Source organism: Atractosteus spatula, chromosome 13 (genome assembly GCF_055471065.1).
Source record: "Atractosteus spatula isolate fAtrSpa1 chromosome 13, fAtrSpa1.hap1, whole genome shotgun sequence".
NCBI lineage: Eukaryota > Metazoa > Chordata > Actinopteri > Semionotiformes > Lepisosteidae > Atractosteus > Atractosteus spatula.
In genome coordinates, this window is record NC_142718.1 from 26,929,272 (window position 1) to 27,073,450 (window position 144,179).

General features: G+C 40.2%; 3 protein-coding genes across 9 annotated transcripts; 1 reads left to right on the forward strand and 2 right to left on the reverse strand.

The window, feature by feature from the left end:
- Positions 1–374: 374 nt before the first annotated feature.
- Positions 375–40,399, forward strand: ppp1r9ala (protein phosphatase 1 regulatory subunit 9A-like A). 6 transcript variants are annotated; one of them, XM_088930207.1, is made up of 20 exons: positions 375–511; positions 1,095–2,881; positions 20,252–20,384; positions 20,474–20,594; positions 21,966–22,070; positions 22,593–22,719; positions 23,726–23,881; positions 25,731–25,784; positions 26,192–26,421; positions 27,192–27,288; positions 28,554–28,764; positions 29,923–30,080; positions 30,246–30,576; positions 31,049–31,115; positions 31,551–31,622; positions 32,545–32,755; positions 34,647–34,691; positions 36,383–36,499; positions 38,520–38,708; positions 39,191–40,399. In XM_088930207.1, exons 2-20 carry the CDS (start codon positions 1,316–1,318, stop codon positions 39,347–39,349), a joined length of 4,149 nt encoding a protein of 1,382 aa, XP_088786333.1. In that variant the 5' UTR covers positions 375–511; positions 1,095–1,315; the 3' UTR covers positions 39,350–40,399. The 6 variants fall into 6 exon arrangements, with proteins under 6 accessions (XP_088786333.1, XP_088786334.1, XP_088786335.1 ...); XM_088930208.1 differs by having other exon boundaries at positions 29,926–30,080; XM_088930209.1 differs by lacking the exon at positions 34,647–34,691.
- Positions 40,400–41,384: 985 nt separating this feature from the next.
- Positions 41,385–51,682, reverse strand: pdk1 (pyruvate dehydrogenase kinase, isozyme 1). Its single transcript, XM_088930214.1, has 11 exons — positions 51,132–51,682; positions 50,130–50,271; positions 49,219–49,290; positions 48,941–49,125; positions 47,698–47,793; positions 46,957–47,034; positions 46,119–46,195; positions 45,353–45,451; positions 45,150–45,260; positions 42,945–43,058; positions 41,385–42,515 (listed from the first exon to the last, which is right to left on the reverse strand). Exons 1-11 carry the CDS (start codon positions 51,238–51,240, stop codon positions 42,375–42,377), a joined length of 1,224 nt encoding a protein of 407 aa, XP_088786340.1. The 5' UTR covers positions 51,241–51,682; the 3' UTR covers positions 41,385–42,374.
- A 3,398-nt stretch (positions 51,683–55,080) lies between these two features.
- Positions 55,081–88,751, reverse strand: LOC148821985 (integrin alpha-6-like). 2 transcript variants are annotated; one of them, XM_088930490.1, is made up of 26 exons: positions 88,416–88,751; positions 71,754–71,881; positions 70,814–70,893; positions 70,217–70,478; positions 69,560–69,691; positions 68,395–68,608; positions 67,809–68,002; positions 67,577–67,671; positions 66,907–67,034; positions 66,716–66,814; positions 65,891–65,952; positions 65,634–65,803; positions 65,349–65,483; positions 64,649–64,764; positions 63,761–63,938; positions 63,579–63,662; positions 63,138–63,217; positions 62,704–62,781; positions 62,135–62,237; positions 61,216–61,386; positions 60,015–60,119; positions 59,753–59,863; positions 58,757–58,855; positions 58,247–58,372; positions 57,837–57,969; positions 55,081–56,934 (listed from the first exon to the last, which is right to left on the reverse strand). In XM_088930490.1, the coding sequence occupies exons 1-25, from the start codon at positions 88,595–88,597 to the stop codon at positions 57,862–57,864; spliced, it is 3,240 nt and encodes a 1,079-aa protein (XP_088786616.1). In that variant the 5' UTR covers positions 88,598–88,751; the 3' UTR covers positions 55,081–56,934; positions 57,837–57,861. The 2 variants fall into 2 exon arrangements, with proteins under 2 accessions (XP_088786616.1, XP_088786615.1); XM_088930489.1 differs by lacking the exon at positions 57,837–57,969.
- Between the last annotated feature and the right edge of the window lie 55,428 nt (positions 88,752–144,179).

Genomic DNA, 144,179 nt, shown 5'->3' on the forward strand with positions numbered 1-144,179 from the left:
AATAACACTTCACGTTACTGGTCTGTGAATAAAAACCCCCCAGAAAAAAGTGAATTCTGGGAACATTGTTGGCAAACTTGCATCTTTTTCTGTGCACAATATGCCCATTTTCCACCAGCTTTGTTCATATCACTCATTGCTGTGCGGTAGGTGGAAATCTCGTGATGTCATAAACTCGCCCCGCTTTTCTACGGATTCGGTTTCCCACGCCGTTCCCAGCCTGTCCCGTACGCCTGTGCCGCCGCGCAGTTGGGAAAAGGGGTGGAGGCTGTGGAGTTCTGGAATGCGTGCTTTTGCGCGTTCCCGATATGCCCTCTTCCTCGGTGTGGCGCGCAGGAGAGCAGCGTGTACGCGCGGCGGGGCGACAGGTCTGCGCTCAGAGAAGGGAGAACAAGAAACGCAGGAGAGGGAATGATGGCGGTGGAGGAGTGACAAGAGTTTGAAAGTGGAAATTGAAAGAAAGAGCACTTACCCGGCGCCCCAAGAGCCCCCCCAGATACGAAAAGTCGAGGTAAAGCACTTTAAGTATTTCGTCAATGCATCTAGTTCTTAAGGCGGTTTGGCGATCTCTTAAACTTATTTGATTGCAATGTTGAAACGATCGCCGGGTGCAGTTCATTGAGAGTCTTATTTGCAACCGAAAAAAGTGTTTTCCCAACTGTTCGGAATCCAGATCGGCTTCTGGTGTATAACCGTGAGAGAATCTGTCACTCTTGTAATTCTTCACGATCAATTGTGTAGCTGGGAGTTTGTTGCAGTAGCCAGTCTCTTGGTAAAGTAGGTGTGGATTTCTTCTTAAGAGGGTTTCAAGAACTGCTTCTTGGTTCAAACATGGGATCTTGTCTGCTTTCGATTGTAAAGACGACAGTTTATCAAAAGACAAGCGATTCCGATAAAATTCGCTCGGATCGGCGTTTTGACTCGATCTCCCATTAGAAATGAGAATCTGTTTTGGCTAACTTTTTTTTTTGTTCAAGTCCGAACAGAAAACTTTTAAAGGCGGGTTTTCAGTATCGGATGTGCCAAGACGTACTGCATACAGCCATCTCTTCATCTTAATTAAGGTCTTAATCGTTAACTATATTTTCTCGTAGATGACCAGGATCTGTGATTTCTGAAGAGCAGCGGAGTTGCCACATTGTTGAGCTCGTTGGGATTGATGGCAAGTGAAGAATAGAAAGGGCGGCTTATGAAGCGGCATCACTACCGATTAAAAAAAAACCCAAAACAACCACATTGGAATATCCCTCTCCATCTACCTTCCCGTACTCTGAGAAATATTTGAACACTTCCTTGTCTCATCTCCTTCTTCAAAATGATAAAGACGGAGAGCAAAGGTGACCGGACGCTGAGGAGCGCGTCTCCTCACAGAAACGCTTACAAGTCGGACTTCCATGCCATCAAATGCTCCTTTGACGGGGCCAGAGCCGACAGCGCTCCCAAGTCGTACGCGAATGGCTCCAGCGAGCCCCGGGAGGAGACGAGGGGGAGACCCTTTGGTAACCGAGTGAACAAAATCAAGAACATTTTCCTTCAGATGGACGGTCAGCAGCCGGAAGTCGCGGAGGGCAAGGCGGCGACCAAAAGCGAGGTGCCTCAGGTCACTCCCCCAAAACTGGCCTTTGCCGCCGGCGTGCATAAACCTAATTTCGGCGGTGCCAGCCCAGAGTCCCCGACCTCAGACAAGACCCACAAGGGTGAAGACGCGGAGATAGACAAAGTAGCGCTGGCCGAAAAGTTCTCGGTGACCAGAAAACTGTTTGAGAGGGGCATCCAGGAGCAAACCTCTGGGGAAAAACATTCTCCCACCAAAATAAGGGGGCGGATGTCGCTGGGCAGCGCGTCTGACGAAGGGAGAGGCACGAGGCGGTCGTCGGGGTCTTCGGAGAGTACGGCGAGCAGCGTGAAGGCCGACCACAGCCCTACCTCGGTGACGAAAGGGTGGCCGGAGGAGAAGAGCGACAGCGAAGACGCCAAGCACGTGTCCAGGCTGTCCCTGAACGCCGGCCCCATTTCCCGCAGGCTGGAGAACTTCATGGTGGATAGCGATAGCGAGGAGTCCGGCAACAGAGCTGTGGTGAAAGAAGCAGGAAGTCAGGGTAAACGGCACAGTTCTTCGAACTCGGACCTCTCCCAGCCCACCTCCCCCATAGGTGACGGGTGGGGTAAGCCAGCTGAAGACACCGCTAAGGCACCCAGCCTGCCGGCAAGGGATCAGGCGCAAACTCAGTCATTGGTCAGTGCCAATTATGGGGCGCCGAGGGAGAGGGCATCGGATGTTGACAAGAGCGACGAGCGAGGGGCCCAGGGCGCCACCAGGAGCAGGCCCCCAGGCCGAGGCCCCCCACCGGAGCAGGCGGGAGCAGGCGTGGTCAGGGCGGAGCTGGTGGTGGTGCAGAACGAGTCGTCGGAGAGCGACGAGAACGCCGAGGGCCCCGACGACAACGAGGTGTTCGAGGAACCCCCCGAGGAGGAGGGCCGCCAGGAGCCGCCCGCCGGGCCCTCTCCCCGGCAGGAGCGAGGAAAGGCGGAGGTGGGGGCCGGCGGGTGGGAAGAGGCGAGGGGGGCCGAACGCGGCGGCGGAGAGGGACCGAGAGGGCAGACGGAGGAGGACAGGGAGGCGAGCCGGACGGAGGATTACCCCGAGGAAGAGGAGAGCGAAATGGAGGAGCAGGAGGAGGGCGGCGGGGCGCGGGTGTCCCCGGTCATCTACGGCATCGAAAACGCGGCCTTTGTGGATGACAGGGACACGGACCAGGAGCACCAGGAAAGTGAGGGCGGAGAGCACCAGGCGGCGGCATACGAGGAGATTCCCGGTCTGTCGGACGAGGAGGACGCAGGGCCGAAGAGAAAGATTAAGTTCTCGACTTCACCGATCCGGGTATTTATGTCTTACCCTTTTCACCCTCCCTTAACAGAAATCCAAACACTGCCTTCGCCGAGCACTGAGGCAGGACGTGTCGAGAGTTATTAAAAAAAACAGGCAAACATGACAATTAGGAGCTTTTAATGTACCCCCAGGTTTGCACACAGAACAGATTTTTAAATCCGATCTAAAGGGGAGCTTGATTTAATGAGTGTGTCTTGAAATCGGTACAGCTATGAGAAGAAGCGTAGACGTCCACAAGACCTTGTCTAAGATGCTGATGGTCTTTTAAGCACAGGACTTTATTTTCTACATGCAAAATCACTTTGAATGCTTTGTATTTGAAGCACAAACCTTGCCTCTTCAGTGAGATGCCGTTTCTAGGTAAAAAAAAATCGCTTTTGCATTTTGAGGTTTAAGTGCAAGATTGAAGGGCAGCATCTCCTGGGCTCATGTGGACTTGTTGTTGGTGTATGGAGAGGCTGGTCTGCCCTGAAATTGTTCTTCTAACTTTGACAGAAGGAGCCGGAGTGCCGTAAGTCCAGCACAGCCTTTTTGTTTTACCAGATTATTCAGGCAGAGTCAGTGGAAAAAGTAATGAGGAATATTTGTGGAAACATTTGTTTATGTTATGTAAGACATCTGCAAAAAATAAAACAGGAAAAGTGGGCTGCAGATGAGGTCACAGCAATGAAAGGAGGTTGTGTGTGCGTACTGTACCTGTAGTCTGGTATCTGAGGAATACAGCTCTCGCCGCACACAAGAGAGCCCTGACCTTGGAAATAGAGGGACATCTTGGGTTTATCTACTTTATTTGTTAGTTTCTAGAGAAATGGCCCTGTACAGCCTGTTCATCTTTTTTTACAGTTTTATCAAAGCGCTGCAAGAAAACCTCCTTTGGGGACCAGAAGGATCTGTTACTCATTAGATCTTCGTTTTGCAGCGTAATTCCTAGTGGGACTTCATCTCAACCTGTTAATGTTAACTACTCGTTCTTTACCGTGTGAGATGCCGATGCCCGTGTTTGAACATTCCAGTGTAATGACCATCATTCTTCTGCGTCGTTGGTGAGGTAGCTAGCTCGGCCACTGCCTGGCACTGGGGAAGTGTGTAGTTATCAGTTCCTCTGTGTCATTGCTCCTAAGTGGCACGCCTGCTGCCCTGGGCCCAGCTGGCAATTCTGCACACCAGCCATGAGGAGTGTTTAAAAAAAGCTCGCAGCTCATTTCTGTAGACGTATCCTTGCTGTTCCATAAATGAAGAGATCATTAAACGGTCCCATTATTGGTAAGAAGGCGTTAACCCCCCAGGGATTGTATTTACAATTCCACCGTGGGTTCGCACAATCTGTCCTCGCTGGGCTTGCTCTCTTATTTCAACCGGAGAAGCAATTTCACCCGATTTGCTGTGTTATGTGACTGCAGGCACATCACCCAGGTGGTGCACTTTGGGTTGGAAAGGGCAGTGTGATTCCAGTCAAATTCGTGAGGGGCCGTTGCATCCACTGGAGCCCTGTGGACTGCTCTGGGAGACATGGCCGATGGAAATCCTGTAGATGAAATAATGTAACATGTGGTGCCCTTGCTTGGCTCGTAAAGTCAGGCTGTTTGATTGATGCCGGGTTGAGGGTTTTCGGTACCTTGGATGACATTTGTGCACACGCTGCGAAGTCCTGTCAGTGGCAGAAATCGTATGAACATCGGCTGTACCGGCATAGCTGAAACGCACATGATAAACATGTGCAGTGTAAATTCAGTTCATCATGGGGTGCGATCTGTGTGGAGTTTGTACAGCATGATCTCCCCGTGTTCACATGTACTTCCTCCGGGTGCTCTAGTTGGATCCCACAATCCAAAGACACCCTAGTAGGTTCATTGGCCTCGAGGAAAGTTGGTCTTGGTGTGTGTGCGTGCATGTCTGTGTCCGTGTGCCCTGTGATGGACTGGCGTCCCATCCAGGGTGTATCCTGCCATGTGCCCGTTGCTTGCTGGAATAGGCTCCCGCTCCCCCGCGACCCTGAATTACACGAAGCCGTTAGAAAATGGATGGGCGCTGCCAGGCATAACAGACTGAGCCAAAAAAGCTTGATTGCTCCGCTCACAGTTTTTACGGTTTGTGCTTGAACCGTGTGAGTCATTTGCACGAGTCAGGCTGGTGGGAACCCCATGATGACCAGCAGAGCTGTGATCATGTCACTGTTTAGACATAAGCGGATCTGCGGCAGACGAGCACTCAACCTTCGCCTTTTCTAGCTCTTAGACCCAAACAAGACTGTGCTTGAACGCAGGACTCTAACCTACGAAAAAATCACAAGGGATTGTGAAGCAATACTGGAGTCATTTGAAAAACCCTGGTTTCTTTCTAGAAGCGAGGGATGAGGCTGGAAGAGGTCCATGGAAATATTTTGGTTTTGTCCTGGCATGCGAGTTTGAGAAAATTGTCCTTCGTGTCTGTTTAGACCAGTCGTCCTTTTGTAAACCCACTGGCAGTGTCTATTTATCTTATTGGGTAGAGATGAAGAAATCTGATCCGTAGGTTTAAGATGGGTGAATCATAACCTGTTCAAGACGTTGCAGCATAGTTCAATGATTGCAATTTTGATTTAGCTAAACACCATTTGTTTGTTTTAAACCGGTTAACTACAGTTGTTTTTGCTGAGACGGAGAAGCCTGTGTATTGTATGAGTTTCATATCCTATGAAAGCTTTGTATACATTTTTAGTCTCTTTTTATTTCCTGTGTTGTTTTTTGCCTATTCATTTTAAACATTTTTAAGATACTACCTATCGCAGGTAGTCTGCAGAGTAAACTCCAAACAAATTTAATTCTTTAATATGAGGATTCCAGCAAACCAATTTGTCTCTGATACTGAGTAGATTTATATTGATGCAGTGTGTTTATAATGTCTTGACTCTACAGTGCCCCAAAACATAATGTATTAGATTTTACATGTGTATGCAGGTGATCATTGTTTTATTGTGTTGCGGTTTATTTTGTGTAAGTCTTGGAACCACAAAAAAACAATTTTGAAAAACATTGATGCATTACTTCTGGCCTGTATTAGTAGTCTGAGAAAATAAGAGGTAACTGTGGTTTGGGGAAATTTGTGACAGTAGTGATTCTTTCTTGTGGAACAGCACAGGTCTTCTCATGTCCATTAATACTCATGTTCTTGTGGTTTTATTTGTTCTGAATTTGCGGAGGTTTGTCGGGCCTGCTCTTTCGATGGCTTGTGTCCTTGTTTGGCGATTCAGTGCCTACTTGGCGACGTGTTCTTTTATTAGCATTGGAACAATGGATAGCCAGCAGTGCTTGAAGTATAGTATACTTGGCCTTCCTGAATGATGTCGAGGTCACTCACTGTAAATAGTCCACTCTCTACCAGAGCAGTTCCGGTGAGCTCTTTTGTGCTCCTGAGCAATCTGACACAACTTCGTCTTTGGGAAACGCAGAAGCAACCTTTTAACTTTTCAAATACAGAAAAATGTGTAAAATGGGCAAAGAATCGCCGTACATGAGTAACTGTGATGGTAACTGGGTGTTTTGTTGATCAACGCTGCAGATGAATGCAGAAGCGCACTGTGACAAGACTTCCAAAAGCTCTGTGAAAGCAAAGAAGGTTCCTGAGAAGGGACAGGCTTGAACAGCACTTGCTGTCTCTGGCTGTATGACGGGCGCTTGATGTCCAGGTTGGTAGCGGTTTTGAAATAACTGTGCAATACCTCCCCTTCATCCAGTCTGAAAGCTGGCATTCAGGATGTCCTCTTCAAGTAGCTGTCTAGTCTAGGGAGTGGGTTCTGTAACTGATTTCAAATTGTGAGTTTTGGCTGTTGATGACACGTTTAGTAATCCCTCACTATATGAGCAACCACTATACGAGTTTTCGTTGGTGCAAGATGTAGTCATTTTCCTACTTTCCATTTAATGAGCAGATTTGCAAGCTCTTGCAAGTTGGACTCTCGTAAAGCTTTGCCACGATTGTTCCTTTCCCACATCTTCTAGAGGAATTTTCTTTTTCTTTTTTATTACATTTTAACTGCTTTTTAATAAAGGCTTGTGTGCATTAAGTACACGTAGTGCAGAACAGTAAGTAGCGTTTATGATTTGCTTATGACTGTAACGCATCTATTGTACAGTGCCATAAACGGGCAGCAGTGTTATTGATTTCCTACCTGTTGTTTATGCATCAGCTAATGTCTTGTTACTTAAATAATTAACCAGGAATGTTATTCATTTCATACTTGGCTGCCAGCTATGGTGAGGTATGATGTTTGGAGGGAACATGTTTGAGTTCTGGAACCCATCGGAGTTTATGACACAGCAAGTAATGGGAATTTAATTTCCATTATATAAGTTTTCACTTTACGAGCAGTTTTCAGGGAAATAAGTACCCTTGTATAATGAGGGATAGCTGTATTGTGCTTCTGATGTGGAAGATGTGAGCTTCCTTGTCACGCCGAAGTCGACGTCTGCAGCTGTTAGAAATTCTGATGTACGGCAGGGGTGTGAGAGCAGTAAATCAGGTAACATGGTAAAAACAGTGCCCTGCCCGAAGGTGTCTGGTAATTGGTTCAGTTCATGTGCGTGTTTTGTTTTTTTGTCTGTTTTACAGATGTCGGTAAAAGGCACCGCTACTTTGGCAAGCAGGTCGCCAAGTTTTGAAGCGTGTGCCTGTCGCACTAGGGGTCAGTCATTGGCTAAAAATCTTTTTTTTTTTGCCCGCGTTACACTTTTAAAGGGACTGTGGAGACTGGAATCCTGTGCAGTCAGAGCTCACGGCACCTAAATTAGCCCCACAGCTGTCAGAGCCGACAAGTCCAGCTATACCCAGGCTGCAGGAGTTAAGGGTCTATACAGCTCTCCTGTCTATGTGATAATACAGCACATCTCACAGGGGTCCTGTCTTAGTTTATTGCTGTCTGGCGAATAGAGGCTCATTTATTCCTTTAAGCCACTCTTTAATATTTCCTCCGTTGAATTTGTTTTATTTTTCTGTTCTTACTTTCAGGAATGAAACACTGTACGTATTTTATTTGAAATAATGCAGAATACGTGGGAAAAGACTAATGTACTGTTTATGGGTAGCAAGTACTGTCATAGTGCTGTTCTCTTTCTCAAGAGTGCTTTCATGGCTGGTATGAAATCTCCAAATACTGTGTGTTGTAATACACCACACCTGTGGGCTGTAAAAGCAAAACAAAAAATGCCATTATTTGTATTGTACCAGCATGCTATAGGCTGCTAGTGTACAGTCAAACCTTAACTTTGAAAAAATGGTCTTCAGATTTCATTTAAAAAAAAAGGTATCTGTGTAACTTAATTTGTTCATGGTCATCAGTTTTTTTTTGTCCATCAAGACAGCTGAGTTGAGGTAACGTTGAGCATGAAGTTTTTTTGCAAATTCCATGGAGGGAGAGAGACACGGAGCTGTCTGTTTGGATTTTAACACACGGGGCGAGGAGTCCTCACAGCGTATTCCTGGTCTTGAGAAATCTTCTGCCCAGCGTCTTTCAGAATTCCGTTTTTCCCCTGGCGTACAGCAGCTAATTCAAGCTAGAAACCCAGGCTCTTGTACTGTAGGGGACACCACAGAGGAATGATTCTTTGCCTTGGCCGAGTGAGGCCTACGAGAAACAGGACCCACCTCGTCCACTCCCTGTGGAAAACTCCCAGCTGGGGCTTCGGCAGGAAGTGTGGCCGTCTTTTTTTTTTGTTTGTTTAGCTCCAGGTCACGTGCAGCACTCATCTAGGATTACGTCTCTGTGAAACTGGAGCTTTTCGCTCACTAACGTGCTGTAGGAAAGGTTCTCTCTTAGTGAGCGTCTTAAGGGGTGTTTGGTAAAGAAAGGTAAAGGTGTCGTCCTGTGGAGACTGGCTGCCAAAGCTCAGGAGCATTTACACAAGGTGGTGATTAAACACAGCAGTACGTCCTGAACTTCATTTGAGCGATCCCAAACAGTATAATTTCCTGCTGCTTGCCGAACCCTTGCCTTTTGTCTTGACTCTGGGCCTGTTTTAGAAATGTAAATGCACTTGTTTACCTGTTACCCTCTAAATTCCAGTGTACTGCATAATCACATTGTGTTTTTTTTACCTAGTCCTAGTTCCTGTTTAAAAAACACACAACCCTGATTGAACCTAAGAAAGGTGGCTAGTGAGAAGAGTCCATCTGGCATCAGTCCCTTTTTGTTATTGTTTATTTTCTCTTCAGCAACAACAACACACGAACGCAAAACCTACTCAAGCAAATAACCCCTACGTAAAAAAAAAAGAACTGAAAAACAAACCAAAACCCATATACAATAACCAATATAAAAGAGGCAGTGAAAAAAAAAAACATTACATTAATCAATTCTTCCATGTAAACAATTATCAAAAATGTACTTATTACTCCCCATCCTTACTCGACCATTTCCCACTTCTGTCTGGCAGCTAGTAGTTAATTGATCTCAGGATCTCAACCAGCCTTTCTCTTCTTGAAATAAGGCCAGGGGAATGCCTTGGACAGCCTGGCTAGGGAGCTCGTTCCACGCTCCCGCCACCCTCTGGGTAAAGAGGTGCGTCCTGTTCTCGTCTCCCAGTGCGCGTTGGTGTAGGGTTGCGGCAGGCGCTGCTGCAGGAGGCGCCGCGGTGACATTCCGCCGAGTTCCCCCGGCAATGCGGCAGTCCGTTTTAGTGGGTCACTGGGAAGCTCTGCAGTGCCACAGTTTTCTTCTGCGTCGGCTGGCAGCACGACGCGCTCTCCTGCGTCCTGGCTCGAGCTGAGTGAGGAGCAGTCTTGCCAGCTCTTGTCTGTGTCGTGGGCTTTGGTGCAGGATAAGCCCTTTCAGTTCTTTTGTTGTTTTATGGGAAGACATTGTCAGGAGGGGCACGGTCCTTTATTTTCTTTCTTCCTGGGTGAAATCGCTTCACAGCCATGCGAAGTGTAGCCAACTGACTCATTGTCAAGCCTGTGGTTTATTATTTTTTTTATTTTACTTTATTTTTTCTTGTCATATTCTCATGGAAACTGGGACAGAATTCAATTGTCGTGATACTCGTGATCAGCTCCACAGCAGTACTACTGTACCTGCCTGACCTTTGTTTTGAATAAAACCATTCGGGGAGGATCGTGGTGGTGCTTTTAGAAAGCGAGATAGCATCTTATAGTTCTACAAACATTCAAACCACTAGAATTTAAAGAATGTTTGCCAATGTGGAACGTCAGACATGTTGAAGACCCAGCTTTTAAAGCCACAGTATTTTGCTCTGTATTGAAAAAGAAAGCCTAGATTGATTTCTGAGTCTTTCAAGACTGTGCTCTTTGTTCAGGGTCAGAATAGCCCGGGAGCTCCAGTTCGAATCCTGCCCAAGCCCTTCTGGCCGTGCCAGAATCTGAAACGATGTCGTAAATTGTGAGTACCGAACCTCATCGGGACAGCCGGGCAGAAGAGGGGTAGATGTGCACCTCATTCCGAAAAGCCTTGGGAATTCTTTGCCGTTACTGTTTTACAAGCATTTAGCTGCCTCCTTTGTCCGAGGAAGTGATGAGTACTGCAAGGGAACAAGTGAAGGTCAATTTCATGCTAAATGCAGAATGAGGGGAGAAAAAAAAAGGAAAAAAAGGAGGTTTAACAGCAGAAACGTTGTCTCTCCTTAATTTCTACTTCTCGGTGCAGAATTAACCTTCTTCTGTTCCTGTGCAATCAATGTAAGGTCCCTGCTCGAACCTCTTCAGATAATCACAGGGGGCTAAGCCGTACGAGTCCGCAGGCGGCTGTACTGTCGCGCAGGGAAATAGAGTGATCTGATGAAGACGGTGATCATATCCATGTTGAGATACGCAGCGCAGCACGGTCCATAATAAACATCACAGGAGTGTCAGATAATCTGATAATCGGGGAACACTCTGAAGGGGACAGCAGTCTATCACAGGGCAGACAGACACACACACACTGGGGGTTCTCCCCAGAAGCTAATTAACCCACTAGTATGCATCTGAAACATGGGAAACCGGGGAGAATGTACAAACTCCAGGGAGATGGCACCCCAGGTCCGGAACCGAACCCAGGGCTCCAGCCCTGTGCGAGAGCAATGCTAACCACTGTGCTAACATGCCCCCGTTATTGTTATTAATTGTTCCATCAGGTCAAACAAGGCTACAGGACAAGTGTGAGTCATACGCTTGCAGTTTATTAACATCCTGCCAAACAAAACAGGGTATGGCATTGAGGAGGTGTGTCCAGCAGGAAAAACCCCAAAATAATGGCAGATGCAGCTTCTACCAGCAATGTAACGGGCTTGCGAATGGTATTCGATCAGGCTCTGCTTGACTTGTAGTGTAACATTAATGTGGCTGTTGGTTTGCATTCCGGAACGGAAAATCGAATTTATGTGCACTTTTATTCAGCTGTGCACAACATCGTGAGAAACCTGCCCAGAAGATCAAGATTTTAAAACGGGAATGAATACTGACCGACGCCCAGTTGGTAGGATAACAACACACCTTGCTTTCAGTTTTTTTGTTTTGGTGTGTGTACTTGGATGTGTTTATTCAGTGTTAGAAGAAAGTTGCTCAGATCGTAGCAGGTCCGTATCCTGTGTAGGACAGTTCCCAGCCATTGTTTATTGTGTGACAGGGCAGTCGATCTCTGTTGATAATCCAGTGCAAAGATTTCTTTTTTTGTTTGCCGGGATTCGTTAATCATTATGAGCCCCAGAGAAGGAAGCACCTGCTGTACCCGTCACTGTCTTTTAAGGTGAAATACAGGCAGTTTTAAAAGGAGGCCTGCTGTTTTTAGGGATGAATGTGCACATTGTTTGTTTTACCTCATTCATAGGCTGAGTGCCAGCAAAGTGTTTGCTCAGGAAGGTGTGGTAAACAGTTCAAAAGTGCATCACAAGGGTACGTCTATAACCGGCATGTGTCCAGGTTTTATTCCAAGCTCCAGCCAGTAGATAAAGTTTTTCAAATAAGCAAGCGCTTTTATCTAAAGTGAAGATAACTGGAAGGCTAAAATCTGGCCTCGGTTTGATATTCAAAGTGCACACAAAACGGATCTTTATATCATTCTTTATGCAGTCCAGTTTTCTCCCTTTTTCTGACACAAAACACGCCTTTGTGGGCTCAGTGCCACTCCTTGCCTGTTAGATCAGATAGCTGCAGAGCCTTTGTGTTCTGTGCTGTCCAGAGCAGTTTAGTTATGGATTGCATGTGTGGGGGGTGGGAGAGAGAGAAGTCATCTGTCCATTCTCTCTTCTTTTTTTTTCCTTTGTTGCGCATCTCTTAGCCAGGCTTTTAGGGCAGTGCTTTTGATTTGTTTGGCTGGCTTTTTGCTTGCTCGATGGCGACATCGTAAGGAACATCCGACAGTGAGCAAAAACAAAGAAAAAAGCCAATTCTCTGCGTCTTAATTGCTCCTTGACACAAATAGGAACCGATACACTCATAAGTGATTATTTGCTGGATTCACAACAGCTTCAGGATCAAGGCTGTTATGGGATTTGTCCTGCAGTGGTAACAGAGTGATGAAGCCAGTTCAGAGATGGGGATTATTAGGAGGCCATGATTGGTAAAGGCCAGGGGGAAATTTGTCCAGGACGCCGGCCTGTGCTCTCTTTAAGAAACGCCCTGGGATTTTTTAATGACCACAGAGAGTTAGGAACTCGGTTTTACTTCGCCTTTTTATAGTATAGTGTCCCCATCACTGTACTGAGGTATTAGGAACCACACAGATCGAAGGATGTGTGCCCCCTACTGACCCCTCTTTCACCTTAACAAAACGTACAACTTACAGCTTAGTTTTTCCTAAGGTTACCGCTGTAAATGGTGCTAAGGTGAAAGATGCCACATCTAGAATCAACTCTAGACCTTTTGTTAGCTCTCTTGTGCATGAACTAACTGCGCAACGACACACAGCTGGCCAAGAAACAACTGTGCAGCCAATTACTTTTGGTTCCCTGAAATGGGGGGACTATGTATAAAAAGGCTGTGATTCCTAAATGGTTCAGCCAATATAGACATAAATAACCTCAAATTAAAGCTGACATTCGGCACTTTAACCTCATAGTTGTTGTTTCATTTCAAATCCAATGTACTGAGCCACAACAACAAAAATTGTGTCACTGTCCAAATATTTATGGACTGCACTGTATATAAAAGCAAAGAGTTTTTATTGTTGTATTATTCTCTATGAAGGACAAAAACCTTTGTACCACTGAGTACTTTTTCATATCTTGTTTGTGTACATCGGCTGTTTTTTACAGGAGGATAGACTTACTAATTTCCCTTGTGGCAAAGCTGGTAAATGTTCTGTCATCAGTGTGTAGAAACGTTCTGTGTGCCTGTGACGAGCAGAAAGCCCAAGATAGTGAGGCGCCACGCAGGCTCGCTTTAGATCGGAAAGCGATTCTTTGCGAATTTTTTTTTACCTCATGTTTTGCTGTTGTGCGCCTGCTGTCTCCTTTTTTCAGCCGAACGCTTTGAAGTCTCCCCTCTTACAGAGCGGCGTAAGACGAGCAGTAAGAGAAAAGGTGCTGGGTTCGCTCTGAAGACTCCCACAACTCCCCCTTTACAACAACGAGCGTGGCTCTGCAGCGGCTTGTATCGTGAATGTGGCAACAGGAAGGCTGTGTCGTTTTCAGATTGAAAACGTTCGTTATTTTTATTCTCCAGGTTGTAATTTTTAGGGATTTGCCTACAACCCAGTGTGCACTGTTCTGGCTGCTGGGAGAGAGAAGCATTCTGGCTGGGTTGTTACTAACTAACAGCAAAGGCTGATTTTGCAGAACCTGCTGGACCTGTAACTCCATACGCCGGATTTCATCCTGTCCTCAGTACACATTGGAGCAGGCCTGCTCATAGCACAATTGCTATTTTTTATCATCTCCACACTGTTAGTGCTTGGTGTGTATTCTGTGCTTGGCTGGTGTCACCTTTTTCCTCATTCCTCTGGTCTCATACCTGCATATCTGAATGTAGGTGTTTATTTTTGGAAAGCGCATTGCAAGGCCCCAAGAAATAGAACAACTCCTGTCGTCACCCTGAGAGACACGCTGAACAAATGCTGCTCTTCTGTTATAAAAGCTGGAAACGTCTGTTCTGCGAGTAAGAACAGTTACACACGAAAGGAGGCCACCTGGCCCATCTGGCCTGTTTTGGTAGCTAATAGCTTCTTGAGCTAAGGATCTTATCCAGCCTTTTCTCGAAAGACACGGCTTCAACTACATGGCTGGATAGCTTGTTCCACACTCCCACAACCCTTTGTGTAAAGAAGTGTCTCTAGTTCTCAGTTTTAAATGCTCTTCTGCATAGCTTCCACTTGTGCCCACAAGTCTTTTATCCACACAGGGGGACTACTCTCCATAGATTTTATTTTTTAATGGCAAAAAACAAAAATAATCTTATTTCCTAGCTTGCCACATTCTGACATGCTGTACATTTCTAATGTCTTCTGTTTACCGCCAAAGGTGACTCAGCTGTATCAGCTTCTTTCCTTCAAACTGTATGCTATGTACCAGGCCAGTGCTGAGTTCCCAGAGCGTGCTTTGATTTACAGTCCTTGAAAGGATTGTATAATATTGTGATTTCTGCACTCAGTGTGGGTCTCTGTTGTAAGTGCTTGGACCACTTGACCTGGGTGTGTTTCTAAATCATCTCCAGCAATAACAGGAGCTGCAGGGACCTCTTTCTTAAAGGGAGAGAACGTGGTGACTGTTCTGTGTCAGTGCTACGCTGAAATTGCCACCTCCTCCCCACGTCCTACCAGTAGGCTTGGAAAACTGCTTTCATCTTTTGACAAATGTAAAAAGCTGACCCTGCAACATTGCTACAGAACTGCACACGCAACAAGAAAGTTACAGCACATCAGGAAAATAACAACAGCAGAGCCTGCTTTCAAAGTAGTGTGTAATTCTTATTCAGTTAAATGAAGAGGTCTGTGTATTGCTTTAGAACTTGCTTATTATGGTAGGTGTGTCTTGGAACTGAATAAATTGCATTACTGAACTGAGCACCCAAGGGATTTTTGCACAGAGAACTGACTGTTTTAAGTTACAATTTAGTAACTAGAGAAGGTTCTTTGATGGGAACAATTTGATGGCCCGGCCTTCTGTGTTAATAAAGAGATGAACCTGAATTTTGAGGCTCTTTTGTGAACAGAAGGGTTTAAGCTATTGAGTTTCGATGAAGAAAAGAACATTGTTCAAAACTGCTGAAGTTTTCCATAGCAACCAGAAGTCTGATAAAAACTGTTTGGAGAAGCCAAGCATAACCAATGTGAAACTTCGCTGAGGAAAAGTCTCTGACTCCAGCTGTGGTTTGGGATTTAGCGCTTTTCAAATTTTGGTTTTATCTGAGGGGAAGAAATGTCTCTTCTAAATTGGACTAGGAAAGTCATTTGAATGTGTTTGTTTGCACTGAACCTCCATTTGTATTTGATGTTTAACAGATAGTACTTGTCAAGCTCAGCTGTTGTTTACTTTGAAATTAGGGCCTCCTGTCTTGAACAGGTCCAATCCCCCACACTCCTTCTCCTTGTTGGGAGAAATACTTTGATTTTGCAGTGCATAGTTTAGGTCTCGACAGATTTGATATTGTCTTAAAACAACGTTAGTGCGTAGTAGTTTGTTTTGTGATATAAGATGTTCAAAAAACGTAAAATGTGGTAGGAGAAGTAACCCTCAAGAGTGTATGGTTGGGGGAGGTGTCTTTGTAAATAATGCACATTATTTATAAAGACTGCACATGTTAAAAAATTACTGCACATGTTCCAGTGAATTTACTGGGTCTACAGTTTGCAGGCACCATTCTAGGAGTCTGTGACCAGCGTTCCAGCTTTAATAATAATAATAATGTTGCTTTATTAGCCCTATACAATTTCTTGTGTTAGGAATTTGTCTTTTCACATACCCCAGCTTGCTCTACATGAGACACACAGACAGGGAGAGAAGCTTGGGGTCAGAGCACAGGGGCAGCCATTGTACAGCGCTCCTGGAGCAGCTGGGGTTAAGGGCCTTGCTCAGGGGCCCAGCGGAGTACGATTCCTCTGCCAGCTGCGGGATTTGAACCGGCAACCTTCCAGTCACAGGCACAGATCCTTAGCCACAGAGCCACCCCTTTAATGTGAATCTGAAATCTGAAGTGGATATCTCGATACATGTGTCGTACTTGTCGTGTACAGTATATTGTTTGATACATGCCGTCCTTAAACTGACATCAAGATGGCATTTCGCTTGCAGCTGCTACTCGATGGCGTCTTTCAAGAAACGGCTGCCTGAGATCCTTGGTTCATTTAGCTGCCAAACATGGGCTGAGTGACTGTCTCTCGCTTGCCTATCTATCCCTTTTCTAATCGCTTCATCCCGTTCTGAGTCGTGGGGGAGCTGGAGCCCATCCTGGCAAGCAACAGGCGCAGGGCGGGGTACATCCTGGATGGGACGCCAGTCCACCGCGGGGCACACACACTCACCTCGGGGGCAGTCTTCCCAGAACCCAGTTAACCTACCAGTATGTCTTTGGACTGTGAGAGGAGACTAGAGCACCTGGGGAAACCCCAAAACAAAACAGGAGAACATACAAACTCCACATAGATAGCACCCCACATCCAGAATCGAACCCAGGGCCCCAGCACTGCGAGGCAGCAGTGTCTACCACTGCACCAGCATGGTAACATTTCTAATGTGTTTTTGATCCTCGGACGCAGGATCTTTTAGTATCTTTTGTAAAGCCCACTTCCATGCGGATAGTCCCGATTAATTTGCGTCAGTAAGTCCTGCCAGTGGGGCTTCAGCCTGATTTAGGGTATTAAACCAGTATCGTACATGTGAAAAGCAGTTGTCGCAAATCCTTCCATGTACGGTTATCGCTCAGATGTTGCCCAGGAAGTAGCACTGCCCCTGAGCAGGCAGGCCGGGAAAGAGGGCTGGACACTCAGCCAAAATTCAGCTTTGCCTCAAAATATTCATTTTAATTGAGGATTTATTGGGGCTGGTGAAAAGGTCAAAAGGCTGAACCTGTTTTAAAAGGGTGGCAGGAGATGTTCGCTCAGGGGACTGAAGAGTTGATGCCTAAAGCCGTTTCCAGCTTTAAAACCGAGCCTGTCGGCAGCAGCGCAGAAGCCTCTGTGCGGCGCTCTGTGGAAATGTGCCTGATTCATCAAGCCTTGACTTGCACGAGGAGCCGGGCCTCACTGTTCTGGAAATATTTACAGGATTACGTCATGCCCTTCTTCAAACTCCCAGCCCATTCCTACGGTCGTGCTACGAAACACATGAGCCCTGAGCCGAAAGGATGGATTTAATTTCCCCAAAACGTCCAAAAGCCATTTTCGACATCTGGGCAGCACTTGAATCAAATAGTTCCGATTTCCATGAATCTCTTGGAAAGCCACGAGTTTCGCCTGTAAGGAACCAGGAGACCTCAAGCTATGTTAGAAGTGCTACATTAGTATGCGGGCTGGGATCATCCAGAGAACAAACTAACCTATTTATGTTTTTATTTTTGAAGTGTCTTCTAGCCAAGGTGCTTTAACAGGTTGCTCACACAGTGCTTTGGCATGCAGTTTGACTGCAGTGCTAATTATTCATTTATGATCAGTGCAAGTTTGGGGTTAGTTGCTGTGCGTTTGCAACCTTCGGCTTTACACACCTGAAAAAGTCAGCGCAGTGAAGTGAAGAAGCTGCGACCAAGGATATTTAATGGGAGATTTCAGCAGTTCCTGCTGGTTTTAGTGGGGTCTATTCAAATAAGCAGTCAGGTATAAAAATCCAATGAACCTGTGTCATTATTGTTTAAAATTTAAATGGAACTGTAAAGTTAATTCCTTCAGTCTACTGCTCATAATTCTAAAGAATTACTCTTGTGCTGTTCTACAGGTAGCAAACCAACACTATGAACTCTATAAATAGCTTTGTATTAAGTAAAAATAGTGTCTAGTGTACGAGATCCCTGTCAGGTAACCGCTAGCAACTAAATAATCTCTTCTCATCAAATGGCATTCTTTCATTTGTAAGCCTATATAATTGCTGAACTAATCCCCATCAGTTGGGTTTGGCCACCAGGGGGCACCACAAGCAACATGGGAATATGCGGTGGCACCCAGTAACAACCGCTGCTTCATCTAGGTGTGTGTGCTCTGCGTGGTTAAGTGCACACAGGGAATTTCGTTCTGTATGACAAAGTGATGGACAGCACGGTGGCACAGTGGTTAGACCTGCTGCCTCACAACTCGGGGGTCCGGTAGTCAATTCCTGCAATGCTATCTGTGTGGAGTTTGCATGTTCTCCCCCGGTTTGTGTGGGTTTCCTCCGGGTGCTCCAGTTTCCTCCTCCAATAGGTTAATTTGCTCCTGGGAAAATTCTGGGAGCCTGTTGTGGGTCTGTGTTTGTATCGGTGTGTGCCCTTGCGATGAACCGGAGTCCCGTCCAGGTTGGGCCCTGCCTTGTGCTTGTTGCCTGCCAGGACGGGCTCCAGCTCACCCCACAACACTGAATTGGACAAAGCAGTGAGAAACTGGATGGATGGAAGTCAAAGTGACAGCATTGTAATCAATGGAATCCAGAGATTAGCCTACAGGGTTTCCTTGTGGACCTCCAGCGACGGGAAGGAGGCACTAGAGTGTGAATTTCTGATCTCGGGTTCCACCTATCCTGGCTTGGGTTCCCACCAGCTCAGTTATCTATGGCGGCACTGCAAAGAGGGGTCTGCTTTCGGTGCAATCTCTCAGTTTTCATAATCCGCTTGAGAAGCTCGGCAGGCTTGACTCCATGCTTCATCTTTTAAAAAAAACGATTCTGTACACGCATTTAAGCTTCATTGGATCCCTTGGCAAGTGTTAGTCTAAAGGCATAACCGTGTGAATTCCATATAGCTCCCGCTATGATCATGTTGGTTTTTGTCGTCGGTAAACTGGAACCTCTCCCGCGAGCTTTCGAAATACAGAAGGTCTTGCTCTAGCTGAAAAGCTGGCACATTCGGAAGGTGTTCAGCATGCCTGTACGACTCCTGACTTACTAAGAAGGAAGGGCAGAACGCACTTGGAAAATAAAAAAAAAACTCTTAAAGAGCCACACCAGCTGGCGCCTGGCTTCACTGGAGCAGTGTGACGGCGTCTCCCAGCTCTGTAGGTGCTGCTGCTTTAAAAAGAGCAAGAAAACCTGCCGACACACCGGCCCTCCAGGCCCAGCCCTGGACTCTGCTGTTATAGAAAAAAAACAACCTTTAAACCCACATTAATTCCTGGGGAGTTTTTGTTATGTTTAGGATGAGGATTATTGGCAAACAGATGTCCATGCTTAGAAACAGATTAGTCAAGCATTTCAACTTTCTGGAGTATGACACATTTCCTAAGCTCCTGAAACATTCCAAGTAATCCCAACTAAAGCAGAGCAAGCGTAGGTTGACTGGAAGGCTGACTCTTTGCTTCGCTCCTTTTTGCTTGGGAAGCCAGGAGGAAAACTTTGCTGCATCGATCTTTGTAACACAAAATCTCCCCTTAGCTGTAGCCGGCTTTCATTGGAGGGTGTTTTAATGGAGGCCTGCCATAGTCAGTTCAGGATAAGCAGTGCATTGGTTTTCTGGAGCTGGCTCACATTCAGCAGGAGAAGAGCAAATTGAACTGGGAGAGGCTTTACTTTGGTGTAGGTCTTGCAGCAGCAGTTGCGATAACTCAAAACATTTCAAAGCAGGCGAAGGCTGAGTTTTCCACAATGACACAATGACAGTGTGTCTCTTAAAGAGGGTGACCATAATTTCCTGGGGTGAAAACAGGTCACCTGGCTGTTTCCCCTTTACGGAAGTGGGAGATGAAAAGTCCTTTTGAAAAAAACAATAGGACATCTGGGACAGGCCTTATATATGGGACTGTCCTGGCAAAATCGGGGTATCTGATCTCTCTAAATGAGAAAGGCAGTCTAGCGAGCAGCACATTCATTGCTCAGGGTTACATGTTCCAGTGGGTCAGGGACTGGAAAGTGCAGGTTAGATTCCTGGGTTTAGTCTGTGTTATTTGGCTGTAGTGAATATCAGCAGATGAAGTTTAAAACTGTGCAAATCAACATGGGGTTGAGGGTAACCTCAAGATTTCCAGACCTCAGAACTTTGATGATTTTGTACAGAACAGATCTTGTGTAATTGTTTTTGTGAAATCATCATGTACTCCTGTCTTTGCTCTGAATTATGTGATAAGACTCATTTAAGTGGTCTAGTGGTGATTAGTTTTTAGTTTCTGGTAGTGGTGCGTAGGCTTTGTAAAGCTCATCACAGTGTAAACAGATGCAAAGGGGATTGGTCTGGTGTTTTTCTAGAACTTTCCTCGCTGGGGGGCCGGATGCGTTTACCTGTGGGACGCTTGCTGCTGGCACAGTCCGCCGTAGGACGCCGAACGCTGACTCTGCGATTGTGCCGCAGGTTTTCAGTACCTACTCCAATGAGGAGTACGACCGGCGCAACGATGAGGTGGACCCTGTGGCGGCGTCGGCGGAGTACGAGCTGGAGAAGCGGGTGGAGAAGATGGACGTCTTCCCCGTGCAGATCGAAAAGGGTAACGTTCCCCTTCTGCGCGTCCCTTCTGAAACCTCGCGTCCAGCGCAAGGATGCGCAAGCTCACGTGACTCTTTTCTCCAAACACAGGAGATAACGGACTGGGAATCAGCATCATTGGAATGGGAGTAGGGGCTGACCAGGGCTTGGAGAAGCTTGGTATATTTGTGAAGACCATTAGTGAGAATGGGGCAGCAGAAAGAGATGGACGGTAAGAAATATTTGGTGCTGTACATTTTTCACACTTACAGTACATAGAGGGAGCACAAGTTCCACAAGCAGAAAACATATTCCTTGTTCCTTCAAGGTCAAATATCTTATAGCCTCTGTTTCAAGTCAAGTGTAATGCTCCTGAAACTCCTGCCAGTACTTTTCTTACGGTTTTGCGTTGTCTTGGCAACCTTCTGGGCTTCCTGCTCTCGCTGCCCAGCAACGCAAGGCCGAAGTGAAGTGTCAGAGTGTTAACACCGACGTCCCTCAGTGGCAACATGGTTGACTGACAGAGATGCTCCATGTTTGTGAACCCCTCAAAACTGAAACCTGACCAGCAATATTTTTGAAAAAGCGGCAGACAGTATCAACATCCAAGGGAGCTGACTGAGCCAAGTTTTCTGTTGGGTTTTCCATTTGACACCTAAAAGCTCCATTTTAAAAACTTTCTTCGGTGCAGTGTGCATTTGAGCGGTTCGCTCTCAAAATCTTAGCCAAAACACTGAATATACTTCAAGGAATTTATATTGTTGGGGATAGATTGTCCTCTGTGCTTTTTTTCCCGTATGATTTCCCTAAGTCTTATCTGATGTCAGAATCTGGACTAATGGACTAGTAATTACATTTCTAAACCACTGACAGTGTATGAGCCTCAGTTACAGAACAGTTACACAGAAAAGTCCTCTGGTGCTGACCTCTGGGGGAAATTAGGCCTTCCAGCCACGGAGACTTTCTGCGCTGAGGTGCTTGCTTTTTAAGTGCCAAGATATTGCCGAAAGTGGCCATAACTACAGTGTGTGGCTTTGCTCAGTTGAAGGTTAAAGCACGGTAAAAAGAAACTTTCCCATTTTTTCCCTCCTGTACTTATGACAGTAGACATGAGATTAATCTTTAATTTTTGGAGACTCCCACTGTGTTCTGGTGGACAGTGTGCCTTATCTTCTTTAAAAGATAATGTTGCTTGCAAATTTACAGACTGTTCTGTGTCCCATTCTTTTAATCTTCCTCCACCGCCATGAGCATTCCTTTAATAATTCCTCTAAATAAGCACCACTGGCTGTCTTCCTTTTTTCCTCGGATTATAATTAACTCAGCACTGATAGGATCAGAAATACCCATTTCTCTAAAGGCACTGGCTTGGTTTTTTTTCCACTGAAAATGTTCTGGTTAGGTGTATTAAGTCGTCAGTGCCCTTACCAGGAGGGGCTGAGATATATTTCAGGTGTTTTTTTTTCCCCCACTCATGTTTAGTGTTTACTGGTTCCTCTCTCCTCTGCTCATCATATTCAGGTCCTCTTCCCACTCTCGAGTGGGGATGATTTGTATTTGCATGACAACCCTGTTTGTTCTTTCAATGTTTGCATTCATCTAGGATCCAGGTCAACGATCAGATAGTGGAGGTGGATGGAATTAGTCTGGTTGGCGTCACACAGCTTTTCGCTGCTACAGTACTGAAAAACACTAAAGGCACCGTCAAGTAAGTCCGCTTTTTTGAACATTGGCACCTCTTCTCGGTGCTTGTTTTTAAGGAAAAGGGGCGTAACAGAAATACTGACAGATTAGAGAGGGCAGGGCGATAATTCACTCTCTTCGTAACTCTTCGGATTCGGCCAGAAACTAATTTAGGATCAGTGGTAGCAAGGCTTGAGGCTTTTGTCTTTGTAAGCACAGAAGCGAGTTTGCAAATGAGGGGAGGTCACCTGGCACATCGAGATTAAAAGAGAGAAGAGGTCATGCCAAGTCCTGGGAGATGTGTTAATGATTTACCTCAGGTAAATGAGACAGCTCACAGTCAGGAGAAGTCAGGCCAGCCAGTGCTATTTGGTTTTCTGACCTCACTTCCTGTCAGGCATGAAGCAAACTTTGTTTAAAGTGCTGAGGTAAATATTGAAAGACTGAGCGTGCTGGGAACAGTACATGTGGGGAACGGCAGAGACTGGAAAAAAACATTTTTGCCTTTACTACTTCCTGTGATGAGCGGCGCTGTCGTTTTGTGCAGTTTCCTGATTGGGCGAGAGAAGCCTGGAACCCAGAGCGAAGTGGCGCGGCTCATCAGCGAGACTCTCGAGCAAGAAAAGAAACAGCAGCAGCGACTGGAAGACCAGTATGACCTGTCCACAGAGGAGGTGAGTCACCAGCAGGCAGGACTCAACCAGCATTCGTCTGGCCTGCAGCCGTGAAGTCACTTCCATTTAGTCTAGACCTCCTGGGACGTTGCTGTAATTTAACTGCTTGGAATAAAAATCAAAGAATCCAGGAAAACAAACCGTTATGCGCATGACGTCTTGGTCACGACAGTACAGCAGAAGCTGATGTCTGGCCCTTTGCTTGATGACCGAGTGTGTGAATATGTTTGTATCAGCAAGCTTCAGGCAAACCACTGCTTCTATTTTAAAAATGCATTTGGAAGTACGGTGCTGTGCATGTATTTTCATCGCCATTCACAAACGACTGTACATTAGTGTCTTTGTTATACAAAAAAAGCTGCACCATCTATAGTATCCTTCATTTTGAGTGCCACCTTGAGGAGTTTGTACACTATACACGGCGTGGGATGCAGAGTGTGACTGTACATTCTGTACAGGGGACATGCAAAAAACTGCTAAGCTCAGGTGAATCTGACCTTAATTTCTTTAATATTGCAGTTATTTTTTAACTGGGTCACATTACTTTGTCAATTTGGAAACTTGAAGCTTTCTCAAAATGAAAAAAATAATCCAATGCAAGATTTGCAACTTTAAACTGGGTCATGTGTTTGTCGATTTGGAAACTCAAACCTCTATCTAATGGAAAAAAAAGTGATCCTGAAAAAAGTAAGTGTGCATCTTTAAAGAGGCACTGCTAAGTTCAATGCACAAGGCATGCTTGTTTGGCATCCCCGATAAATCTGTACTCATTTCTCATCGGGTCAGGCTTGTTTGAATAAACATTTGCATTGACCTGTGCTGTTTCTGTGTGCATTTAATGTAAGAATGGCTTTTGTACGCTCATTAATGAACTCCTGGGATGATGTTAATGGCATGTTTAAACATGACAAATGCTACATGTAATCCAGCAACGGAATGTGCTCTGTGTCATTGTTTTTGTGGCCTGGCTTGTGCTCATTTGCTGTCACTTGAAATGACTGTTTAGGAAGAGCATTACGACGAGGAGGAGGGAGAGGAGGAGGAGGTACTGGGATCGAGCTTTGCAGGGAAGTCAGTCGAAGTCTTTGAACTTCCTGAGAGGGAGGAGATGTTTTTGCCTTCTAACATGGACTCCACGCAGCTGAGTTTGAAATACAAAGAGGTATTTTAAATATCACCTGGCAGACCCTTTCCCCAGTGAGGGATTTCAGTGTACAGGGGGCTCAAGAATTATTGGCACCCTTGGTAAAGATTAACAAAAAAAGATCGTGTAAAATAAACAGCACAGAGAATGAGCTATATAGTGAATGACTCCCAAAATGGAAAAACTACAGGCTTTTATTCTGAAACAGTTATTTCAAAACAAATGTTTTCAAATGGCTAATAGTATTTTTTTTCTCAAAAACATAGGTGTCAAAATTATTGTCTCCTCTGTTTCTAGTACTTGTTGCAACCTCTGGCATGGATAACAGCACAAAGCCTTTTCCTGTAATGTTTTAATAAGGTTGGAGAACACATTGGGAGGGATCTTGGACCATTCGTCTATGCAGAAATGTTCCTAATCCTTGATGGCCTTTATTGACTGCCTTCTTCAGTTCAGACCACAGGTTTTCAATGGGGTTAAAGTCCAGAGACTGAGTTGGCCATTGCAAAATGTCAATGTTTTAATCAATTTTCCTGTTGATTTTGAGGTGTATTTAGGGTCATTGTCCTGCTGGAAGGATCACCTGCAACTCGGTCACATCTTTCTGGCAGAGACAACCAGGTTTTTGGCCAGAATACCCTGATACGTAGTAGAGTTCATGATGCCCACTGATCTTAACAAGGGCCCCGGGCAGTAAAATAGTCCCACAACATCAATGATCACCCATATTTCACAGTGGGTGTGAAGTTCTTTTCTTTGTACACATCCCTCTTCTAACCCCAAGCTTCCTGATGGTGTGAGTGGCCAAAGAGTTCCATTTTGGGCTCATCTGACCATAGCGCCTGGTTCCAATCAAAGTCCCAGTGGCGTCTGTCAAACTCCACCCACTTCGATTTGTGTCTTGTTGTTAGTAAGGGCTTTCTTCTGGCAACCCTTCCATATGGCCTGTTGGCATGGACGTACCTTTTAATTGTTGATTTGGAGACTTGGAGACCCCTGCAGTTCTCCAGTTGTGACCTTCGGATTCTTTTTTGCCTCCCTGCCCATGTTCCTCACCGAGCGTGGGCACAAGATGCACTTGTGTCCTTTTCCTAGCAGGTTACCTTCTGTTTTAGTGGTTTTGAGCTTCTCGAAAAGTGGAATGTTGAACATTTTATGTACTTTCTGTATCCATTCTGTGGAGATTTGTGAAGATCAACAACCATTTGCCTCTTTTGATCTGTCAATTCCATGCCTTTCCCTATGGAGATGGATGACAAACGTTTTCCCATGTGTTGCCTCTGTTTTTATGCTCTTGTGAAACGGGAATTTTATTTGATTTCTTTCAAAAATTACAGTATCCAATAATTTTGACACCTATGTTTTTGAGAAAAAAATAGTATGACTCATTATACAACATTGAAATGTTAAATAATTGTATTGGAATACAAGCCTGTAGTATAGATCATTATCTGTGCTGTTTATTTTATACACCTTTTTTGTTCTGCTTTATTAAGAATGCCAATAATGTTTGAGTCCACTGCATGTGCTACTTGTCTTAATCAGACTTACTGGGAGTGAGCCTCACATAATTGGTAATGCAATGTAATGTGCCCATGATGGGCATTGTTTGTAGTGCTTTATTGCTGAAAGGTCCTTAGATTAAGAACAGATATCCAGGTTTGTTCATTTTCCTTTCAGAGGCTATGCAAATAACTGGCATAAACATCACAAATGAAAGGCTCCCATTGAGATGCTTTCTCATTTCCTGGACGTGTATCTCATAACTTACATGATCAGCGGCACATTACTTTGAAATACTTTTTTTTAAAAAGCACTGTTTATTTTTGTTCTCATTCCCTTATCTGCTGAACGCCTGTGTGAGCAGTTGCAGTTAAAGCATGGAGTTACATCAGCTGAGCTCAAGCAGACAAAGGAGAAGGTACGTCAGACTTTCAGATCATCACTGAAATTGTCAGATGTTTATATTCAGCTTTTGTGAAAGAGCTGTGTGTGTTTTGCTTGTGGCTATAGGTAGCGTTGTGGAGTCATTGTCAGGGCTCTGGATTTCGAACTGGAAGGTTGTGGGTTCAGGTCCCAGATGAGACACTGCTTTTGTACAGTTGAGCAAGGCTCTTAGCTCACAATGCCCAGCTGTATAAATGAGCACACATGCAAGTCACTGTAGAGAAAGGTGACACTCTAAATAACTGTGTTTTATTAGATTTGTCATAATATGACACATTGTAACCTGTACATTGAAGAAAAACTGCCTGATTGCTCTTGAAGCAGAGCATCTTCTGTGAGTTCTGTGTTATTTTTTACATTTTTGCACATGTACTGTTCAAGCTAAGAACAGCCGAGGAGGACAGAGCCGTGTGGGAAGCAAGGCAAGCTCAGCTGCAGCAAAGCATTGAAGAAAATAAGGAGAAAATCAAGAAGATCGAGACCTATTGGCTGGAAGCACAGACCCTCTGCAAAACTGTCAATGAGCACCTGAAGGAAACCCAGAGCCAGTACGATGCTCTGGAAAAGAAATACAACAAGGCCAAGAAACTGCTCAAGGACTATCAGCAGAAGTGAGTGACTAGTGTTGTGTCTAGACGTGCTTAAAGTTTTAATGTGGCTAAAGCTTAAATTAATCTTCCTCTCCGATGATGCCTAAATTCCAATGTTTAACATCTCCCACACTTGTGCGAGCTTGTGGGTTTTCAGTAGCAACTGTGAACATATTCACTTTATTTTTTTTTATCTACAAACAGCCTCATTTCTAAAAATGATGTCTGTAGCCTGTATTGGACTGTTGAAGTAGATGTTTAGAAAAAGCAGATCGAAGATGGCAGAAAGGTTGCCGGTTCGTATCCCGCAGCCGGCAGAGGAATTGGTCGGTTGGGCCCCTGAGCAAGGCCCTTAACCCCAGCTGCTCCAGGGGTGCTGTATAAATGGCTGACCCTGTGCTCTGACCCCAGGCTTCTCTCCCTGTCTGTGTGTCTCATGGAGAGCAAGTTGGGGTATGAGAAAAGACAAAGTCCTAATGCAAGACATTTTATTTGGCCAATAAAGTGATCTTCTTACAACTTGTGCTAGAATATTAAAACTGCAGCTGCAATGGAGCAGGTCTTTGTTCTTTAGCAGTCATTTCAGTTGACCTCATGCTCTGCGCTTATTTGAATAGGTTGAAAACCACTGACAGAACTGTTTGTCTTTGCGATATGTTTCTCTTTTTGCAGCATTTTAGGTGGTATTTTTTAGAAAAGTTTGCTGTGCTGGTTGAAAGTGGTGAACTGTTCTTTGTTGTTTGGGCTTATTTGCTCAATTCCCTTTGTGTCTTGTCTGTCTCGGACCCCAGGGAGATAGACTTTGTTAAAAAGGAAGAGGAGCTGAAGAGAGCTCTGGAAGACAAAGAGCAGGAGTACCAGACACAGCTGCAGAGACTGCAGGAGAGGGTAAACTGACATCAGTGCTAATATGCTTGTTAGTCTCCTCGTTGAATGTTGAAGTAGCACGTGGAAATATTGCTCATATCCAGCATTGCAATATAATAATAAACCACATTGTGGAAGGGATTGTTGGGATCTGTTCATTTAACCTTCACCAGACGTTACGTTAAGGCAGAATAAAACTGAGTTGCTTTAGCAGCTCCAGCAACTTACAGTACATATCAAAGGACAGGACCAACACCCATAAATGAGCAATAAAGCAGGACAGCCCCTCAAAGAGCTGCAGGCAACAAGTCAAGCAAAACAACCTCTGTTACAGGACAAGAAATAATTACATATAAAAGAACAGGACAAGCACTCGGATTGTAAAACAAGCAATAAGACAAATATATAACCTACATAAGAGTTGGGAACCCCTTGCAGTTTGTCTGTTCTGCGGGGCAGACCCAGGAACCTTGGGCACACTGGCAGCGCTAGCCGATAAATTGAGGTGCAGGACGTTAAAAGTCCGCCGACTAATGCTGTTTACGTTACATACCGTAGTTCTCCCCCAGAACGACGGTGGGTTCGTTTGAACTTTTGCGCAGAACAAAACCGGCACAATGCCGCCCAGCATTCAAAGGGCCTTTTCTGGGTCCGGGCGTCGGCTTTCTCGCTCTGCGGTTGAGTTTTGCAGTCCTGTTTATCTCCAAATATCGTAGCAATCCTTGAAATCACAAGTGGAAGGAGACGCACAAGTGAGAGATCTGGTCTTGAAAGCAAAAAAAAAAGCGTCTTAGTATGGGTACTGATATAAAATTCGATGTGATAAAGAGAAATAGAAAGATGAACATAAAGTTAATATTGGTATAATTGTTTTAGCAACAATTTCCTTCCTTATACGTTTAATTTGCAAACATCATTGATCAGTGTTTGTCATTGTTTTAAATGACATTTATTTACAAGTTTTTTATGGTATCTCTATGGTATTCAAGCACAATTTCAATAGTTATTAAAATTAAAACAATTTCATGTTTGTTTAATACCATACTTGCTTAAATTCAGGAATAAAACCTAACTGTATTCCTTTATACCCTATGGGAAGATGATTCCCTTTTCCCTATCCTCACCTCATCTCATTAGTTGTAACGGGAGAAGATTCCCTGATTAGTGCCGTTTTCATTAGCGTCACAATTTTCTAATCCTGACGCTAAACGGGGACTCCCTGCGTCTGCTGTCCGAAATAATCCGGTTCAACTCCCAAGAGTGATGGCGTTCCTCAATCTCTTCAGATAGAGGCACTGGAGGCCAGAGCGCACCCTGGTGAGCACTCGGCAGCCCCATCCAGTTCCTCTGTTCCTGGGGAGGAGAAGCCGCGCGGAGGGTCCACAGGGAGCGCCGAGGACAAGCACCATGACGCAGGCCCGAGGGAGGAAGGGCTCTCTACCAGAGAGTCGGGGGACGCCCTGAGGATACCTGAGTCACTGGACACGTTACTTCAGCGTACGCACCAACCCAGGGTCCTTCTCCGGGCACCTTAGAGCATGTCGTGTTTCCCCAGGACACTGGGGCAATGAGGGCGCTGTTTTCTGCCAGCACAGTTACTGGGAAAGGGGGCAGCCGGGCAGTTAGCTAGAGGACAAGTGCCACCGCCTCGTCATTAACCAGTAAAATCTTCACGTCCCCGATAGATTTGACAGATTGTGCAGTGTCAGTGAGTTTAGTAGTAGGTATTGTTCCAGGTTAGTGTTTTATTTTCTTAGTCTTTTGTCTGGCTATGGTATATGGCAGTACCGGCCTACAGAACACAATATTTGCAATATTGTACCTGAGTGTTTATGGGTTTTGTCGATATTAAGCACAACAGTTATTGAAATGGAAGTCTGCAGTAACACTGAATGTATTTCCCATTTCAAACCCTTCTCCTGCGGCTCCAGCCTCATTCGTGTAATCACTGACATGCTTCAGTCCATCTCGCCTCACCATTAGCTGTATTTATGTGAAAGACATCTGGCAGAAGATAATTCTTTTGATACAAATCTCACAGATGTAGAGAATCTAGTGGGATACAGGAAATCTTGAAACATTGCTGTCTGGCAATGAAACTTAACACATTTTGTATCGCCTCCGGTGATTTTTTTTTTCGTTGACTTGCCTTCAATACAGATTAAACGTATTTTTCTTTAAAAAAAGAATATAGTTAATGACTGCCTTATTGCAGAAACTTGTAAAATTATACCGTGAGTGATCAGGATCCAAGGAAAGAGTTTATCCAAATGTTATTAGGAAATCCAAAAGTTACTTTATTGTCCCAGATAGGAAGTTTGCTTTGCAGGCAGGTAAAAGACATAACATAATACATTTAACACAACGTGAACCCATGAACAAATAATAGACATACATACATGTGTGATGAGAAATAAAATATACACACATTTATATTTTAACCGCTACCACAAATATTCTCGTCATGGCTTGCCTTAGAATATTGAATTCATTGGTTATACAGTATAATCAGCTAATGTTTCCCAGCTTTTTACAGGCATGACTTTGGCCCCTTTTTTCCTGGCGCATTACTGCAGTAAAATGTGGGGGTTTCGGTTCATCGTGAAGCAAACCAATGGAAATGTGATAGCAGTCCGGCGATGTCGTTTGTCCCAGCAGTCCACAAAGCCCTGGATGAGGTGGTTCCCGAGACGGAGAGGCTGGACACCAGCGCCCACCGGGCGAAGGGTCAGCTGGCCCTCAAGGCCAAACGGCAGCCGCCGTCGCGAAACAAGCTGCGGGAAACCCTGGGAGCTGCCCCGTGTCTGGAGCAGGTCTGTCTTTAACTTCTTCTTTCAGAGGCGAGAGGCCTTTTCTGACCCACTTGTCTTTGCCTTGGCCTGCCTGTCACCGCGTCAGTTGGAAGTGGTTTGAGTCGGCTGTGGAAGCCATTAGCAGTGGCCCAGTTTCAGCAGGAATGTCGTTCTGTTGCTGCACAGGAGAGTGACGAGAGTGAGGTGCAGCCGCCGGAGTCTCGGGGGGCTGGAAATGAAGAGAAGGCCGTTGAGCCGAGCTTATCGCTGCCCCTGGCCGTCTCGTGTTCGGGAGAGGGACCAAAGGGCGAAAAGGCGGAGATGGCAAGAAGCACAAAGAGCCAAGTGGAGCTGTCCAGTGCCCCCTCTCCCCTGGCCCCGTCCTCTCCCGTCCACAGAATCAGCAGCGAGAGTGGTAGCAGTCCAGGATTGTCCCCGTCGAAAGACGCCACCACCACCCACTCCCCCACGGGCTTCCTGCGCGCCGTCAGGAAGAGCAAGGGCAAGGAGCCCAAAGGTAAAAGCGAGAAGCGCCGTTCCCCTTCCGTTCTGAAGATGGAGAGGCAGGAACACTGAGGCCACCCTGTCCTTCAAACGGTTTATAGACACTCAGTCAGGAGAGTGGCGCTGCCTTGGGGCCTCTGTCCCTGCCCCCTTTCCAAAAACAGGCCGTTCGCTGTACTGCTCAATTTTGTTTGTTATTTACTCTTAAAATCACAGAATGGGCCTTCCTGAAGGCAGACCCCCCCCCCCTTTGGAAATATTTTACAGAAGAGTTTTTTTCCTATTGGCCTCATTTCGCCCTCATTTTTTAAAAGAAGGCCACTTCTGAGTTTGTCAAAGAGGAATTCCTGAAGTGTGATGAAACACGGCGCTCGTGACTCCGGCCTTTTGCCTGTGTAATGCGGTCAGTCTTCGCAACGCCTGAATAATAAGCAGGCAAAACAGAAATTGAATAGCCTCCTCGACATAACCGATTCTTCTCGCAGATGACAAGGTGGAAGCAAACGACAATTCCTCATCAGGGAAGCAGAAAAGAAGATTTCCCGACTTTGGGTAGGTGATTTCCGGTGGCTTGTACATTTTTCTGTTTAAGGCCACAAGCTGTAATGTACTGTAAGAAACTGACATTATCAGACAGGTATAATCCATTGTATCCACTTTAAAACTATTGGAATCACACCAGCTTTGTGGATCGTTAGCCTATTTGATAGGTTAGTAGCTCATTTGTCTGAAGATCTAGAAAGAAGGCAGGGTATAGGCTAACATGGCTGATTAGCTTCCCGGACCAGTTTTTTGTGGATCGTCCCCGTTATTCCACTGATCAGTCCTTTTTGGCGGGTCATCATGCTCATCATCCACTCTCATGTCTGACTTTCTCGTGGATTGATCTTGGTTTCGTTCATCGTGAAGCCTGACTCTGCCGTCCGCTGTCCTGCAGCAGGGTCTAATCCAGCCGTGGCTTACTCGGCACTCTTTATGTACCAACAGCGGCCTTCGGAAGTCTGGTGGCAAAGGGAAGAAACACGACAAGGAGGCATTGAGAGGCTCCCTGGACAGCAGGTAAGGACTCTAACTGTCAGTACCCTCGCCACCACCTGACTAGTCCTTTCTGTGGGAGCAGCCTAGCAAAATCCCGACTGTGACTTTGGTTCGTAAGAGCTACTTTACGAAAACGAATTCCAAGCAGCCTCAGAGGCAAGGCAAATATTTTTTTTGTAACGAGCCTCTACGTTAGCTGTTATCCTTTTTGTTGTTGTTGGATATTATCATTATGAGAGTGGTGGGAGCATCAGAATATTTCTGGGGGAGTGGCTGATTGGTCATGGGTCATGTTACTAGCCGACTGTGACCAAAATTCCCTGAGCAGAGCTAGCAGAGTCATGTCAGTGTAGGGCTGGAATTAGTCTGCTGGCCTTTGCAGCTCACAGTGGTTTGAAACTGACACCCTTAAACAGTGGGTCTGCTGATATGCAACCCAGTTGCTCATATTTTAAAATTAACAGTAAGACTGGGGGTGGTATAGCGTATTGGGTGAGCCTTTGGACTCATGACTGACAGGTCGTGGGTTCGCGCCTCAGACACCTCACTGTTATACCTGGAGTGAGGTACTTTACCCCAGCTGCTCCAGTCCCCCCAGGGGGTACAAGTGCTGATTAGTGTTGCTGGGGGTAATTCCTGTGATGGACCTGTGTCCCATCCAGGGGGAGCCATGTGCTCTGTAGTCTGCTTCAGCCTACAGAAACCAGGATGGGCTCGGGCCCAATGAGCAGCTGCAGCTCTGGTGTGGACTTCACTTTTTTGCCTTATAGTAAGGATCTGTAATATTTCTAACCCGCAAGGGGTCTCCTCTTGAGAGGGTTTACTTGAAAAGTGGCCATGCGGTCTGAAAAGGTTAAAAACCTTCGAGCTTAAATAAGGCCAGTTGGCACCTGGCTGCTAGGCATTTCTAGAACTGTATCTCGGTTTTTCTGTTTTATCCCAGGGGGTCTGGAGATTTACTGGGAGACTCTGCTGGAAACCTGTCTCCTTCAGAGTCCATGTCATCCATCCCCACCTGCATGCCTTTCTCTTGGTTTGGGGACAGAGACAAGGACAGGGACAGAGACAGAGAGCCCTCGTCGTCCAGCAGCAGTCTCCACTACACTGCTCCCGAGAGCTCCTCCGAGCACAGCCAGGACAAGAGCAGGAATAAGGTAAAGGGCTGGTGCAACTCCCAGAGATTATAGGAGCGGAGCAGAGTTTTAGGAGAGGACAGCAATACAACTCTGATTAGTTGACATTCAAGAATTTCATTTCACATAAGCCCCCTGTACTTTTTTGCTTTTCTCTTCAAACACATTATATTAATGATAATTTTTGTCTCCCTTACTAAGGCAGGAATGGAATGGGAGTGTGTTTATCACTTCATGTGAGGGTTCAGTAATTGAAATGTGGGGGGGGGAACCACTATCTTGGTTTCTTCAGTACCCATTGCTGGGGTAACAGCAAGGTTTAGATGTGCGTCCTCCAAAATGGGACACAAGCTTGTCATCAACGGGAAGAAAAAAATGATCAGAAATAAAAAAGCTTTCAAAAAGGCAAGCTTAAGAAAATACAACTTCTATATAAAACTACAAAAAATGGAGGCTCATTTAGTGTGGGGATGTTCTGTCATAGTTAGACAAGAGGCCACAGTTACCATTTCAGAGCCTGTTTGCAGTCCTACCATATCGTTCATTTAAATTGGGATTTCTTTTTCGTAACTGTGGATAGGGAAGGATTTCCGCAATTTTCTATAGGGAAGAGATTGTATCCATATACAGTAAGATGTCGGCAGGTTTATTTTTTTTATTCGAGAGCCATCTTTGTCAGAGAGGCCCTGTATCTAGGTCCCAGGAGGAGGTTTGATAACGGGGGAGGGATGGTTGGTTTTGTTTGTCTGACAAACGGAGAAAGGGGGAAAAACACAGACACAAAAGGCCATGGCCTTCAGGTAGATGTTAACGGTACATGTTACAGGTGAGGGTCCGAATCGTGCGAGGAGATGTGCGATTTTTATGACTTTCTCCCCACCTGGCCTCGGGGGGCACTGAGCTCAACTGAAAGGGGAAGAGGTGAAATGCAGGAGGGGTTGGAAGGGAACAGTTATGCCACTATAAAGAAATCTCGCCAGACCTTTGTCTTCTGGTGCACTCCTAGCTTATTACAGTGTTCAGAAATGTTAAGCATGTATTCTCACTATGAAGATGTAGTTTGTTCAAAGGACAGTTGCAGATAAATCCAGTACACAAAGTGCTCAAATTATCAGAGTGTTGAAAGCATTCACACACTTGTTTCTCTCTGCTGTTACATAAAAATAGTACTGCACCTAGACCTACATTTTTCATGTCAAGGGTGTCCTTTTCCTTTTGTTTCTGAAATTAGATTTTGTTTTGAACGATGTTAATTACACAGCCATCTTTTCTTTTTCTTTTGGATAATTGTATCCATAGAGGATCAGAAACCAGCTGCTCCACAGGGAGTGTTTTAATGAATTGCAGGAACAGATTACACAAGTTGTTTGAGTGGCAGAAGGTCGTTAGCAACCTTCTTACTCATGTAGGTTGTTTCAGGCAAAGTGTTGACAAGACGACAGATGACGTTTGGTAGTGTGGTTAGCGTTTTGTTGGGCCTCCCCAAAGAAATTGGAAAAAGAAGAGACTGCGCGTGAAATTTAGTACATTGGAGTTAACGTCATGAGATTAATAAACCAAAGAGTTCGTTCCGTGACACTGATGAGCTGGGAACCCCAGTTTGTCTCTGAAGCAGTATGAGGCCTGTCATTATTCAGAGGGAAAAGGAGCATTGACTTAGTTTTCAACAGCTCAGGAAATTGAGTATTATCCATATGAAATACATCTGGTCATACTATCACACTAATCCACTAGGCATGCATGGGTGTTGAGGCCTAGATGAAGGCTATTTTGTGCCTCAGTGTTCTTATAACTACTTTATAATCTGGTGCCAGACACTGTACTTTTAGTATAAACAGTAATATAATTGCTTTTTAAAGAGAAAAGCTCTTCTTGAACTAATTTTTACATTAATAATCCTCTTTTTGAACAGACAAACCTTTCCTGGTCTTCCTTATTCAGTCGTTCATTAGATTTGGTACAGTATGAATTTCCTTTCTCCTCTCTACACTTTAAAGATTTAAAGGCACCGTAGCTACTAGACAACTAACTAAACACATTAGTCTAGTAATGTCTAATTATCTAACAACTAACATTGTAGAAAGACCACCAAATATTATTTGTGTTAGTCTACTGTAGAAAAATGAGGCATAAACTTGATTTTGTGTCATATTCCTAGCTCTTGGGTTTTAATTTATTTGTAACCACTTTCCTGTGCAATATTTATCAAGTTTATGCTACTTCTAAATGTAAATAATTTTCACATGTAATTATTTACAAATCACCTGGCTCTAACAATTTCCCTGGCCAGGAGCTGCAAATGTAATTTACTGAATGAATTCCCATTCCGAAGAATTACATTTTGGTCCTTTTCCAGATCTGTTGATTTGCTTATTTAAATTTATGGCGCTAACTCTTGTGCAATGCGTCATCTCTGTAAAAGAAGCCACTGTTAAGGCCTGTAAGGTATCAGAGCTTTTTAAGACCAGAAATGGCATCCATTCGGTATACCAAGCATTCATTGATGCACAGTGACATCATCATCAGCTTAGTTATCATGTCAAAATATCTGAGCTGTGGTATGCCATTCATTCTTGTTTTCTTTAGAAATAAATAATAAACTCCACCCTACCATTAGAAAAGCTAGCCGGCCCCAGCCGGATGGTTTTGTACGAATGTGTGGATTCGACACACACTGTTTGCAACTTGACTTACTGCACCTCACAGGCTATCTGCGGAAGCTGGGTTTATTCACCTTAAATAGCTTCTGTAGAGAGAATGGCTTTTTACTTGTGGAGAAAAGTGTAATTTTCCCCCGGCCGATGAGGAAAGCAAGTTGTGATTGTTGTTTTTCCACTAATGTGTGTAATTGATGAAAGTGAACACGATGAGGCCCATGAAAACGTGTTTCTTTTTGGTTTGAAATGTCAGAAAGGCACATATCTGGGCTCCCCAGTTTAATCTTTATTCCGCAACGAGGCCTTGCAACTCTTATCATGTCTAGATGGCGTTCCAGTTTGGTAATAGAAATCTTGACACCTGGCTTAGAGAGAACTTCCCCGGGTCACAAATTCCCAACCTGCTGCTCGATAGGGGCTTTCGGTTTCATTTTTTTGCTTATCCGAAGGAAAATATAGCCACCACCTATCAGACGTCTTGTGGGGGGGGGGGGGTCAAAGTTGTGATTTAATCAAAGTGTAAACAGGAGAGGAATGTCAGTGTACAGTAAGTAGAAGTTGTTTGCAGTGAGCAGAAAATTTAAGGGGTGAGGATTGGGCTACCAAAGGAGGTACACAAGAGATGAGCTTTAAAAACACATCCAGGGTGTTTCCTAGTTATAATACATGTCACTTAAAAACATACAGGCACTTAGATTATCTAGTCGCAATGTTAAATGTGGAAACTGTATTGTAGGCTTGCTTGGCTGCCTAGTGATCAGACATTTTGTTACCCTGATGTGTGTTTTATGTGTGAATTGTCGCCATTTATTCATCCCTTTACGTGCAGGTGAAAGATGCACCGACATTAACACAACTTTGACTGTTGCCTAGTAAATTTTGTCTGCCACCTCCACACACACCCCCCCACCCCCACCCCAGAGTGAAGAGAAACAGCCTGTGCCAAGTGTCTGTGTCCGGTTAATGCATTCCTTGTCTCCACTTGTTCCAGAGTTTGTCTGTCATAGATGATTCAAACCCTGGCAGTCCCAGTTCTGAGTTGACAGGGCTAGTAGCTGAGCCAAATCTGTCAGGGCGCTCACGTACTTTAACCTTCTCTTCGAATGAGGTGAGTGGCAACGGAGTGCGTGCTGCCCGTCGGTCGTGCGTGTCGCGTCGTGCTGTGACCCCAGAAACACCCGCGGCAGGGCAGAGGGTCACGAGAGACCGGAAACGGCCCCAGCATGCTGGAGGCCACTGTTGAATTGGCAAAAGGCACTGGTGGGAACTACAAAGAGACGAAGTGGCGCAAGACTTATGAAAGAGGTTCCTGCGGGTGGTCGCAAGAGTGAGATTTGGCATGCTTCTATGTGTTTCCCCCGGGAGATCTGCAAAGCATGAGCCTTGCCCTTGACCACAGAGGTGCGGTTGGCTGATTTTGCACCCTGCCACCCACTTTTGAGAGAATCCTTTGCTGTCCTGTTGTTTAGTGACTGTGTCTGCTTCCCCTCTTCTGTTGAGGCGATGAGTCTTGATCTTGGCTTTCATTGTGCCTTGGCTATTTTATCCAAACCTCCCCCCCGTAAAGAAGTATAGCTGCTCCTATAGCCTCATTCTTGCCGTTTCTCAATCCTGTGGAATTCCTGCTTGTTTGTACGTGCATGTGGTAACCATGGGGAAACAGTGCTGTCTCCGCATAGTGGCTTGCCAACGCATAGCGCTTACCCTTGGGAACAGGCCTTCACCTTCAGGAAAGGCCCAGCGCTAAGGCACGGTGTTCGAGCAAGGCAAGAGGAGGTGACCGTTCAGTAGGAAGAAATGTCATGTCTTTCCTCTCGCAAGCTGACCTGCTTTTTGCTCAGTGTGGACAGCGATGTCATTTTCCGCGCATGGTGTGGGCTACAGCAGGGATTTCTTGCCAGCTCTGCGAATACCTGCAGCTGCGTTCAGTCGTGCCTTCCAAGGAGCTCGCTGCGCAATGCAGCTCTTTTCCGTCCTTCTGTGACTTCAGTTTTCTTGGCACAGATGTGAAAATAACATGGCATATTGCTCCTTAAACTGACAGATTAAGAAGATTAGAGAAATATACAGTATATCTAAAAATACGTGCAACATATGTGTAGCAGGTGATTTATTTTAAGCTCTGTACGGTAATCCTGAGACGGAGAACTTGTTTATTGGTCATGTTTGCAGCAGATGTAACGATTTCAGTCTGCAGGAATAATCCACTGTGGCTAATATGTACGTCACCATACATATTCATTTGGTGTATTCCTTTTTCCTATCTGCTTTACTGCCTCACACGAGTAATATTTAGTATTTTTATTCTTGGGTAGTATCTATTAAATGCAAAGCCTTACACGTTAAACCCCTCTTGATACATTTGAACAAGATTCCTTTCGCCAATCAGTTGAGTACAATCCGTGCTCTGTTGAGAGTAAAGATTTGAGAAGCAACATTTTTATTCCCAAAATGATTCTGAATTTGAACCTGAGCATGTAGGGAGTTTTCAGTGAAGAAATGCTTTGTACATTTTCCAAATTTTAACATGCCTCAGCTGTGGTTTCTGCTATTTTTAGGATGAAATGACATTTCTTTAGAATACCCTCTTCATTTATCACAGCTATAGGAGCAAAATAGGCTAGTTTAAAGATGTCTTTTTAACCTCTTATTGGCAGACTCCCAAATTTTACATAAAATGTTTTTGACAATAGGTCAATATTTAGCTAGTCTTTTATGTGACAGCATGTTTTGTTCACTTAATGAAAACTGAGGATACTCTCCTTTAATGGCAGAGAATAACAAGCAATGTACTCTATGAACAATGTAAGATACAGCTGTTGATGGGATTGAGAGATACAGTAACACCACCACAATGTTCAGGTGATTGGTTCTTTTCAGGGCAAAAAAAAAACACTCTTCTTGGGTTTGCTAAGCCATTCAGGAATTGTAGCAGAACCTTGGTACCTCTGTGATTTGGGTTTAAATAATTCAAAGGGATAAAGTTTGAGTACCAAACTGCGATTAATTTTTTGGAGAAAAAAAGAAAGATCTGAAAGTGAAACCTCAGGCTGCTTCAGGTGGAGGCGTGTGCTGGCCGAGAGGGCTGTGACCATGTGTCTAACGCTGTCGCTGGTGCTGTCTGGCAGACTCTGGATGATGACTCAGTATTGGTTGGGAAGGATTACCAGTGGCAGAACAGGGCCATCTCTGAGTGGACCTCCCAACAGGTCTGCCACTGGCTGATGGGCATGAACATGGAGCAGTACACCCACGAGTTCGCTGCCAAAGCTGTGGACGGCCAGCAGCTGATCCTTCTAGACAGTGACAGACTGAAGGTAAGAGTTTTTTTTTTCTGAGAAACGTGGATCTCTCTGGACTATTCATGCCTAATAATTATTGGCACATGCTCAATTATAACTGAATACTAGAAGCAAAATGTTCAAGGGGAAACATCACTAAAATGCATAGAGAGATTTTACTGTCTGACGCCTAGGTGAAAGAGTAGAATATGCTTTCAATCTACTGACGTTATTGTAACTGTGCCACCTACTGGAAATATTAAGTAAATGCCCCTGGGAGTTTTGATCTGAACTATTTCCGCTGCTGCAGTTGTAGGTCACACTACAGTCTAGCAATTAATTTGCGAGATCCTTGTGTATCACTAATTATCATTTTGGATGGAACTGGGGGCACTATTTTGTGTGGGATGGGTAGGAGTGATGATTAAAAAACAGGCTGAAAGACGGGGCTGTGGTGGACGCCTTCAATCCCAATGTCAGTGAAAGACTGCAAACCTGTTTGGTGTTTCTCTTTTGAGGCCTTGGGCGTTTCCAGTCAAAATGACCGAGCCACAATTAAAAAGAAGCTGAAAGAGATGAAAAAGGCCCAGGAGAAGCTGGAGAAACAACGAGAGAAGAGGGAGAAGGAGGCCAGGCGCAGTGGGAGGCTGCCCGTGAACGCAGACTCCACCTGCTGAGATTTTGAAGCCCCTTGACTGTTCTGTCCCAGCTTACCTGGACACTCATAGCTAGTTATTCAGATGAGGTACTGTACATGTCACACTGCTCATGCACATCTGGCACTTTTTTGTGGGTCCTCATCAGGTTTTGTTCATAATCCATGTCTACTTCCAGCGCAGAGTGCTTGTTCCTTCAGCTGTCCTATTTTTAAAAAAAGCCTTCCAATACTACACTTGCTCAATTCCTTAATGGCTCCTCATAACCACATACTGTAGCACTGTCCAGCAGAATCTAGCCAGAGGCCTTTAAACAAGTACCCTGTGCAAGCTCTCCACTACCTGTTAAGGCATCAGAGTGATCATCAGCACTGCAACCCGACATCTCGAACTTAAGGGATTTCCTAAACAGGCACTCTTACTGTACAAGTATAGCAACTGTCGCAACTGGAAAAACAGTACTTGTACACACGCCCAATCACAAAAATTGTATCTTTGTCACTTTTGAAGAGTTCCTCAAGAATGAGGTTAATACACACGCCAAATAAAACGGCAGGCAAATTTGAGTACACTGCCAACGGACCATTTTTTTTTCCCTCCAAAGTGTACATCACATTTACTGGTACCACTAGAACGAATAATATAGCAATAATACCTCATTCTCATCACAGGTATGCCAGACATGAGTGGTATGAACATAATGAGCATGTGTATCTTGACGTTACTGTGGAATGACTTTGGCTTTTTAAAAGCATTTTTGTATTGTATTTTTCCAATGATAACAGCTATGTACAGATCTTTTCTTACAGGAACTTGTACAGTTAAAGGAGATGAAAGCACTATATTGTCTTTTAAGCTTCCAAAAAGGGGTGGCAAGGTTTTAAATGTAAAAATAAAAGATTCCGAACGTTTTTATACATATTTGGCTGTTAAACTGCGTACATTTTTTTTAAATCAATTTTCTTACCGTTGAAATAGGGTTCAACGCTTAAGTGTACCTTTTCTACTGAGTAGAATAGCCAAACGTATGGGACCACTTTTGCAAAAAATAAAATTAAAGTTTACAAGTCAGTGCTGTTTTTTCTTGCTCGTCACGCAAAGATATGAATATTGTGGTAATAGAAGGTAGTTGTGGTCCAATTCTTTTCTGTTAACAACTGGGTTGTTGTTAAAATGGTACTGCTGTCTCAGTTGCATTATTCTGCATTTGGTTTCCCCTATATTCTCAACAGAAAAACAAGTACCTGATGTCCTAAGCTTGTGTAAGTACTATTACAGGTTAGGGAATGTCTACTTACTGCATTCCACTTGTTATTGGATAAAGACATATTCCTTCAGTACTGCTGATAAATGACCTATACTTGGCAAAGGTGAACACAAGCAGGTGTTTGTATTTTTTTAAACGTATGTATCCGTGTAGTATTTGATTTAATATTGAACTAAATTGAAGAATGCAGCTCTTACACTTGAATTTCAAGGCCGACAGACTTTTGCCCTGGATTTTCTCATCATTGGTGATAGCAGGACAAATAAACCTCTCTTGTCAAGCATGGTATGGTTTGGTTTTTGGAAACTTTAGCTATGGCTGCAGTAGAAGGGTTCAAGCTGGTTGAATTCATTATTGTAATCTCGTTCCTGTCACTTAATCTTCTGAAAGTCTTTTATGGAGTAATGAAATGGAAGTTTTGTTTCTATTTAACTGAGGTTTTCCAGCAGGGAAAACGTGGCTGCTGGTTACACAATGAAGAGCTGATTTACACCGGGAAAGAAATCAGTTTTCATCCTGCAGATCCTTGTAACCTTCTAAACAAGGTATCAGACAGGCCGCTGGCGAGACAGAATATGTATTTTTGTCCTCCTTCTAGTTATTTGCCTCAGCAACTGGAATATATTAAATGTGTTAAAGGGAAAGGTACTACTCCCTTTGTGTTGTGAATAAAACAACATAGTACCGATTAGAAGTTATTTCCATATAGGGTAGGCAATAAGAATACAACTTAGTTAGAAATTGAAAATGTACTTTTTGTGAAATAATACCAAAAGACTGAATCCACCATTGAATTTTGGTAATGCCTTTATTGGATAATAATGAGGTAAAAAGGGAACCACCTTTTTCACATTTCACAAGGTTACAGAAACTGTTTCAAAATGTGAATTAGCTAATGAAAAACATGTGGCATATTATGCACTCAAAAGATCGACTACAACCAGTTTCACCCACGCTCATAAATGTTGGAGGACACAGTAATGTGGAAAACGTTTTTGTACCATGAAAACAGTTTTAATAAAACATTTTATCTATACAAATGCCCAGAGCAGTTGAATTTTGACAGCCCAGAGCCACATTTATTTTTAACTGAAGCTTTGTTTCTATGGGTGTACATACAATGGCTAATACGGATTTAAACTCATAGGCACACATACTGACAAGGCTTACAAAATGTGCTTGTAAAAGTTCATATTGTTAAGTATCGCACAGAGAAGCCATCTGCTTTTGTTTTTTTTACAAGATGGTTACTGCTTCAAGATTATATCTTTAATATCAAAACTATTGCTATTATTCATTACTTATCAGTGATGTTAATACCAAAACAGATGAGGTATATTAGTTAAAACATGGCTCACCACACTGTTTGTTACAGGAAAAAAATATGGTTTACAATCTCCATCATATTAATTTCAAAAGCACACCAAGAAAGCCTTACATTCTGGACACTTATGTCCTCTCAAAAGCAAAGCAAAAAACGCCGACATATATTGTGCTACCACCTAGGACAGTTCCCCCCGTATTTATCTTTTAGTTCAATAACAATCGTCTGTGAGAAATACCCACTGGTGGAAACAATCGTTGCACGAACAATAATGCACAAGAACAAGAATGGAGTTTGGAATACATTTTTATGTGGAAAATATAAAGAGAATGTAATTTTCCTCCCTCTAGCTTCTAATACTGAACTCTACAGAAAACCTCACCCCTTCGCTACAGCCACCCTCCTACCTTCTGGACCCTGGTCTGTCGAGCCGATTGTAGTCCTGACTCGTACAGCTAAGAGCTGCGGAAAGTGGTCATGTCCTTCGGTTCTTTGCTGGGCACACACCAATCGTCGGCTTCGTGGATGGTCTTGTAATGTCTCCAGGCTGACCGGTTGTAGACGGGGAGCCTTTCTATGGAGTCCGTCGATAAAGCCTGCGGCAAAAAAAAAACAAAACACAATCATCTTGAACAGATGGCAATACCCATCTCTCCACAGCCAGCTCCTCGTCCCGCCTCTTGGCGCAACCTGACAAGGCCCAGGCAACAAGGAGGAGCAGGTTTGCACAAATCGTTTGAAGCTTGAAGCTGGTCTCCCGCTGGTGCCCCGTCCTTCTCATTTTGGCCCAGGAGCCACCATTCGTAGAGACATGAATAGAAAACCTCACTGAAAAAAAACAACCTTTTTTTCCAAATTGAGCTTTGGTACTCTTTTTTTTTTTATGCAGCACAGGTCTTCAACAGAAAGAATAAGTTGTCCACAGTACAAGATTCCGAATGAATACAAACCAAGACAGCAAGTGAGAAGTCTCTTTTTATAGAAAATATAACAAAAGATTGATTTTAGTATCACGGATAATTTACCTTTATATATATTACAGCATCGGTGCCATAGCCCTCCAATGAATAGAGTTTCAGGTCTCCCTGGAAATATCTCGCATACAAGCGGGAGATGGGCAGACCATAGCCGTAGCCAGCCTGCCAATACAAGACAAAGTAAGGGGGTCATCCCAAGAGAAAGATCACAACACTGAACTCCTCAACCTCTTAATGTGCCAGAAGATTGGATCAATGGAAAACAAGCATTACTGAACATCAAAAGAAACTTGTCACCGTTTTCACACGTGGGATTTTAGAAAACCGAAGCAACGTTTTTGGCAACGTTTTCAGGTCAATCGTTCACAACCAGCCTCGGTGTACTCATCTGACCACTGCACAAGCAATTCATTAACTTAATTGGTACGAGTCGACCGGGCGCAGGTAACGAGGTGGGCGAGCTTGCTCAACGTCCAGCCTGGTGAAAAATCGAGAAAAGAAACCGATGGCCACCGCTTGTCCAGAGAACGATGCTTTCATGCCATTTGGTATGTCGGAAGCTGGAGCAGTGAGACAGGTTTTCCGTAGAAGCCTGGTAGCTCAGAGGTGCGGAATGGTACACTACTTGCTGTGCACGACAGGCCAATTAATAGTGAAGGTCCCAGTGTGAGGTGTGTCAAGCAGATACAGAAATCCACTTGTACTCACTGATCGCAACCTGATCGCACGGCACTACACTGATCAAGTGCTGTCCTCCATGCAGCCTCATTCCGACAGGACAACATTCCAGCAGCACAACACGTGTCCTCGTGCTGCTTGTGCAACAGCACCTGTCTTGCCAGGTGACAGTGTAGCAGTTATGCTGTGGATGCTCTACTTGCCAGATTTGACTCCCAAGTGAACATGTGTGGGAAGAGCTGGGAAGTCGTACAGTACAGTTAGAAGGCACATGCTACAAGGGGAATGGGACAGAAACCCACAAGTCAAGATCTGCAAAGCATGAAATGCAGATGTACAGCTTGTGTCGCTTTCAGTGGTGACCGACATGCTACTAGCCTGTGACTTTCAGACAGCAGAGCCCCTCTTGACCAGTCCTGTTGATGACAAATGTTAATCAGCATAACGAAATTAACGGTGACACGTCTGTTTGATACAATGTCAGTGCAGGTGTAATAAAAAAGATGGGCATTTTCCTGATACTTTGTGAATTTGGTGATAAGTTTCTTTTGATGCTTCGTGTATAACGGACTGAACAATTACCAGTACACTTCCACAGATAGCTTTAAGACATTTACCTAAGCACACTGGCTCACTTATCTTTCCAACTGTTAAAGAAATAACTGATCTTTGGAACTCAATTGTGTCAGTTTTGAAAGGAAAACAACTTTATCTTTCATTTTACGGTGTTGCCAATCAAAAGTGAGTACACTACTATTGAGATACTGTTAAAGTAAATACATTCCGATAATGATTAATGGAAGGATTGAACAAAGGCTTTTTGTTGTTTTTTGCTCCTAAGTCTTTCCTTTCTGAAATGTCGGACTCTAAACATTAAAATCGCAATATGACTTTGCTCCTTTTAATGGCTTTAAACAACTAGAATTCATGCTTTTGTTAGAAGTATGCCTCTCCAAATATTAACTGAAAATTCTTGAATCTTTAAAACTGAACTCCTTCCTGAACATTTCAATACCACCTTTAGTGCTCCTTCTTCTCACACAGAGCATATTCAGCTTCAATTTTTGTCAGACTATTTCATTCCCACTCAGCAATACTGACACCTAGTGATCGTCTTTCGCAGGACACGTCACCCTTTGCTGTAACTCGGTATTAACAGCAGCAAAGCGGTTTCATTTTTCTTCTACCCACAATTCCTAACAGCGTTCAACAAAACTGAGACTGCACACTCCTGTTTTGTCTCACAATACATTCTTAAAAATATAAGTCACAATATTTTTATAGCAATTCTGAAAAGGAAACTGACAAAGCTGGCTGATATTCAGAATTTTTAACGTACTGAAAGAGAACAAAACAGATATTTATGCCTCTTACACACATTTGCAATAATGTTTCCTGAATTTAAGTATTCACTACTAGACCTGAGTCATCTTTTGGACTAAAGTAAAAGAGTTTACTGCTCCACACAGTGTATTGGTTCAACTGCCTTCTAAGAAGCTGGGAAAGAGCACTGGAGAGATAAACCACATCCTGTCTGGTCCAAACCAGAGGACACCTGAATGACTGGCGGCTCACCAGAGGAGTTGCCCGAGAGGTTTCCATGCGAGGCAGTGGGGCAGTGGAGTATGTGTAGCTGAACAGCCTCTCAATCTTCCTTAAAGGAACGCCTCCACCGCGGTCACTCATCTGGCAAACACAGGAAGAACATGAACACCCGTTCATCACACTGCACGTGTATTAAACTAAGATAAATCCCAGGAGGAAAAAAAAATCTCTACCTTCACTGTCAGATCTTCATGACCCAATGCAACTTGAACTTTGACTGGCGGATACTCCGCTATGACCCCATGATATTCCATTGTTGCTCTCATGGCATTCTGAAAAGAAATCCCCACATTCCGGGTTTAAGACTGTTAAGGTTCTACATAGAAACCAACAGCTTCACTGCTGAATTTATCTGGTACTGACCTGGACAGAACTGTGCGTACAAGCTCATTTATTACAATTCTAGTTTTGAAGAGACGAAAATATTTAGTATTGTTACTCCAAGGGCTCTGTATGAGATGGGTGTAACAATCGTGAGATCGGACTAAAATTGTATAAATCAACAAAATCAACTCAAGGCATCAGAAAAAATTCATCTAGGACCTGTGATCGGGGAAAAAATATTGTATACTGTAGCTTTTGTGAAGTGCAAATCCAAATAATACGATTTTCTGTGATGTGCTCAAGATTGCCGTGTTTAAAAATACATTTTATAGGAAAATTCAGACAAAAGCAAATCACATAGCAAGTTATATTATTCACAATTTAATGTTCTATTTTTCAGAGTTTTCTTGTACATACTGAAGCTAGTCTCTTCAGAAATGTGATGGAACTATGGAACTACTCCACATTCAATCACATCAGTAGATCAAAGGGAGAATACATCAGGTACACAGTATGATCATTTAAAAGCAGTATGCATCTGTACTGTGTGCTCAGGTGAATCTGGAGGTCAGGTTACAGTTCTGTGAAATCCAAAATAGAACGCACAAAACACACCTTAAAAAGCTCAAATACCATGTGGTAGAGGTGGGAAGGTACATACACCACTGTTGTTGGCTTTCCTCTTTCTTTAGCTGCAAAAACAGTGAAACCATAAGGATGTTCTTGCATTTTTAAAAATTATTTACAGATGCCAACAGACCATCCAACTAATGACAGCATTCACCACGCTAACATGGACAGAGTATTCTTTTTCTCTAATTACTTTTGAACACAGAACCACTCTAATGCATCCTTTGTATTTGCATTCTGCCCTTTGGAGAAGATGTGCATCAGTCAGCTGTTGAAATCCCTGTTGCTGCTGATGATGCATTTTTTAAATGCAATTTTGTTGCTATTCACAGCAGTGAAGTGGTAGCTTAAAAGTCATACTCCAGGCACACAGAAACATCACACAACCACTCTGAATAATGTATCTGTATGTACACTTATCCTGCTGAACAGTAGCAAACATTCCACATGTGGTAAACAGCCAGAGAAACCAGGTCACATGGAAAGCAATCTAGATTTGGATGATGCTGCTTAAACACATACAGCACTCTGTTATACTTACTAGACTAACACTGCCCAATATGTACTGACAGTAAAACCACAACAAATCAGATGCTATACATAGTCTGTCTTCATGGTTTGGATTAGTCACAAAATTAATTTTCAAATCCCAGAAAAATGTTTTATTTGGACAGAACTCTTCAACCCTACCTGCTTTTAATTATCTCTAAAAACAATGTCTCAATATTATAAGCAGGCAGCAAAATATATGTTATAAAATGGATTACATGAAAACAGAGAATTTGAAAAGTAAAGAAAAGCAAAGAACAACATTTCCACTTACCATTAAATTCTTCCAGTTTCAGCTCCGGTGAGTTCATATAATAGAGGTCACAAAGTCTTCTTGCATTTTCATATGCATCTAAATGAAAAGATCAAAACACAACATTTCAAAACTATCAGTTTTCATGGAGGAAATAATCTAAATCTAAACCTACTGCAGCACACAAACATAACTAATTTACTAAAAAGGTTGTATAATCTTACCTTATGAACAACTGTCCAAAATAATGTGACAAACCAGACAAAACTATGATGAGGTATAATCCAAGAATATTTTAAAATACAACAAAAGAGTCTGGTGTCTTCACACCAGGCTATAAAGACACTTCCTTCTTTGTACTGCCATTTAACTCAACAAAAATCAGGAATGTTAACTATACACACACAACACAGAAATTGTCAGCACATATTCAATTATTAACAGATCCCATTTTTGCTCTACAAAGTATGTGCTGGATTAGGATACCGGTAGATTAACACGCACTTTAGAGAAGTCCCAACATTCAAAATTCAATGAGAATGAGTCTCATAAACTTTTTGTCATATTCATGCGGTCCTTAAAAGTAAACTGTTACACCTCCATTCAAGAAAAAAACAATAAACCTCTAGTTATAATATAAAACAGAAAGCTGCAAAAACATCAGTAGAATTCATTATACTGTACAGCCAATGCTTTGATCCAGGGCAACAGGGAGACTATACTGCAAGAATAAAAACCAGAGGAATAAGACTGTTCACATACCCTTGATCACTTCTCCAACACGACAATGAGGGTCAATGCTGCCAATCTGCTTAGGGTGAGCTGGGTTTACTTTCACCTTTCCACCAAAGAGTAAAGCTTGAAAACAACGGACACAGGGTGATTTTCGGGCATAAAGGCATTAATACACCCTAAAACTAAAATCAAAACCCTGCAACAGGAGGGTAGGCAGCCAAAAGCTCATTAAGCTGTAAGCGCCATTATTGTTATCTCCACAACCTTTCTTTGAAATGACTTTTCCTTACGTGCTTCACAAGATAATTAATAGGGACCAGGACAAACACTGGGCTCCATTTGCACCAGGGTCAGCTTAAATGGCAGCCATTCTACAGAAGACACAGACTGCTTCTGAGGAAAACTTGAGTTAAATACACTTCAGACATTTCTTCCCTTACTGGGGGGGCGCAGTACAGATCAGACTCTGCACTTGAAAATCATATCACATTTTGAAGGCATTGTCACACTGAGAAAGGAAAAGCAGAAAATTGAAGACAGACAAGCAGAGTCTAATTCTAATTCAGTTTTGTACTGAATTCATGATCACACCCTGGGGGCTATACAGTACGTTCCTATCGGACATTGTCAAGCTGAGTAAACAAAGCATTTTTATCCATAATTAATAACTATTCAATACTAATCAATTAAAGTAGCTGCAATAAGCCTACAGAAATCATTTAGTAACTTCTTTTATACTCCCTGGTACCAAGACCCTGATATAAAATGGATTTAAGATGTACATGTATAGTAAAAGAAATACAGTATGCCTGCAGGTTTTCAGATGTCCCAAATTAATGATGACACAGAAAGAGAATGTGCTCTGGGAATAGTGCTGGCAGGAATATTGAACTTTAAGGAGTCTGACCCCATTGCTTATCAACCCCGGCAGCAGGGATACCACCGAAAGCCCCTGCAATCCATCACATGAGAGACTTCCTGAGCACCACAAAAACTACTGTTAACCCAAGTAAGAGACATGGAAAACTTCTTAGGTTGATGTGTTTTGCGTGCGCCATGTGATCTCTACCACACGACTGTCCAACAATGTTGTCAGAAATGCATTTACAAGTGAAAAAAGCTACATCAGACCCCCTCCCCCAAAGAAAACCAACTACATCTGATGTAAACAACCTTCAAGGCAATTGCTGAATGTCTATTTTTCAATCTGCATCCGCACAGTTCCTTTGACCTGATCTTCCCCACTGACCCCGTTACGTACAGTACTTACTGTGCTGATTGAGAAGCATTCGGATGGATATGCGGCTCATGAAAAAACGGTCGAGGAAGTACTGCACATTCTGGCTTGTCACCGGATCAATGCCATAGGACTCCTTGTACTCCACCACTCCCTGGGCCAGGGTGGGGATGACATCATTGTGGCGATTTCGGATTTTTATTACCGCATCCGTGAAGCTGAAAGGCCAGCAAGAACATCACTCAGCCGCTGTCGCCACCAACTCTCGCAAAAGGTCAAGGAAAAGTAAACGCGAAGACCATTTCCCTCACTCGTAAATGACTTTGTCGTCTTCTGCTTTTCTCTCCTTGAAGTCAAGGATCTCCTGGAAGCTCTGTATATACCTGCAAAATATGACAGAGAGAATTTTCAATTTCAACTGATTTTTTTTTACCAAAGTACAAAAATGTTCAAATTCCTGGAAGTGCAAATGGAACGGAAAATGTTCAGGAAGCTTAATGGCGTCTGGGGCAAGCACCATCCTGATCTAAAGAACCATCATATTAACTACATGGGCAATACTAAAATCTCTCCTGGTGCCAATGTGCAGAACTCTGGAAGTCCTCTTAAGAAAATGTGAAGAGCACTGCACACCATACTTAAAATGAGATGTGGAGGTGCTGTCCTGAAGTTTTTCAAGTTCATTGTAATGACACAGTGGTTAGCATTGCTGCTTTGAGGTGCTGGGGCCCTGGGTTCAATCCCGGACCTGGGGTGCTGTCTGTGTGGAGTTCGCATGTTCTCCCCACATTCACATGAGTTTCCTCCTTGGCAGGTTAATTGGCTTCTGTTAAAAACTGGCCCTGGTGCGAGTGTGCACGTGTTTGTGTCTGTGTGGCCTGCGGTTGACTGGCATCTCATCCAGGGTGTACCCTGCCTTGTGCTCAGCGCTTGTCGGGGTAGAATCTGGCTCCTCTGCCAACCTGAACCAAATGAAGTGGCTAGAAAACGAACGGATACAAAATTAAAACACAAAGTGTTTTCATGTCTGCGTTTAAGGCTTGTTTTTTGAGTGCTCTACCACTTAGTGTTTAACGCCTCCTTTGAAAACAGCACTGCCGAAAAGTTGGATTGAAAAAAAATAAAGTAAAAAGCAGCCTATGGCAGCTGGAACATACAGTACACTTTAAAAAGATATCAGATTAAGCAGTACTTATTTATTATAACTATTGAATTAACTTACCAGCTCTGGACCAATTGAACAGACGGAGTTTTGAGCAGATTGTCAGGCAGCAAGTTTATTTCTTTCATGATGTTCGCTAACCTGACAGGAAGTTCTTGTCTCAGAAACACAAAAGATGTCCTTTCACATGCATTTTCTGACCCTGAAAAGAGATAAGAATGCTCAACTGTAAAAAAATATATATATACTGTACTATAGCTCTATCTTGCTAAAAGGAGCTCAATATTATGTGATAGATAAGATAAGATAGTTACAAATAGTTCACTGGGGCAATGAAACAAGCATCTAGCCTTTTGCTACTGATATTGTACAATAGTTGATTCATCCAAAAAAAGTACAGGTTAAAGCACCTACTACGAAAAACCAAGGATATCTGCTATCAGATCGTTTAATCAGTATTGTTTATCTTAATTACAATATGCTAGGAGCTCAAAATCATTTTTCTCTGTACAACACATTTCTTCCCATGATTATTACTGTAAGGATGTAAAGCCATCTAAAGAATTACAAACAGGTTTTACATATTTGATACAGTTCTTCTCATTGTATTTGATTATGCATGGGATGTTTGGTCTCGGGAAATATCAACTACATCGAGGTATAAACATATCAAAATGGAACTAGGCCTACTTTACATGGGAACCATCAATTGAGTTTAAAGTATCACTAAGGTCTAAAAGACAATTTGGTTTAGATTTATGTTTTCTCCTGTGACAAATACATGCTATCAGTGTTTTTCAAAAGCACCGACCGTCTGGGTCAGGACAGGAGACCAGTCCGTCAGCTTTTACTTTTCCATTTCGAATAGGTATGAAAAACAAAGTTACAGTATCTACCTACAGAACTGTTATGTAATTGGAGAACTGCCTGTCATTATCGCCCTACGGTGCATATTGTGTATGGCTGTTTTTACTTTTAAGCTTTGATTATATTTCGTATACAGAATAGCGAAGAAGCACATCTTTGCGTACCAATTGTTGCAAAACAGTCCAAATCACTCACCAAAATCCAAGAACTGTTTCATGGACAGAGGGGAAGGAGAAAATCTGGAGTAGAAATCCACTTGTTTGCCAAGAGAGCCGTTTTTCATAAGAAATGTTAGGAGCCTCATGTTGATGGATACGTTCTTCTCACCTGAGTGATTTTAACTCTGTGCTCTCACTATCACATAGCTAAGATCAATGCACAACAACCAAGACAAGTTCGTCCGTTTTTCAGTTTAACTGGGGCAGCTGAAAAACGACATTCACGCAGCTACCAAGACCTCGGAATGGTTTTCTGTGCCTGTGTATTTTTTTGTAGCTTCTTCTTAATTTGTGCCTTTGCAGAATGAATAAAAATGTTCAGCAGTACAAAACGACATCGGTCCTGTCAAATAGATTAAATGTTCCTCAGTGAGCTGCTACTTCCGAGTTTGGAAATAAAGTGATCAGTTATGTGCGCGGATGATAAAGTAAAATAACGCGTTTTGAAGGTTAAGTTTTCTAACATGGTAGCATTAACACAAACAGCACACAAATAACCCCTACTGGTCTTTGCAAACACCAGTTCCTATTCCTTAGGAGGTTAATGTCGCTCAATAAAGACCCAAACAACGTGACTAAAGCGTTGGCCAATCGTTGTCAAGCAGCACAGAGCGGAGGAAGTGAACTTGTTTTTTTAAAAAAACAGGTTTCCGCAAAGATATGAAATCGGCGTTGACCAATCACCTCAAATACACAGATTGTTTTGCAAACAGTATAATTAACTGGAAATTGGAGGACTCCTAAACTACTCATTAGTATTTCGTTGCAGTCGTTGTTCCCGCAAAGAGGCTGCCACATGAGTCACCCCTTTCTCTGATTTTATTTTAATATTTGGTGTGCATTTATGCCCTTTAAGAAAGTCCAGCTATTGATTGCTTGCTGTGTGCTGAAAAAGCCCATTGGCGGTGTACGACACAGTCTTGGCTCGCTTACCTGAATGCTGAGAAGGACGTTGTCACGTGACCAAGGCGATTTAAAGATAATATCCAGGAGTTGCTGTTTGTACCCTGCAATCAAACTGATGATCAGTGTTTGTGAAGTGTTTATATTGGATCACTACCATTATGTTTTCACCTGTGTCACATGTACGAGTATGCATTTATTGTAGTGCACTGTCAGCATTTACATACAGTACTATTGTAATTTTATGCCTCTATCGCATGAATCCTAATTCAGTTTCACCTATGCAGTGTCCTTGAATCGCCAATAATAACAGTTCGAAATGTCATTAAGTCTCTTAATGGACACTTAAGAAATCATGCAGATATTCGTTTGTACTGTATAACATGAACTGAATAACCATATAGCCTTAAATAGCCTTGAAAAGTAATCACCTGCCTGCAAATACATTTTGTTGAATTCTGAGCTTGCATGGGTATTTAACGACTTTGCTAAAGCAATCTTGCAGTTCAGAATCCAAAGCTTCATCTGAAAGGTCACAAAATTAGTTTAATGTTCACAAAATATTTATAAGTGTAATAAAAATGGTTTAACTTAATGCAGGGGGAATGTACTGTATGTGTCTCTGTGAGTGCCCTCAGTTGGATATTGAATTTCAAAGCACATCTCACAAAGTAATACAGCAAACCAACCATGAAAACCAAGGTGTTTTCAAAACAAGTCAGGGATAAAGTGGGTAGAGCAGCAGAAAACAGGGGAAATGCACAAGTAAATTTCAGAGTCACTGATCATCGTAATGGTAGCATGGTGGGGCAGTGTTTTGCGTTGCTGCCATGAACTGCTGGGGCCCTAGGGTGCCATCTGAATGGAAATTGTACATTCTCCCTATGTTTGCATGCTGTTTCCTCCAGGTGCTCTGGTTTCCTCCCACAAACCAAAGACTTTCTGGTAAGTTGATTGGCTCCTGATAAAAACTGGCCCTGGTGTTTGTCTGGGCCCTGCGAAGGACTGGCGTGCCAGCCAGGCTGTGTCCTGCCTTGAGCCCATTGCTTGCTGGCTCCCCCACAGCCCTGAAGTGGAGGAAACAGTAAGAAAATGGGTGGATGATCATTATTAAATAATGGAATGTGTGTCATACAATCCCGGGCAGGCATTCTTTCCAAATGGAGCAGCCGTGAATCAAGCAGCGTTTTTGAAAGATTTGCAAAGTTGTGTCTGAGATGGTAGTCACTGTTTATACATCATCATCAATATGATGCATCGATTTGATGGGCAGATGACACAGAAAGTGAACTTTTTGGTCTAAATGAATATTGCTACATTTCTCACAAGCCCAACACAGCACATCAGTCAACACCATATTAATCACAGTAGTGGCACGGTGGAGTCTTCTCACCAGTAGGGACTGAAAACCTCGTTAGTATTGATGGAAAAATGGATGGTGTAAAGTACTGGCAACTCCTAAGGAAAACCTGCTTGAGTTTTGGATTTTCAGTTTCCTCAAAACCCACTTGTCTCTTAACTGCTGGTGCCAAATTACACTCGTGACTCCTTCCTGACAGAGCTGCCATTATACCAATTTCCTTAAAAATTCTTAATAATGCAATTGTAACTACACTAATGGGCACTACAGTGGAAAGTAGATTAAACTTTTTGTTGATTCTTTCGTAGCTATTCCTCAGTTTGCAGAAGTGAATGAGCTTTTGCCTGCAGTCTTCAGAGATCTGATCCTAAATGTCTTCTACTGTATGTGCTTCCTCCTTTCACACCCAAAGGAACCAAAACCTTCAGAGGCCTCTAAATTGGCTTTAATCCTCAGAACATACTGTCGTAAGAGATTTTTAAGACATACTTAAATACGAATAAATAATACTGATTTTCTAGATTTCAGTTATGACAAATCTGATTTTCTTCTGTGCAAAGATACAGTAATCAGAACATAGCTGTGACAGGTCCACCTAAGTAAGGTGATTCACAGCGTCTGAGCACATGAAAACTGATTATTTATAGAAGTACAGTGAAAAGAGTCTTTATTGTGGATACATTTCCTCCAGAACATACCAAGGCTTGATATTCAACAGCCTGAGCACAAACTAACACAGTGAAGCCCTTTAAAAATCAGACATTACAAACGGCAACCATGAGAGAATGCATCTTATAACAACTATCTAATTAATCTTCACCTAGCATATCTATTTACAACACTAGGAGGCATAAAATGACCTCTAGTGGCAGGTAAGTTGTAAATATCACTTTTCTGACCCAGCCTGCCACAGTAATTTTTAGATTTTTGTAAGCAAAGGCACTATTTAATCCATAAATCATTCTGTTGCATGTTTTTGGTTCCTTTCTTTTCTCTGGAAATATGAATAAAGAGGGCACTGTTCATTAATGTTAATAGTAACCTACTGTACTGTACCTGGATATCAGGATTTCAAAAGTAATAAACATACTTATATCCACAAGTCCCAAGTGGGATTCTGCTGTTTGAGCAAGGTACAGTATTTCACTCAGACTGCTCCAGTAATTGTAGTGCCACATAAATGTGTAGTCTTCAGGTTGTCATTAAAAAAATATTTGTCCAATTAAATTTGGGTGAAGGATTTAAAATTACACTTTCTCAGCGATTTCAGAAAGGCACATACAATACTTATGTCCAATAACAGAGAAATATTGAGAAGTCATCAGTGTGGTGGCACACAAGCTGCAAAAAAACATACAGTATACTCCATGCCTAAAAAAAGGCTCCAGAGGTGAAAAGTATTTTTCTCTTACTTTTTAGATTTAACCTCTGCTTGTTCACTGTTGTGTATCTTTTCTGACTGTACAGATGAAGATGAAGATGAGGTGAAGAGGACTGAGGTCATGACAACAAATACAAAACTACACATTTTCAACAAAAGCAATACACTGACTGGCAAGGCTACAAGTGGCACTCCCTCAAAATTCAAAATGGAAATGTTCAAACACATTATACTGTAACATGATTTTCAATTCAGGTGAATAAAAGACATAAAAACAGTCAAAAATGAAAATAAGGTTTATTTCTGTTATTTTAATTACAAAAAAATCCACAGGTTAGAGTTTTTGGAGCCAGGTTTGGGAAAGATGGATCAATTTGAGACACGAGTCAGTGATGAGCCTTGGTATGTTTTAATGCACTGATGACAGATAAGGGTTTTTGAAATGTAAGTAACTGTATGGTGAAGCCCTGTTCACTAGACAAATTTCAAATCTGAAAAAAACATCAACAAAGCTATATCCCCACTATAGCTTTTTTAGCTTCCTAAAGACATCTTAATCCAATTATAAACTATTTACATGACCTATTAATAGGTTTCCAATTCTTTCTACAGGTTTATATTGTTATTTTGCAAACACTTAAAATAATTGCTTCTCTGAACTTCACAATTGTAGTTCACATTGATTTATTTTTGTCAAGAATATTCAATAATACATTTTCCTTTGTTCTGGAGTAGAGGAATGAGTGCTAAGGGGGCATAAAATACAGTGCCAATATTGCATATTATGCCATGATTGCACTGAATTAATTTTGTTTTTGAAGGTCCTTTACAATCTTACCATGCAGATTATGAGCAGAAGCAACATAATACAAAGTGAAAATCTGAAATAATCCTGAAAACATCATGTACTTAGACACTATGCATTCCACTGTCTTCCTAAACATATTATGAGCTAGGAGCCAATTCAGAGTATCCTCAACAACAAAGAATTCCATCTCATGAGACTAACTCTCCACACAGTAGCCAGAGAATACACTTATGTACAGACTGGTTTCAGGTTGTGCAGAACGTACAGACTGGTTTCAGGTTGTGCAGAACATTGGAGAGGAAAGGCAACTAAATGAAGAAAACGGCACTTAAGACAAAGACAATTGACTTACTATGTACATTAAAAGTGAAACAAAAAGTAATTGTCAGTAGTGTGGGTACAAACGAAAGCCCTTGGTTAAATTTTCTAGTGCAGCAGTCACCTTTCTCCCAAATCATCATTATGGTACCTTAGGTTCATTTGATCTCTGCATAACACTTTTCATCAAAATAAGCAACAGGAATCTTTGGCCTATGTGTATTTTAAGAACAGTCTATGTCAAAATAAATACCAGATTGCGCTAAAAATATTTAAATATATACAAAACATACAAAATGTTCCAGCCTATACATAAAAATAGATCTTGAAGATCTGTTTAACAAAAATAAAAAAAATCGCCTTAGAAGTTTCAACCTGGTGCTACAGCTGAAAAACCTATATACCCATAGAACATAGAGAACTGCAGGATGTCCAGGGACATCTTAAACACATAACTGCATCCCATGTGGATATTTCTGCTTTAAAGATAAGGAAAGGATTCAACCCAAATGATCACCCTACACAGACAAGATGCATACAATAGCGTGATGGTTACAGCAAAGTTTTAAAACAGGAAAAAACAAAATCAAAACCTAAGGAGCTTAATTCTCTCTAAGTGACAAGGTGTGTGATTTAATGGTAGTTTTATACAGATTTTAAGCTGTTACTGTAATGGAGGGTAAATGGCTGAATGCAAATTGAGTGTAAATGGCCTTTTTTAAAAAAAAATACATACAATCGCATTAAGCCCATTCAAAATAAAGAACCGCTGTCTTTTGGAATGTCATTGAGGAGCTTTGCATCCATTGGGATTTCCCCAACACCGCCAAAGTGATCACTTTGTCTTAGGAATAGCTTTCATTCTCATTCCAAGTGGTCATCCACTGTTTTTTTTCAAGTTTGACAAGTTTGGTCTTTCCGTCTTTAAACTGGCGCTCCTCCTTCCGTATCCGAACGGCGTGGTATCGGGGAACACTGTCGTCGTACTTGGAGCGCTTGAAAAATCCACACTGAGGAAGCAGAAGAGATGTTAGGGACTTCAAAAAGCACCAGCCACCGTTTAAAAAAGAACTCAGTTTACTAGCGCTTAGGAGAGAAGCTTGAAATAAAAGGGAAATGGGCGTTTTTTTTGTCCGTTTGTGGACGAGAACAGAAATCATGCTTAATATTAAACATGGAAAGCATTATGCGAAACAAAATCCAAGAAGCCAGCAGGATGGCAAAGCAGCAACCTGGAAAAAAGGCACCTTTACAAACCTTGGGAGAAACAGGCATTAAAAAATCTGGAATATTTTTGCATGAAGACCAGGGCAGTGCTGTGCTTTTGGTGCAAGAGAAGTGTTTAATACAGTATAAGGCTTAGAAATTCTGTAACTGCAATATTTGGGAGAAAGATTTTCAGGGCAAGGTGGAAATTTACCAATGCAGAAATGTACCCAACAATAGTAATTATGTTGGCAAAGGAGAAAACAAGAAATCAATGATTCTGGCTGGACTGCTTTCAAATTAGAGTCATTCATTGACAAGGTCACTTGTGGAGATCTAGAGCTCATTTTGATACTCTTGGTAGAGTTACTTACAATAAACATTCTCTTATTAAATGTTAAAATTTGCTAGGATACGGAATAGGTGAATGCTTATGAGAAAGTCACTTGTGGAGATTTAGAACTCATTTTGATGCTCTTGGTAGGGTCACTTTCAGTAAGCTCGCTCAAATGAAATGTTCAATAAAATTTGCCAAGATTTAAAATAGATAAATTCTGAGAAGCATCGGTTGACGTAAATTTCCAAACTGCACAAAGAATCCTTCCAAGAAAGTGATTTCCCTCTCGGCAAAAGTGAGTTAGTGTTTGTTAAGCCCCACGCTCCCTGTCTACTTTACACCCACAGAGATTTGCTGAGCTTTTATTACCCAATACTGAGTGCAGAGACGAGCACTATGCATCAGTAGTAAGTCTTTCTTTGTCAGATGGCTGAACATGGATCTCAGCCTTGTGATATGCAGCATCATAATGGTCTTTTTTGGCTCTCTTGAAGAAACCACACTAAAAGGAAGCAAGGCGTTATGTCATTTTGTTGGCCATAATTACAGACATTTAGACACAGGATGAAATAATAGACTGTTGTTGTAATTATTTAAACATTTAAGTAACTTTTTTTTTCTAGAAAGGTAAACTGTCGATATCTGAGAGGATTATCCTTGTTCCTTAATACATATTTTATTAAATCTTTGCTGCTTTACAGAGACTACACTGAAACTACTGTTCAGCAGAAACAACTGTGATTGACTCTTGTAATGTGGATTCATTTCAGCTTCGTTACCTTCCAAAGCAGGAACACCAGTAGTGCCAGCATCAGGATTCCAGCAAGAATGGCAACCAGGATAATCCACCAGGGTGCTCCTGTGTACTTTGCCACTGTCTTTTCCGGGAAGACTGTCAATTTCACCTATACATGTACAAAAAAAAGATAACAGGCTTGAATGGCTTCTCTGCTCCTGAAGAAGCTTATTCAGTGACACACTCTCCTTTATTTTAATCAAAAGGCAAGCTTATCCGACGGGGGCTAGGATGAAGAGGGACACAGCAAATTCATTTTATGCCACATCAGAGAACACCTGAAACTCTGCTGAGAAAATGTTTAACAGCATTAAGGATTATATCCTGTCCGGTCAAGCATTCCGGCTACAAAAAGGATTGTTATTTTTCTGATACCTCTGGGAGTATGTTGCAGTTAGAAGTGTAAGTGTCATTTTATGTTGAGTATCGTATATAATCAATGTGGGGGCAACGTGAATGTTAAAGAGGAAGAGGAAAATTGTGAGGGCCATACCTGAGTTTCTGCATTTTTAAGCACAATGTTCTTTGCAGAGGCATCAAGGCTGAGAGAGGCTTTGACAAGAATGTCAAGGTAATTCAGGGTTGAATAGTCCTAGAAAGAAGACATTTACATCACTTGTAGAATGTCTGGATTAAACACAACTGTGACAAAAATACAGCATTAAAAAATGCAGCATGTATCTGAAGATGTTGCATGCGTCCACAAACCGGTATTTTATCTATTTTATCATTTCAGGCAGATTAATTTATACACGGCACCTTATGACATGTGTATGTGAATACATGTGAAATTAAATTTTTTCAATATTAAACAAAGTCATTTAAGTGATAACGGAATTTGATTATCCATTATTTTCTAACTGCTTCTTCTAATTTTGGGTCGCAGGGGAGCTGGAGCCTAACCTGGCAAGCCACAGGCAGAAATCGGGGTACACCCTGGACAGGACACCAGTCCATGACAGAGCACACACACACACACTTACACCCCAGGGCCAATTTTCCTTGAAGTCAATTAACCTACCAGCATGTCGTTTAACAGTGGGAGGAAACTGTAGCACCTGCAGGAAACCCACACAAACACGCGAGAACATACAAACTCCACACAGACAGCACTCCAGGTCTGAAATTGAACCCAGGGCCCCGGCACTGCGAGGCAGCGATGCTAACCGCTGCACTACCGTGCCACCAGGATTTGGTCAAGTAGTCATTAATTGTGAAGTTTGACCACGTTTCTCTTTTAGTGCTATAATTTGACCAATCATACTCAGCTCATGATTTCTGTAGATAGTAACCAGTTACAAATGCATACGATAAAAAATTGTTAAAATCTCTTGGCCTGAACAAAAAATAAGGGTCTTTAATGTTAACCACTGTCAAATGATTAAACTAAAACTGTGGTCATATCACTTGTCGAAGGGGTACAAATAGGTGTTTCGGATCAAAAATGTATTATCTGCATACTCCTTGTACGCACAGTAGTATTACTTACTTCAAGGAAGGTGCTGTTCCAGAGTCTTGACCTTAGAACAATAATTGGGTTGTTATCCAATCCCTGGAGCGGGCACCTGATCTCCACACATCGTGTTCCATTGCCACAGCTCTGCAACCAAAAAGGCTCGTGTATCAGAGATCTTTCTATTCCACAGATAGGATCTGTGGGCATTATCCATCTAACACTCACCCCCCCACACACACACACCAAGAAGAAAAGAAGAAGAAAATCTACAAAAAAAAACTACAAAATCTTTTACCAGAGTGGTATATTTTCTTTTGTCCGTGAAAAGGGAAAATTTTCCCTCCCCTGATGTTTGTCTTTGTTCAGTTTCACGCTTTTTCCTAGAACTGCTGGAAGATGTCTGAAAGGAAAAAATAAATAAAAATCCTGTAAAAAAAAGTTATATTGTGGAAATAGTTATCTGGCATTTGTTACACTTCCACTGGATCACCACTGGGCTGTGTCTTGTCTCCCCTACAAGAGCACAGCCAGGGATACACACAGAGATAGACATCTCATAAAGTGTGCAGCTGACACAGAGCTGGTCAGCTTATAATCATTACGGGCCCATTCTAAATGATTTTACTCAATGGTGTGATGAGCTCGTTTTGATGTTAAATGTTTGAGAAAATAAAAGAACTGGTCATTGATTTTAGGTAAAATGCAACACTCCTCCAACCTACTGTAATTTGCTACACTCCAATAAATTGTAAGTAACTACAAGTACTTGGGATATAGACAAAAGACTGTGATGGGTCAAATGGTATGACACCATATATAAAAACCACCAGAAGAGACCCTTTTAACTTATTAACTATATTAACACTTAATCACAAGTAATTTAATCTATAAGTAATTTCTTGAAAGTGTGTTAACTTGTACTGTCACACTTTTACGTTTGGCAACATCAGTACTGTTAATTGTAATAGTGAAAGTAAGGGTTGGAGAGATGGAGTGTGCGTCTCACGTCCTGCGTTGCAAATTTGCACTATATCTGGGAGATGCCTCCGTCTCCCCAGATGTTAAGGTAGCAGACTCATGAACTTTTTCATCCCTGCTGAAATCTCTCTCTCAAAAGAAAAGAAGTCTCTTATCTCCTGTAACAATAGTGTACCATCTTCTATGTTGGTGATGTTTCTCTTCCTTCGTTTTATTGCTGTATCGGACTGTGTTGTAAAATGTATTTTTTTCCATAATAAAGTTTGAATAAAGCCATGGGACCTTCTTGATAATCTATCGCAGGTAGCAGGACATCAGTAGCTGTGCATTAGTAAACTCAGCTGTAGCACACAAGCTACAGGAGGTAATATTAAATATTAACAAGGGGTGTTTGGGTTACAAATTCATGGAGGCGTGCCGTTAAAGGTCAAAGACCTAAGCAATACTGCAACCAGACATACAGTTGTTAATTTCTGGAAAATACATTTCATACATTTGAAGGAAGAAGCTTAACTTACCAAATTTAAAGAGTTTACTTCCCTTCGAGGGGTGCAGTCTATTCTCTTTGTACCGGTAGCGCTAATTTTCATCAAGTATAACAACCATTTATGATTTGCTGCCTCTTTTGGCCACTGAACATTCAGAGAAGCACTGCCAAATGATTTCAGTGGCTTTCCCAAATTGATCACCTGTGAAAGAACAAAAAAAAAGGTTTCACAGATGTCTGACAATAACTCTTGGCAAAAAAAAAAGTTTCTGCTTCTCACATGCAAGGTAGTATGGTTACAACATTTCCCAGTTCAAATAAAGATTCACCTTGTTCACAAAAAGCATCATGCTAATTTTAGTGAAGGGAAGAGCAGAAGAGCTTCACGTATCCATAGTACATTAATATGAACTATATAACTAAAAAATAAGGACATTGGGAATACAGATTTGAATCAGTCCAATTCATAAGTACTGAGGTGTGGAATTTGCTGTTATGTCTCAGTTTCTCAGATGATGCAATATAAGAAGAATATAATATAAGAATATAAGAAGAAAACCAGGATATTACTATAGTACTATAGGACTATAGCCTATAGCTCCATTACGTAACTGCAACACAAAAACCAAGAAACAAATTCAAGCCACATGAACATGAATCCATGAAGGAACTGTCCATCCACAGCCTCGGCATTTCATACTGAATCTCAAGCTAATTAAAAATCATTTAACAACCTAATGGAGGGCAATTCTGTTGTGACTTACATTGCATCTTCAAGAACGCTTATACTGTATATGAAGATGGGTGCATTAGAATTTATACATCTAAGAGCCACTTGAGACTTCATCACCTTGAGCTCTTGCTAAAGTCACCACAGAATTAATAAGGGGCAGAATGGGGCATACTTTGAGAGATACATGCTAAAGACGTGAATTAGATTAAATACTTACCCTGAATTCATAATCCACTAAACTCCCAATATCATCTTCCTTCCCCATGGCACTCTCTCCTTTCACAGTTCCTCCAAAGTAAACCTGGGAAGGCCGTGCCACACTAGTGGATAAAGTATAGGGCTTCTTAAAACAAGTACTTCATGAACCATCTGTCAAATCATTCTGTACAGGTGAACTGGTTTGGACCAGTGATTCAACATAGGAACTTAACAGAAAGAGATGGAATTCATACCCACTGTCCTGTGATCATACAGAGTATGAAAAATTAAGTAGAATAACAAGTCTTATGTATTGCAGTCATCAAATAGTCCTGTATGGTTCTTTTGGACCATTACATTTCACTATGCTTCGAAGACTTGCCAGCCAGATTCTGCTAAACTCCAATGCAATGCAGTGGAAATGCAAGCATGAATTGCATTCAATTCACTAGACCACCAAACCTGTTTGTATGGCTGTTTGTACTCAGTTTGTACTGTACCCGAATATAAACATTTACAGTATAAGGAGGAATTAGAAGTCAATATAGTTTTAAGAAGTTCATAGAATCGGCGAGGAATGGAGCTTACCCGGAGACTGACAGGAGCAATGCTATTAATACTTTAGCATTTGCTTTTAGTTTAGGCAGGTTCTTCTGTTCACTTGCCCTGCAGGGTAAAGGATAGAATTCTGTAATTTTAGCATAGATATACTGTAGTATATCTTGTGTTCTACATCACCTTAACCTGCTCCTACGAAACATAATACTGTCCACACTGATTGTAATTTTTAAAAATAAACTACTGCATAATTGCATAATTCATTGAAGAAATTCCATTAATTCCATTCCAGTGTAGGTGTGAACAAAAAAAATTATTTCTGGGAAATGGGAAATTTCTTTCTGGGAAGCAGAACTAAAGGTAAGTTGTATGAACTTTATTTTGCAGAGTCAGCCCAAAGGCTAAAGTCGGCAAAAACAGTCTACAATAAGAAACAGAGGAAAGGAGATGATTAAACAACTTACGTTTCAAGCTGAAGGTCAATTTCAACTTGTGTGGTGTCCAAAGTAATACCCGAAGTGCTCAGAATTATGTAGAAAGTGACCTGAAAATATTTGCAGCATTTAACACAGAAAGATTAAACTACAGACAGTATTTACACAATGCTCTCCCTAACGTAAGCTGCATTTTAACAAACAAAGCCCTCTCCCATGTTAGAGAAGAACAATTTTAGCATTGCACAGTACAAAACAATCATCAATAATATTTCATGTTGTCCCTTTTCCTGAAAATGCTATTCTTGTATTGCTCTCAGATAGTAATCAGGGCTGAAATGCAGAGAATGCTTACAGAAATAGAAGCGAATAAAGTTTCAAGTTTTAAGGTCTGTGTTTGCTACATTTGCATTTGGTTTATTATAAATGTCCTTGCCCCACCCAAAAAAAAACAACGCCATTAAAACGCACTTCTGATTTGCTTTTGAATGGATTTCCCAGGTCACAGTCTGCACGAGATCCATTTTGATTGGCTGTGCAGGTCACTTGCTTGTCCTGTAAGAAAAAAGGCAGTTTTTGCACTGTTGGAAAAGACATGTTCAGCAGCAGGTCGGTTATTACACTGAACTTCAAGGGTTAAAGACTTCACTCACTGAAGGAGCATTCAGAGTCCGTGCAGCGGAGTAAGACAGCGTGTCAGGAAGCAGGGCCACAAGCTTGGCTTCATAGGCGTCATCCCCATCTCTGTCACGTGAAGGCATGTTAGTCACCGTTACCTCCAGAGCAATATCTTCCTGATTACTGAGAGATATCACTGGGACCCCATTCTCCCTGGAAATAAAAAAGAAATGGATTATTGTTTTTGCAAGTAGCCTCTTCTGGGCAACACGATCTTCAGGAGTCCCAGGTGAAACGAGATGGTAGTGAGGCAGCGAGCAGGAAACAAGAGAGAGAAAGGCACAGGCAGGCTGGAAGTTAGGTAAAGGCTGCAACAACGCTGGGTGAAGGCTGTCTGTGGAAACAGGCAGGGAGACTAGCGGGGAAGACGCTGCCAGGAGAATCAGGCAGCCGGGTTGCTGGATTGAGTCTTTAAGGCGCGAGTAAGCCGTAGCTTTCCGGTGATTCGAGCTCAATGTCTGAGCGCCGATCTAGCGGAGAATGGTACACTTAATCGGATGATTGACCTGTGGATTGACTGCGAAACCGAAAGGCATTCGGTCTAACAGAGAGGCGGCCCGGCCTTGTTCACACGGGCCTGGGGGAAGGCCGCGCCTCTGTCCGAATGCTCTGGTCGCCCCTGGCAACTGCAGGACGCGAGCTGCACCCAGCCCAGGCATAACACATCAAATACTACAGTGCAACATTACACGTTATACACCACAAGAAATAATGCATGTAAATGAGGTATTAAAGGGAATATCATTAACATTGTGAATACAACAGAAAATATTGCATGTGTACCATACCACACTGTATGCCATATACTGTATATACACTACATACTTGTACGCTACAAGAAGATATATCTGGTAAACACTTACACAGGTAGTGGGTGAAATACATCGCGATTATGCTCTCTAGAACAGAATTTATACTTGAAATCCAAGTTACTCTGGCAGATATTATCCGTCCCACAGCCTTCCTTCACAAAGTTAACCTGAAACACAGTAGTTATGTCATTATTTCTGTTTGACATATTTTGTTTCCATTTTAATTTTGCTTAGAAGCCCTGTGGAGATCAAGATCTTTCTCAAAGACAAAATGGCAGGGTGAGGTGGTGTCAGAAAACGCTCTTCGGTGGTAAACAGATTGTCTGACGTCCTGCTTGGACACTGTTTGATAGAACCTTCTACAACACAGCAGCAAATGCAATGATACTGGGAGATGAGTTAAGAATTTCTAAACCAGAAGACTGCCACCTTCCAGTCCAGCAACACCTCTTCTAGAAGAAAGCTTCTATTTTCCACAGAGTTGCTAACCTCACCCTCTACACTGGGGGCAAGGGGAAACAGACCATCCAGTGGAAATGCATGCAAACTACACACAGACAGGAACCATGCTAGTGTACTGCCCTCCTTTCTTTATTACGAATGAAAGGTCTGGATTTAATTGACTCTCATCATTGTGTATATCAAACTTTGATGAAATGCAGCCTGGCGTCTTTTATCACAAACAAGCGGGTTGGTTATCCCATTTGCCTAAAGCAACTCAAATGTAAATAGCTGGAACAACATACAGTACCTCTGAACGAGTTGGCAGTTCCGAACTCAGGACAGGAACCAGCTCTGCGAGAGCGCTTTGTCTTTTTCTCCGTTTGGCATTTTTGATTGCGACTGAAACCGCTATTGGAATGCCTCTCAGCTTGTCTGTTGTATCCTTGGGGAAAAAAAAGAAAATTCAAATATGACCAGCTGGAATATTAGAACCTTACTTCAAGTCAGCAAAAGGAAACAGTAATACAGTAGTTAAATTCATTCAACTGGAAGCGGCTCAACTTCACTAAAAAAAGGGTAAAATGGGCTGTACCTGCAGTTTTCCTTCTGCTTGAATACACGTCTTCTGATTCTGCCCTCTTAGCTCTAGAGTTCCACTATACTGGTTGTCAGGATCTGTTGCCTTCCTTTCTGAAAATGATACTCTCGGTTGCAGATTAATTTTTCTTCTGTCTGAATCCGCCTCAAATGTATAGTCCATAGCTGTCAGGGAAAAATTAACACTGTCATGTTTCCACAGGCAGCTGGTTCAACTTAAAATCTAACCTATAAAATGAAGAACATACTCACTCAATCGAGGGCTGTAGTCTTTTGGATTTGCTGTATATTCAAAACAGGCTTTAACTGTTAAGCTGAAAGAAAATAAAAAAGGATTGAGTTCGTAACAATACAGAATGTCTCCAATGAAAATGAAGATAAACCCCTTGATATAATTATCAAAGCTGCGCGATCCAAGAAAAAACATTTTCCCTGGCTTTTTATTGGTAAATGCAGTGGTTTTAAAATGACAAAGCTAATAAAATGTAAAATATGAGAAGTACATGTCTTTATTACTTAACAATAGCTCAACACAAGTTTCAGATTCAACACTGAACAAAATGCTTGTGCAGAAGATACTGTAGTTGCACGAGTCTAAGCTTTCTAAAATTATATTTTAGTCATTATATTCTATTGTTTACTTTTTCTTCTGCCTGCCTGTAATGTCTTACTTCTGTGTTTGTCTACCACATCATCTTAAAAAGATTAAGACATCATCCTGGTTACACAACATGAGATTTTACTTTGAAGCATTTGTAACTGAAAACAGTGTTGTTAAACACAGTCAAGAAATAAACACTCAAGAGGCTTCTAGATAGTTTTAATCATCCTAAAAACATCTCGCCATTCATTAGGATATTACTATGGACAAAATGCTCTCATTTTAAAAAAACTCACATAAAGGCAAGAGTATACCCATAATTAACTTGAACATAGTGTTGTATAATTTGATTATTTATTGAAACAGATTAGAAATCAGGAACTCTCAGGATTTTCAGTGGTAATAACAGTCTATAAACTAGCTTTCTTCAAAGATAAGAGAGATTGCAGGACTTCCACTGTACTAAAATGTCTTACCAAAAGCCTTTTCCATCAAGACACGGCGCAGGTTTTTTTAGGTCAATGTCCTTAGGCGTTATAGTAATTTCCTTTACAATGTTTACAACCGGCTTTGACCTAAAATTTAGGGAAATAAAGAAAAACTTTGATAACTCATCTTCACTTGAAAAAAAGTACATTAGTTATTATCAAAAAATGCATCAAATTACCTGTACACAAATACAGAATCTGAGAGAGATCCAATGGCAATATCAGGATAGGAATTCCTATCTAAATCCATGTTCCCAGCCAAGGAATATCCAAATAATTTTATATTATGGTCTCTTCCCTCTAGGACCTAAAACCAAAGAAAACCTATATATTACAAAACGTGCATATTTAGAAATGCTCACACAAACCGCCAGTTTTGATGGAGAAGAATGTAAAGAAGGAAAAAAGAGACGTTATCAGAGATGAGAGAACTACAAATATTTAGTCAGTCTAAAATCCTGCAACAAAAGTTAAAACTATAGTGAAGCAATATTTGTCGTTTTTGCTGTGTACTAATGAAATTCGCCTTTCAGATCAAAAGATTGCTAAGAGTTTACAACTAGAGAATTTCAGCTTTTGTTTCTGGGTGTTATTTTGCATACGTTTAGCCATAAGAGAAAAATGTCATTTTTGTGTGTTCAATACCCCCCATTCAGTGTACAGTTGAGCTTAATACAGTATTTAAAAAGGGATGTGCTTGGCACCTCCTTGGTGTAAGTGGAGAAACTATCCTAGGTACCATTATGTAACAGAAGTACTAGTCACCTAGCAACAACTCTCTACAGCTGACTGAATGAAAGACACCCAAGAACCACCTCACTACCAAAGTAAGACATTTTGAAAACATACCTGGGCTGGCTTGGTGGTGATACCACTCTTCGATCCGTGGTAAATATAAACCTTCCCTGAACCTGCGTCATCGTAAGGCGCACCAACAGCAATATCTGGGGAAAAGATCCAGCAATTCAGATTATCATGAAAGCTGTGGCTTTTTCCAGTATTTCCCCACTTGCAGAGGCTGGTCAGAAAGGACCGAAGTGATGTTTATGCTGAAAGACAAGGACTGGAGATGAAAACCCACCCTGAAACCCATCCAAGTTAACATCTCCGATGTTTTCAACTGCCAGCCCAAACATGGAATCTTTGGTTCCGTTGAGTTGAATGGGTGTGATCTGGTCCCATTTGCCATTCTTGTTGATGTAAACGTACACTGCTCCACCAGTTTCACCATCTTTGACAAAATACTGTGGGGCACCTACAACAATATCTTGCCAGCTAAAAAAACAGAACACCAGGCATTACAAAAAAATAAAAATAAAGCATCGCACAATGAGCATATTCAATAGGAATAGACAACTTTAACCGTTTAAAGGTCACTCATGGACAAAGGATTTCATCAAAACTTCCAGAAATTCCAGGCTGGCTCCTCCAGCTGACATTTTACTAAGAGGCTGACAAAATAAGGAATTCATAATGAGGTTTGCGATAATGGATTCCAAATCTTTATCTTAGTGGACATCACCCTCAGGGTTTGGTGTTAATCAGATTATATTATGCATGGCCTTAGCTACATCCTAATTAAAAGAGTGCCAGTGGAACAGGAATACTTGTTAGAATGCAATCAATTCAGTAGCAACCAAGAATAAAAACAGAATCACATAACATACCCATCTGAATTAAGGTCAACCACAGCTACATCGTAGCCAAAGGACGATGCCAAGCCTGGGCCTTCTAGAACAAATTCTTTATTCAGGACCCTAGATTCGGTCCCACCGGTCTTCAGCAAGACAACAGCTCCACTGTGTTTGGCTCTTGGTGCGCCAGACACAATTGTCAGTTGACCCTTTTGGATAAGGTTGTGTCCAGAGTCCAGAGAGAATCCTACAAACGTCAAGAGAAACAAATCAAACTCAACCCAGGGTGTGGCACTACCAGTGTGATGAAATGTAAAGATGAGGCCTTAAGTACCATTCTACATAAATAAAACTACACCTAACAAACTAACACCTCCCACCTCCTTAATTGAAATTTAAACAGGTTAGGCTCTTTTTTCAGATGATATTTTCACAACCCCCACAACCCACATCCCCAGATGTAGAGGGATGGATCCAAGACAGTCTATGACTCATGCACAAAATCTTTTCCCTTTAATACATACAGGAAACAAACATACACAAAGTGCAGATCATACATACAGAGGTATTGTGCATGCAACACACCTTGATGGGGATTATATTATAAAAATAATAATTTATAATATTTATAATTTATAATTTATAATTATAATCCCCTCTGTTTATTTTAATTGATGGGAATACATCACAAAAAGTGTCAGGCAATGAAACCAATGGATAGCCCATGATAAATAAAGGCATGCAGATCTGCATTCGAATGGAAATTATACACATGGCGATGCTGTGGCACTGAAAACCAGATGTAAAGACAATGGGCTGGAGAGCACAATTTAGTCACTGTAGATGTCACAAACCTAAGTAGCTATTGGCCATCACATCTACAGCTTTTCCCACGTTTACCTGTGAAGGAAGTGACTTATACACAAACTGATCAGGATCAGCAGCAGACAAAGCCGTCATAAAAAGCACACCTGAACACACAAAATAACATTTTTTTTTTCCCTCGAAGATTACAAAAGGCACAAGGGAGGGAGAACAGTTGCACGTCTTCGACGCACGCACTCAAAAACCCGAAATGGGTCAAAATCAAACTATGCTGGGTAAATCTCCAGATTCAGTGCACAAACATGCCTGACAATCAGTTTCAAAACCCTGCCCCCCTGCAGTCAACCCCCTGCTTTTCATTCATACTACCCACCTAAGTAACTGTTATCTGGTACAGGCACAAGGTTTGCATCAAACTGAGTTTCATCACCGACTTCATAGGGGCCATCTTCATATATACCCAGGTCCACCAGAGTACTGTTCTTTTGCTCTACTCGTACAATCCCTGGAGTGATGGAGGTGACGGATCATGTGTTGAAGATGGCGGTTGGAGAAAACATGAGTTCAAGAAAAAAAAAAAGTGGATGAGAAGCCCTTAGAAATAAACCTAAATGTGTGGAAAATCAAAAGGCGGTAAATGTAAACTATTCCTTTGAAGATTCAGTATCAATTGACAAGGCAATTTCAAAAGGGAAATGACACTGAAACCGATTAGCTATGCGAAAAAAAAAACAAAGGGCAAGATGAAAACGGTCCTTGAAAGATTATGTGCGATTACTACAATACTGCTCCCAACCGCTAGAGGTCAGCAAAGTCCAACATAAAAAAATGAAATGACAATGAAGTGGTCAACATTTTTAAAGGTTGTGATGGTTTATTGATATTGTATTGTTATTAATACTCAGATTTTTACACTTTATGATTTCAAATTCTGATATGGTATACTAACTCAAATTTTGGGTGTGATTCTCCTTTCCTTTCTTTCATAACAAGTGTATTCCTGCAGTAAGACATAATATGGCACTCCTACCCTTCCAGTTGTAGGCGCCAGGGGCACCAAATACAACATAGTGATAATCCTTTGTGAAGGTCGCAGACAGGCCTTGCTGGCAGGAGCCAAATCTCTCGTGGCCTCGTGTTCGGCCCTCACAGAACTTCCAGTTGCCCCCGTCCTCCTCTGAACCTTCATTGATTTGGAGGTTTTCACTCAGAACGTAGCAGCGGCCAGTAATGTCACGGGACTCCTGCGCCGAGCCCACAAACATTCGTCTCTGATACCGATGAGCACAGGTCTAGAAATACAGGTCCGTCAAATCACGTCAGTGTTCACCCTCCACTCAAAGCTATTTTTTTACTGAATATCTGGTACTGTAACTTAAAATAGCTATTTTAATCTGGAGTTCGCATTGATAGGTACATACAGTATAGTAGGTAAGCTTTAATTTGACAAAATATTAGTGACAATTACTTCACTAAGATAAAATGCTTTAGTGTCAAAAAGGCTGCCTAAACAGTAGACTAGAATGAAACTACCTTCGCCAACCAGCGTCTCCTATTTCATGTGATACAGTGACACATGATACAGTGTAAGCATCTTTTGAGTCTACAGGGTCTCGACAGGACTCACCACAATCTTGCCTCCTGGTCCCTGACTTTGGACTGTCACCCCCATCCACTGGTTTTCCTTGCTTTCACTTGATAAATCAGCTACAGGTACAGGTTTCACAGAAGATTTAAGAAAAAGAAGCAAAAAGTCACACGTGACTCACTGTAAACTCTAGTGCATGCAGACTTGCAGGTGAAATGTGCACGCTTACAATTCATAGCAAATTATTACAGCTTGAATACAAGTCTAGCTTGTAATAACAATCTGTTCTAACACAAGATCGATACAACACAGAAGACAAAACAATCTCGATAAGTGAATGGCTCTTTTGTGTCATAAGAAAAAAGGCTCTTCCTGAGACTCAAAGAGTTTATTCCAGACATAATAACAACATAATTGCTGACTATAAAAGCATGACACCGTTCAGAGGTGAATGTTCTGTAGCTGACTGTTAAAAGTTCTTAGCTGGTTCAAGAGAAGAAAAAGGACCTTCCAAAACACTTTTATAAGTATCCAAAGGACAAAACGAATCTCCCAAACTGACTGGAATTGTCTCCAGCGTGTGAGGCACCAGGGAAGAACAGTACAATTAAAGCTTCCCTTCATTTAACACAGTGCCATTCATTGACTGTAAGGGGAAAGGCTCACAATATTGGAGTCAAACAGCTGTAACCAAGTATGGTTTTGTCACAGTTCCAACTGTAGGACCTTCCATTAATTAAAAAGTCAATAAGGCAGGCAGCCTGTTACAGTCTGGGCTAATCTGGGCTTCCAGACATTCACAAGCAGTGGTCTGTTAAACTGCAACTTCTTCTTTCAAACACGCCCTACTTTATGTGCCAATAACCATCTCTGCAAATAGGGTGTCCACTTCTCCGATTCAATTCTATGATCTTACAGGCATGCTTTATTGCAATATCTCCCTTTTCAACTCTCCTAAAAAAGCCCAGGAAACACTTACCTTCATTGTCAAACTCAATACGTTTACAGTCGCCCAGCTGTGGCGAAATCTCACAGCTGTACAAGCCTCCTGTTACGTTGGCTTTCTGATTTTTCAAAGCTTTGGCCCGAGGAGATCCGACAAGCAATCTGCAAAAATAAAACAGAGGAACCATAACATCAATCTGATAACAGGGAAAAAACAATCTGTTGAGATTCGGCATTTCTGAGCTTCTGTTAAAGACAACAGGGAGAACTAAAGTAAGGCAAGAGATTTGTCTGATGTATATTTTGCTTCATATGTATGAGGAATGTAATTGTCCGTCCATTTTTTTTATTTTAGAGAACAGATAAAACCATTTTAAATACAGATGACATGACAATCCTTTTATAATACACATTTACCAATACACATCACACATCAAAATGTAGTCTATTCTTATCTGTTCTCTTAATATTTTACAATTATTTTACTTCTAACCAAACTATATACATTTAAAATAAGGAAGATACACATGTTTGTAATGATTTATGAAGAGGGAAAAAACTATGTAGATACACATACTTAATTCTAGTTTCAGTTATTCTGTATCTCAACAAATTCAGACTTTAAAGGCTTTATGTACTTAACCTACTTCATAAAATTCATTTATTAATTCAATCCAAGCATTCATGGTAGCATGGTAAATTCAGGAGAAGCCACCATCTATCTGTTTTCTAACAGCATTATCCAATACTGGGTGGCGGGAGAGCTACAGCCTATCTCAGCAAGCAACAGGTTCAAGGCAGGATATGCCCTGGATGGGACCAGTCCACATCAGAGCACATTCTGTATGGACACAAACACACACACTCTCACTTCAGGGCCAATTTTCCCAGAAGCCAATTAACCTATCAGCATGTTTCCGGACTGTGGGAGGAAACCCACACAAACATGGGGAGAACATACAAACTCCCAGGAATTGAACCACAAGAGCCATTGCTGCAAAAGCAATATTATTACTCATTAAATTCAGATGTGTTCTGTTAAGAATTAGAGACTGGGTATGATAGTGGGTTGTTTCATAAATTACTAATCAACACAAAAGAGCTACCCGAAGCAATTGTGAGGAATTTGGTGGCGCCACCTATCGAATATACTGTAGATGCCTATTAAGAACAAGAAAAAATCGTTCCCTGCTTTCTTTAATATGGGTATTAAAACACAAAACCTGAGGTGTGATATTAGACTAGTGACATTTTATACAAATACCTTTCCCTTTTTAAATTTAGCAATAGTCAATTTAATTGAGGAAAGAATACTGCTTAGTACTGGATACAATGAAGAACAAATGCCATTCTTAAAAGCAGGGTATCGTAAATAAACAGAAATATCCACATCTTACCCAAGGAGGACCAGATCAAATAAATCTGAAATGATCTTCTGAAAACACATCCTGTAGCTGACACAAAGACTGTGACAGCTTGTTGTTCCCCTTTAAGTCCAGACAACAGCTATTTAAGCTATAAATTCAAACTGTTAGCAAGAAAACATAACAGACAAGGGTAACTTCCTAGTGGTTTGAACGAGAAGCAAATTAAGCGTTTGCTATACAGATGAGATGTCTTGATCTACAGTTTTATTAGATAATGTATGTGTGTGTGCATTGAAAAAGTATTCAGATACGCACGGAGAATTCATACAACGTACACAAAGTACCCTCACAAAGTTTAAACAATGAAGTTTAAAAATGAAGCTATTGATGAACTTGTTGAAAGCTTAATTCATTGTGTATTCTGTGTATTATTTACAGGGCTGTCTTGTCAGATGACTTTAACATGTAATCATTGCAAGTTCAAAAGCCTTGTATAACCTTATCGAGGAATAAAGAATGAAACACTTTTGCTCTGTGCTAAAACTAAATGGAATTTTACTGCAAATTAAACTGTTTGCCTGCTCTACCCATTAACAAGGGTCCATTTAAGGATGCCAGTGGAATCATTCTAGTCATGTTTTCTCAGTGGCTTCTTCATGGGCTCCTCTGAAGCAAAGAAAAACATTTAATAGGTACCAGGCCTACTGGGAACTTAATTAAATGCTAGGGCCACAGTACAATCTGTACCTTTCAATACCATAAACTTAGGTTGCATTACACATGTGCAAGTAAACATGACCTCTCTCTGTTTTTCAAAATATGAGATCATTCAAGCGAAACAAAATCCTTGCAGCTTCTGTTGTGCAGCTGTGAGGTATCAATAATTTATGTATTGTGTCTGCCACGTGCAGACAAAGGCATTTATTTATGATGTACAAAATACACTCAGGCAGGCGGTACTGGCGGCACTCAAAAGAATAGCTAGGTGGACACAGTACATGAAAAACAAAAACATGGGTTTTTCTATTAAAGGAGGCAGTTGTCTTGCAAAACTAAATTATTGGTCAGATGACAAACTGCATTGAAAACTTACTACAACAGTTACTACAGTTTCCCCAAAGAAACTATGGAAAGTAAAAGATTGGAATGTTTTATTACTATTGTTTTACTTTATTACATACTCTTGAGACATCCCAGGGGTTATCATTTATATTTAACGTTTGTGGCATACTGATCTTGGAGAGCTGTGGATTGACTAATCGGAGGAGCCATTGTGGTATAGAATTTTGAACACTGATGGCTGAAACAGCTTCAATGCTCCGATGAAGGTCTTGCAGCCAAAACGTAGACTGTGTACGTCTTACTTAATTTCTGCTTAGTTATGTTTGGAGGATTTTCTCTTTCAGGCCATTTATTTCAGTGACATTTATTGAAATACTGAGTTCAATTACTCAGCCCCGAAAAAATTCCTAGGAAAAACAGATGCCATTGTGCAAGAACTGCACGAGTTCTTTAGAATACAAGGTCCTTATCTCAGGTTACGTTCGGCTGCTTCAGCGATATCATTCATTCAGACCCACTGAAGAATTTTGCCGCTCAAGCATTTTCCTTTGGCATTACCACGTGCTGCCCTTCAGGAGACACCGCTGCAATGTCGCGCTGCTGTTTGACTAAGCATTTGGCTGAAAATGAATTTTTGACATGCAGGATAGGTCCCCTGGGTCAAAAATTCCAGTGCAACCTGCAGCTTGTTGGACTCAACCACCTCTTCAATTCCTGTCAATCGCTGGGAAAACCGACGATGGAAGCTTTGCAGATCCATTTGTGCTATAAAACTCCCAAACCTCTATAAAATGAAAGCGTCCTTCTATGTTTAAGATATTTTGTCTTTTGATTATCAGTAAATCTGATTCTCTTAGTATTTAACATAACTTAGATTTTAGGAAATTAAATGTTTAAGAAAATTTAATTAATATGCATCTGTGTGACTGAAACAACGGAATACCAATGCCGGTAGGATCTCTGTATTACTTTTCAGTGCAGATTTAAATCTTACTTCTCTTTGTTTGCAGGTGATAGCAACTGATTCTGATATCTGAATGATGTCTTCCTGTGAACACTAGCTTCTCTGTTATAATAATTTAGGAAAACGTCATAAGATGTACATTATATAAAACCAGATAGAAATTAGCTGAAAATTCCTATTACAGTCACATTGTAAGAACCTTAAAGGCACAAATGGAAAATAAGACCAACATTTTTTCCTTCTAATTAGTTGAAAACTGATCAGGCCCCTGCATGTTACATACTGTATGGGGTTCTTTATAAGCAGTACTGAACTACTTGTACTGCAGTAATGGAAATAATGCACACAATGTGGAGATCATGGGCGTAGTATGCTGATCAATGCTGTAATCACTGCAGACAATTTAGGTTGTTAGGCTTCATATAATAAACTCATCATCCAACCAGATCCAAAGGATGTTAAGTTCTGAATCTGAACCATCTTTCTGTGCCAATAGTCCTGGGAGCATTTGGCCCATGTCTTAAAGCTAACTACAGAAATGCAATGCTACAGCAGCATGACAGCTTCTAACCTTTAGTGTGTTCTCAGGATATGAATATGATTAAGAGCGCATAAGATAAGGCAAACATATCAGCTGTAGATGTAGGATGACCACTAGTGTTACACAAACCACTGACCACCTACAAGAGCTACCTTGAAAGACAGCAGCAGCTCCCTGCAAGTGATGTACAGTTGAATAACTTAACATCCTACACAGAGGGAATTATATAGTATTAAATGATACCCTGAAATAAATAAATGAAGGTGGAATATTGCTGAGACCACTTTTGTCTGACTCTACTCGCACCCCCAACCAGCAAAATAAACTTCATATAAAATGTTGCCGTTTCCATGTGGACCTTTTGCCCAGATCAAGTGTCAGAGGTCTTAATGCAAGAGCTGCTCCACACAGAAGGCAACTTCACGTAAATAGATAGACACTTTATTGATCCCGTGAGGGAAACTGCAGAATCACATGCAGGTATTATACAGTGACCGAGTCTGTTCGGTTCTGCATTCCGATACCGGTTTTTGTATTGGACTGATTTTGAACCGCTTTCTGCCAAAATGAGCAAGGCCAGAAGCTGTCACGATCGTAAACCCCTCCTCTTAAGGACTCTCCAGCCCTTCCTTGTTCAGTACTCATTCCCTGCACCTGCCTCCTGTTCCTGCCCCCCGTCCTATAAAAGCCAGGCGCTCACTCTGTTCCGGGCTCTGCATTGGTTCCTGTACCAGGTGAGTCCGGGACCTGGAGCGCCTGGTCCCGTCAAGTTTTTAAGTTCCTGTTCCTGCCGGTTCCGACCCGGTTCCAGTTTTAATTCTGTTTGTCTTGGATGGACCGCCCGGCTCTGGACTTTTGCCTTCTCTCGGATTCCCCATTGGGAATTTTTGGACTGTTTGCCTCGGCCACACCTTCCCCGAACACCAGCGCGCCATGGGCACGCCCCCTGTTTTCATTTTTCCCCGCATTTTCCTCACTCTACCCCGGATTGTGTCATCTGCATAGGGTCCGGAAAGAACACTTCGTGACACAAGCGTGACACTTGCAAAAAAGCAAAGCAGAGTCGGAGGTCTAACAGAGTGCTGTCAGTTTGATGAATGTGCACACTTCAAGCACAAGGTGCTCATAATATTATAACATGCAAAATCAGAGCGTGGGCTGTGAACTTGGACTGTACTAGACGTTACTGTGGAACTAGTGGTTCACCATCCTCTGAAAGGCGGTTTGCATTCTTTGAAAAAACTACAACATGCTCCACAGCAATACAGCTGCATTAATAAGTCACCCACCTTTAAAAGCATCCTGTTATTCTAGACCATTTCATTCCAGTCCTTTATTTATAATCCCTTGCATTTGTAGAGCGATTTTCATCCCATATGAACTCAAGCACTTGACCCTAAGGAGCAGACCCACATCACCTACTACTGAAGTGGAGCACCCACCTGGGTGGCACACAGCAGCAAATCTGTTCTGTTCTAGTACCCCCACAGCACAGGAAATCAGTGGGGATTCACCAATTTAAATATTGGGAAATATAGGCAGGCCAGATTGCACCAAGCCATCGATTGCTAAGGGATCTTCAATAACCAATGTAGGATGTCAGTTTAATGTCTCATCTGATTGACTGAACATCCTACAGTGCACCCTGTCATCCTACTCAGACATCAGTGTGGAGCTGAATTCCAGGAGGGAACAGTGCCACCTACTGATCCACCAGCGTCTGGTTGCCACAGGACTGACCAGGCTTAACCTTAGCTTATGAGATCTGTAAAGATCAGGTGGTAACTGCATGTATATTTATTGAGAGGTAAAAATATCGTGGACACTTTCCATAAAACATACGTAAGTGGCAGACAAGCAAAGCATTGCTGGAGAGCTGCCACACAACTTTCACATTTCCTATTATTGGAGCCAAAAGCTTGCAATAACATTCCAGAGAACAAAATACGAAACGGAAAAAAAATCAAACCAGAAACACTTGAACACAATTTAATATAATGGTAAGCTTCACTCTGGAAGACATGCATAGCATAGATAATTACAGTGACCATTTGGCCAATAATGAAACCTACTGTGTGTACAAATGACTGAGGTGACAATTCCCTGTTGTTCTTAAGATGAATCTCATGACGTAGAAAACAACTGGTTTATTTAGATGAAGTTAGATAACCCCGCTGGAGCCTCCAATAATGCAAGTTACTGCAAGTTGTTCTCAAAGAAGTTGCAGAAACAAAGAAACTAGTTGAAGGAATTAAGAAATCCTCCCTAAAGGGAGGCAAACGGTAAATAAAAAATACGTCATATATTTGATAAGATATCCTTATCAAAGCGGTTGAAAAAACAATCTGAACTGAAAACACTGTGGGCAGAGTGTTTTTAAATGTTTTTTTTTGGGTAAAACATAATATTGCCATGTTTAATTGAGAAAGAACATGTTTATGTACCACAGCCTTTAAAAATCTAGTTTCTCAATCAAGGTTTTATGCAAATTCATTTGCAACCATCTTGGTCTTGTAAGTACATGTAGCCATTTTATACTCTTTTATGTACAGACAAAAGTTAGGGAACTCCATTTACTACAGCGCTAGTATATACATGATGAAAAATAGTACAATTCCCACCACTTTTCTTGCCTTTTTTGCAGTTAAAATAAAAACAATACCCACTAAACTCAGCCATCTCACAGAAAAGCCTAAATTAGGCTATAACATATAAAAAAAAACCTATTGCAAGTACAGTAAATAAAAATAGGAGCTCGTATTATGTCATTGTCAGTGTCTAAGAACCACACTGTGGTGTTAACAGGATTTCATCCTTTATATGAAACAGATTGAAATATGGGACATGATTGACACATGAACCTTACACTGTAAGGTTCATAGCTAGAACACTGAAAGAAGATTATCTACTGTTTGGACTCAAGACAATTCACGCCTCGATCGGATTAGATTTTTAAAAAAAGAAAAAAAAATCTAAAACCATCAGGGATCACAGCTGCTCTTACCCCCCACTACGTCAATAAAGACTTTCAATGATGCAGCACTTTAAGCACACCTTTTTCCTAAAGTCTTAAAAATTCAATGGCATTTCAATGGCCTGAATAATGCACAGAGCCCTCTGGATTGAGGATATATGGACAGAGATCCACAGGGAACTTGGAGAATACCCAGCCTTTGTGGAGACGGGAGAGTTCTTCGAAGAAACTGCGCTCAAATATATGATGAATCCCATCGCTCAGCTCTAGATCTGCTATTGATCCCCAGGCACGTGCTGAGAGAACCTTTCATTTAGCAAATGAGGACTCCTCAGAGGACAGAAATCATAAAACGCCACAAGAACAATCCCGGACCAAAATGCAGATCGATGTGTATGGCCTTTCAGAATAACCAGATTACAGCATTCACTGTGCATTCCAAAATTACAGTGATCTACTGTACATGTATATTCATATACATGTTCTTAAGAGTTCATTCCTGAATCTTACAATTACTGCTAACACAAGTATAAAATTACTTGGCAGAAAATAATACATTACCAATATTTTGTATTAGTAATAATAATAAGAAGAAGAATTGGAATATAAAGAACGAGAAATCGTATGGTCACTAAAATAAAAGACCTAGATATACTTCATCACACCTGGATTTGAAGCTTCTCTTTTTTTTAATTATGTGACCCCCAAAAGAACTAGATGATTTCAAAGTTAAGTCATGAACAGTGTACTTAAAAAATGTAGTATGGTGTACAGCAGAGGCTATCTTCATCTCAACATCCCCCGCGGGCTACTCCAAGGATGTCTGCAGAATTTAGCAAGGTCCTGAGGGATAACATTGTTGTTTACATGCAACAGTTCAGCTTTCAGATTCAAAGTCTGCAGGACATTTGAAAACAGGGCTTCCATTATTTAGAAAATAAAATGTGCCATTTCAGCTGAAAGCTAGGTGCTCTTGATCTGCTTCACAGTTTAACTCTATTCAGCCGTCATAACTGGGCTCTGTGTGCACGTAATTGCAAATATCCAAAATATTTCATGTAGATGCCTTCAACAGAATCTTCAAGGGGTGAGATCTTAAACGTCAAGGTAATAGGAGATGAATAGTGCATTAAAGCCGCAGACTTTTTTAATCTCTGAAATAGATTTTTTAAAGCTATTTTCTTTGCAATTATTTGAAGGGGGCATTTCAGCAGACAGATCACAATGCAGCACAGTACTGGATAGAATCATATTTAGGGAAGGGGGCAGATTTCAGAGAAAGGACTCCCCCATAAAGCCAATTAGAATCAACTCTAAATTCCAGGCTAGACTCAACCTGACTAATTATTAGATAAGGAGGAAGATCAGAGGAATGTTTCACCAAAGAACAGGAACTACACTCACCAATTAGTAAATAAGCAGTTTATTCCAAGAAATTAGCCTCAACTCTCATAAGTTAATTTTCTTAGAATGCCCACACATATCAAAGTCCAGTTCTCAGGAAAGGCTTGCGGGAATCTTATGTGTACTTTGCTCTGCAAAATCTGAAGAGTTCACAAATGGCATGCACTGCACTTGTAGCCTAAGAATCCAAGCAGCCAAGCTTTATATTGGTACAATGAGGGAAAATATGATCTTTTGGGAAATTATGGAAGAGTACATTTGTTCAAGTGACAATTTCATCTCCTAATTAAAAACTGGCTTCTACTGCTCGGAAGGAAATGTCATCTGTCTAATCAAATTCAGATGCTATCTCATTTGTTTTTCCAATATGAAACTCTGCTTGAAAATCGTTTTTTTTCCCCGCAGTAACAAAACAACTAGCAAACCAATACATTGGAAGATGGTCATTTGTATGATGTAATTAACATCCCTCATATCGTTCATATGATTCATCTACATTTAATATGTTAAATCAAATCAGGAAACCCATATGTGTCATTTTCTGAGACAAACTGGTTTCCTTAACAAGTCAACAGAAGTTCAAAAACAGCATCTTCTGATGTTGTGCAGAGCTAAGACATCTGCGATTTTCTCAATAAATCATCCACCTTTGCCTAACTGCCTTCAGAGCTCTCTAGAAAATTACAAATTGCTAAACAAAAAAATAAAACGCCAGATGTAAAGCAACTGGTGAATGACAGCAACAGGTAAACTAATTTGCGCTAATTTAATAAAATCATAACGCCTGCAACTGGCAAGGAGAAAATACCATTACAGCTTCACAGGGAATATTTTTCAGTAGATCTTGAACAGCAATAGTCTAGCCGAAGTGCGCAAGTTACATGGTTTAAATTACCGGGTAGCTTGTACTGAATTAGAGCCCTTATGGAAGTTGGCTGTGAACCGTACTACCAGATGTGGTCCATTTCCCAACAGCTGTGTGTTTAGAGCCCAAAGAACACCTACAGCTGTTTTAACTTTGTCAGCTTACAAAACCAAGGCTCTCTTATTGGTCTGTGGTTGGTAAGCCACCAGGCCATTCCACTAAGAAATTAAATCCAAAGGTTTGAGGAAAATGAATTTCCTCACTGTGATACTATAGAAGCAGTGTACAGTATCTGGGATTTTAAATCATGGCTTTTGGACTGCTATACTCCAGGTTACGCAAACTTTATACCATGCTCTTGCAGAAGAATTTGCAGAAAACAAAGGACTTGTCCATTACCCACACTGTCTTGGATGCAAACACAAAGGTTACATATGAAGGTCCTGAGCTGTAAAAACATCAGGTGCACACTTTGATGCCACACACTACCTTTTACCAGAGGTAGTTAGGTCACTTCATGGCCAAAGTCAGACAGTCATTACAGCAGCTGTCAAATAGTTGGGTTAGTTAGTCAGTTAGTCAGATCCTACACAAAGGTAACTAAGGGCCACTGCCTGAAGAAGGTCTTTGATGACTACAGCACACGTAAGGCAGTTCTTGGCTGGGCATGAATCTAAACATACTGCTTGTAAGCATGGAAAATTGGACCATGTTTTCATCAATGGCCTCTTAAATGCTGCCTGTTACAACACTAGTCTACAAACACAGCCTCCTAACACTCTGACATCATTTCGATCGCAAAACCAAAATGACCCTAATGAGAGAAAGAGAAAAATAAGAATATAGCATCGAATCTATAATACTGTACTTCATAGAGCCATGGCTAGAGTGACCTGTGTGAGCATCTAGACATGGAACTTAGGAATAATGTGTCTAGTGTCCACAAATTCAGAGCAGTTGAAAAACATGCTCCTCCATATATGATAAAACCTGGACCAAGGAATTAGAAACTGACTGACACTGCGCCTAATCACTTCCAACCATTATACACATGCTAACACACCTAAAATCTAGTACAAATAGATGAGCTGTGAAAAAAAATATGGTTCTGCCAATATTTCACGAGATTTGATGTTTCAATAATCTTGCCTAACAACTTTTTTTGCCCAAAGTAGGTACATGTGAAGATTCCCTCACCCTCAGACTTCAGCTTTATTTTTGGTTTCTCAGCTGAAGTACACAGACAGACTTACTTGACAATAAATTCACAGTAAAGACAGATCATTTAACAATTCAATGTCATGTAGCCTGTTCAGAGTTTACAATCTAAGGCAAGAAGAACCTTAGATTCTAGTTCTCAGCAGACGTCTTCACCGTCTTTCTGCTCAGGAAACTGAATCAATGCTAGGAAGGAAACTGAAGCGATGGAGCTACAGCTATTCTGACACACAGAAAACACAATGACATAGTACCATGTGCCTAAAGACTGGTAAAACAATCAGCATTATCATTTATGGATCTCACATTTATCATTACAGGAATTACTTCTGCATTTTCACTCGCACAGAGCGCTCTCCAAATCTAAAAAAAAAAAACCCAGTCAGTTCAGTAAGTTTCGGAAAATGCCAAAAACACATTTCCTTTGCTGTGAGCTGATGTAAGTGAACATCAGAGCACACTATGTGTGCTCTCTGCTGAATGTGTCGCCCACTGTACTATCAGAGTTCAGGTTAAGGGAAACTATGTTGAAACTCACATGTAGAACATATGGCATCAAACACAAAGCTGCCTTAGACTTCCAACACAGTATTTTATGGTTTTCTTTAAAACCTCATTTTTTAACATGGCTTTTGGAATGCAACAAATCTTGCATAGGTTAGAAGGTAGAGGTTATTTTGTTCTTAATTACACAAGGTAAATAAAACTCCTAACAAACCTTTTGTGGGTTAGTAGGATGTGTCTGACAATGCCGTGACCAATTCACGAGACGTAATCTGGAACTGTCCTGAGACCTGAGTTTCATTATCAGCCTCTTCTTCATCACCACATGCACCCAAACAATACCCCACTACATCTTTCCCAACCACCTGACCAGTGTCCTGGTTAACCTGGAGCCACTCTGACACTCCAGAGAAAAGAAATGGATTCAGCAGTCCCAATATTTAATTAGTCATTTGCGCTGCACCCCACAAAGAATGACATTGGTATTTTCAGTACTGTCTCTTTTACGTCGCAAGGCAGTTAAAAAATCAGGTGGGGTATTCAACGTTTTCTGCTCCATTAAGTTATTCCTTGGTAATTGCTGTAGTGCAGCTATATGGAACTAAAAGAAGCACAATGCCATTTTTAAAACATAAAAAGGATGTTGAGGTACTGCATCCCTTTGATATAACCAGGAAATTTCACATGCCAGCAAAAATCCCTGCTTTTGTGAGACAGTGATTTAATGCTTTAGTGCTAGACATCTTGGTTCCATCTTTTAAGTTCCTTAGCCTTCTTAAGATGCATTGCAGTGAACATAAAAGATTCCACAGCATACCTGGGAAACAACAGACATTCTCCCCATACGTTTCACATTATAGCAGTGATAGAAACCATGATCCAAGCAACCCTCTGGCAATGCTACCTGACATAGTTTCTCAAATCAAAGGAAAGAAAAAAAAATGCAATGTGTGGCCACTCCACTCTCAAAGACTTAGCACATCAACAGCACTTGTGATTTGTCTGGTTTCTGTTCCTTAAACATAATAAATTATTCTCACTTCAACCTGCCCAATACTGTATCTTTCACTCTTGCTCCACAAATTCAAGTCATCCCACAAACAATACAACCCACTAAAATGAACCAATTATTTTTAAACAAAGTTATTGTGAATTGTGTCAATTGCATAGTTCTAATATTTGTCAAGTTATCCGGAGCCTAGTTACATTAAAACATCGCAGTACCTCCTGAAGCTAGCACTTATGAATGTTGAGTGCAATATGTTAACTATTTAGCAGATCAAAAACTAACAAGCCTCAGGAGCTCCCTTTCTAAAAATCAAGAGGTGAGGTCCAAAGATGTGAATTGGTGCTGTCAGGACAGGGACGTGTTCTTAGGCTCCAAAATGACAGGCACATATTTCAACTTTGGTGCCTCACCGCACTGGGGCCCTTGGTTCAATTCCTCCTGTGTGGAGTGTGTATGTTCTCCCCGTGTTTGCATGGGTTTCCTCCCACAGTCCAAAGACATACTGGTAAGCTTATTGGCAACTGGGGAAATTGGCCCTGGTGTGAGTGTGTGTTTGTGTCTGGGTGCCCTGCAATGGACTGTTGTCCTTTCCAGGCTGTATTCTGATTCGTGCCCAGCACCCCTGCGACCTTGTACTGGATAAAATAGTTTAGAAAACAGAGGGGATGCAACAATTTATCATTTTAACTCGGCCTATAGAATGCAAAGTTTGGGAGAATAGTGAAATCACGTGAAATCACGTGCTGACGCTAACCAGTAAGCAAAGGTATTTAACATTACGCAGATGGGTGTATATGAACCCTAAGCCTTGTTGGTCTAATAATTCATCAGTCTACAGATCAGAGGGAAAAATGTACATTAGTAGGTACAGTGGATTGACTGCAACAATAACAGAAGACATGCTAAAATACAGCTCTCAGAGTGCAAGAAAATGTGCTTGTTGGAACAGGAAAGCAAAAGAACATTGTGTCATTGGTTATTTACCACAGCTTGCCTCATCTAACCCTTTCTGGAAATAAACTGATATGATATAAGATACTGTATGTGATATCTGGAAAGAATTCAGCAAAGCACAAATAAATTGCCATGTATATTTCAGACTTCAGTTACCATCTGTAACAATTTGTCAAACATTTTCACTCAGCTGGTACAGAGATACCACACAAAGCAACAATCAGCCTACAAATGTAGACTTCTCTTTGTTCGCGGGCCAAAGGAGAGTTTAATATCTAAAATTGCTGGAAGCCGTTTGAGGTCAATGTTCTAGCAGGAGATTTCGATTTAGTGTTGGCATGGTGTTTACAAGCTTGACCAAACATGACTCAGGTAAAAACACTCAAAAATGAAATGCTTTATAAGAAAAGGTATTAGGCAATCTTGATCCTAGCAGAGATCAGAATGCTAGGACCAAGCAGGTCCTTTAGGCATGTTAGAGTTGGCAGCCTCCCGTTTCAAAGTTTCTGCTCCTGTAACTTTAATAATCTTCCTCTCTCTCCAAGATAGGTCTTGGCATGCATCAAGCACTTCCCCTCCTTTGCTTAGAGTAACCTGCAACGAACAGACCTGCAAGCCATGTTTTTTTGAAAGCTGGCTTCCAATCCAATTACAGCACTGGGCTGCCTTGCTTTAGGGTGTGTCTAAGGATATGAATCACAGTTTATACAAAGCCAACACCCATCTGTACAATATGTAAAAATGTTCAGGACGGAATGTCATTATAGGGGACTCAATAAAATTCCAACTCAGATTTATTATGCAAAACACTGGAATTAACAGCATGCTGTTCTCACTGCTAATGAGGAGGGGAACAAGAAAGCTTATACATAATACACCAGAGGCCTTTTTTATCTAAAGCCCTTTTGTTAAGGAACAAAGAATATGTCACATTTTCTAACAGGACAGCTAATCTGCTATGGAAAACCAAGTTAACAGGCAGGAGCAGCCATTCCAGGTTTCAATCAATCTGCCGATTTTTTTCTTTAATAAACATATGGAAATAACAGTGTTACAATCATTAAGCACAACATTCAGCTTCCAGACTGCAAAACTGAAAAATGCCATGTCCATTTTTCTCTTTCATTGTTACTTCAAAAAAAAAATCTGGGCATTTATGTAAAACAATTTAGTCCTTTCTTAAAAACGAACAGAATAATGTAATTGCTCAGAACACTCGGGGAACTCCAAGTCATTTTCTATTTATGCAAACAGGACGTGCTATCTTCTGTGTTAAGCATCTGTGTATCCGTATACACGTTTTATATTTCGTATTATTCAGCTGATTACATTAAACTTTTAACCAAACATTTCGCTTTTTTAAAGATCTGTTAAAGTCAAATGCTCAACACGTTAGGTGAAAGGCAGAATTTTCTTACATGAAACAGAGAAAATATGAAAAAAACATATTCACCAAATGTCACTATAAATTCCCACCTTTAAAAAATGTTTCATATTTGATTATGTCTAGACTTCCAGTTGCGTGTGTAATATATAGGCCTCCGTCTGAACAACGTCTTACAGAATTCATTTTTTTACTCATAACAGATCCAGCTGTCTGCAAGATTATAGCCTACAGTCTGTGCTGCCTGGAGGGTCTTCTCCTCCCAGTCTCGCACAGCAACATTTCACTCCTGAAATATCTCATCATCTACACCACAACTGCCGTGTTTCAGTTACAGCTACAACCCCGTTTACATTTCGAGTCAAAAAGTTTCCTCTAACAGAACAACATGTAAGGTACAAGGAAGGTTAACACCACATAGCGAAAATCTCGAAAACAGTGCGAGCAGGCTGAAAAAAAAACAAGGTGCGGTGTAGCCCTCCACGTTATCTTGTGAAATTCAAATCATTGCTGGGGAGACCATCGTGGAGACAAAACATTATGAATGTAACAAGTGTTTTGGTTTAAATCTATATTAAGTGGTTGAATAGTAATGAAGGTGCGCTGTAGTTCTAGAGCTAGAGCCTGTATAGAGCACGCTTTAAGACTTTGCGACGTGAACAAAATCTTTAAAGTCATAAAACTGAGATTTCAACGGTATATGTCCAGACCACACATCACAGAAGCGGCCATGCCCTGATGTGCTGATCGCCATACTGTATGTACTGTACTTGCTCTTGCAGCATGAGAAAATCACAGGAAACAGGGCTAATAAACAAAAGGCATGGGTCAAGGACATAAAAAAAACATGGCCATAAAAAAGTAAAAAGCTCGAAGGATTCTGCAGCTTCAACTGAGCCACGGTGAAAGTGCCCATTTAAATGCATAGCTTTAAATTGCACTTGTGTGCCAGCTCTAACATCCTCCAAGCAGCCCGGCGAAGACTGCGGACTATTAACACAGCTAGGCATTTCTGACACCTGCCCAAATAGCACTGTGTGCACAGATGTTAACGGCACAGCAGGTGTTAACTGTAAACCACTTTCCTCAAACGCAGTGGAAAAATAAGACGATGAATCTTCATCCATTCACATAACAAAATGATCAGCCGTAGGAGTGTGGAATAAGAGAAGAAATGCATCAGAGGTCAGAGTTGTATTGCCGTCTGTTATCTTTGAAACAGGTTTTTTGGTGATAACCTCTATTTTTTTAGCTGGTCGCAAAACAGCAACCAATGCACCTTTGTCCTGTCGAAGCTTAAGTTCTGTGCCACTGTTCTGCACCATGACGTTTAGCATCTAGACAAAAAAGGCCTCATTCTTCACCAAGAAGGAACCCTAATTATAGTTTCTACAAAAATATATAATCTGTTCATTGTATATATGATGCGCAATTAATCATTTTAAAAACAAAATCTACACCGAAAAAGTTATTTTGTCTTAAACCTCGTCCGTTTTTAGTTACTGTACATTAGTAATTGAACTCTGCTGATGGGTACAATTGTTCTTACTACAGAAACACTTCATCAGTTGCGACCACCACTAATTCTGCATGTCTGTAGCTCAACTTACGACCGCACCTCTAAGTGGGGTTAAAAACACCCGCTTACATCTCAGTTTAATTGCAGTGAATAAATACGCGAAAGATTTCTGCAGTGAAACAGCACATTTAAAGCCATGTTCTCTCGGCTTTGTTAACTTGCTGCGGACTCCCTGTCAAAGGCCATGCGGACACAATAGCGGACCCCCGCACCCCCACCGCCGCCTCAGCTCTGAATACCAATGCATCGTCACTCTTGTGTTGTTTTTTTTTACAAGAAATTCAGATGTTCGTAAATTCCTCAGCTTTTAGCGTGCGCTCTTCCGATAAGCACTGCAGTTTAGTTCAGAGGTTTTACATACTCTTAAATTTCAGTTGAATTAATCTGATCAATGATATTGGCTTCTAAGAGCAACTTTAATGTTTAAAATAAACCAGAACAATTCCTGCATGGTTTGACAAACTACTGGAAGATTAACCTCAGGAAATCAATCATCGCAATCATTAACTGAACACAAATCGCCTTTTTACAACGTCCACGTCTATTAAAATAAACGTACGCGTCTCAAACCTACGGATCTGCGTTATAATTAAATATATATATAATAACCTGAAACACCCTGTTGTACAAATCAGTTTCACCCGTAAAGAGGAATTGCACATCCCTCTGTACTAAAGAACCTGCCGCCTCATATAGAACAAGTGTCAACCTGTACTTCACCAAGTCAGCAAATCTCAAAACGTTGATCACACAAACGTCGTATTTTAACAATTATGCGGAAAGTTCTGTTCATCTTTTTGTATTTAAAAAATACACACATCTAACAGATGCACCTAAAAGAAAAAAAAGAAACACAAAATACAAAACTTACATTCTTTTCTCAGCAGGGTGTAACTGCCTATGCAAGGCGAGGGAAAAGCCAAACAAGCTACCGGGTTCTCCGTTCCGCCTCAAGACATTGTCTGTATCAAGGTTGAAAGCTGAAACGTGCGTCCTTTTCAGAAGACAAATAAGCGAAAGGGAAATAAAAAAAGACGTTGCCGAAAACGCCATTGCCCGGTGTACTTATGTCTCTTCCCTTATCCTCCGTTCCCAGTTCCCTGCGCTTGAGCAGAAACTCCTGAGTTCCAGAGAGTGAATGTTGCCCTTGTTCTCTTGGGGCTTAGGTTTTTAACGAACAGCCCCGCGCCCCTCCTCTCTTACCCCCGCCCCGTCACACTCCGTACCTACCTAACACAGCCCGGGGTAGTGGAGTCTCTTCACCTTACCTGCTCAAAGGCGTTTTAACCTTGAGTAATTCCCATGCATGATTTGAAAGCAGGGTTATACCATCGATGCCACTGTGTGAACTACAGTAGGTATCCTAAGGCCATGCACACCACTGTGTGGTTACAGTGTCACCCTCATTAAATTTCTTAATAGCAGCAGCTGTTCTTTAGATCAGACACTGTGCGTTTTGCGGTTATTTTAAAGTGCGTTCAATGATTGTATTGATTATAATTAAAATTTTGTTACCGCTATTATATGCAACAATTCAACATGGTTTGAAAATGCTACAACGCTTTTTGCTGCTTTTAATACTTTTTCTTTCTCGAGAAAACCAGGAATTGTGATACACTTTGTCCTATTGTGCATTTTGGTATTAAATATATCATTTTAAAATTTAAGCAGATATTAGTTTATTACCATAGATGGCACATTTCTACTGATGGATCCAATGCCAGCTTTTAAAATAGTTTCCTTTCTTATATTTTAACTTTTTTTAATTTATAAAGGCAGCTGCCTTAAACGACTTCTGAGACACAATGACATAACATACATCGATTTTTGAAGTAATGTTATGTAATGTTAGCATGAAAGGAGATAAATCATTTTTTGATTAAACGCAGCCAAAGAACTCCTTCAAAGTTGAAGACCTTTCAGTCTTTCATGCATCACCTGTGCTGTTCATTATATAAAAATACATACATTTCTTAAAATGTTCGATTATTCACTCGGGATCAGAAGAAACGATCTTTCATCCATCAGAAAAAAAAATCGATTTAACTGTAAGCAGACAAAAGATATTTTCTTAAATTCTCTGTTTTATTTAATTTCGCCATAAAAAACATACACATTGCTCCTAAGAGTTCAGCACTTGTGCACTTAAAAGGCCTGCATTTATGACGCATGAACCAGCGTCCGTCACCCACCTATCTGACACTCTTTAGACTGAGTGTCTTTCCAGTGCACAGCGAGGAAGAGAAACCCAGCCCCACTGGCAAACTGTTCTGTTGTTTTTTGACTGTGCCCAGGGAGCTCAGCTGGAGCTGAAACGCGGATGACTAGCAAGTCAACTGTGAACCTAATCAGTTGGACAAATGAACCTCCCAAATCTATGCAGACAAAGGGGTTGGGCAGGACGGACTGAGCCACTGCTTTATTCTGTTGTGATAATAAGCTGCCGGGCCTGGGACAGTTACGAGCACTTTAAACCAAAAGGCTGAAGTGCAGCAAATCTGTCTCACAATCCTGTCACTCAGCCTCTGTTTTCCTGACTTTGCACCCTATGGCCTTATGGTTCATTTCATCCTATTAGGGTAAATCAATAAGCGACACAAAATTTGTGAATTAGCCCATGGATATGATTCACAGACAGGGAGAAATACCTGGTGCTTCTGAGCATAGTCACCTAGCCCACCCTTTGGTATGCAAACCAGTAGGTGTGAGAGCCAAACTACAAGGGAGGCAGAGTGACAGTCCACAACCAAGCTCCTCAATGCACCTGTTGCAGGACAACGCCCTTTGCTTCTAGGATTTGCCTGATGTTTCAAGGCACTGACCACGCAGAGGTGAGAACTCCAGTGATGGTAACAAGATGGTAACAAGTAGCACTGCAGCAGTGGCTCAGGAACTGACCCGCCCTATTTCGCTTTGTGGCCAACAAAGTCCGCAAGATAATGGCAGTGAGTTAATGTGAACCGAAGTACAGATGGCTTCTTTCACTGCCATAGGGGAGGCAAAGCACATCATTCGGCAACATTAGTTTCGATTCGGGATCTGCAAGCATTTCCTTCAGTCAGAGGACATGCTCATCATAACGTAAAAATACTTTTTTCTAACCACTTCTTCTAATTCAGGGTGAGGGGAAGTCCTAGTCCTTCACAGGGCACACATTCACACCAGGGGCAGGTTTCTCAGAACCCACCAGCATGTTTTTGGACTGTGAGAGGAAATCAGAGCACCCAGAGGAAACCCAAGCGAACACGGTGTAAACATACAAACCCAGGGCCCCAGCGTTGTGAGGCAGCAACACTAACCACTGTGTCACCGTGCCACCTGTCAAGTAACTATGATAAAGTCGAAAGCAGTTAAGCTCATGAAAAGGCAAAAGTGTTTTGCCTTGGACAGTGCATTGCAAGCAACATGCAAATCAAAATCATAAACAAAACCTCAAATAATATCAAGCATGCACAGAAGGCAGGAACTACTCAGTTCTGGTTTCTGTGACTGTTCAGTTATAAAGCTAATTTAACGGATTTATGTAAAAAGTGAGCTGTTATTTCAGTATTAACTGTTAGCTCTTGTGAAATATTTCACTCACAGGTGATCATTGTTTTCATGTTTTAGTTCTGAAAAAACACCAGTTTACCAGGCCATTACTATACCTTTCAGTGTTTGAAGAATTAGCTACTGTCTGATCAAGACACTTCATGACATTTACAAATTACACAAATAATGAAATGGTATTATTAGGATAACAGTTCCAAACAGAGCAAATATTATGTCTCCTAATATCATCCACAGGAATGGACATATGAGCAATATCTGTTTTGTAAGAAACTTACTTTTTGACTTAATGAAGTATCACAATTAGCTTCACATACATTTCATTTCATACAGAATGGTTTTAAAGCAGTTGCACCGCCAATAAACTGAAAAAAATAACTCAAAAAAGTATTGTAAAGGGTAAAAACAAGATACTTATCATGACTCCCGTGAAATGTCAGAATGTGTGAAGCTGATGAAATTCATGACTATTTTAAAAATACTCATCTGAAAATCTTGTGACATCTTTCTTTCAGCTAGTCAGCCTCAGTAACAATATAGGAATCATTTATTTCGAGTGGAACAGAAATTGTAGTAGGAGAAGATGCAGATGATCCCAGCTTTAAACCTTAAAAAAATCACAATGTAGTGTGGTATACAGTAATATACTATCCTCTAAAAGTACTGTAAATTGAACACTGACATAGAGTATGAAGGTATGTATCACTTTCAGAATTTTCTGTATACTACGTAAAACATACAATATATTGCCAGAGTAGGTGGTTTTTTACTTTTGACCCCAAAGGAGTACTACAAAATATTTACCCCTTACAAACAAAAAAGTTTTCAAAAAAGTTATGGCACAATACTTGTGAATAAAATAAAATGTGAATTTCACATATTACTCATGTAAAAATATTGTACTATAAAAGCTCAAATTTACCAGAAAATATAAATTAATCTGTTTTTCACTTTATTGTTTATTTCATATTGGTATTATTCCATATCATTTGTATTTTTTGGTCATGTTAATGTACATTAAAGGAATATGGTTTTTGAAAATTCTTTTTAGAACTGAATGTCTAGCTGCTGTCATGTTGTCCAAAGAAGGTCTGGTTTCAGGTGCACTAATGTTCCCTACCACTATCACATCGCTGACGTTGAAAGGTTTTGTATTGGTTTGTCTTGACATGAACCTCTGCTATCTTAGGCATGTTTTGGACAGTTTTACTGTTATAGGTTCAGTCTCATCCCTACCAGGCAAAGTACTTCAGTACACAATGTAACTTTTGAAGGCTGGCTTACAGGTTGCCTTGCTATGTATTTGATGTATAAATGAATGACAGTCAATTCTCTATCAAGCTAGTGTATAGCACGCAACCTTAGAAAGACTGAAATTCTGATATTTGCATGCACTCTAGAGCATTGCATAGCCTGGGTGATGACACTGTTTTTGCTCCAGCTGTTAATTTAATTACAGTTATTTAAAAGTATCAGTCAGGCATCTATTTTCTTTTTAATTTGATCTAAAACACGTATTGAAGAATTGCTTTGGAATATAACAGTGACTCTGCACTCAGATTATATCTTTCAGAAACCATGCTTCTTCCCAAACAGATGTGTGGAATTGAAGAAAATGTGTTTATCAAACAGGTTCAGCGGCTTTACAGTCACCTCATACTGAATAATAACTGAAGTATTATTAGTATTTCAGTTCTACACCAGCAAGAAGGAAAAAGGAAAAACTGTCCAGAAGACTAATAGCAAAAGTACAGTCTGTTAAAATATCAAATACAATATATCAAATGCAATATTAAATAAAATATCAAAAACAACAACTGGCTGCAAAACATATTTTGTATTGAATCTCACAAAACTAATAGTAAACAATACTATAGAATGATACAGCTATTTGTAAAATAATTTAATATCAGTGCTTTAGTTTTTCCCTGTTTTGTTTCAGGACTTCAGTATGTGCAGGAAATGTTTAATACTCTTTAGGCCCTCCTTTCTCGTGGTCTTTAGTAATAGTAATAGTATTACATAGAGTATATACAGTATACACATTTACAGTATCTAGCAATTTTGGAGTGCTTATGGAAAAAAAGACACTTTTGTTAGGTTTATAAATGGTATTTTTAGGCTGCTAATTTCGCCTACAGAAAACACGGCTACAAAAAAGTAGCAGGCAGGGTTTTTACCCTCAGGGACAGACATTTTACACATTAATCACTATACAATGCATCAGCAAGGCCAATTCACACCCAGAGGTTTAAAACTGGTTTGTCTGGACATGGCCTCCGTTATATCAGGCATGTTGCAGACAGTTATATAGTTATGGTTTTAAAGTCCATGTCTTGGTACTGTTTCTCACACAGGGTGGAGTGGTGGCACTGTGGCTAAGGATCTGTGCCAGTGGCTAGAAGGTTGCTGGTTCAAATCCTGTGGCTAGCAGAGAAAATCTACTCTGTTGGGCCCCTGAGCAAGGCCCTTAACCCCAACTGCTCCAGGGGTGCTATACAATGTCTGACCCCAAGCTTCTCTCCCTATATGTGTCTCATGGAGAGCAAGCTGGCGTATGTGAAAAGATGAATTCCTAATACAAGAAAATTTAATGTGGTTAATAAAGTTATGTTAATGATATTCTTATTCTAATACACTATTAAAAGCTTACTAAAAGGAAACATGCTCACACAATTTTGAGTTTCCTTCATCATGGTGTCCCAATGATTGAGCCATGCTTTATTACATTGTACTACAATTTGATTTTACAAACCACACAGTCTGATTGTACAGTACAAAGCAAACCACAGTCAATTTTTACTACATCTTTTCTCTAAGAACAATGGGTAGTTATTTGTGTCGATAGCATTGAAAGTGAGTCCATAATAGAATGATTATATGTATTTGGTTAAAAAGGAGAAAACTATATAAGGATTTATATCAAAATGGGAACATATCCATTTCAATACACTTCATGGGACTTTATAAGTGCTTTATTATTGCAGCCTGAATAGATGTAACAAAGTCTGGGAGAGACCGTCCTCAGCACTGAGTATGAACTGTTTACTTCGTTTTGGATGAATATTTGAAGGCTCACAGTTCCTGAGAAATAAGGGTAGATAGCGTTTACTCAACAGTGCCATGTCACCACACAGCAATGCCACACTTGTTGAAAAGCCTTTTTTGGTCTGATGGGCAGGCAGAACAAATCTTTCTGCAGAACAAAGGGCTTGTTACAGTACTAAGAAGGGCTGGGGAGCCCATTATTGTCAAGTAGATTTTAGTCTCAAAGATGACTCTAACTGACTGCTTCCACAATAAAGCATTCTTTATTAATAAAGAAGGCCTTTGACACTTTTGCTAGCAGAGAAGAGGTATTTCTGAGCTACAGATTGAAAGAATGGGAATACTGAATTAAACAATTATTGCATTCAGGAACTAGCAACTTCAGAATACATACATTTTGACTCTTTTCTCACTGGAGAAGCTCTGATATTTGTTCTAGTGTCTTGACATCATGTCTTTCATGTTTGTAAAGGACGCAAATATGAAAACGAAATTTATTCAAATTATAGAATCATATTGGAGATGCCAGACTATTACTCATCTGAACATTTGACAGAGATCATGAGTCTCAACAAATTCAAGATTTCACTTCAATCTACAGATAAATGATTCTCTTTAATATACAGTATGTACTGTATGGGTATATACTGTACACAGTATACATATTATCGTAAGACTGTTTAAATTGATAAGAATGATAAGTATACAGTACTGTACACAGCTGAAATTATTCTGAAAGTTCAATATTATCAATATTATATATATATATTGCCTTGAAAAATTATTGGACCCTTCCTATGGTGTCCCATTGTATTACATTACAAAATGATGTATACTCGTATTTGTAAATTAAGCAACAACCAATGAGAAAAAACTGCTATATGCTGATTGCATACGTATTCAGACCTGTGGACTCAATATTGAGTGGAAACACCTTTGGCAGCAATTACAGCTTTCACCACGCTCAAAGAAATATCAAGGGTCTTTGAAATGTTTTCATCCGCTTCTCCTGATCTCTGTTTTTATACAGTTTTATTTCTGACTTGTTTTAAAAGTTCCTTGGTCTTTGTGGTTGAATCTTTGCTTGAAATGTTATTTCTGAAATCATGTGAGCCACTGTTATTGCACACAGACATGGGCAGTCAACTAGTTGTGTGGGTTATTAAAATTATCTGGAGCATCGCATCTAAAATAATAACACTTGTTTTGGACCACAGAACACAAGGGCTCATATTTTGTCTGAACCCCTCTTGCTCTTGTGTTCTTTGATGTTGCTTCTTTTCATCTTGTAGCAATGTACCATGTAAGTAAAGAACACATTTGATGATTTTTAATAATTCAGGGGCAAGATATTGACTTTCCCCATCTCTAAGCCTCCATTTCAGCATTTCATGTCTCTTTTGTGTCTGACCCATGCAGCTTGGAGACTAAGACAGTTTTTAGCAATCGACTATCTACCAAATGTATTCAGATTTGTGGGTTCCAGGATCTGCTTTGAAGCCTTGCAAAGGAAACATACTATTACACTCCTAAGGTCTTCTGTGAAATTCTGTAAAATCAAATAAGAGGTTCATACGAACATCATTTTCACTTAGAAATAAGGACTGAATTAAATTAGCTCATGTCAAAGTTAAACCAAAGGATTTATCCTCAACACAACTTGAGAAATTTATTTACTGGGAACTCAAGTGGCTCTCAATCGATGTTTGATTGCCTTTTCCTTAAATAACTGTGCCAGGTGGCACAGTGGCGCAGTGGTTAGCATTGCTGTCTTGCAGCAGTAGGGCTCAATTCTGGACCTGGGTTAAGATAGATGTAAGATGTTTTTACTGTCTTGCATTGATGATTGTCTGAACTTATGTTAAGGAATGCTTAAGAAAGTTCTGCATATTAGAAAATACATGTGACAAAATGTCATGATTAGTATAACTGTTAATATATAATGTATACAGTATATCTATGAAGGTTTAGATTTCTAATAAAATGCAGTGCTGAATTGTGCAACACACAATACAACACTTGAATTCACAATCAGATAGATAAGGGCTACAGTGTATGGATAAGCAGGGCCACAGTAACTGGATGTTAATATTCAACAGACATGACATGGTGTCATTCACCGTCACATTACCCCCAGAGTGGAGGAAACAGTAACAAGTGGATACAGCGCTTGTTCACCTATGGTTATTTTTCACAATTTTACAACGCAGATGTGTCTGTGATGGACATTCTTCATGTACAGTATACAGAACAACAATTTACTGAGGTGGATTTCTACCATCTGGACAGTATTTTACAGCCCTGAAGTGCTTCACAAATATCATGTAGAAAGAAACATTACAGGTAGAATACCTGTTACAGTCCTTTGGTCTTGGGTTCTACTCCAAGCTGCAGCACAATTTACAGTGGGTGGAGCTTGCATGTTCTCCCAGTGTTTGTGTGGGCATTAGGCAATGTCTATAATTAAGCCAGATTAAATAATGGTTAATTAAATCTAATCAATTCTATGTAATTGGTAAATCTAATTAAATTCATCTAGGTTAGTTGGTATGCCTCTCATATCATCCTGCAATTGACTGAATTTACTCCAGGCCCCCTTACCATGAATAAACACCTTTTTCCACTTATGGGATCAGAAATATTGCAAGATTAAATACATAGCTAAGGTCCCAGACAATTGTCCCTGCAGCATATAAATGTTTTGATAAATGATTAAAGAGACTATGGGGGAAATTATTGCAATTAATTATTATACTGCTATTCTTAAAATATGCACTCACCGACAAACTGCTGTCCTTTACTTCTACATAAACATTAACTGTAAGGAAGAAGATATAATTGGATTCTGTTTGGACTGCTGAATTTGAATCCCCTTAATCCCTTCATAAAATGCTAATTGAAGCTTTCCCTTAAGTTTGGGTAATGTAACTGAAGGCTGTTTACAGCTTTCATTGACCTAGGCCTTGTTCTCAAAAGGGCACTGCAAACAATGTCTGCATTGTGGAAGTCTCACAGAAATGTCTGCCCTCAATCCGACTATTTAGGGCAACAAGGAGAGGCCTAGCTAGGGCTGCAGATCCTGCACATAATCTAATGTCTGTGAAGGACCCAGACATCCAAGATTGACTTTAGTGCCCTTTCTAGTACACAGCAGGATCAGACTAATCATTTCATCAGGAATATATTGCAGATGAGTCAGAAAAAATGTCTTTGTACTATTCTCTCCTTAGCTAAAAAAGTCCTTACATAACTTAATCACATTATCTGAAATAGCCTGTAACCAGTGGTCTTCCTCAAACAATTGGAGTCTTTTGATGCTTATAATGTAACATGGTTCTCTTGCATGTATTTTTTAAGTATTCAAAAAATCATATTTGGCTTTTTTTGGGCTGAAATAACGCCTTTGTGTGAAATTAAATGAAAACAAAATCTAACAGGATGGTCACACAAACGGACGTGAAAAACATTGAAACGGGCATCTGTCTTTCCACTGCTTAATATGAGCTATTACAGGCTTTTGAGAATTCATACAAGAAGGCTTGCAAACAATTAATTGGCTTTGACAGCAAAGACCACCCTCTGTTAAAAGAATACATCAGATGGATTGCCAATAAAAATGTTAAACTGGCCGTTTTTCATCTTTGCACACAATTCTGTCATTTAGGAATATAGTTAAAGTAATCAGCCTGGCATTTTGTTTATGGCTGGACACTTAGTCAGCCGTTTTCTTCATCATCTGCTGAAAGAGATTGTGATGTTTAAGTTTTGAAAGACTTTTAACCCTCAAACACTTTCCAAATGAAGCAGCCAGGCAAATTGCTCCAGGAAGAAAAAAAAAAGCAAAAGAACACAGCTAACAACCCAGCTTTCATTAGTGAAAGATTCTGAAACCCCCGCCATTTCTCCCCTCCTCCAACACTTCGAAAGAGAGGCCACAGTGTTCATATGAGCTCACTCCCTTTTCCTCTGTTGTCATTGACTTTGTAGGTCAAAGTTTCAGCTCTCCCTACTGAATTTGAAATTACTTTTCTTGATTAATGAACACATGCGTAAATCAATAAACTCATTCTCACTACTTGTGAGTAGATTCAAAGCAAAGTGCTTGCATCCATACAATCTGATGTCTACTTGGGAAATGCCATAACATGTAAAAGGATATAAAAATGCCCTAGTGGTAGAGATTTAAACTATCTCACTTAACAATTTTGCATATGGTCCATACGTTTTGATTCAGTAGATTTCAAAAGGCTGCAAAGTTACCTTTGTAAAATATGAAATTACATATCCGATGACTGTGTGACTGAAGTTAATTCAATTAAGCATTGAAACCACACAGCTCTTATAAGGCATTAGTCTCTCACCCACAACAAAGTTGGGATTCAGCTTTAACAAGTATTATTATTAGCATTAATAAACTAATTTGGTAGAAATCTTCATCCAAGATGACATGCAGTACCATAGTGTTTCCATAGATAATGTTAAGCTTCAGGTTTAATCCTCAGATAGCCCTAAAATGAAAAGAGCATTCACAATTGTTGAGAGCTAAATGACTACTACCCATCAAGCCCTCTGTTTATGATTTACATGTCATGTCAAATGGGTGTGAATCTTAGGTAGAGGCACAGACTTAGTCATTTGACGTTAATGTGCCAGTTTTCCAGGCTTTCCAAGCTAAAGCTTGCCCTTTGCTTAAGAACATTACCTGGGAAAAAGCATTTTTGTCTTTATTCATAATTACCATTTGATTGTGAAAGCTACAGGAAGGATCATTCATCACCTAATGTGCGTTAGCAATGAAATAAGTACTGTATGTGTGCGCCATACAGGGTGTGTCTTCATTACAAAACCACATCTACTGTACAGTGCTGTAATGCCTGATCACTTTTTTTCTAGCTTCAATGTTCCTTTCAGCCAAATTTTTCGATATATATAATATATATTGACATATTAATATTAATATATATCTAAATATATGGTCCTTCACTTTTATTCCTAAACAACAAGGAAAAATAAATCCCCGGACAAGACATTTCTACATTTTTCATGCCCAAAACTGGGCAGGACTCCCGATTTATTAAGCATTTCTGTAGTTTTAACCATGCAAATTGGCTTTTGCTGCTGAGGTGCTAAAGGAGAACTGCATTCAGCTGATGAATATGTGCTTAAAAAGTTGCTGAGTTATGCTTTGCTCAACAATAAACTGTGAACAGAAGCAAAGGGCTTGTAATGTCTAGGATAACAGATCTGCGATATTGTATGGCAATACAGATTGGTGACAATCAATATCTGGGAATCATGGTGCTTGAATTGCCTTGATTGGGGCTATGATAATGTGCCATTCTATGTCCTGCTAATCCACAGGGAGTGATTGGAGGATCAAGATAAATGTGGGATCGTGACCTTTACATTCCTAAAGAGGAAGCAAATCACATTTGCTTCTCCTGTCTTAAAGTGCTGGTCTCCTGAAACCTCTTTGGAGTCTCGGTCTCAATTCCCTAGTTCAAAATACCCAGTACTTCTTAATGAGCCCCTCACTGGATCAGAGCACCTCTCTAGATAGCAGACAACTTCTTTCAATCTATACTGCACCATATTTAGGGTCATGTTTGTATAATATCATCTTACTCCACTTACTTCAAAGGTTCTGAAAGGTAAACAAAGGTAATTAAAAAACTAAACAGAGTTGTTCGGAGTGCCAGCAAAAATGAAATGTCAGTTTTTCCACGAGGAGTTTGGTACTCTGTAGCTTCCTTGAGGAGAAAGCCCAGCAATATACTGTGTCTGCTTTATGGGTGTGTTCCTTTATGATTAGAACTTAACTTGCCCTTTCAGATTTTCTGAAAACTTGTATGTCCTCTCTGTGTTTTACAAATTACATGGCACAAACAAGGAAGATTGAGATCTAACAAGAAAGTAGCATGATTTAGTCTTCATATGTGGGCAACGTTGACCTAGGAACTTAAAATCACACAGACAGATATATCCTCACAACAAACATACTAATAAAAGTTGTATTTAATGAAGTCCATAAGACTTTTGAACACGCTCAGCAGATTAAGCATTGATTTCACCTCTTAAGCTGTGCAATTCCAAAATGGTTTACACATGAACATATCAAGTTAAGAACATTCCCTGCTATTTACTGTTCAAAGAAGACAAATGGACTTGCTCCATTTTTCTTGGATTATGCCAGAAATAAAAGAGGCATGCATTTAATTTTTGATTAAATTGCTGTTTTGTGAATATATTTGACAATAGCCCTGCAGTAACATTTAATAATTGTATTTTTTGCAATGTAGGAATGTATGTTAAAAGTTGGAGTCAATAAGGTAGAGGTGAAAATGAAGAACTCTTTTTCAAGGATATGACTTAAGACGGTAAATTATTATAACATGTATAGGGCTGAAACTATCTTTGTGTTTAATTAATGTTCGACATGGCTTGTTTCAGGAACAGTTGTTCCCTTTTCTGAAGGACATCTAATTTAAAAGAAGGACATGGTATATAATTATGATTTATAGCAGTTGAAAGTTTAGATTTCAGCAGTTACAGTACATGCACTTTTCATTTGCTAGTCTCCTTGTAAACCTTAGGTTTCATAAGCTGTCTGCTGTGTCTAAAAAGAAAGCAATGGAGAGATTAATTGAGATGGTCACTGGTGTTAATTAAAAAAGAAGCTAGATTAAAAATAGCTGATTATACAGGTGGTTTAACAATGAGATGCTAAATTCATTTCTTATAGTGGTCTCATTTTTTGCACTGAGAACTCTGGTATGGGATATGCTGGAGTTGAAAGACTTAGTTCTAAATTAAAATATGCCTTTTCATTATTGATTACCATTCCTTCACTTCACAGCTCACTGGGGAAATGTGGTATGATAGTGTACTCTTGCTAGCAGCTGAAGCTCAGGCAGTTATATAGATCATTTCATCTAGACATTATCACAAAGCTACCTAAAAAACTTTGTCCCTTCAAAAAAAATAGGTTAGAAAATGTTTGCTCTGGATTTGTTTTTTATTTGCTTCAGCAGAGGGATGATTTTCCACCCAAGTAGTGACCAGTCTTTCCTTTAAACTACTTTTTGAAGCTCTGGATGTCAGCAGGGCTTTGTAGGCTTTAAGAGTATCCTGTAAGCAGCAAGTTTAGCCCCAGCAGTCCTGAAACTCACGCAGCAGGAATTCCCATCACTGTCCCAACAAGACTTTTACACACTAATTAATTCTGAACGAATGTCATGACTGAAGTTCACTGGCTTTTATGTTGACTCTGTGCAGAAAATGCCTGAGGTGCCTACTGGATTTGTAACAAGAGAAGTTAAGGTTGGCCAGGTGTCCTTCACATAGCAGTTTCTTAATGGTGCAAGAAGTAACCTTAGAGAAAAATGCACTGAGCAGAGGTCAGGGGACACAGAGTTGGGGCCTTTCTTTAGACAGTTGTTCTATTATCGTCATTCTTAGGCACCACACCTGTGAGACCAATATAAAGGAGGGTGAAACACTAGCTTCATTTCTCAGCTCTTTGCAGATCAAAAATCCATACCCTGCAAACAAAGAGTCGTAAATCCCAGACATTCAGACAGGCCATACTCCTCATAATCCCCCGATTTCTCTGCATTAGGTGGAGGAGTTGTTAAGCAGACATATTATAAAGTCAGAAAGTGTGCAGACAGAGGTTGCTAGAAATTCCGATTTTTCAAATGGCAATATATAATTCACAATGGAGGAGTCTACTAAAGATGATTCCAGCAGACTGGGCTGTTGCTGTCTGAACACGAGGCGTGTATTGGACACTAATTAGAAGCTGACCTTTCAAGCCCACGAGAGTGTTTGGATTTTACAGACAGTGACGCTCCATTTTTTTCTGTAAGGGATTTTCATTTGACCCTTCTGTCTAAACCATCTCTAAAGCAGAAAACAGAAGCCTAGAGCTGCGCTTGAAGCAATTCTTTTTGTGGAAAAGAAGAACAACTTCAGTGAGTAAAAAATATGCTCGTTATTTAGTCTCACTGGAGAAATACAGTACAAATGTAAGAACGATTTCCAAAAGCTGGTATTTATAATAGCAACACCTAACAAGCAACACCGAATCCTTTCCTTGATAAATCCACACATTATTTTCTTGTAACTGGATAAACAGAAAAATGTTAGGACGAGATAAGTCTCACATTCCTCTTATGATACCCTACTTGCATTGCTAGCCTGTTTATGGCCTTGGCAACAACATGCTGCAACATTCTTGGGATCTGCTCCAGGACTCACCACTGTTTCACACATCTGGAACCTGTTCTTTGAGCTTTTTACCTGCAAAAATATCTAGAGCTACCCAGTAATCACGGCATTTAATCTGCAAAAAGCTGTCAAACGTCTGCTCTTTAACCACTACATGAAGTCCGTCTCCTTGTTCAGCTTCATAAAATTTTAAAAAGCTTTCCTGTCTTATCGATTACAAGCCTAAACCATTAAGCCACAACAGTGCCGTCCAACAGTTCTCTAAAATCCCATTATGGCGCACATTCTTCACACAGTTATGATCATTTTAAGAACATAACAACACACTATTAGCAAAGTGAGGTGTGGATCTCTTATAGCCACTTCTTGAGAGAAACCAGGGTGTCAGCTGGATAGCATTCCTTTAGAAGTTTACAGATTGTTCACTTACTGTGTTGAAGTGTTTATAATAAAAGAAAAAACTGTTTTATCAGTGCAGGGGTCACAGCTCCACAACAGCTGCTGTTTCTGCACATGAAATCCTTTGTCTTCAGAATTCAAAGAATGCAAGTGAGAACAATGGACTTCTCACAGTTCACAGTGTCTCTGCAAGCTGTGATTCTACTAAGCATGCAAGAATAACCGCAAGTCTGCTCTGCGTCCATTCAACAAATTATACATTGCCCTCTTACAAGGAGCACCTTTCAGGGTTAGTGTTTTATAAGAGCAAGCTAGTCGCTATGAATTATGGGAATATTAGTTTTAATTAGCTCTAGCTGTCTCACACTGGTAGAAAGCAGAACCACAAGACTTCTAGTTCTGCTGAACATACTGTGTAAAAAGGCAAAGTAGTTATGTACAACAGTTCCACCTTTATTAGGGATCATCCCCAGACAGAACATTCTTTAACCAATAAATTAGTTATAGTTTAATAGAACAATAACAGTTCAGTTTAGCAATTTATTTCTATATAATTTTAACTCACTGAGCACATTTAGGAAGAAAAAAAGTTTGAACAAATGCTGCGGTCTCAAAGTCCTCCCACAATATCAGCATTTCAGTTATGATACATTGTAATGTACAACAAAAAATATGGCATAAAATTATTATTTGTACTCTTGTAATTCAACTGATCTCGCTCACCAATCCACAGTTTATGTTTGAATAGTAACTAAAATATTACCTCATATATATTCCAGCGTCCATTATAATTTATCATCTGTGTTCAGGTAGCAATAAAGATGTTCATTTTACAACAACATTGTTAAGTGTGTTCTGTTGCACTTTTGGTTCAGAGCTCCTTCCTCTGGGGAGCTCCTGTCATAAATGGAGACAATCCTGCAGAGAGAGATCATAAATAACCTCAAATGAATTTTACCATCTTGCACAACACACAGAGTAGCGTTACAGCGCACTGTATTGATATTTGACATTGCGCCTTTGGTATGGTAAAGCCCCAGGATGAAACGTATTCATTAAGATTTGCTTATTTATACTCCCACATTTTAAGAACACAACCCCAGATTCAAGACAAATAACAAACAGGATAAAGACCCCAAGCTTTCACAGAGATGTGATTTCTAATTGGAAGTCACACATGGGTACACCACATATAATGAAATTTAAAACATATGTGATCCATGCCTGTGCGTGTGCACCACTGACTCATAAACAAGCATGGGCTGGTTTAGTATTGATTTTGCACACAGACCACAGTAACTGCCTGATTAGTGATGTGGTTGGACAATGGTTCACACTGATGCATGCTTCTCTCCAGCTTGTTGAACAGCAGCCTTACCATGTGGCGATTGAGAAGTAGAAGGAAGGGACTGTATCTGTGGAAATGGGGATGGGCATCGTCGCATCGAAAGATCCAGACAGCACATTGACACCTGTACTGATGGCTGCAGCTGACCAACACCGAAAAAAGAGAATGAATGAGCAGAAGAGAAGGTCTCGTCAAAGAGACATAGATCAGGAAGAAATAAAAGCTTCTGTGAAAGCTGATGCACTTTGAGTGGTGAAACCTTGCAGTCTGGCAGTACGTCTTTCCACAGCCATTGATAGAGAGTCAATCTCTACAAATGAATGAAGCCTGGTACTACTCTGAGGTATTTTAAGTCTCCACCCAGCCCTGCAGGATAGATGCTTTCCTTGCAGTTGGGTGTGGCTACAACAGTCATCACACCTGTAGGCTAATGACTTAGGAATCACGGAGAAGGAGGGCTCTAAGACTCATTCGCACAGTCATCCCAGTTGTCTTAGGAGGAAAAACAGCTACTTTATACTCTACATCACCAGAAATGCTTGATCACAGGACATTCTCACAGGATATGAAAAAAGGTGTCATTCTTGTGTGCAACTGTGGCAAAAGGATATTGCATGCATTCTGTGTGCAAGTGTGCAAAATTTACAAAAAAGCAAAATGTATATAGGTTTATAAATGTATATATTACAACCTAATAATGTATGACTAGAGCTGAAAGCCTGTGTTGTGTTTCTAATGTGTTCTGTTATATTGTAGGGCCATATCAGGATCTTTGAAAAGGTGACTCTCGGGGGAAGATGCAGCTGTTAGCTAAATTATTACCTCATATGTCTAATAATATTAGAAATAAAATGTGGAAATTAAAACACATCGCTCACAACTAACCGTGAACGTCCAGTAGTTTATTGCCAGATTTTGGAAGTCTCTTTTTATGGTTTGTACATGCCGCCACTGACAAGATTCAATAGGCTTCGAGCTTAGTGTCCCATTAAATTTGGGAAAACGACATTCCTTTTGCTTTCACAGTGAAATGCGAGTGTTTGGAAACCGAGTCCTTAAGTATATCAAACAACGGCGACCCTGACTGGAGATGGCAAGTGTTAAGAGAAGAAAAAAGCCTAACGGGTTTGCAGATCTTTAGCAACACATTATGAGGTGCCGCCACCCTCTATGTCACAATGCCTTCTGCTGAGTTTAAAAGACTGGTGCTGATGTTTTCGACCCCCATTTCAACTTGTGTCGCTCCACTTTGGCCTCAAACAGTGGGTGGGATCCCGACACACCAATCGCAGGCTTGTGAAATAACAATGGCTCTTGTCCATAGTGAGAACAAGACACAGCACGCAGCAACTCGGGGTTTCACGTAGCACCTTAATGATAAAATTAACTGTTCTACTGATACAAGTGTATCCATATGAAATGTGTATATAAAAGATGTTGCCTCATGTTTCACAATTGATAGGTTGAAGACTTATAACGAGCCTATACATTTGCTCACCCTCATTTTGCCTGTTTTGAATGGGACCTCTCAGCAGTGATATGCAACAAGAGAGAAAGTGGGGAGGAACCGTATCAATCAGCAACTACGTAATTACACAACCTGACTTTCTCTTGTCTTTTATCACAATGGACGTGTTTCTAGTGATTGACCAGCGCTTGGGCTGACTTGTGTGTAACAATGAAAGAAGAACCTGCCCAATTACTAACCTGTTATTTTCTCCCAGAGCACACTCATCAAAACAGTATAATTAAACACCTTGTTGGCAGAAGTTACAACTTCTTTGAACACATTTTTCAGATCTTGGTATACCTTGTAAAATAGGCTGTAAGTACTAGAGTGCCCTCGGCCATATAATTCCCTGCTGCAGTTTCTCTACTGCTGCTTATTAAAAAAACTCAGGGTGTTTGCTCGGTAAAAAGATGCAGTGTCCTTTTTATTTACTGTAACAGCACTTCAAGAGGTCTGAGCTACATTTGTAGCTGCGTGTAAAAAGATTCAAGCCAAGCATTTCTTTCATTTTAGATGTTGTTTGTTTTTTTGCAAAGATTTAGTTTACCATGTCAAGCAGGAATATTTATGAGTGCCAAACGCAACTTGCAATGAAATAAACAAAGACCTGTTTTGCTAAGCCGCGCTGTGGCAAAGTGAGTGCACAGGATCTTCCATGCCTGAGTCACCTCTTTGAACCACACAAAGATCTACAGTGCAGCTTTGTAACACTGACCACATTAAATTCCAGCAAGTTCATTTTAGATGGAGAATAAAGCATTCTTTCATACAGTTTGAAATGTGGCAAAGCCTGAGTTAGAATGATAGGTAAGGGGGATTTTTTTTTTCAAAACAGGCTAAGCAGCTGTTAGTTTGGTCTGAAACAGATTGTCTCTAGACAGTGGTTTTAAATCAAGCAGCATTAATCGCAGCTTTTCCAGAACTGAACCTGTTGTGACAGGGCAAAGCCACAGTAGCCTGGCAGCTGCTTTGTTGAGCCTTTCCCTATAAATCTGATCTTCCTGCTTTACAAAAGCAACTTTCTTTTATGGGCCTGGCCAGGGGAAGATTCTGCATAAACAGCGAGGCTGAAGGGCTTCACGGCCTAACAACGTCCCTTCTCAGACAGGTCCAGTCTAGCAAGGGCTTCTGGGTAATTTCTCTTAGCAGTCTCTGTCAAATGTTAAGGTCAACTCCTGGGCCACATTATTACGACGCTGCTTCAAAATTCTGTCAGCTCAGCTTTGATTATAACATGACTGTGGGAAAAGTATTTCTGAAGCCAAGAAAATGGCATCTGACTGATCTCAAATCATTGGAATTTGTAAAAAAATTAAGTTTCAAATAAAATTAAAACAAACCACACCAAAATGACCCTTTGTGTTGTATTAGGAGATGGTGCTTTTTCAAAGACCATACCTCACATAGTCAGAAATGTTTTGTGTCTCAGCATACAAATACTGCATTGCTAATTAACTTTCTAATGAGAGTATCAAAAAGTGTATCAAACGTTGTGTTTCTTTGGATGTTTCACATCACTTTTAATATCAATGAAAAACACTTCCTTCCAGCATTTGTTGTCCACAACTTTAAAAAGAATGTTCTTATAAATATTTTTTTGCTTGGATAAAAAGCACAACAGTTAAGTAAGCCTGTGTATGACTAAGCCTAAGGAAGCATATTTTCAGCCCTTAAACATAGCCCTATATAGATAGTGATTGCATCGACTAAGCTGTTTGTTCAGAACACTTTGGCACAACTGCAAGCTTTCAGTAACACGCCCAGCTGCAAAACCCTTCAGAAAAAGTGAATTTAAATTTCCAAACTGCGTTGTTGACCAGGATTATCTACAGAAACTTAACTCTTTAGTGTATATTTTGGTTTCCCGACTGCAGTGGTGCAATAATGACTTTTATTTTCTTTTTTGGAAAGTAATTTTAGGATTTAGGAGATTCATTGAGAAATGAAAGCAAAACCATTCCAACTCTCAGCTTGGAAAATCACATTAAAATGTCAAATGACATGAGTTCCTAAGTAAAACCAGAAGAGTGGTGCCTACATATCAGTTCTGTTACTAATTTTATCATGGGTTTAGGCATATGACTCCATTAAGGACAAGCATTGAACACAATTTAATTTAGAATTTCTTACATGCGGTTAAAGCCACAGTCACACTATTCTAAAGCAGTGCAATTGTAGCGGCCTGGACTCCATTTACAATAGGCCTTTAAGAATAGGGGTCATGTCATGTAATAATAAGGCTGGCCTTGAAGATCTGATTGAATCAACCTGTCACTGAAGTGCAGCGAGAGTGGCTCTTCACTTTTTAGAGCAGAGGTAATTTAAGGAAAAACTGAGAGTTTTGTTGATATTCACATGAGCACTGAACTGTGAATAAGTACGTCTGGTGAGAAGGAACTCACAAATACTAAGGCGCATTCATAGACCACTGAAGCAAGTATTTTTTTTTGAGACAGGGGTTTCCATTCTGTTGTAGCTGAATGAGAAGGCTGGGGGGGAAGGGAGTGGAAATGAACTTTTGATTCTACCATGTAGATGAACCAGTTTTCCACAGCGGCATGAAATGTCTCTTTTCACGGATTGGAAAAACAAATATGGTACAGCTTCGGAGCCCATATTTCACAAAGCCTGTGTTCACGAGGGAAGATAAAAGCCCTGGGAAAAATAAAAAGGTAGTAAACGTGGAATGGGAGAATAGTAAGATAGGATATCATGTAGCAGAGACAAAATTGAACATTTTCCTATTTATTGTATTTCTAACATTCATCCATCCTCTAACTGGTTTATCCAATACAGTGCTGCAGGGGAGCCAGAGCCTGGTCTGGCAAGCAGTGGGAACAAGGCAGGATACACCCTGGACAGGATGCCAGTTCATCACAGGACACACACAGGCACAAACACAGACACACACGCTCACACCAGGGCCAATTTCCCCAGAAGCCAATTAACCTCCCAGTATGTTTCTGGACTATGAGAGGAAACTGTAGCATCCAGAGGAAACCCACATGGGAGCATGGGAAGAACATACAAACTCCACACAGATAGCACCCCAGGTCAGGATTTGAACCCGGGGCCCCAGCTGTGCGTGCGTGGCACCAACAAACAGACCACCCTCTCGTTTCTAACATAATTCCTTTTGTAATTTATCAATTAACAGTTAAACTAAAATACTAAAGTTTTCTATTTCTGAGTACAAGGGGAACGTTGCTCCAATCGTTGTCCCACCAAACATGAACAACTTGTAAATTTAAATGTAAATTTAATTAAAATATGGCACAGAGGGATTTTGTGAACTCATTAACCAGAAAGCTGTTCATGATTTGTAGTCAGAGGAGGAGTGATTTATCAAACCACAGCTCGAACACGACAGCTTCTACTATTGTATTCATTATGACATGAAAGGGCATGCAACTACTGTATGGGAGCTCCCAGTGAACAACATTCTTATTCATCAAGCACCATTTGTTTAAAGGTGCTGGTTTACTGGGATCACAATTCTAACTAGAGATAAATTCATGCTATGTTTTAAACTGTTTTTCCTCATTCCATCATCACACATAGCGGTAGCTCTGTGGCTAAGGATCTGCGCCTGTTGCTGTAAGGTTGCTGGTTCAAATCCCGCAGCTGGCAGAGGAATCCTACTCCGTTGGGCCCCTGAGCAAGGCCCTTAACCCCAACTGCTCCAGGGGCGCCGTACAATGGCTGACCCTGTGCTCTGACCCCAAGCTTCTCTCCCTGTCTGTGTCTCATGGAGAAAAGCTGGGGTATGCGAAAAGATGAATTCCTAATGTGAGAAATTGTATAGGGCTAATAAAGAAATATTATCATTATCATTACATTGTTGAATCAATATTAAAGCTCAGTGATAACTCTCAGCTAGAATGTATGCGTTCATTGGAATTATTCATTGCGCTGATCTCTCGGGACATACACAGTACAAAAGACAACCCTGTGCAATGTAGATGACAGGAACAATAAATATGTTGTGGAAAAATAAATAAATATGTAGTAGTGACAAAATGGTAGACTATGTAAAAAGCGCGTCGTGCAGCTGTGTATTAAGGCACTGCAGTTAGTTGTTGAGGATGCATACTGCTGTGGGATAGAAGCTGTTCAGATCTGAGGCTTTAAATCTCAGGTTCAGAAGTGTTTGCCGGTCATAAGTGATGGTCCCACACTTATTTTTTTGCATATAAAATGGGACATAACACGTACATAAACAACATACTGTATACGAAAGAGCTATATGCGAGACGTCACCATTGAATGGTGCCATCTTTGGGTATTAATTTTCCAAACCACCAATGCATTCTCATACACAGGTATGAGGACCTTCCTTTGCTACATATGGTAAGGTTTGCCTGTGGTGATGGAGAATCCTTTTTGTTTTCATTATGCTGATTTACACCAGTGATGGGCCACCTTGGTTTAAAATGGCTACAGAGTCTTCGAATTTACCATTCGACATGAGGTCACAATTTCTTCTTTGAGCCAATTACTTACTAAACGGAGCTAATATAGCATTGTTTAGTATTAGCTGCAAAGATTCCTGCAGAGCCTATGGAACTTTATTCTTTGATGAACTCTTTCTCACAGTTAGGAAGTCCCTGTCAGTTAATGAGATTGTAAAGTGCTAGTCCCTAAAATATCTTACATGTCATTTTGTTTAGTACTGAATCCCCTGATAATAAATAGATAATAAATCCATTAAAAATCAGTTAGCTGGGCTCTTCCTTATTTGAATTGTGAATTAGTTTTGCTCAATATTCACAAAAGAAGCAGTATCACAAAATCACATTAAAATGCACTGAAGTGGCATTTCAAGGGTTTAGTGTGGTTTAGGTGTTGGCTCTCCTGTGCTGGGATGTGGGAGCACTGTTAGAAATAAATATATCCCTACACTAATCAGCATCTTAATACAATAGTGCAGCCATCTTCACAATGTGATGACCAAATTCTATAACACAGAAGCCACTGTATATGTTTGGCTTTCAGGCAACCTTGTTCTGTTTCTAATCATACAATGTAGCTGAGAAACATCTGTGGTATTTTTATAGAGTTGGACCAATCTCTTATCCTACCGATAATTAAAGAAAGCCGACATAAAACACTTTCACATTTCGCGTACCGCTCATAAACCTGGATTTAACAAGAAGCAGGCGTCAGGTTAACAAAACCTTCTGGGAAGGGAATTTCTAATGAAGACCCATTTGTTTTAGATAATTAATGCATGTAACTGGATTTTTTACTTAAAATAATCTAAAAAAAAACATGACCAACATCTTATACATGTATTTTCCAAAACAAAAAATAAAGATGTATAAAACTTGTATAAAAATTGAATTCCAAAAATAAAACTGAAATACAAATATCCCAAAGGCTTGGTCCTATTTAGATGCTTCTGTGCATCTATGTGAAGATTTGGCAGTGTCAGATGATTGAGGTTTGCGTCCCAGAATTCAATTTCTTTCTAGTAAATGGTAATTGGACATGTTTTTTTTAAAAGGATTGTGCAACAGTACATCTCATTAGTTTAGTGTGGCCTGATATACTAGGCAGTGATTTTGTTTATTACAAGATCAATGGTTATAATTTAAACTCTTCCCATAATTGCATTTTTAATATTCTAAATATTCAGCTTCGATGGGGCCTAACAGTATCAACCAAGGAAGTTACAGTACATTTTACAGGGTAAAATGTCATGGATTTCTGAAATCTGAGTGAAAAACCTTGCATTATCTTGGTTTGCATATAATATTAGAAGGATATTTATACTTCTAAATTTGAAAACAAGGCACTAAATTAGAGTAACCTGGCATAGAACATTACTGTACGTCACTATGTCAGTATTTTCTGACTACCAGCCATTAAGTCTCTCTCAGAATACATTCATTTTTTTTCTGCAAAATAATTAACTTTTTCCACTGCTCTGCTTTTTTCATGCTGACGCCTCAACTTCCTCTTTCAGTTTCCTCTTCAGCCTGAAAACGTCAAAATACTGCAAGCACACATGAGACTCCGTGTGGAAACTGCACTGTTTTGCTATATTTGTAAAGAAAGTTTGTTTGAGACTCTATAATGGGGAACGTCTTCCACACAAGATTAGCACAGAGTCTGCAGGGCATTCTGCTGGACTGCTGTTTATGACTCTGCTTTGGGAACAGATGAAGTGAACTGCATTCCTTTTCTGCCCCCCAAAACATAAAACAATGTAGCTGTCTGATGCCCAAACACAACAGAGCCAAAACCGATGGACAGATGCCAGGTACAAGCCAGAAACATTGTATTAGCTACCAAAAACAGAAACTACAACAAAATGAATCAAATACCGTATATTTGTATCACTGTATATTACTTTCCTTCACTGATAAGATATAGTAAAAGTCATAAGATACAGATTTGATCCTGGTGCTAATAATAATGACTGTTATTTTTTGAATGCATTCGAGAAATATTGCATTTGATTTGTGATCCATGACTATTCACTACTCTGTTAGTGAAAATTGTTTTACACCATCTCCATTTCCAGCCTTCTCTTATCAACCACTTGGTTACCACTTAAAGTATGTTGCCAGCAAAGCACCTGCAGATATCAAGTTCTGATAAATAGGCTGAGGGCGCACATGTGCTTTGATTTGCAGCATCCAACACAATGACAAGTGACATACATGAACACGAGCTGTGTTTTTTCAACAAGAATAGATTTCATCTGTTGATACCAATACCAACACTACGTAATACTTTGTTCTCTTTATTTTTTTTACAAATATTTTCTGAAGATAAATTAGACAATTGGCCTATGAATGATTACTTTCAATATTCAGAATGAAGAGAGAGTGAAAATGAAAGAAGGAACTATGTTCACTTAGTGTATAGAGAGATCTGAGAAGCAGGAGATACACTACAGTGACTATAAAAAATAATGAATTCTTCCTGACTTTACATCTGTGACAGAGGTGCTTTGGTATAAATTGGTACTTTGCATAAAGCAACATTTCTTGAATGAAACAGTCTAAGCTTCAAGAAATTTAACATCTCCTGCTGCAGATTAACAAAGCGTTTGTGAGTAATCCTTCACCTTGATTTCAAGGGTTCTCTGCTATCTCACATGTCACCATGACAACATCAAGGAAGCCACAGCCTCACAGGAGTGTTTATCACAAGCTGTACCTTGTCTAGACACAAGGATATTTACAATGATTGAGAATGTCTGGAAATGTGTCTCTCAAGACTGAATGGGTCAAAACAAAAATGTTATTCCAAAATTATAAACGTTATTGTCGGGTTCTGAACAACCAATGTGATATCAATTTTTTCGCATTCATAAGCATAGAAAAATGGGAAAATGATGATAATACATACAAAAAAACAGCATGGCTACTCTCGATTTTGTCTGTATCATTCCTCTACAGCTCAATCCATGCTTTTCATATTGGCTGAGAACGTTCCTGCCAAAGACAAGGGAGATAATCTTAAAAATGCAAATACTAGTCCATACTTTGCCCACACTTAATGTCAATTAATATACATTTCATTGTATCTTTGCACTGGCAAGGCAGTATAATTTGTATAAAAAAGACCCTTTCTTTCACCGAGGTATCATAGAAAATATGCAGACTAAAGCAAAACACTTACTATAAAAACCAATGAACTAAAGTGTAGGCCTCCAGAGGAATACCTCAGGATTTCCTACTCTACAGGAATCGACAAGAAAGATTTTTCAGTATTCTATTTAACTATCCCAAGGTGTGACACAATTCCTCAAAAACATACCTCAATATGCCTCACTTACTGTAGTTAATGATAATTATTAAATGCTGACACCTGAAGATGGCTCCACGGCTGAAACGTTGTGTTTTCTCTCTTCTTTTTTTCAGCATGGAATAAACCTATTACTATTAAATGCTTGTACTTGTTCACGGAATGCTAGATGGGATAAAGAAGTGAGAAAGCACTTTGAAAAATTATACAGGCCAATATATAACTAAGACACTTAGGGGTTAACTGCCCTACTCTAATCACGACATTTGTCAGCTTCTTTTCTCAGTTGAAGCTTCCAAATACAATGGGTCTGGCATTAAATTGCATTATTTAACTCACTTATCTGGGTAAGGTACAAAAAACACATTTCCATTCACAGCAACTGGGATAAACTATAGTCCAAGGCAAATTTATTTAGAACTTATTAAATACGTTTCTTTTGCGACTATTATTCATGAGCAAACAGTACTGTTTGCAACAGCACCGTGTTTGGGACAGTACATGTTTTAACTGAAATACATATGGCTCACCAATAAGCAAAAGTATTATTTTCTCATTTTCATCTCTCACACAAGATAAAAATATATCTCCAATAAAATTAACTTTCTTCATGTTCCTCTTCTTCATAATCAGAATTACTAAAATTTCAGATTCAGATTTTGACAAAGACAAAAAAACCTAACCCAATGAACCCTAATATTAGCATAATTAAGATTATCTCCCTTGTCTTTGGCAGGAACTTTCTCAGCCAACATGAATAGTATGGACTGACAATAACTTTTATAATTTTGGAATAACATTTTTGTTTTGACCCATTCAATCTTGAGAGACACATTTGTGAGACACATCTGAGAGACCATGATACAGTATTTTATCAGAAAGTCTTGGGACTGTTTAATACTTAGGTCTGTCTCCTGAGTTTTAACCACAACCTTTAAGCACAGAACATGAGAGAGTTACCGTGGTGATAAATTCCTCCTCTGCACACATTGCTTTCCTTCACGAGTTCCAGTTTTATAACAGCCAAGTCAAGTTTTCTGGAATGAAAAATTTAGACTGAAGTTCACACCAACCGTACATAAACGAGCTTGAAATAAACATCATATGTGCACAGTCTAGGAGAACTGAATCTTTTTATTCTGGAACACAGAACTTTACATGGGGATTTGATTCAGATATTCAGATTCCTGAAAGGCATTGAGTCAAATCAGGGGGTGTCTACAAGATCAGCAGCAACACAGGGACCCAGGAACTCAAGTGGTTTTTTGCATTTTGAGCCATTTAAAACAAAAAACAGGAGAGACTTTTTTAAAAAAATGGCAGATTGTGGGGGTCTGGAAGTCTGGAACCAACTTGACTCCTTGAATCCTTTAATAAAGGAAAAAACAGAATTTCTGAGGAGGCAGAGCAAGATCATTTGTAACCTTTCTTATGCTCTCATTAACATACAACCGCCACAAATTTGCATTTAGATCTTTTTTTCCTTTGCCAGAAGCAGAGTAAGGTCACTGTCTCTTTAGATGCTTAATTTACATCACTTTTTAAAAATTCCCTGTCTAAACTTAACTATAGTGTCATGGAGATTAGCATTTCTACTTTTGCAGAGTACTGAAGGTATTCTGCCCTGGTGCCCTGAAATCTTTGTCTAAGTGTTCAGAGCACTGAGGGGACAATGCACCACACACAGTGGGGCTGCTCCAGCCTTATTTACACTACAATGTAAATAATATGCATATAGACACTTCCTGTGTTACACTGTCATCGCCTCCTTGCCTCACAGAAGCCCTCACCCTAAGAGGTGACCCAGGCTTGCTTTTGCCCTCAGATGGCTCCATTTCTAACTTCTCCTCAGAAGCACAGAGACAACACAGCCAGCCAGCCATGGGCCACAGAACCATCACCCATCCCCCTCCAGGAGCAAAGCACTACGCCAGTGAACAGACACACCCTGCAGGCAGAGAGAATCCCAGTCTCGCCCAATCACGGCCTGACTTGGAGAGCCACAGTAAAATTCTTTTGTGAGGGGACATGCCTACACAAGAACTCTGCAGTGGAACATCACCGTGGCAATCCGGAACTTTGAAGTTAGTAAAGAACACTGGAAGAAAGAAAATAATAGCGATACAAGTGGGAGCAGTTATCAGTTTGTACAGACATGGTAAAACTGAGCATTCATGCTCCAGAAAAATGTACGAGTATTTTATATTGCAGCCTCTGTGCAGAATCCTAGTATATAAGCCTACAGCAATACTGACTGTATTTTTATGAGCATTTCTAAGAAAACTGCTGTTATCGTAACTGTCTCATTCATTTACTGTGCCTCCTCCTCAGCAATGCTATTTTGTCAGAAAAAGGTAGCATCCATTCGTTTACACAATTATTAATAACACATTTTCCACACTGCAACTATAGTGAAATTTTACCCAATTTAAATTGTATGATCACATTTACTAGGTATTAGTTGGTCTCTACCAGCTCTGGAGAATATTTTCTCTCTGGAACAATCAAGACACCTATTTTGTTACTTTGGGTCCTTCAAGGAAGTAAGTATTACTGCATTTGTTATTTTGCACATGTTTTTTAAATGTTTTAAAAGACATTTTGAACCTCGGATTTTTAGCTTTGTGTGCACCCACAAAGCACTACAGACAGTCTAGGGTTTGGCTGTATGTTTATCTGTTACTAGAGGTTTAGAGGTTGTGGTGACTATAGACTGGAGCCTGCTTTGTCACAACATTTCTCTGTAAAAATCCCAGATCTTTAAACGGTGATTCGTAATCTTTGGAGCAAGAATCCATTTGCTATTGATCCAAAGGTAGGTTATTAATTATTCAAAATTGCTTGCATTTTATAGCACATTCATTGTGAAGAGTCCCAGGGGGCTTTACACGTGATAGGAGAGAACTAACTACCTACACCATTGAAAGGCAGTAAATTCCTGAGTGACATAGTCATTGTGCATCAATAGCTCCTCTATGCACTTAATCATAGGGGAGTCATTGGGGATGATAGATTGCCAAAGCCCACAACAGACAGAATTCTGGACAGGACATGTGTGTTAATACCTCTAACTTTTATAATAGTGCCAAGGGATCTTTAATAACCAACTAGAAGTTAGGACTTCAATTTCATACCTCATCAGAAGGATGACACTTCATACAGTATGGTGTCCCTGGTCACCTTACTTCAGAGGGAAGAGCAACACTACTGCTCCACAAACATCACTAGCAACAAAACCCCGGTTTTTCTTAAAGGTCTCCCATCTCAGTACTGACAAAGCTGTACTTTTCTTGGCTTCTAAGATGTGTCAAAATCAAGCTATATGCTGATAACGCTACTGTCAATTGCTTAAACTTCTTACAATATTAAGTCATTACCTTTTACATAATGTATAATTGTTTGAGTTCTAATATAAAGCAAAGAATTTGGTTGGTAGTAAATCTTACCTGCAGAGCCAAATTCCACAAATACGGTATGTTAGCTACACACCCATTCGGCACATGTATTTGTGTCTTGAGAAATTACACAGTAGTAGTTGCCAAGTAATGATTTCTTTCAGTTGTCCTTTTATACTTGTTAAATTGTGATTATAAAATGACACCCACAAGCATGCTTGCTTATTTACAATATGTCTTGTAACGTTGAGTGTTACCAGCTTCGTGTAAGCCTTTCTGAGAATTTTCCACCACGATAATGAAATTTGGCTGCCACAAGCAACACAGTGTACACCAGATGATCATTATCAGATGACTATGTTAACTATGTTTGATGTGCGCTGCATAAGGTATATTTAACAAGGAGATGGTTTAAACGTATTATCTAAAATGTAACATAGTGTGTTGGTCACAAATACAATCATGCTTTTGTACAGCTTATCTGCTTGTACAATGCAAGAGTATGGCATGTGATTCATGAAAATAACAATCATTTCCATAGACACATCACTGATCACTGGTCTGAGACCATGCCTGAGAGATGAAGAGTGCAATCACTGTGCAATCCACATGTAAGAAAATTTTAACTCTGTGTCAATTGACTTCCTGAAGGAAAAGCAATTGATATAAAGTAGAGTATGTTATAAACTCAGAGGACGTCTTCAGAATAAATGAAAAATCAACCAGAGGACACAAACAGAAACTGTGTGTATTTTAAACTGAGAACGTCTCTACATAAAGGGTTGTGGGAGTATAGAACAACCTACTGTACTCAGTCCTGTTGTTACTCTGGCTTCCTTCAAAAAACAGCTGGATGAGGTACTTAGCTCAAAGTACCAAACCACAAAAAGGCCTAGATGAGCTGTATAACCTCCTTTTACTTGAAATCTTTCTTATGTTATGTGAGGATTTTCCATGTGTATCATGCTTCTTAAATTTCGGGTTTCTTTATAGCCCACTTCAGGTAACCAGTAAGGGAGACCACCTGTCCCTGCAGCTGTCTGAAGAAACAATAAGCACAATGGCATCATTTAAATCTGGTGTAATAAAGTAATAAACCCACAGCTGCCAGTATAATGTTAGAGCGTCTTGCATGCTGTTGTACAGCACAACTGCAATTTAACATAAGCTCAGAAAAAACAGTAAAGCACAAGGCTTTGCAATTGAATTAAGGATACGTTTAGTTTTCTTCAAAAATGACCAAGGCAACAAAGTTATTCTTTTTTGGATCATGTCTCTTTGACCTTTATTTTAATAATTTCATATACCTGCTTGTTAAACGCAAAATACTTTGTCCAAATTAATTTGCCCGCTATGTTCTCCCATTTTTAAGACTTTTAAATTTTTATTTAGTAATCCCGCAAAGCTGATTTTTCAAATTGCACTGCTTAGCCTCAGATTCCCTAACACAGGACTCATCCACATAAAACTAGCTTTTAAATTAAGAATTATCTTGTGACAAGCTTTGGTTTTCATTGGCCTTAATGTATTCTATTGACTTCCTGTAATGCTGGGATTGAATAAATCCTTCTGACTCAAGTCGCCCAGCTATTTTACTGGGTCATTTGTGAATAATGTTAACCTTTTGACCTTTGTCATTCACTTGCCACACAATTAATTTCATGAAACAGTTTGGTGCTGGATGCCTGCTGCATTTCAGAGAATGGATTTTTACCTTCCACTGGGCAAAAGCTAGTGTCTTGTGAGAAAGGCACCTTAATTGAACCATGTATGTATCCTTTCCAGTGCTTTGTTCTTTAAGGCTGGCTGTCAGCTGAGATGAGCGATGCCCTCTGAGTGGTTTAAGCCTGGAGTTTCCTAAGACTTGACTGAGAATTTATAGCCTGTTTTCCCTTCCCCCAAGACACCATTGAGCTGATACTTACCAACGTGCACTCACAGAGGGTTTCTCTGTGTTTGAAGTGCTTAAGATTAAACAAATTAAGGAGCATCCCTATAAATCTGTTGTGGTATATTATGGGTTTCCATTTCAAGGTGCCAGTCTGATCTACGCCTTGCAGAAATCTCAGCCTAGGATAATTTGTCTGCCACAAAACAAAAACAGCCCAGGCTTGTTTTGCTTTTCTCCGAGTGTACAAATGAGAAACTAATGCACGGAATGAAACTACCAGCTTTCAAATATATTTTTGCTTAGTATGCAAATTCCAGTTGATAAAAAAATCAGCTGGTTTTCGTGCTGTTGCTGTTTTGGGCCCTGTGAAAGGATTAATCTTTACAGGATATTTGAAGTGTTCTCATTTATACCTAATCCCTTTATTTCTACGGGCATGTGAAGGATGTTTTATTTGTTTTCTGAAGGTGTTCTCAAATTATAGTCTTTGTCTGAGAATAGGCCAAGACCTCTGTTTTTCAAAGACCTCACCTTGCTAGGAGCTTGTGTACAATTTTAATGGACATCTTTTTCTTTGCTATCCCAGTGTGAGCTGATGTAGCAGGTCAAATTACTGTAAGAATCACAGAAGCAAAACATTGAAACTAAAAAGATATTCTTTTACATTTATAAAATTTATATATTTAAAGATATAAAGACATTCTTTTACATTTCAGATTAACAACACATTGGCACAGACTGGTGGAAGAAGATTGGTGAGAGTTATCTGTTGCATGTTGTAAGTCAGATCTACTGTCTTTCCTCAAATTAAATTAGGTTCTATGATGGATGTATTCCCTGTGACATCTGTCAGTTCTCCAGCACTGCCTTACTATGAACTGCCAACATGTGTTACCCTGTGCCGCTCTCTTGAAATTTGAATGCAAAGATCAATTTAATTAAATTGCATGATTTAGATTAGAAAACACATAAAAATCTATAAATCTTGCAAAGCCTTATTCCAGTTCTCAATATTGAGTTCAGGAAAAAAGTAGAAAAACTGTCATTTGAAATTAGATATTTTATAGAATTAGCATGAATTACAACGAAAGGCAATGAAAGATCATTTTTGAAGCTCATGCTCTTCTTTAGTACTCAACCTGTCCTAATTTCAATGTTATCTACTCACAAGCAATGCCCACATAGACAATGTAAACCAAATATTTTATTCCTCAGAGTTTTATACTTCACAATAACATACAGTAGGTGTGCATTTTGAGTTTTTTCAGTTTTTAGTATCCTAACAGGGCTCGTCTGGAATAAATCACACCTCACCGCCAAGCATAGTTCTGTGAATGAGATCGTCTCAGTCATTGCTTTAGTGTCTCAGAAAAACGAAAGTGTGTGTGGGATGAACAGAGTGATAAATAATCACTAGTTGTGGCAAAGTGCAGCTCTTGTCCTTGACCTGAATAACACCTAATATTACAGATGTTTCACAGGCTTTCCTTCACAAGCCCTTTGGCGTGCTGATAAAAGTCATTCCCAAAATCTGACAGCGCTTGCTCTGTAGAGGTAAAGAGGGCTAAACCACTCATGAGCATGTGCTATTTCAATGTGTTATTCCAAAAACCTCTCAGTGATGAGCAAGCTTTGCTTTGTTAAAGAATTTCGGTCAGTAACAACGGCATCGCATGACGTTTCAGCCAAAGAAGAAACAAACGTGTGAGCTCCCATTTTTTGTATTTGATGACTTTTTTACTTTTGTCATGGTAACTAAACTTGTTAAAAACAATAAATAAATGTAGTGAAAGAAATGGAAGACAAAGAGGAATGGACTTTGTACACAAGCCTCTGAAAACAGTTCTCACCAACACGTGAGGTTTTAAAAAAATCACTAAATTGCTATTCCTATAGTTCAGTGCTCATTTATCTACTGTATATCAGCAGCATAGCATGCCTAATCCTTGGATTTGATTTGAATTGCAGTCAACCCGGCCTTTAATGAAAATCTAACAGAAGACATTTTTCAATAGCTCCCAGGTCATCAGTTTCATCTTGGAATATTGTACATACAACCTTCATTGCTAACAAGAATAATAACATGTCATAACATTTACAATTCCGATCTTTCTTTTTGGAAAGAAGCAGGGCCGGAGCATAGGAATTCAATTTCAAACTCGGATGGCGCAAGATCGTAGTCTATGCAATAAAACATGCATTTCATTTTCAAAGCACTCCAATGGCACAAAATATACTGTCTTCAAAACTAGAAACAAAAGCAGGTGGCATGAGGGCACAGTGGTTATTGCTGTGGTTAGTATTGCTGCCTTGCAGCGCTGGGGCCCTGGGTTCAGTTCTGGACTTGAGGGTCTGTGTGGAGTTTGTATGTTCTTTCCATGTTCGCATGGGGTTTCCTCTGGCAGTCCAAAGACATACCCGGCTTCTGGGAAATTGGGTCCTGTGTGCATTTGTGTCTGTGCCCTGCGATGGGCTGGTGTCCCGGCCAGTTTGTACTCTGCTGAGCACCTGTTGCTTGCAGAGATAGGCTCCAGCTCCACCGTGACCCTGAATTGGACGGAGTTGTTAGAAAATGGATGGACAGAAGAAATGACAATCAGATTTTCATAAGCTTCATAAGCTGGGTGGAGCGTTGGCAAGGGCTGGAGTGGTGGCACTGTGGTTCAGGATCTGTGGCTGGAAGGTTGCCGGTTCAAATCCTGCAGCCAGCAGTGGAATCCTACTCCGTTGGGCCCCTGAGCAAGGCCCTTAACCCTAGCTGCTCCAGGGGCACCGTATCAATGGCTGACCCTGCGCTCTGACCCCAAGCTTCTCTCTCTCCCCGTCTGTGTGTATCTGTGTGTCTCATGGAGAGCAAGCTGGGGTATGTGAAAAGACAAATTCCTAATACAAGAAATTGTATATGGTGAATAAAGTGATCTTCTCTTATAACTATTCTCCAAATACAGCTGGGTCCCATTGTGTCCTGTTTACTTAATTAAATGAGAAACCAATTCTGAAAAATATGTGTACAGTAATTACACTTAAAGTGGAGATCCAAGTTGTAAAATGTAATGATTCTCCTTAGAAATTTGATTTAGAAAAAGTGACATAAATTTAAGATTAAAGTTTAACAAAAAGTACCCTGAAGTGTGAATAATATCCTGTTCTGCACACTTAGGATTACATTCCTGATAGCATCATTGAAAGTGACAATTTAGCAAGTCCTCTGCTCGTTTCCTGTACATTAGTAAATGTCACGAGACATAAGAAGGTCTACAGAAGCCTCCTGCACTTTGTCTGAAGAATGGGCATAATAGTCATAATAGCTGAGATTGAACTTCCTTAGAAAACAGATGTGTCTCCTGAATAGGAAATAAAACGGAATAATGCAGTACATCAGGGTAGCTGGCAAGGAAGAAATTAAGCAGGAGTGCATTTCTGTAAATATGACAGGTAAAGCCACATACAAAGACTGGGCTGAAAAACATTTTTTATTTCAAATGAGAATAATAATACCTGCTTTGTTTGGTTTATGGTATGATATTCAGACAAAAGGCTTTACATTTTGAAAAAGAGAGATAAAAGGGTCCTATGGCCTATGGACTCTCTTTTCACTTTATTTTCTTCAAGGACTGAAGAAATGAACAACGTGCAAAACAAAACAGCAGAAGAAGCAGAAGCAAAGAAATATTTTTTCACACTCTTGGAAGGTTTCTCTCACTGTTCTCCAATCTCTGCGTCTTACAAAAGGCAGTCTGTGTGATGCAGAAGAGCTTTGCAGAAGAGCTTTGTGATTACTGGTTGGAGTTGTGGGTGTCAAGTGTCTATTCCCTTTACCTGGCTGTGAATACACAACTGGCACAACTGATACTGTGGAAGTATTAGACTTCTATTATGAATCCCCAGCCCCATCTGGATTTTCCTGTTCTTTCCCGGAAACATTTGATAATCAGAATCAGCTAATTCTGTAGGCCGAGCCCATTTTCCAGAGGCATGGAAGAATTTAGTGTATCTACCCGTTTTCAATAACTACTCAGGCCAGTACAGGTTAGGCATGAACTGAAGGCTACACCATGGAGGGGATACTAGGCATGCATACAAGGAACCACTCAGAGATGCCAACTGAACTGAACAGTGTGGTTTCAGACTGAACATGCAAACTCCACACAGAAGATGCCTCGCACCCAGAACTGAGCGAAGGACACAAGAGCTGTGAGGAGTCTGTGTTTTATATCATGCCACCACAAGTCATGAATATTTAACAAAACTGAAATTACACAAGGTAATTCTAGCTTTTTAGCTTTGGTAAATAAAAAAAAGAAGTAAAAACATTTAAGGGGCAACAGACTCCTGTTGTTTCTGTCCCAGGTGATTAATCAGTGCAGCCATAGGCATGGCTTGACTGGGCTCTTGTTACTTCTTTACCCTCCATTTTGGCAGGCATTCCAGTCCTTGGGTAAGGAGATAATGTAAAGCTTATATAATTACAGGTTGTGCTCCAATTTTCCAGCAAAACACACACTTAGAAAGCCCAGCTTAAGCTTTAGCTTTAATATTAATTGTATCAGGTGTTAATATCAGCAACTTAAAAACTCTACTAACGCCACTAATGTTATAACTGGTGAAGTGCTGTGTTAAATAAAAGATAATCAAACCTTTATATTTAGTGCTGCCTAAATGCAAGGCATTGTGGGCAGTAATTGTGGTTACATTCATCCACTTGTGTCTCCAGGTTTCACCGTTCCAGCCCTGAATGAGGGGGTTAAGTGGCACCACTTGTGATACTGTGACAATCTGAAGACCCACACAGCACATGGACCCATCTGTCACAATCGGCAGTGTCAGGATTTGTCAACTCCCCGGTAAGGTTCATAAAACATTTATGCCATTTCCAGCCCTGTAGCAGCTGTGACCTCAAATCCTCCAAGCTCTAGGATGAGAAATTGTTCAAATACAGGCCGACATGTGACCTGGCCTTTGATAAACGCCTCTTCATTTAACTTGAAAACAGGAAGATGCATCTTTGTTGAAATAGAGGGTATATAAAGGCTCAAAGTTGGGGTGTCGACGGAAGCAGTGTAGTAATAATATGACTGGAGAAAATCTCAACACATTAAAAGATTATCCCCTCTAACATTACAGTAGGCATCGGCATTACACACACCTTAAGTGTAGGGCCATGACAATGTCTTAGTGGCTTTAAAAGCAATTAGTAAAGCAATGAGTATGGACCTTTTGAGATTATCTCATGACTGATACCTCTGCTGAGCTGCTCTTCAGCTGTTAAGATAACAGGTGCATATATCTGGGGACATGTGGAATGATAATTGCTTGCTGTAAGTGACATATATTGCTCTAGGAAAACCATGACCTACCCATGGATTTAAAGATATGACAAATAACTGAAGCTCAATACTAAAGATGTGTATTTTATTTCATGATGTAAGTATATGTTTTTGAGAAAAGCTTGCAGTTTTTAATTGAAGTCGAAGGAGACAAGGACAGATTGTGAAATGCACACCGAAAAAACAAATAGTATAAAATCGGAAACATGAAGCTTGAAAAAGCGACCCATGAAAATGACTGGTGTTCTTGTTGACACCTCCTTTACCTGTTCTCAACAATATAGGGAAGCAATTAACAAACAGAATGTTAGGATATTTCCGTAAGATTGGAGAGTTTAAATAAAGGGATGCCACATGATGCACTAGTAATATCTCACTTAGAACATTGTGGAAAATCTTTGTCACCATGATAGTCATTGTTTTGAAATAAATACAAAGAAAAGCGACAAGGTACATTTCCCAAGCAAGTACAAAGATCTTTTTACTCTGACAAAAGTAATATAACACTGAAAGAACAACTGGATAAGATCCTCAGATTCAATTAGCTACAAAAAACACACAAACAATAACTTCTCTGGTTTGTGACCTTTCTTAATCCTCGTTTTAACGTCACAAAGAACAATTGAACTACAGCAATCAGTCATTATAGTGGCGTAGTAATAATTCAGTTTTGGTAACTAAACTGATTGTGTAGTTTTGTGATATTACAGGATTATACACACCACACATCAACCCAACTCAAAGTTTTGTTTTAACTGAAATCTTAAAATCTTGGAGGAAAACCTAGGTTAATTCTGGATGAACACAGAACTTCTCTTGTAAGAAGTAAGCCATGCCCCTTGTCTCTATATCTTTTTTCCTGCAATTATTGACAATACAGTATATTCAAAGAAGGAGATTTGCTCTAGAGGGACAGCTAAGTAAGAGACACAGCAGGATTGCCTAATTGAAAAGTTATCATATAAGTAACCATATACTGTAAATTCTATATATTCTTCTAATGCAGTATATATGACAAACAAGGTTTATTATATGCTGAAAAGAGAAGAAAAGAAACACAACATTTTGGCTTTTGTTTTGCCTAACATGTCCATAGTTATTTTCATGAATTGGTCAAATTTATTATCCTCCACTCTAGATGTAGATTTGACACTGTACATAAAAAACCACACCATATCATGAAACTACTAATTCTATTAGATTTTCTCATAAAAGCTGTATAGGCTGCCAAGTAAAAACAAACACGCACTGTTGATCTAGACCCATCCTGGACTAATCAGTAACCAGAAATTGTATTGTAAAAGTACAGTCTGTATGGGAGGGAGTCTGGAACAAACTGCACAATCACTTTGTTGAAGCTGACTCCATGACTTCTTTAAAGACCTGATTGGAAGAGATTTTCAGATACAGTTGTCCCCTTTTGTTTGTAACAGTTCTCATGTATATATTCTTAAACAGGTAATGGAGTTTGTCGAAAAGAAATGCCAGATGTACTGAATGTAATACTGCATATTGTAAACTTGAAACAGAATAAAACTTGTAATGGTTCTGGGTGTTTAAGACCATATTTCCATGGCATTTTTATTCATCTTTTTCTTCGAGCTTGTGGACTGTATTTTCCTGTGCTCCCGGCAAGACAGCATCCTCTTCATTTCCTATCCCTCAGCACTGAAACTTCAACCCAGTGGCTTGCTGGTTTGTTCCTGTTAATAGACTGGCGGCTGACTTCATTTGTGAGCGGCAGGAGACAAGCGTAACTAGATTGTCCTGAAACATGCTGCCTCTGGTTTCCTTCCTCATTTTTCAGTTTCGTGAATAGAAAGCCTTCTCCCAGAGGCCTGACCAAAACCAGAGCCCAAGCTATTAAATGCTCTTCCCATTAATGCTGCAAAGATACCTGCACTGCAGTTACTATGTTCAGGAACATTACTGACCACCTTTAAAAATTCTCCTAATGTTTTTAATCTGGGTGAAGGAGTACACATTCTTCAGTCTCAGACGTTGTAACGATAGGTCAACAAATTAGACATGACCTGTGAGATTTGGATACCAAATGTTGGAAAAGACAAAACGCAATGCATTTTTTAGTTTTTTTTAAGAACATTTAAAGAATCCCCTGAGATGTTTTTTAAAGATATATTTTAAAATCAGCAAACAGAATATGACTGGAATTAACAAAATGCTGTGTTTCTAAAACCAGGTTCTTAATATAAACTGTTATTCCACACACTGGAATAATAGAGAATTTATCACACTAAGTAACAATGACACACACAACAGGTTTATCTATTTTCTATCAATTTCCTTTAACTACCAAACTATATATTTTTATTAATTAATACCTTTATTATGGTTTATAAGTTTATAAGTTTTTGTAACCCCTCTAAAATGGGCTACTTGCAGAATGGATTTAGCCGTTTTTGAAATATAGAAATGCTTTTCACTGGGTCTGTCTGTATTATTTGATAGTTTACAGTTTCGTTTATTTAGCTTGTGAAGAATTGCTCAGTAATTTAATAATAAAAGGAAAAAGAAACGTTATCCAAGTTCTGTCATCGCCATTGCTGTAATGTTTATTACTATTTGACATAAAGCAGTAGAAATGATCAAAGAGCTGTCCTAGCACAATTAATCTCCCAGAAAGCTCACACACTCTCTGTGAGTGAAAAGAAGCATTAAGCAGCCAGCATATGCCTCATCCCTGCTAATTAATAAAATGGAAATTCTACGCTTACATCATTTTGCGTCTCAGTAAATTCATTACCTCCCGCACAAGGGCACACGTTCATACATTTTGGGAAAATTAATTTTACCTCCAACAATTAGAAAAGCTTAGAAATGGAATGTTTGACATTTAAATTCCCCAAGGTTTGAGTACAGGTATTCCAGCCAGCCTGCTGAGTGCTCTTAGACTTCGGCAGCTATAGTTCAGCATCTCTTGGGGTTTCCAGAAACCACTTTTGAAATATGCAGGCAACCATAACACAGTTAGCCTTAGCAATTCAGAGGGACCGGTAATTAAATTAGGTGTCAAAAGATAAAAATGGTTTGTGCCCCACTCCAGAGGAAGTGTTTAAATAGAAACAGAATCATTTCTCTCCAGTAGCCAATTCTGAAATTCCAGTGGTGCAGTAAAATATTACTTCATTCCAGAATTTTTAAATACATCAATTCTATGGACTTCAAATTCAACCAAAAGAACACTTGTTCTCAAAACATTGCTTTTCATTTAGAGCTATCTTTTACTTTACATGTAAATTGCAGCTGGAGAAGAACTAACAGATTGTCTGTCCTATACCTTTGCAAAAATCAAGGGAAAAAATCCACACAGAACTGGAAGAAGTACACCATGCAGTTATGCTGGGTATTAATGTCTTATGGGAGTACACAAGGTGTCAAGTGTTAAATGACCAGCTTTGCATCATAATTAGGTTTATATCTTGTTGGTGCTTCAACAGTTGCCTCAACAGCTGTTTTACTGATAATCAATGTTTCAATAATCCCCCTGTTTTACAGAACATGCGATCAGCACACGTTGTTGTGAAGAAATCTACTGGTGATATCTCTGAAAATGCATAAACATCTTAATTCAACAATATTGAAATATCACCCTTGAAAGGTTGTGGCTACTGTATGTGCAGTTCTCACAAACACAATATTATAATTCAAGTAAATACTGATTTCAAGCAGGAATGTCAATCATATTTAAAGCTTTGCTCTAGTTTTGTCACTTAAATGTATTATTAACTTGGTCAGAGAAAGACTTTCTTTGTGTGAATTAAATGCCTGTTATATGGCTTCATCAATCTATTTTCAATAAGTGCTTAATCCAACACAGGGCTAGATTGAACTGCAGACTGACCCAGCCAACTATGGGCCACAACACACCCTTGATGGAACGCTAGTCCATTGTCTGGTGTCTTTCATGAAGAAGTTGGATGAGATCCTTGGATTAATTAACTACCAAATGGCCTCCCCTTGTTTGTAAGCTTTCTTATGGGTTTAAGACAATGATGAAAGTACAGCACTAGGGATGGACAAAAAAAAACAACAGAGAACAGTGCCGATGAACATGAAATAACACTACATTGCAGTATTTGAGTTTGGTGGAGGTTCAGGTGTAATTGTAATTAAAATGTATATGCATATTGAAATCCATAAAAGTACACAGAAAAAATCAATATCAGTATTAAATAAAAGTATAGTTCCACTTCTGTGGTGATATCATGAATTATTACAAATTCTCAATGAAATGCAGGCACATTACGTTAAGTCTTTAAAAAGGTTCAACTATTTACCCTGTTTTGAATGTCTTCCCTCCGAAACAGAAAGTTTAACTTTATTACATTGTATTTGCCTATGTTTACGTCCTACACTGAGCCATTTGATATAAGCTCTATGAGAAACCAAGAAGCTTTTCCTTAGTTTCATTCTGTTCTCTCACAATACACTGAATGATATGTTCAGAGAAAATCTCACCGTATCCAAGCTGTAACGAGGAACAAAATCAATTGATGAATGAGGGATGGAATCTGACAGTGCTACTTGAGATCTAATAAATGCAGTATGGCTTATTCATAAATATTTGAAGAGGGTCAGGTGTGCCTCTGGACAAGCATATGAAGTGCGGTCATGTACTGTCTGATCGGAAGCACTGAGTAAGTACTCATTTCTGCAAATCTAATATTTCAGTACTGGCTAATACATAGCCATATACAGACTAGTGATACAGTTTATACAAAATGTAAAACAAGTGCTTACAAAAAGTGGTTTTCATCAAATACATCAAACTTTCGTATCATTTTCAACACAAACGTGAGCTATAGATACTTGGGAAAACTGTAATGCTAGACAAAATTTTATCGGTATTAAATGAACATTATGTGCTCAAGCTGATATACAGTATTTGTCCATTATCCTGTCACACACAGTCTCCTGAAACTCAGAAGACCCACAGAAAAATAATGTTTTACATATGGTTTTGACTACACGTTTTTCTCATGGTTCCAGTAAGTGTGCAGAAAGTTTATCATTATTGTAGATGCTGCATTACTTTTCTAATTCAGGAGATACTGGCTTGGAAGTCAGTTGCATTATTTGAAATGGAGTCTCTGCCAGCAGCTTAGTAAAAAGCCCATGCAGCCTGCTGAGTGAGAAACCTTTTTTCCCACAGTGGTCTCAGAGGCTAAACCACATGTGAGACAACAGGAGACCAAAGGTGTACATTTCACGCATAGAATTCATCACATTAAAGCAACAACGGAACAATGAACAAAATTACTGATCTAGAACTACTTCACGTACCTAGTGTTTTAAAAATCATGACCCTAGGTCTGAAAATTGTGTCTGAAAAATATCTGTTAAAACCGTTAATTACTGAGATAAATCAATGCTTGATTTGATTTATGTTCTTTTCATCCTCTATAATTATCGTTATAAACAGTAATAGAAAGGTACCCTGCTCTAAATGACTAAAAAACTAAGCCTGAATTGTCAGTTCAGGCATCTGCAAATCTCTGCAACTTCAAGCAGCAATGCTCACCTGTCCTTTGTCATGCAGCATAGACCTTTGAACCATACAGTATGTTATTAGACTGTAAAGGTTCATAACTTTTATCTATTTAAAAGGACATGTATTTTAAAAGTGTCATTTTTCAATATCTGACAGTTATCAGACTGAGCAGGACAGTGAAGGTAGCTAGCAAAATTATGGGAAGGCCAATATAATCACTGGCTGTCATGATGATCTCTTGCACAGCGAATTTGAGCTCCTTCCATCAGAGTGTCAATTTAGCCTACCTAGATTCAAGTGCAATAGAACTAAATTATCTTTTATTCCCATGGCTATTACCATGTTTAATTTGGACAATTGATTGTATATTTTACTTTAGTTATACATGCATGTCTCTTATTGGTTAATGGGTTCATGTTGTGTTAAGTGCATTGTCTAATGTGTTATGTCTTTTACCAAACTATGGCCAGTCGGCCCGCTGAGCTTTTCTGAGTGGTCCACAGCTCACTACTGTTTGAATCTCGAGGGTTACTTTTTAGTTATCAAGTATCACAGCTTCTAGCAGCAGCTGGTGAACCCTTCACGGACGGTGAGTTTATTAAGTAGTTTACGCAAGAGGTCGGGGAGGAGATGTGCCCAGAGAAACGCGACCTGTTCCAGTTGGTGAGTTTATTGGCTAAAGAGAGTATTTCATTCAAATGGCCCAGCCAGCAAGGTTAGTAAAAAATTTTTAGTGGCCCTTGCTCTAAAAAGTTTGCCGACCCCTGCTTTAGATGATGGTAAGTTTTTCAGGCCGGAGATGTCATTTCGGTTGTTAACTGAAGAATTTAAACATTACTGCTGCACCATTGATAACAGATGGTTAGACTAAAGATGAAGTCCATATGTCCTGATAACAGCAGTTTCACAAGGCCTCACAAGGTAATCTGTTAAAATAGTAAAATATTACTATTACTATTACATTACTTTGTTAGTAAAAATCAATTTTTCTCCTAACAATCTCTATTTAAGGGTCTTGCTTAACCAAAATACTGATACTGATTTTTTCCACACTTTTCACAGTTCACATGTTAGAATTTGAAAATTTAAGGCTTTGATGGCATATCCCTGGAATTATGTGTGACCTTTGACCCCAGTTTAGTGTCCTGGTTGAAATGAATCGTACTGCAAGCCAAACTGGTGCAGTTCAGAGGGATGTTTATACTTCTGTTACATCATTTCTTAAAATTATCCCACTTTGAGCAAACTATCTTAACACCTCTGATGCCAAGCTATGTGCTGAGGTGCTATTCTACTGGCCAAAGGCCTATGTGACCCAATTAGTACATCAAGACTTCATTCAGATAGGTTTTAAAGACTGCCTCATAACTGACAATATTTTCTGCCACCTTCCCTTTATACCGATGGCTACAGATATAAACCTTGAGGTGTTTTTTCACTGGATGCCAGTTTTCTTGGCTCAAGTGGTAATGTCTATGGTTGGTTCTAGATCGTTTAGGCCTATCACATGGGTTTGGGATCATGTTTCATTAATTGGATAATGATATACATGACTTTGGAACCACAAATTGTCCATCCTTCATGTATTTCTGCCTTATTTCAGTTAATATACTCAAAATAGAACCCTATGCAATGGTGATGAGATATTGTAGACAATAGCCCCCTGTCTCTACCACATTTGCCAGCTTTTCATGATGACGTTAGTGCAAATATAGCAAATTATTAGCTCTAAGTCAACATTAATGCCCATGAATTTTGCAGTGGTGAAAATACACCTGGTTCTGTTTCTCATGCTGCTCAAACACTTCAAGTACCTTGGTACTGAAATGTACTCTTCTATTAGTGACACTTGAGAAACCAACCTTGACAACTTTTTTTAATAAGGTACAGTAAATGCTGGCTGCACACACTTCCAGTTCTCTTCAAACCTGATGTCAAACCATAATAAAAACAAAGGCGATTCCTTGCTTTAATTTTTTAGATCTGTGATTATTCCTTTTCCATCTTTATGGTTTTGGGATAGACTATATACAGGAATTTCTAAGTTCCTTCAAAAAAGTATATGAAACAAATTCAAATTCTCCGCTCTGTGGTGTGCAATTTCCGTAAGGGATTGATTTGGTATATTCCTACTCTTATATACTTTGTGACCTTCTACTTTAAGAAAATATGGTCTCCCTATATAGACTTAAGAATCTAATTTGCACTGGGTTCCCCTTAGACATTGTATATTGTCTTTTGGGCCCATAATTATGCACTTAATTACACTTTGGTGTCTAGTGGAAAGATTTAAAGTTCCCAGAAGACATGGAATTCTCACTTTCCTATTTTCCATATTCATAACCTCCTCACAGGCAGTCCTCAGGCAGGTACACATCCTAGCAGTTATTGTTGATTAGGATGGTTTGGGCTTTTTCCAGGACTTTTAATCTCAATATGAGCTTAGAAATCCAATACATACAAATCCAATACATAACTGCTAGATTTCAGCTGCAAAACAAACAATCAATTCCCTCTATTTACAATGTTTTTTTAGGGGCCTCATGCAAATCTTTATCAGCTGTTAACATTTGGAATTGGGAAAACCAATCAGGGTGTACGAAAAGTGACTATAATAATTGTTCTTTTCCCCATCACCACAAATTACTCCCTTGCTTCCTTCTTCACCAATATTTGCCAGAACCTGCAAAAAATATCCTTTTTTACCGATTATGATCATATGCAAGACCAGCCAAAGATGGAAAATTATTCGGGGTGTGATTTTATAATATTTCAGGATGATTAAACAGTCGGGAAAAAAAAAATAATAACGGTACTTGAATTGAACCACAATGTTTTGCCAATGCAGTTTACCAATGTGATTCTTTTGCTAATTCACAGTAAAAGAATCCACCTAGAATCAAGTTTTCCCATCGTCACTTTCCTTTCTTCCTTATTCACAGTTCGACTGTTTTTATTATACTGTTTTAGAGAAATAATAATGAAAGAGATATTCATGAAGACTCAGCTGTAACATGCCTGACGTCTTCATCACCACCAGTGTGTGCTTTCTAATTCTGCTCCAGTTTTTTTTTTTATATTTGGAATGAAGTCTCGTTTTCTTTTTGACTCCTCTTTCTTGTTCTCATTTTGGCTCCTCTGCCCCTCAGTTCGGAATCCTCAATTGCTTTTTAACTCGGCTTTAACCCTGTGAGCTGAAACAAGCAAGAAGGAGATGTTGATGAGGACCTTACTAACTTTTCTCTCAGCACTTATCACAGCCATCTGCTGTTTCTTGTGGTGCAAGAGGGAGTACACGGAGGCGTCATGGATTGGAGGGCTGATAAGGGTCACAGCTTACAGGGACCCAGTAAACCACAGGACTGTACACTACCAAGCAAGAGGAGGATGGTCTGGCTGTCTCAAGCCCAGTAGTCCTTGGGCACATTCAAGCCCCTGTGCAGCATAGCTACAAGGCTCAGTCAGTATTCAGAACAATGGAACAAGTAAAGGTTTATTCCATGCTGAAAAGAGAAGAAAGGAAACAACGTTTCAGCTGTGGAGCCTTCTTTGGGTCTTTTTTTTCCTTCTCTGCAGTGAGAAACTGATAAAGTTTGGAGTAGAGGGATCTGATGAGGTTAGCTATAAAGGGAAGATGATGTGGAGCTGTTAGCTGTAAAAATTCCTTGGCCTCTTTGATCTTGTTGTCAGAAAGGGTAATCTGTTGTTTGAGGGTGAAAATGGTAGAAAGCATTAGTTTCCTCGAAAATTGTTGTAGAAGTCACTGAGTGTTACTCTGGGTGGTGTCAGAGTCAAAGGAAAAAGTGTTAAATTTCAGACGAAATCCTTTAGGGATGATATTATAACAACGACATCTGTAAAGGAATAGGAGGTGGTTAGAAAGGTGGCTAGGTCACCTGAATAAGGCTCCACAGCCGAAACGTTGTGTTTCTTTTCTTCTCTTTTTCAGCTGGAATAAACCTTTACTTGTTCCTTTGCAGCCTACGCATGCTGATGCAGCTCCCTGCTTGAACTGCCTGAGAACAATGGCTTTACTGCTTCAGCCACTTACTGAAGCACCTTACTTTTCCCATTATTCACCTGACACTCAACACAAGTTCCATCTTCCCTCTCGGGTTCAGACAGTTCTGAGTGTTCACAGTTTCCCTACAGATTCTAGAAGAGGAAGTCCCGTATTTCACAAATTCAGAGATGTGTTCACATGCTATGATAGACGCAGAAGCAAACCAAATATAGATCTAGTCTTTGTCACAATTTCATCGTTAAGGAAGTGAAACTTCATGCTTCAAGAATCTACCACTAATATATTAGTATTCACATTCAACAAAAATGACCAAAAACATTTCAACAAATGACTAAATTATTTAAAATTCTCAGAGTAGCACACAGTATTGAGATTATGGTCTCTATTGTTTGTGTTTTGTCTCACAAAATAAAACAACTAAATTTTCTAGAACGTTTTCTTGCGACAATATTAATATATTTTTTGTATATCTATTGATTATCAGTTGTCCCTCTGAGGGACATGTATATGAAAATACCTTAGCATTTCTCACAAATTCCCAGAAAAGGCCCTACAAATTGTACCTGTAATAACAGAGGTTTGTTTTTTTTAATGAAGCGCTCGATGTTGCATGCAGAGATTGTGGAACACAACATGTTTAGACAAGCAGAGCATGAGCAGCCACACAGGCACTCCCTAAACATCTGACAGCATCCACCCAATTCCTCCTGCACAAGCCCCAACAAACAGGCACATTTTGCTGACTAGGACTGTGGTTGCTAGGTTCCAAAATCTCATCATCACAGTCTCCTGGCATGTCTGTTACCCAAGACTGCAGCAATAAAAGATCTCCCAGTTAAAAAAAAAACTCTGAGACCAGGGCAGTAATTTAACATCCCAAAGTCAAGGTGTTGAAAAGATGTCTGTAAATCTACCCCCACCCCACCCCAAGAACACCGAGGCAACTCAATCCGTAGGACCCAGATGAACCTCCTAACCAGGAGTTTCTTTTGTTAGTTGAGGTTTTGAAGAAATCTTGGAATTTCAGGAAAGTACTGATTTCTGCAGTTTTCAGATGGCTACAATGAGAATTACAAAAATTCATTAGAACGATAGTCAGCAGAGATTGTTACAAACAGAAGATTAACAACATGCTTTTAGGGACTTTGAAGACTCCATTTTCTCGAGCATAAAACCAAACTGCATCACAGACTCTAAAATCAACTAGGCTTTGGAGAGTACAGAATAAGGCACACGGACAAAAAAAAAGTTAAAAAAGAAGATTTCAAAAAGGAATATAAGAATACATGAACGGTTATAAGCACAAGGCAGTTCAGTGCATCTTGCTTGTTTGGTAGCAAAGAGAATCTAAAATCTTACTCAGCTGTTTTCTAAAAGAGAGTCCCAACTACCTGACCTCCCTCTTAAATGAATTTCCTTGAAGTTTCCAAATGTGACCCTGGATCCTCATTTCACTGCCGAGTCTGAAATAATCCCTATCTAAACTTCCCTATCCTTGAATCAAGTCTCCTCTGAAAAGGAGGAAAAGCTGAGAAATTGGAATGTAAATGACTTCCATTTCCATGTAGCCTATTAGTAGGATTTGCTGGTCTTTAAACGAATATTGATATATTGATGGAAGACACACCCTATATAATTACAATGCTGAAAGGTTTTAAAGATAGAACTCAAACCAAAATCCAAGTGGTTGGCCAGAAACCTGAAAAAAGAAACATTGGTTATGCAGTAAGGATATTTTCAGCTGGAATCTGAATTTGTTGTTATTCCTCTTTAAATACTATTTACAGAAGTCTGCTTGTTTTTGATTATCACTATCCTATGAGAGACATCAAACTAAGCAAGATCAAGTGGCTTGGTACTACAAACAATTTGGTTATGTAGAAATAGATTAAGAGACAAAGAGCTGAACCTATATATCTGACAAAAGAACATTAGCTGAGTCTCACAAATTTAGTATACTTGTGTTCCCACTAAACACAAGAAATGTCCTTATTTGATGTCAATGCAATGCAGGTTTGCACAGGGAAAATGGGTGTTAAGACAGATCAGGTTACAGCTGATGATTTTTTTTAAAGCTGTGACTACAGCACGGCTTTTTTTTTGTAATAACATCATCTTCCTTCTGCAAAATACAAAATACAAACACAGACCAGCAACGGACTAAGCAATTGAAGGCAGAACTCAAAAATAGCCTGAAACCACAATAACAGAGAGCTGTGGTAGCAACAGCTCAAGTCTGCCTGGTGTGCAGTACTGCAGGAGAGACGCTCACCTGCATGACTCAGCCTGTCTTTTGGCAAAGCACCGTTCCTCTTCAGGTAAGCACATGCAGAGCTATGTGACTTACTACTGTGTCATCCTAGGCCAGACCAGCAATAACTTCATCTTCCTCACCACACATTCACAGGTGACAGGATCAGTTCTGAACTGAACTGAAAATTGCTGCTAAATTCCAATTCAGTACTTGAATTGTCATTTGGAATCAAACTAATGAATCAAACTAATCTGGATGCAACAAGGGAACTGGATTTAGGAACGAAAGGAAATGAAATTTAATTCCATGATCATGAATGCCCTTTGAATTAAAACATCACAGCTGGCAATTATGATAATAATTTCAGTGGTTCAGTATATGTGTTTCACAGACTATGTCTAAAACCAAGGTAAAAACATTTAATTTTTAGAAATCAGGTTATTTAAATGAGCTGTTCAAGTGGTACAAGAGCCTGTAGCGCTCTTTTATTAATTCTTTAGAAGGGTCTTAATTTAACTGGTTCTGTTCTTTACCCCTCTGCTCCTACTGTATTCAAGTTCCCCCATCTACTCTCTGTGTATATCTTGTGGATTTTAATATGTATTTGTCATTCTGTAAAGCGCTTTGAAAAGACACCTTTAAAGGCGCTATAAAAATACATTTCCCAGCATGCACTTAATTCAGGCAACTCCTGAATGAGAGGTAACAACTAGTAGCATAGTGGTTCATTAAGAAGTGATGCTCCATAGCTCTTTTAAAATAAGTTTTTACCATTCACATCACATATTTTTTCAAAAACACTCAAAAGAATCAATGAAGTGCCACATACATAAATCCAGACATGCATTCCATTTTTGGTCAGATGTAGGCTAAATGTGCCATACAGGTAATCACACACCTTTGTAAAAGATGTTTACAGGGAATTTTATTTCCTCTACCTTATAAATTTCCAAAACTCATACTCTTCAAAGCTGGAGTATGAAGAGTCATACTCTTCAAGGATCCCCGTAAAAAACAGATAATGCATTGGTTAATAAGTCCAACATTCAACACTGACACTCACACACCATTTTTATTTAGTAACTGATTTAGAAATGAAACACTGAAAGTCTTGCAGAAGCTGTTTTTCTTTTTCTTAAATGGAAGTTGGAAATACACATTTTGTCTTAATTTCTCTCACAAGAGGGAAATTTACTGTATTAGCCTGAAAACGTTTCACAAGACCAAAAAAAAACCATGTCACAGACATTAAGTAATTGTGCTTCTTGTTTAGAGATCCATTTTGAAAAAAAAAGATCACAGACAAGAATGACGGTTATGTATGAGAGGGGCTACACTGGTCCAAATCTGAGTTTAGTACTATTAGAAAAATTTAAAATAAAGCATAAAGCACAGTAGAAAATAGGGCAATTGAATTTATCTAACAGCAAAAGAAGACTGAGCTGATTCAGCAACACGAGTTCTACTTCTAAAACTATGATTTTTCTTTCAGAATCAGCTGCACCTTTCAGATCTATTCATGAGGGACTAGTGCATCAACACAGATACACACTGCCCCCTCTAGAGTGCAGTGCATCACTTTCACCACGGAGACAGGGCTTCGTGAGACCCAGGATAGAATGTGGATGCTGTGGTTTTTGATTTTTAGAAGGGCAATAGTGTGGAGTTGTGGCAGGGCTCTGGATTCAGAAATATCAGTTGGTGCTCTTGAGCAAGATACTTCACCCTCCTCAATCTAGCAAACCCAGTAGTATAAACCAATACCAAAAACATGTATGTAAAAAAATAATTATATCCTTTCTACACACAATAGGTCGAATGACCTCTTGTTGCAACTTTATGGCTAAAGATCACTTTGGAGTAAAGCAACAACAAAAGCAATTGAATATGAGGAAAGAGGGTTCATTTAAAGCTATATTATGTTAAAATAGTTCAGAACAAAACTTGAGGAAATACACACCCCAGAGGAATTCTATATCCAAGGAGAAAACTTGTTAAAACCAACCTGGCAGCAAGAGTTTCTCCTGGATGTGAGCCGCCTGTCAATCAGACAGCATCCTTGTTCCTTTATATTAACGCAGGTAATGCCACACAAAACTTAACTTATCTTTTTTTTTAACAAACAGCTGTGCTGCAGCCATGTCATGTGAGGCCAGACATGAACAGGAATGTCACGAAATTTCAGAAATGTCACCCCTGAGAAAAAAATAGTGAAATGAAACATATCATTTTTCAAGGCGGTAGGAACTTTTTATTCGGAAAGAGTCTGAACCCCTCTCATAACACCTGCTCGACTTCCTCACCGCCTCTCATCATTCGTAATCATGTTTCCTTTTAACCAGGATTTAGTAGCAGTGACAGACTTTGCACATTGCTAGGCAACATAACACCAAGTGCAGTGCTCATCCTATGGAAGGTTTGGAGGCAATTAAGAGAAAGATCTGAAAGAAATACAGACAACTTGAAGTTCAATGCAAAGGCTGCTGCAAGAGTAGTAACTCCAACAATTGCTGACACCCCTCATCAGCTCATACTGGAGCACTTTGTGAAAAAGTCACACCTGATACCTTATAACACTTCTTTCAGAATAAATGTGTCTTAGGCTAGAGTATGTTGGAAAACTCTGCTCTATGAGAGGAGTCTACAAAAAGTATTTTCCAATTATTTATAAGCAGCTCTGAAATACTAGAGAAGTATGTAAAGTTGTAAAGAAATCATTGGAGTTTAAAGAATTTCATTTTAATCTGCAGTGAACTTCATTCCATTCTTCTTGGTATCAAAACACTTTTCTAAGGGCTGCTCAAATGACAGCTGCAATATCGCACAGAGTTACCCCCTAATTAATAAGTAAACTAGGATATAATTTAATTATCGTCACACCAAGCAAGAACATTAACACCAGGATTACAGTGTCAAAACTTTTACTTCTGGGAGCAAGCTTGTTTTCGTAATTAAAAAAAAGCTGAAGATGACAGGGAAAAGGAACAAAAATAAAAACATAAACTCAGCATAATATATAAAGTGCAAACGACCTTCACGAGATGCAAAATAACAAGCCTTTTCATTGGGTGCCAAGATAGCCAGGTGTTCTAGAAAAAGCTACGAGTTTTGTCGGAATTCTGAACATTTTTTTTAACTCACATACTTTGCTACTCATGGCAAACAATAAATCAGTTCCTTGCGGAATGCACCTAATAAAAACACATACCAATGTTCAAAATCGTGCTCGGAAGGCAAAGATATCGTCAGGAAGGCAGACTGCATAAAAAGGCAGAAAGCACAGGTAAACAGAGAGCAGGAGAAAATTTTCTGCAGCAGCACTTGTCAGATAAAGACACTTTTAACTGGTACGGTTACATTACTTCATGTAAAAACCCACAGAGCCATATAGCCTCAACAATTCTGGCATGCTAGCAAGCATTTCAAACCCAAGAATATACGGCACAACTATCTGATGAGGTGTAATAGAGGCAAATACACATGATCTCTCAAGAATTTTCAGATTTCCATAAACATTAGAATGTCTCACTCCCTTATGGCAGTATACCCAGTCAGAATTAAAGGAATACATTTTTTGTACAAAGGGAGTATCTAACAAAACATTTCAAAACTTATTTAAGGAGATATGTTCACTTTATGAGACTCCATTCTTCCGCTTGGAAAGGACCTGACAAAAACGGCCTTTAAGGGCTCTGTGATTTCCCTTTTATCTTTCCCGGATAGCTGATAAACCAGAGTTCAGCATTTTTTTATTTAACATGGCATTCAGTCTGGTTTGTTTGTCCCGCCAAAAGCACCACAAGAACTGTGGTTTTGCCAATGGCTTTGGAATTTTATAAAAATGTGACGAAACAAAACGTCTTTTAAAAACATGTTACAAAAGGAAATGCAAATTCCTTTCCCATCTGCCAGGCCTTGTTTGATCCTGTCACACCCAAAAGGATACACCCTCGGGAACATACTGTATACCACACATTGACATCAGCATGGGTGTATGTGAAAAAAACAAAGCCCCCACAGAAATTCTTAAGTGTAGATTAAGCAACTTACAAAAGTAAAAAAGCCATTACCGTTGCTTCGATTACAGTACATTGTTTGCAGACATTTATTTTAAAAGTACAGAGAATAAAGATATTTGTTGGGATAATTTATTTGTGTAGAGGAAGTACATATAAAGACAAAAGTTAATTGTCTATAATTCAGTTCATTTGTACTATATGTGTCAAATGTACGTGTACAATATTATAAAAATGTTTTGTGAAACAGCTATAAAAGCAATTTAAGTAAATAAATAAGAAATACATACAAAACCTAGATTTTACCATCTGTTCTTTTTCTTCTAAGAAAGATGTTTTTATGCCCAAAACCACGCACAAGGCTTGTGATAGAAATGAATTTGAAAAACTCCAGCCTGTTTCCTGAATACAGAAAAGTTAATAATAATAATTGCTTACACTTGTATAGTGCTTTTCTGGACACTCCACTCAAAGCGCTTTACAGGTAATGGGGATCCCCTCCACCACCACCAACGTGCAGCCCCACCTGGATGATGCAACGGCAGCCATAGTGCGCCAGAACGCTCACCACACATCAGCTATCAGTGGGGAGGAGAGCAGAGTAATGAAGCCAATTCATAGATGGGGAATATTAGGAGACCATGATTGGTAAGGGCCAATGGGAAGTTAATACAATGTATTTCTTCACGATGAGCTCCTTCCTATGAAATTATTCATGCCATCTTCATTGTTCGGTAAAACTGAATCTCAGTGAATGAAGGGCACCAAAAAACAATTCATTTTTCTAAGTAGACCATCCTAATTCTAATTATTTATAATCACACATACTGTACATTGTGTTATAGCTTCACTATGACAGTCGCTACATTGATGTTTTCGAAAACTATCAATGTCATACGACAAATACTTTCTATATATACATAGATTCTAGCTTAGCTTAAACTTTTTTAAGCCCAATTCTTTTGCATCTTTATTTTTCTTCTCCTCATTACAGATAACCTATAGCACATGCATGCTGTACAGTTCCCAAATCAATCTATTTTTGCTGAAATTTAGACAACGGCCCTAGATTTTACTAAGCTTTCATTTACGCCACCTAGGAACCTCCAAGATCTAAAATGACTGCCCCTTATGACCTAAAGTCTGATACCGTATAATAATAATACAGTCAAACAGCAATATAGTCTGGATTCATGATAAAAGAGAGGTACAGTAAGTGTTTGAGGACTTTCACTGAAAAGGGATATTTCAGATGGAAAGTGTTACTTATACTTTACTTCACCACCATAATCAACTACAGGTGAGTTAAACATCAATTGTCACATTTCTAAAGCTCTGGATCTTCAGATCTGTGGATCTAGGTAATATTTTTATTAATATAAAAAAATATTTTTTTCTTAGGAGATGCCTTTATCTAGGACTAGTTACTTACATTATAAAAATACAGCACAGCACACACCACTTATCTCCATCCTCTGACTTCTGTCAGATCTATCAGTGACGGGAATCTGCAGGTTTATTTGTTAGTCATAAACAATTAGCAGAAATCAGGAGAGTACACCAACTCCTCCTAATTAAACACATGCTCGATTGAATTAAGTCAGTCAGGGCCTGACTGGAAAAAAAATCAGACGACATTTCTTCTGAAAGACCAGGGCTGGAGCTGCAGGACCCTGGTCAGTGGGTAAAATGGAATTCATTGTTGAATGAAACATTCCATCACTCATTTGCCACTACCAAGGAAGTTCTCTTGACGATGGACGATGGTGATTTCATCTCTCAGCTGCCAACATGTTATCTATCCTTGCATGGCCTCCAAGCATACACTCACTGGCCAGATATTGTCATGCTCCTGACACACAGACCCTTCCTGGGATTTCTCACACTGTACAATGACAGTTGCAAACGAATTGTGCAGTGGGATCAGGAGGACCTGACAGTCCTGAGCTGAATACTGACCCTCTCCCTGCCAGGACATGGTTTCCTGGTTTCTCTAAGTAGACCATCCTAATTTCTCCCCCAGACAGGCCGCCTTCAATCATACTGATAGTAACTAGCTGAGTTTTATTACTTGCGCTATTACAATCACAATGTTTGGTGTTCTGACATGAGTTAAAATGATGTCTTTGTGAATGAAGGCTTATACAGATTCTTAGTAGATTCACTTTTGCATTTTGAATTCAAGGACCAAACACTTGTACTGAGGAGCAACATAAGTTTTCCTGTAATCACAATGGCATGAGCTCTGTATTTTGTTGGCAAAAAGAGCAATGCAACACAACAGTCAAACACACTAATAATACAAATACCATTATGTATGTATGCTTAATCAGAACACATGAATACATAATGTGTACATGTGGGTATGTAAATGTAGACCTGTCTCAGATTGTTTCTATCTGCATTTTTGCACCAAGACACCAGACCACATTCCTTGTACATGTACTGTAACGCGCTTGGCAAATAAGGAGGTTCTGATTCTGATCAGTATCCAATGAGATGTCAATTTACAAGATGACTGATGCGACTTCACTGCTCAATGATACAGAAAACGTCATGTGCAGTAGAACAACCGTAACATATTGATTTACCACAGAATCTATGTATCCATTTTACAGATTAAAATTAAAAGCTATCCGTTTACCAAAGAAAAGCTTATCTATTGGTAATTTGCACATTGCCTGTAATGGATTCTGCAACATGTAACCTTCTGAAAAGTCTTTTTTTTTTCAATGACCTCCATTAACTAATGTCAAGTGTAATCTTTTTGGTGCTCTGCCCACAATTTCCTCAGAAGCACTTTGATTATGATTCTTTTAATCATTTATTTAAGGATGTACTTGGCATTCCTGCGAAAATGGATGGTGCTCCAAATGATCTTTTAAACTGAAAAAATACACTTGTTTTCAGCTATGAAAACACACAGTGAGAAAAAAGCCACACATTGCTGTGTATTGCTGGGGGCCTCTAATCATTTTTAATTAAATTCAGATAAACCTTGAAACTCTTCCCTTAGTTTTATAATGGCCTTTCTTGTTTTCTCATTTCAAAATTATTTTTTTCTAATTTCAAAATTCAGATTTATGATCAAATGTTTGTATTAAACAATGCATCATTTAATTAGCCAGGATAATAAAATGTACATTCAGTTTTCTGCATCTTTAGATCTTATATATATATTGAGGTACTTGCCATTTTAAAAGTGTTATTATTTCTGAGCTCCCTGTGTAAAAGACATGTGTCAGTGTTAAACTGTAAACAAAGCTAGTCATGCATCAGCAGTGAGCTAGAGTCTGGTAACCAAGCCCTTATTTATGCTTGCTCACTGTGTCTGGCACAAGAGAGCAAAGTCCAGGTTCATTTGGAGAAGGTGGGACTATGAAAGTTTATAGTCAGTCCCGTTACTGATCAATCAAAGATTAAGGCTGAATGCCTTGAGAAAAGTGCTTTTTCAACAGGCCGACAGGAAATTTCAAAGCTCAATAGTCTCTTCTGTGTTTTTCTTAGATATCAGGCTTCCTTCATCTCTCTGTGCCTTGGGATCCACCCCTAATCTTTCACTCATTATTGGATCTATTTAATAATACCTCCATAAAATTGGGGTTAATTCTAGTGCTGAAAGGTGTGTGTGTGCTAAGACACGTTCAGATTCTGTTCCTTGCAGTGCTGTAATCTGGGGAGATGAGGGCAAATAACAATAATTTCTGAGAATATCAAGCCCCTCTTTTATGTTATCAATTTGGAATGGAGGGTTGGTGAAGTGGAACATTACACCAGACTGGGAAGGGACCTGGGGTGATATTTTGCATCATCCTAAAATTACCTCCTTGAGCTGACAGTTGCACTGGCGCCCTCCTGTCACTTGCACTCTCAGGACACATACAAAGAGTGCTCCTATCCTTGTGTTACTTTCGCACAATCTGTAAATTGTATTGTAAATTGCAATTGTGTTATTTATTGTATCCTCATTTTTTTCCCCTTTTCGTTAATCTAATCCCTATAAATTCCTGTCCTTCTACTCTTCTATCCCTCTTAACGAGCTCGCAGACAAAGCATTTCATTGTCGCCAACACCGCTGTATCCTGTACTGTTCGTGCATTGATAGATAAACCTTGATTGATTGAATGATTGAATGATTGATGGATGTAGCCCACCAGCTTATCCATTTCAAGTTTGTTCACAGGTCCTCTGCTACTCTACTCAGAAGAGTTCAGGTAAGCTTATGAACAGATCCTACCTGCCAGCTCTGCATGCCAGGAATAATGGCCACTTATTTACACTTGTTTTCGGAGTGCTCTTAAAAAGAATGTGTTTTGCAAATATGTGATGGGCTGTATATTAGGAACTATTCTCTGCAAATCCCCAGAAGTTC

Bases quoted from the DNA above. Each gene is read 5' to 3' on its own strand.
- LOC148821985 (XM_088930489.1), bottom strand. From the start codon at position 88,597: ATGGCGTTTTCGGCAACGTCTTTTTTTATTTCCCTTTCGCTTATTTGT. The intron at 70,479-70,813 runs GTGAGTCCTGTC...CTGTATTTCTAG, and splicing joins GACCAGGAGGCAAGATTGTG to ACCTGTGCTCATCGGTATCA. The intron at 66,815-66,906 runs GTAATTTGATGC...CCTAAATTTTAG, and splicing joins GATTCTGTATTTGTGTACAG to GTCAAAGCCGGTTGTAAACA.
- pdk1 (XM_088930214.1), bottom strand. From the start codon at position 51,240: ATGAGGCTCCTAACATTTCTTATGAAAAACGGCTCTCTTGGCAAACAA. The intron at 49,291-50,129 runs GTAAGTTAATTC...CATATTTTGCAG, and splicing joins GTTCAATTGGTCCAGAGCTG to GTATATACAGAGCTTCCAGG. The intron at 47,035-47,697 runs GTATGTGAACAG...CTTTTCATTTAG, and splicing joins TGTTGGAGAAGTGATCAAGG to ATGCATATGAAAATGCAAGA.
- ppp1r9ala (XM_088930207.1), top strand. From the start codon at position 1,316: ATGATAAAGACGGAGAGCAAAGGTGACCGGACGCTGAGGAGCGCGTCT. The intron at 22,720-23,725 runs GTGAGTCACCAG...ATGACTGTTTAG, and splicing joins ATGACCTGTCCACAGAGGAG to GAAGAGCATTACGACGAGGA. The intron at 25,785-26,191 runs GTACGTCAGACT...GTACTGTTCAAG, and splicing joins TCAAGCAGACAAAGGAGAAG to CTAAGAACAGCCGAGGAGGA.